Raw genomic sequence first — 144179 nt, forward strand, 5'->3', positions numbered from 1 at the left:
AACAGTTGTTTACAGTGAATTCCAATCTTGTTTTTGATGTTCAGACCATGCTACATGATCAGGACTCACTTAAAATGACTTTGTTAAGCGCCTGGGTGCTATTAGGTTGGAATACAATATGGATTTTTTTTTAGTATACTGTCTATGCTTACAAACCCTTCTGGTTATTTTAACTATTTAATCATTTTGGGTTAATAGTGACCCCTCTTTTTTCATTTTAATTTTTTTTACATAAATTAATGTCACTTACTGCCAAAGAAATATGAAATAAATACAGCCCTTATTAAAACCCTTTTACATTAAATGTACATAAGAAAATTTCTGGATTTAGAGTAACCTTACTCCAAATACCATCAATTTCAATCAATTTTTGGTTCAACAAAATGGAATGTCAGTTTTAAAAGCTAACTTCAAAACATATTAGACTATTCTAGTTGAAATCCATACATCACCCCTGGGGATGACATCTTAATCTTCCATACAGGGTGCGTGAATTTCAAATGGCGTTGCCTGAATGGGAGACTCCATTTAAAATCTACACCCCCTGTGTGGGAGATTAAGATCATGTCTTCCATAGGGAGTGTGTGGATTTCAACTGGGATAGTCCATGACCCCAAAGGCAACAAAGGTTATATTAATTATCATCAACTCAGTGTTACTTCACACATTAGGGAATGACCAAGAAAACATCGTAATAAGAACTTTGGAGTTTGAAACAAGAAAGTGTAGCTAATGCACCAGATTCAAGTACTTCCCCCACCCCACACCCCCATCCTGGGAAATGTGAGGCACTAGTAGGGATTGTAAGATGGGGTTACAAAGGTGCACTCTAGGGGCGGGGCAAGTAGCGTTTTGTAACATGCGTAATATCCTGACCAGGGGAACTGGCAATGGTAGAAAACAGTGGGGCATGTTATCTAGTGAATGCACTTAATGTAATTAGTCTGAAAATTTTAAGCCCCATCATTTCTCTGGGATGGGGGGAGGAGTACTTGAGAAGTGCATAAGAGTATTATTCCTTTGCACAATAAAAAAACAGCATGCCACTTTCTTTGGACGAAACCCTTCATTCACACAGTCCAGCATCACAAGTATGATATCTATATGGTAAAAAATACTTCCAAGTATATAATAACTACAGTGTGTACATAACAAACTAAGCTATTGTATGTCTATAAAACTAACATAAAAGCTCAGACCTGAGATGATTAAACAAGTGTTACTCTTTAACACAACAACAGCAACTGACATAAACCAGGGTTGCCAACAATATTCAGTCCCAATCGGCGTCATAAATCAATAAGTCACCCAAGTTTCCTCTTAACCTTTGTTTATATACAACTGAAAATTTTCAAAACTCACCCAATTGTGCTACCAATTGCAGGGTTTGGCAACCCTGATCTGGCAACCCTGGTCTGACTACAGGTGTAACATACCCTGAACACTTATTACTTTCAAATTATTCATTCCCATAAAAAGGGTTATTCCAGTTAAAATTCATACACCCCCTATGGAAGTCATGACCTTAATCTCCCACACAGGGAGTGTATATTTGTAATTCACACTCCCTGTGTAGAATATTATGATCATGTCAATCCATAGAGGGGTATTGATTTCAACTGGAATTACTCAATTTACACTGAGAGAACTCGGCAAATCTGCCATTTTGGTTTGTCTCTCTTCACAGGGAATAAAATGGTGTACCTCCCCAATTTGTTATACTATAAATCCAATGCATCTTGTATGCATATGCATTACAATGGTGTGTGCATGTAGTGGTCAGTGCATGCTATCGATATAATGTACTCGCTATCGCAGACAAGCACACAACTTGAAATGCATGAGCCCATCATGTTAAAAAGAATCCGGAAATACACTATATATTTTTACCTCTGTGTATGCGACATGAAAACATTACACAAGTTCCCACAGTTGAAATCATTGTACATTCCATACATTACAGACGGTGATTTTCATTACATGGTGCAAGACCCACCAAATCACATTCCACTTGTTATGTTGCAATAACTACCAACTAAGGGTTAGTGACATAGACATTATATATTTGTATCACTGGGGTGATCACTTGGGATGCTAGATAAGCATGTATTATCAATCACATATGATTACAAGATGGTGGTCTGATTTCACCACATGCTATTTCCACCCTGAAAATATTTTTTCAATGACTATATTTGGAATCAGCATGAAAAATGCATTAAAATGAATATAAACAAGCCTAGTATTGGTTCAGAGGCTCAAGAGATTGCTGTCAATATTTTGAGAAAATATTGCAAAACTTGGACCATTTTATGTTGAATGCTACAGCTAATAGCGTGCAGAGCATTAAGTTTAATGGCAATGTTCCAATCCCTTTTCATGTAAGAGACAAAACTGTGACCCACAAAATACTGTGTGAAGATAAAGTGTTAAACACATTTTTGCTTAAAAATCCAAATGTAACCCTCTTTCAGCCCTATTAATACTTCACAGGGTCAATGAGAAATGTGAACTTGCCAAAACCTTGCATTTTGATGAAGAAATATTGGGTTTGAGGTTGTTGAATTGGCGCATTGTCATTTAAGAGTTGAGCACAGGTCTTGGACAGAAGATCTGTGGTGTTAGCATAGAAGAATCACCCTGATTTAGTTGGAAATCTCCTTACTTATCTCTCACAGATCTCTCACAAGGCGGACATTCTTTTGAATATAATGGGGACAACTTTCCCACCAGGCTCCATCTTCTCAGAAACGGTGATTCTAAAGGGGCATTCAAAGATGTTCTCAATCGCACAATTCCAGAACCAATTGATGCAACAATTGATCCCCATCCACCCCTCCTCGAGCCAACCATACTTCCCACTGATCATCATCTGGAGTACATCTTTTAACCCATCCCACCTATTATTTTACAAGCTCAAGCCCCATACATGTATTTTATTTTGTCAAAACATCAGCCTTATGGTGAGAGATAGTCCTGATGAGGCATACTTAAGGAGACTGCTATTTGGTCTTATCATTGGACACCTAATGACATAAATAGGTACAATACAAACTAAACATGAACAGTGTTCAATACAAAATAGAGTGCAAGTCATTTACCCAGTTATTTGAAATCATCATCAGAACGACACATAGAACCATCTTTCATATACAACCCTTCATTCCTTTATACATTCGGTTACAGGTTAGTCCGAAGTGTCATTAGTCCGAAGACCTAAAAACTTGGTTATGAACCGTAATCCATAACCTAACCCCAAATTTCACCATAAACCTAACCTATAACCTAAGCCCTAATCCTAAACATAATCCTGACTCTAACCCTATCACTAATGCTAACTTCTTATCCCTAATCCTAATCCAAACCTTAAATACCCTACATGCCCTATCTTTACCACTTTTCGTACTAATGACCCTTTGGACCAAATGGGCTGTTCCCATACATTCTTCTCTATTGCTATTCTTTGGGTTTCTACATCCATATCAAAAGGATGCACTTGTCGGCTGCTACAAGTGTCTCATTTGGCATAATAGCTAGGAATAAATACCAGAATCATATCAAGTGGAGATCACTACAAATTATCCCAAAAGTTACATGGTTTAAGAAATACAGAGAAAATTCTAAAACCATGTGACTTGGGAGTGATTTAAAGTGACTTCCACTTGATATGAGGCTGGTATTCATTCCTAGCTTTTAGGTAAAATGAGACACATGTAGCAGCCGACAAGTGAATCCTTTTGATATGGATGCACACAAACATAAGAAAAAATAGTTATCCATTAAACATTTGGGGTGTCTGCTTTTTACCTGTTAACATTGTGTAAAAGTTGAAATCGATTTCAACTTCATTCATATTATAAGTGTATACAGATACGGTTGTAATCAATCATCACTCAAAATAAATTCCAATGATGTGAATTCAAATAAGTCATCATTAATTATGACTTTATGTCAAACAAACACATTGTTGAATTTGCGTATACATAATGACCCACAGATGTCGCATTTCCAGTTATCACCAGGCATACAAATTTGACTTTCCTAAATACGAATTCGGAATCGAACACCCATTACACTAATGCTAATTCTAGGACATAAATCGATAACAACTTCTGCCCAATGTAAACATAGTATATGTGAATATGTTGTATGCATAGTACTTTTAACGATAGTACATTATAACACTAGTATACTCTACATGGTATGGATTGATACATACAATAGTACATACAGTACTTATAATTATACCAGCTGCAGTTTGTTCGGCTTATAATTGGCCAAAATTATTCGGCTATTGTTACTGCACACATCACTAAAATCCCGGTCACGCTTTAAGCAACGCAAAACTGGCGTAAGTGCTGCACCCAACTGCATACATGATATTCTGTCTGTTGTTGTTTTTTCGGGGGGGGGGGGGGTTATTTGCCAATTAATAAGCCAAACAAAGTACAGAATCATGTTAAAATGTTAGCACACTTTCACTGGCTTTTGGTGAATCTCTACCCCTGCTCCCCGATTCAATGTAGGACGCAAGTAATGTTGTCAGCAGGTCTGTGAGACCCTCCTAACATCATTGAATGATGGGAATGGGGTACAATGCGATACAGGGTAGAGTGTGTACTTCAGATATATATGACAGACCTGTTTCACTCGCCTTTACACAATTGGTATGGCAAACATTTGTATTATTTTGAGCAAGTGTGCTAACAATTTTTTTGCCAATTGTAGAATTACAGCTATATTTTATTTAAATGGATATGGTAAGTGGATTACCCTGTGTAATACAGTCACAACATTTATAAGGCAATAAAAAAAGGTTGGTCTCAGAAGACGACATGCGTAGCATTGACAAATTGCAATTTTGCACATTTCTTTATTTTTTGTGCATTTTTTTTTTTGTATTTTTGGCCACTTTTTTTTCGTCAGCAAAAAAAGTGGCCCAAAAATACAAAAAGGAAAAAAAAGGAATGCATTAAGCATCTTTAAACCAAAAAAATCACATACCGTTTACCCAGCAAACACAACAATAATCTTAAAACGTTTATTCAAAATGTTTCAATAACATTTAAATGTCAGGTTATATAGTTATTATGAATGTTATTAAACATTTTTATACCCTTTATATAACCCGACATTTAAACCTTTTCTGTAAAACGTTGTGTGTTTGCTGGGTAAGACTATTTCCATTTTATTCTGAGACAAACCTTTTTAAGGAGGCCTAATATTTCTCCTTACCATTGGTTTCTATGGGAAAAGAAACTATACAGCAGGAACAGGATATATTTATGACGACCTGCTTTAGTTTCATATCTGCATAATTATACAACAAATGTACACACTATACATTGTGCCCATGGAACAGGAGTAATATACAGATTTATAGTCTAACACAAGTCACACACACATACCTCAAAAAATATTGCTTCTTTTTCACATGTGTACTGTCATTTCTCAGATATTCATCATGGAATCATTTGGTAAATCACAGTAATATTGTTACTTGGTTCCTCAATTGTATATTACAGATTTAATTTATAAACAAACTGAAGGCAGAAGGAGATAGAATCTCTAATTTGTACATAAAACTCACTTCTATGATATATCCCTATATAATTATTTTTTTGCCCCTGGATAAAAATAATACTGTGTAAGCATAACATAAAATCATAAAATAATTTAGTGTGCACTTTTATAACAATTTCAAATTGTTATAAAAAGGTCCCAGCCTTTGTTTTCAACCACTATTGACTTGTTTTGGACCTCCCAAGTTTAAATATTTTTGCAAAAAAAAAATAAAAATAAAAATGTTTACACGTTTAGCGATTTTTCAGACATTCTATTTAATAGTGACAGCCCTACACCATAGCAAATAAGAAACTTAAAATTTACTACAAATGCAGTGGAATTATAACTTAATTCTCAATTTTGGGATCAATTTTTTTTATTCAGTGTTTATACCTGATTTCAAGTAATGAACTTTCTGCAATAAAGAATTACTGTATCATACATTATTCTTTCAAGTACCAGTAATATTAAGCACAAAAACAAAATAAATCTTTAAAATTGATTAAAAAGAAAAACTAGTAAAAGGACTGTACTGCGTTTGTATTCACAATTTTGTGCGTTTTGCCACCGGTGCATGTTACATGTATGAATGAAGTCCAGGGGAATGTAGTACATGTATGCATTTAGCACTGACACATACACCGAGGGGAAACACACATAAAACATTCAACTATACACAGGATAAATAAACCGGCTGTTAGTCTACTAATGGTATGCACCCAATTTTTTCTTTACCTCGAGTAGGCCAAAGAAGAAAAGAATTCATTCTTGTCCCTTGACCAGGATTTGAACATGGGACCCCTGAATATAGAAGCAATAAGCATGGAGGATAAATAATATTTGATAAATTCTAATTAGAAAAAATTTGGCAACAACAAGTTACTTTTAGTTCATGGTTGATGGTATGCATGTAATTTACTATAGTTTGATCAGCTCGTAATCGGTGAGCCTTATAACATTGCGGATTAATATCAATATATTTTGTCTTGTCACCTATGCAGGAATTAACGATTTAAGTCCTATACTTTGTCTACTTTATTTAACACACACAATATGTACCAAACAGGTCAACTATATCACTCTTAACGTGGGTCTACTTTAAGCCATAGTGGTAAAAACCTAACAATTCCTGCCGATTACGAGCTGAACAAATTATAATCTGTTAGCCTGTTGGAAGATAAGCTGAAAGGGTAGTTAGATAAGAGTTTTTTTAACCCAAGATACAGAAGGTAGAGTTGTCCGTGGAATGAAATTATTTGCAAATAAAAACGTCAGCACTTTTTAGCGCTCCCCCTTAGGCGATGAAAAAAGACAACCGTTCTACGGGCCTGACCGACACCCAGATTTTACAGATAATTGATAAACTAAATTTTCCTGTACAAAATTGCAATATATATTTTAAGATTTTTTGTTTCATTTGCACAAAAAAAAGGTCCGTCTGCCCTTAGAACAGGTGCTTTTTTTTTGTCGCGTTAACAATTGGAATTACATGCATTCTGAAGAACACACTTTATATATTGAAGCACATAAAATATATAAACATAGTTTCGCATATTTTTTTAACAACTTCTTATAATATCAATTCAAAAATAAATAATTTCAATAAATGAAAAAATATTTATACAAATAATACAATATAACTTCTTGCTTTTTTCATAAAACGAATCTGATTACAAAATGTCAAACTGGCTATTCCTGTTGAAATCCATAATTCACACTCCCTATGTGGAAGATTAAGGTCATGTCTTCCACAGGGGTGTATGGATTTCAACTAGAATAGCCTCATGTTGCTAATACCTCAATCTCCCTATTTAAAACTAAATAAGGCAGCCTTCAGTGTACAGATATGAAACACAAAGGGACAAGCAAATGTATATTATGTACCAAATGGGCTATTCTATTTAAAATCCACACTACCCCTGTGGAAGATTTTGGAAATATCTTACACAGGGGGAGTATGAATGTCAAATGGAATGAACACATTAGACAGTTCCATTTGAAATTTACCCTCCAACAGGGAAGATTCAGGTTGAATCTTTGTCAGAGGGTGTATGAAATTCAAATGGAGCTGTCTAATGTGTTCATTCCATTTGACATTCATATTCCCTCTGTGGAAGTTTTTTCCCAAATCTTCCACAGGGGTAGTGTGGATTTGAAATGGAATAGCCCAATAGTCTGCCTAACTACTGTGCATTATGGTACAATTCTGGTTTACTGCGCACCCTGTGTTTTCAATACAATTCTGGTTTACCCTGCACACCATATTTTTTATGGTTAGTGTTAGGGTTGGGGTTAGGGTTAAGGTTAGGATTAAGGTTATACTTGTGTGCCAGGTATACCAGAATTATTCCTGCATTATATTGTAAATCGTGTTTGGGCAGGAAAACAATCTATGTACTTGTGGCTCTCAAAAAAAAACAGCCAAGAGGCTACATAGAAGGTTTTGCTTTGAACATGTTCAGGAGTCTTAAAAAAAAAACAAATTCAGGAGCCAATAACACAAAGGAAGTTTTTCCTGCCCAACAACGAAATGAAATTGCTATCTCTGGTGTCAGCTGTTTGTGTTTTGATAGCCTCACTCATGGGATAAGAAAAACATCATGTAAGTAATAAAAGTAAGGATGTATTTCTAATCTTCATTTTGATACCAGAATTGGTCTGCATTTCTTTTATGTTTGCCATTTTTCTGTTTCAGTATCACATCTACGGTTGTTCAAAAAATGTAAAAATCTGACCTTTGGATGAATTTTGGGTTGTTCTTGTTTGGCTATCACTGATAATCACTTTTAACACCAACATATAAATTTTCCTGCTTATTGCAAGAGTGAGAAATACTATAGGTGGTCATTGTAAACATGGGAAAAAATACATCAATGTCAAAACAAGGTAGAAATATTTGGCAGCGGAAAAACTACATTCTTACTTAACCCCCTGGACACTACTGGTCATCTAACAGCATTTCTGATTGGTTGATAACTTGAAATGCTCATTTCAATTGCCAATTATGACTTGGCTTTAAACTATTTATGATCAAACTTGCATTTGCAGACAATCTTTTTAATGCCCTCCTTGATTGATTGGTTCAAAATTAGACTAAAATTTTGGCCAATCAGCAGATAGTTCTCATGGGGTTAAGAACATCTTAGTCTTAGTCTTGTGCTTTAAAGCTTTTAAAAATCTAGTTATTTTATAAAATTGCAACTCTCTAGTGGAATTGTAAGAAGAAATAAATGCATGCGTTACTAAAAACTAATATTGCACCCAGAGTGTAAATATATTTGGTTTTGTTGTGATTAGGCACACATACTATAGATGAGTTGACTTATGATGTCACATGTTTACATTGAGGGTGCCCCCTCTGCTGTTTCATACAGGGCAAAATAATATACTTGCAGACCACATCAAATCTTTTGAAACCTAACTTGCACAAGCTTTGTTTTAAGTTTGTGATATTATGCAGCTTGTTGCACCTGTAAGCAAGTTTGATAAAAGTTTTGGCATTATTTGCTTTGAAACTAAAGTTAACGCCAAAAAAAATCAACTTCCTCTATGTATACTAAAGGAAGTTTTCCTGGCAGTTTTTGTCTCACTCTTAGTCTAAACAAAGGGCATACCATGTAAACACATGTCAACATCTATATTTAAACAAAACTGAACAAACTTGCAGGTGTTGATCAATGTAATGGCATATGCAACTCATTCTGCTTTGTACAAACCAATCTGCATTTGTGACACAATCTGCTCCATGGGGCCAAAGGAGACATTTTTGAAACTTGAGTTACTATATTTATATACTAAAAACACCAAAGGTCTAACATAGTAAGTATTTTATTGTTTTCGTTTTACTCCATATATTTGCCTTTATCTCAATTTCAAATTTGCAGCCTTTGGCCTCCATGGACCAGATTGTGTCACATTTGTGGTTAATAATATCTTTGGACTGTAGTATGATGAGGTCAGATCACGGTATATACACTTTGTGCTAAAAATGAGCTAGTCCAGTTGAAATCCATTATACACCTCTTATGGAAGACATGACCTTAATCTTCCACACAGGTGGTGTAGATTTCAAATGGAGTCGCCTATTCAGGTAACTCCATTTGAAATTCACACTCCCTGTGTGGGAGATTAAGGTCATGTCTTCCATATGGGGTGTATGGAATTCAACTGAAATAGCCCAATACACATCTTCATTGCAATTTGCACACAGAAAATTATGAATTCTGCATAATAGCTGTTCATACATATGATCAAACTGGCTGTAATAGCTAACCAACAGAATGAGTTCCAACAAATAAATAAATTTGGGGATTTATAGCGCACGATGCCAACCCACAGGCCTTTGCGCATTTCTGCTGATCAAAGTGGCCCAAGACAATTTATAAACCATTATACAACTTTCAGGAATGCAGCTCAACATAGGTGCACCTACAATTAACCATCACAACCAGGATACAACCAGAGTATACTGTGTGATCCCCAGCACTCTAATTCAAGAGAATTAATGCGTAACATGAATTTAACAAAGAGATGAATCGCTATACGGCATTCTGCCAAACTCATAACAATATGTAAATGTCACAGGGGCATAACCAGCTTGGCTGTTCATTCTGAGGAGGAAACAACCAGGCCCCTGGCAGCGCAAAACTTTCATTTTAATAGGGGTGTGTGGCAAGTAGTACTGAACTCTGAGAACTGAGAACAGTTTTTAAGGCAAAATAGGGGCTTAAGATCTGAAATTTTCAACATATTTCTTTGTATAGTGAACTAAAATTGTGCCAAATTAAAAGTTACAAAGAAAATTCGAAACTTTTTCCAAATTTACATGAAAAAGGTACAATTTTGGGAGTTGTACTCAAAGTGAAGTCGGTTTGATATAAACAGATGTTTTTTGTCTGTCCCTCCCTCAGCCACGCTGCTGGTTATGCCCCTGTGTTGGCAAGGTGTTTATTTGCTAAGGTAATATCACAAAACTAGAAATATCGGTTAAGTATTTCTAACTAAAATATTTCATCCGAAAGCATTTTCCCCATACCTATTTCAGACATCTTCACACCACAGCTGTGTACCATTAATACTGTATTAAATAACATCTTATTTATGTGACCCGCAAGATGTTGAGGGGCAAAGCTCAAACTGTTGTTTCCAACGTGACACAGCAAAAGCAAAATAAAAAGTCATGAACATTCCAGTTGTTGTTCAACAATGTATTTGAAAAACAACTTTAATATTCATCACTTTTTATTCAAATTGAGATAGAAACTTCCAAAGTATGGAAAGATGAAAATTTGTGCAAGTAATTGGAATCAAACATCTCATTTTTTTGAATAGTTAAATATTTCCCTAACTCCCAGATAATGTAACATGTTGTTTTTTTCAATCTGCATTTGTACATGTTTATTATTTCATGATGAAAACAATTAACAATTCTTTGTTCAGAATTACAAAAAATATAAAATTTGACACAAATTGTCCAGCTGAAATCCATACATCCCCTATGAAACATGACCTTAATCTTCCACACAGAGAGTGTGAATTTCAAATGGGGTTACCTGAATGAGTGACTCCATTTGAAATCTACACCCTGTGGCAGCTTAATGTCATATCTTCCATAGGGGGGTGTATGTATTTCAATGGGAATAGTTCAGACTGATTTAATCATGCCAAAGAAGGCCTATCTGCAATAGCTGCCCTATAGACATTTGACAATTTCTGCATTTGATACTGTACACACATGACACCTGGCAGCAATTGCAGATGGGATGTCTATACTTGTGGGATTGTCAACATTTGCTAGTATTTGGTTCAGTTTATAATGATAATAAGGGGTTAGTACAAGAGGCCATATCTGTAATAGCTGCCAGGTATCATATTTTAAAATGAGTACAATACAGAATGCAGAAATTGTCAAATGTTTATATGGCAGCTATTGCAGATAGGGCTTTCTTATCAGATTAGATTGTGTCCCAAATTAATTATGTTTTGCTTTAGGGATGAAAGCAAAACTCGACCGGAGGTTGACCGCCGGTTCCGTCTGGTTTCTATTGTTCTAAACAATGGAAACCGGGTGGAACCAGCAGTCAACCGCTGGTTGAGTTTTGATTTCATCCCTTGCTATAATGCTGGTAACTGAATGATCAAAATACCAATTGGTGATCTATTTGAAATCCACACCCCCACGTAATAATTGTGGAATTCCAATCAAATATAACAGTTAAAATAAGCCAGTTTCATCCCTAAAAAGTAGTAATGGTGTTCAAGATTTTGGAATTCCAAACAAAATGTTCTAATTTTGAGGCCAAATTGTGCTAAACTTAACTGCATTTTAAACATTTCAGCCATTTTTGAATGAAATTTAACATGAAAGTACCAACAATATCCAGCTGGACACAAGGTGCAACTGTAATTGAGATGCCTGTAAAATCTTCCACAGGGGGTGTGTGGGTTTAAAATAGAATAGCCCAATCTGTCAGCTTGTGCAGATAAGATGTGCAACAAATTAATAATTTCACTTTGCAAAAGAATCACCACATCCTTTGAACGCATCACCACTCATTAAAACTCCGTCTCTTTGGACTTCCTCCTGTGGTTGGCTACGGCAGACGAATCAGCTCGTTTTCTGACGGTGAACTCGATCCCGCCACTGCTACTGTGGTCAGGACTGATATCTGGCGGTCCGTCTTCTATAGTGCCATCAATCATACTCCCCATCATCTCGAATTCTGTCTGCTCAGCCTGCTGTAGCCTACCGTATCCATCCGACATCTCGCTCAAAGGTGACATCTTGCTTGTAAACTGATTTAAATCCACATGAAGTGACGTATTGGGACTGAGAGGGATGGCGTCTAATCCTAAATCAAGATTCATATTAGCGTGCTCCATGCTCGGTAGATACCCGGCACTACCGCTTGTGTTCAACTCATGTACCCAGTTTTTATCTACTAACGAGGTATCGATATGATCCATGATGCTTGTGTACGCAGGGGCACTCGCATAGGGCATAGTCTTAGGCATAGGGTTACTGTAAAAACTGGAAGCACTATACGTCGATAAATTGCTTTCCGAGTCTCGAGATGGCATTCCAAGTCCAAGTAGTCGGCCTATCTGACTCTTATCACTTACTTCTGATGGGGACGGAAACTTGGTACCATTTGCAAACTGATACATGGACGTGCTAGTGGGCAAACCAACTTGCCGTTTGATAGGCTTGTGTTCGTCTTTCAACGGAATTGGCGTCATGCCAACCATGGAAGCATATTTCTCAAAAGTACTCACTTTGTGCTTTCTCGGACTCTTTGGACTTCTTGGACGGCTTCTTGCAGGACTCGTTTGAATACCCGCTTCTTGCTGCATCAGTGTGTCTTTATCTAAATTCAGAGTTTTCCTATCTAAATTAGCTCCTGCTGATGAATGCTTACTAAGGTTTCCATCGACCATATCGCCATTCTTGGAATCCGGAGTAGCCTGTAATTCCTTAAACCTGAAAACAGGCTCTTTGCTTTGACTGTTACTAAGTTCAGGTTCTTCTTCCATAACCTGTTTGTACAAGGACGAGTCTGCATCCGCATGACTCTTCACGTCCAAATCTAAAGGTCTTGCTAATCGCTTAATTTCCTCGGCAGTGGATTCGGAAAATGCTCTGCTCACTTTTGGATGCGGTCTATCACTCGTCTTTGGATGTGCTTCTTCACCAGCCTTCCTAGCTTCTGCTTCCGTTCTTTGGTGTTCTTCAAATACATCTTCTGGTAATCGCCTTGACAGAGGGCTTCTTGCCATCATAGATCCATCTTTACTCTCTGCTGTACTTGTAAGGTTTTCACTAAGTAAATATTGTAAGCCTAAAACCGCTCTGTTGGTCCTGAGACAAAGCTCCTCTAAACGTAACAATCTCATGTCCATTGATCTCAGAGTCATTTTGGTCAAATTTTCCTTTTCTACAACCTCTTGTATTCGGTAGCAATTTTCTTCAACCCTACGAATAAATAAAAAAAAGAAAGCATTATTGTTATAAAGTTCTTGCTTGAAACCTTACATGTTCATGAAGATTATTTAAGCCTCATCCATTAAACCCTCATCACTGTGGTAATCACCACCTCATCCTGCTTGGGAGTATCCCCCGGTTTGTACGTTTAGTTAAACACACAAATTTGTCCGTAATTCCAGGTGTCTTTCATTCATCATTTCATTCGGATGCAAAGCAGGTGACTACAAAGTTTCTCTGTGTACTACGATTTGAAGCCAAAGTGGTAATGGCATCTAGCAGTAAATAGTTGTCAAGTCCCCAACAATATTTTGCACATAAGACAAGTAGGATGTTCATTGCCTTCAAGGTCTTCTTTTACCATGTAATGGGGGTAGAGAGCATATCTTCTGCATGGTTCATCTTCCTGCATCCTCAGGATATGTCCCAGGGATTCCAGGTGTATATTCTACTACTTTCTTTTCATCTTTCTAGTTTTATCTGATAGTATTAGGAGGGGGTGGGGGCCTGAAGGGTATTCAAAGTTATTGGGGTGTTGCCTTTCCCGCTCCCCGGATTCCTTTGCTATAAAGCAAAGACTTGCGAGATCCATGTGCATGCACAGATTTACGGTTTCTCTACCGGAAGTCAATTTGTGCCAAAATTCCTTCCCACAATGCAATTAGCGTTTTGTATAACAATAGATACAGTTTGGATGTTAATCAATATTCTTTGTTATGCAATACACATATTGCATTGTGGAAAGGAATTTTGGCACAAATTGACTTCAGGTAGAGAAACCCTAAATCCATGTATTCTAGCTCATTTTTTTGCACTGAACCATAGGAAGACAGACTTGATTTCCTATGGTACTTTAGATAATAACTTTCTGCCATAAATGGGATCTGTACTGTGCTCACCTGTCATACATAACCCGTATTCGTTCCTCCGTTGAGGATTCGAACTTCATATTTTTCTTTCTGAAGTAGAGTTCCAGACACCCTTCTTCAAAATCATGCAGCTGTTCAACTTCAGTAGGTTGCAAAAATAATTCTGAAACGGAAACAGAATACAAGTCAATTGTTAGTTTTATTGTTCAAGAAACTATGGAATGAATATGCATTTGATTTAATATATAGAAAGGTTGCAATGACACTTACGACATGTGAAGTATAGTTGTAGTTGTGACAACTGTACCATTTTTCACATGTGACAGTAATGTCATGAGGCGGCTGTTTTGCTCTATCTATGCAGCGCTTTGAGTGAATGATAGCTATTTTAAGCTGCGCTCAATGAAATGCACACTGACATCACTGCCACATCGAGGTGAAATAGGGTACAACGGTAGTCTTCACTCTCTACTATCAAAATAATCTGCTATTTATTTCATCTTCAAAAAAATATAAAATGTACAAAACCCAAAGATGACAACATGTTATGATGAACATTTGGGAATTCCCATGGCTTTTGGGTTCAAAATCCCAACTAAATGTTATGGGTACCTCGAGAAACACAATAAAGTTTTGCAAAATCATGTGTGGGAATCCTATAGACCACTTAACATGTGATGTCATTATGCGAGCGAATTATGGCAATTTCCATTGTTCTTTGCCCTGCAGTGTGCGTACGAATCGTAGTTTGCTCAGGGCACATGTATTTTAAATCGGCCACTACATTTCATATAGTACAAGAAAGCCATTGAACAGTGTAGCGGTTCGTTCAAGCATATCGATAGACCAGTCCCTCGCCTTTGTTGATAAACAAGCATTGTATGCTTTATGAGATTGATGAAAAATATTAGATTGATGAAAAATAAAAGATTGATTGATTGATTGATAGAACAATGATGTCAAGTGGTCTATATGTTTGCTTGCTGTAAATTTTACATTATCATCATTTTCGAGGGAGGGTGGACAATTTCTGAAACAGCCTACTATACAGGTGTAATTAGTTCATAGAGGCAACTAGAAATTGGTGCACTACATGAATTCAGAGTTCTCTCTCAAGTCAACATGAAAGTAGTTGAATTTGACATTCCATCAAACCAAAGTCAATAAACATACTTACTGAGACCACGATCCAGTCTACTTTGTCTACGGAACCTCTTACAGCGACATACTAGAAACTTAAATAGATAGATGATGTGATGGAAGAGAACTAAGGGAGGTACAAGTAGTGGTTTCTGCTCATAGTTCATCGTCACGTCATAGCGTTGAAACTTCCAGAGTTGTCTTGCTATTGGGTTCACCAAAGCAAATGTGTTGCTGAAAAAAACAAAGGACATACCTTTTACAATAAATGTTGTTGGTTTAATATGCACTTCAACTGATGGTACCAGCACACTTCAACAATTCATTCCACTGCCATTTTGATCATTTAGCTTCGACAAGAACACAAAGCTCCATTCAGCACTTAATTTATACCCTAACAGCTCCCTATTGCACTTAGGTGGTGTGAAGCAAGCAAGGTAAAGTACCATGCCCAAGTGCACAACATGCTGACGCTGAAAGGATTCGAACCCACAGCCACAAGCTACATCATGATTGTGAGTTGCAGCCTTCAAAACTGCGCCCATGATCTGAATAAATCCAAAACTTTTGAAAGAAGAAAGCTATATCACATATCCTTGCCATAATCCTTAAAGCCATATTATAACATTTGCTGAGGAAGACGCCCTCACTGAATTTTTAAAATTCCTTTTTTACACGATTAAATTGTACTTAATTAAACCAATATACCCTGCAAAAATCGAGACTCTAGGTGCTGTAGTTTTGTCAAAATCCGAGATTTTGAATAAAACGCCGGATTCAGCGCTTTATTATTACGATGGAATTATTTGTCGAACGCATACACAATGTTCATAACACACAGTACGTACACGGCGTGCAGGACGGTGATATACACAACAAAGGTCGTACCACACCATGACCGGCGTGTAATGCGTATGGGTAGCGATTTTATGTGCGCTGGTAGTAAATTCAATTTTCTTTGCTTTGCCGTAGTTGTTCGGCTCAAAAATAAAGGGATATATCTGACAGTAAAATCTAACATTTTATGGCAAAGAAATGCTAATCTATTTTGTTTGAAAATGTTATAATATGGCTTTAACCTAGCTATTCCAGGCATAAGAATACATTTCAATGGGAACAAAAGAAAAAGTGTATAACATATGGCAAAAATGTTCAAAATGGGCTAAAAAGAAATAAAAATACAAAAATTGATGGGGGGGAAAAAGCAATTCCTTTTTTTTAAAAGAGGACAATTCTCATGCCTGCAAACATCAAAATTTAGGACCCATTTCACCAAGCTAAAGATACGTACTACATTATTTTGACATATATTTTTGTTCAAACTGAACACCTACTCTATGTGCATAATACATAAGATATTTTTACTTCTTGTTTTCTCTCAGAATCATTTTACAAAGGAATGTTTCATGGTACTACTTACTTGAATACCGCAATGAGTAAGCTGACCATAAGGATAATGGAGACAACCAGATAGACTGCCATCGCTGCTGGTACCACCCAGTGACCTGGTGGGCATGGCTTCTCTGGGTCATTACAGGGAGCTAGCCAAAAAACACACCAACAACCATGTTAATTGAATACATCAATCAATAAACATGCAAATCATTGAACTCCCAGGTCCATGATTTGTATTCAGAGAAGATATCTTACACTTCCCATAATGCATTTCTCCCATTTTAATTTTCTGTACCGATTTGCTACCCAGTGCAACATGAGTCGAAAGTGACAATGAACAGAGCACATCCAGATCTTGTAAAATATGTTTATTTCTCGACTATCAATCCATGTTTACCCAGTATATTCTTAAAATGAAAACCAAAGTAAGCTGTACAAAATAATGGGAGTGTCATTTGATGCAATGAGGTGATGAGTCATGTTGCAAAGGATTCTGGGAAGGGTAAGATAACTTCTCTGATTTGTATTAGTTGGAAACATAAAATTAGAATCAAACGAATCAACATAAAGATGTCAAGACCCTTGAAAGTGTGTCCAAAGCTCCTCTGATGTTCAAAATCTAATGTGAAATACACTTTAAAAAAAAATCAAAATCAAAAGTTGTGCTTTAATGTTCTAAAGTTAATTTTTTATTACTTCTGTGGTCGAGGTATGCGCTGGTGATTAGCAATCGCATAGAAGTGGCAAGGTCTCCCCCTTCTATGCGCAAATGACCAATGGGTCAACCGTCTTATTGTCAAGACCGTTGATCAGCCAATCGGCGTGATTGTTTGTCGCCTGTGTGTTTGCGCTCGTGTATGGGATACGCACAGCCCAGACCACGGAAGAAATAAAAAACTATCTTTAATCAATGAAAAGTTGTTTGTTTGAAAATGCTTTGTGTACAAACCAATAGGGCATCCAATGGAGCACACTGCAACTATTGAATTTGCGTCTTAATTGGGATTTTGGATCACTGTCTTTATTTCTTGACGGATTTCATCAAATGAAGTTTTAAATCCGAGCTAAAAGAAACAGCTATTGGCTGCTGGTTCTAATAATGACATATGTCTTTGTTAAGAATAAACAGGAGTGAAAACAACTGATACCTTAATTCTTTTGCTGTTTGTTTATTGACTTGTTTATTGACAGTGGAAAAAAGTGTAACATACATTTAGTGCTGTAAGTAAGCTTGATTAAAACACAATATTAATTAGTAAGTATTGGTGAGAATATCAATTAGTATTGGTGCAAATTCCACAGAAAAACTGTGAGAGAAATATGCAATGTCAATATTAGTATTTTATCATAATAAACAAAGATTAATCCAAGATGATTAGTTGAATACTTACAACACATTATCAGCTACACTAAGTGCAGAAATGCATACCAGATGAAAGCCTTACACTTACTTAATATTTCCGGGGCATAAACTTCGCCATAGATCATAAAGTACGGCTTATGGAATATCTCCCTGAGGGTCACCCACGAAGGTTCCGCATCCGGATGAAGAATCGATTGACGCACAACACCAAAACTCATTATAACTATTACTAATAGCACAATGAAGTAGCACATATCTCGCAACTAGAAGTACAAAGATAACAATAATAACAACAGTTATGTACAATGAATAGGCCTGACTTGAACTTACTTAATATTTGGTGAGCGTACACTTCTCCGTATATCATAAAGTATGGTTCGAGAAATATATCCCTGAGAAGTACCCATGATGGATCTTGGTCTGGATGGAGTATTGATTGACGCACGACACCAAAACTCATCATAACAATCACTAATAGCACAATGAAGTAGCACATGTCACGCATCTACAGGAAAAAGACAATACAGAAGAGAATCCGCCACCGTATATACGAGAAATATGGAGATAGATACAGGAATTAGTATCATCATGCAACAAAGGGTGTACCAACCGGGTGAGGTGGAAAATACCCCCATGACTTGAAATACAACAGATCAAACATTTGTGATGATCATTTTTATTTGGCCCAATTTGAAGAGATATACAGTCATTTTGCCAGCAAAACAGATTTCAATTTTGATATTTTAAATGGAAACCAAATTGCAGAGCTTTCACACCGAAAAAAAAATATCACAAGTTCCATTCAAGGAAAAAGGATAACACTCAGTGTAAAAAAGAATGGCCAGTGTATGACAGCAGCCCTATACTAAATGCATGACGGAACAACAGCACAAATGCCATTTATTAGAGGATATTATAGTTTCCTTACATAATGTAAGGAATCAAATATCAAGTTGTTCTTGCATTTTGGGTGTTGAGATTAACCCTCACCATGACGGTGTCAACTGCAGACGATAAGTTTCATAACTTTACAAAATTCAGAATTGTAAATTTTCATGACCAAATTTGGAATTGGCATGAAAAATACATTAAAATGAGTACAAACAAGCCCAGTATTGGTTCAGTGATTCTTGAGATAGCTCTTGATATTTTGAGAAAACATCTCAAAACTTTTTAGCTTGAAGCCTATGGCTAGCATGCAGCGCATTATAAAATGATTTTCAATGTGTATTTTATGTTTAATATATTACTTCCTTTTGCTATATCTTTGGTCAACTTTTCTCGCATGATAAAAGGATGTAACTTGCAATTAAGGCCTTTTGCACTTGATTATTAGTTTCCTGTTTACCGCCCGCGTCCAAAATTGAAACTCTCAACTCAAAATAATTAATTATTTTATTTTTATTTCTAATTTTCTCCTTTAAAATAACTTCCACCTTCACTTATTTATAAAATCAAATATTGTTGTGAAATAATTAAATGCCTGCTCTAGTCAAAACGAGTCAATAGTTGCTTGTAATAGTTCAAACTAAATAAAGAAAATAAAAGATAATTATAATTAATAATTAAAAGTCACCTCGTCCTTTTTCAAAATCTTTAACAGGAAACTAATAATCAAGTGCGAAGGGCCTAAGAGGCAGATATTTTCTTCTGCCAAAATAAGTGCTAGACAATTTCAATATATATTTCTTTAATGTTACAACACCTTTTCCAAATGAGTCAAATAGAAAAATTAACTTCAACCATAGCAAAAGGAAGCAAAATGTTAGTGGAGTAAATAGAAGAGATACACTTTTACCATATAATTTATGCTCAATGATCCCAAATATTACACAGGTAACATCATATTGGTAAAGGAATGTAAATGGGCAACATATTTATTTCCTGAAAATCTATCTGGTCCTTGGACAGGGGGTTGAGGGCTTGCGTGCTGTATTGAACATTAGGGGGGTTTGGCGGGTAATAGGCAGGGTGTCACCCCCTCGTAAAAAAAAATGTCGCTCTTTTTATGACAAATTATCTTCATCCAAAAATTCCGGAAATGCTCGATTATTTTTTCATTTCTATTAGTGGTGGGTTAAAGAATGATGATGCTTCAAATTTCTTAGGGAACCAGCTTATTTGATGCAGTATGATCTCCTGAGCATTTTGACACCTTTTTCATCCAAATCGGCCAAAAACTGAGAAGGTGCCGGCCAAAACAAATATTCGGACAGGGGGGTCTGTTGGGGGTCTGAAAATCAATATTTTCATCAACAATCATTATTATATGCCTGATTCTGTTAAAGTTGGTATTGATTTGTATGTAATTGATGTTTAGAATTCCATTTTTGAAAGTTGCATAAAAATTGGAGTTGTCGTTTTCTTAATATGGCCATTTTATGTCCAAATAAGGATATGAGGGCGCTTCGCATTTAACTTGCAAACGATCTTTGAAACAGAAATGTCAATGGTGTATGTATGAAGATAATCATAGGTAGTACCTGCTCAAGAAATTTGAGCGATTTACATTGTACGGTTTGATTTTGGCAGCCATTTGAATATTTCATAGAACGCTGCCATTCAACTGTACAGGGGTCAATGCACTTTAATATGTGTACGTTTCAATGGAAGGCTTCCTGAGAATACAAAAAATGGTGCCACGGTCAAATGAAAAGAAATATAATGCCCAAATTTCTTAAGGATGTGCCACATGTGATTATCTTCATACTGACATCATTAAATTTTCATGTGAAAAGAACGTGTGCATGTTTTATGCAAAGCGCCCTCACATCCTTATTTGGACGTAAATCGCCATTTTAAGAAAACGACAACCCAATTTTTATGCAACTTTCAAAAATAGAATTCTAGACATCTATTACCTGCAAACCAACACCAACTTTAACAGAATTAGGCAAACAATAATGATTATTGATGAAAATATTGATTTTCAGACCTCCAACAGACCCCCCCGTCCAAATACTTGTTTTGGTCGGCACCTTCTCATTTTTCGGCCGATTTTGATGAAAAAGGTGTCAAATTGTTCAGGAGATCATGCCGCATCAAATAAGCTGGTTCCCTAATAATTTGAAACATCACCCTTTTTAAAAGGCTGTTTAACCTACCCCTATTTCTATTTTTTTTTTGGCCAAATTTCCGGAAGATTTACATCCTGATGGTACTAAAAAACCCCAACAACAATGCACACTTACCATTTTGCCGATCATATTTACAAATGGTCCAAGGTAGATGTTGACACTGAGCAAGTCTAATAATTTGAGGTACCACATTACTATATCTACACAGTAGATCACTCGTCCAGCAGAGTGTGTCGACGGAATAAAACGTAGAACCAATCCCACCATGAAAAAGGTGATACTTAGTATATCGTGAAGGTTCCAATAACCTGCATAGAAGACTCGTATTCTCTGGCCTAGAAATGGCGGCTCAGAGACTAGTAACTGTGGATGAAAATAGACAGGAAAAATTTTTTTTTTAAGGAATCTGTCAAAGACTAGGTCTTTTGGGGGAAAATATTTATTTTCAATACGAAAGGTCAAAATTTTCAAATGATGGATGGCTTTTCCTCACAGCTACATACACTTTAAGTACATATCATTAGATTTATAAAGTTAACTTTGAGGGCTGTTAAATGTCAAAAACATAAATTTTTAATAAGTTTGCTATATAATAAACTTAACCATCACAGCATTCCCGGTGATTATTGGAAGTAATACAAATATAGGACACTGCAAAATTGCATTTTGCCGTTGGATGGATGAATCTGATGTGATGTGATGACACAATCACCTAGAGTCATATATACCCACAGCTTTGTTGACCTGGCCAGCAAATAGCTACTGGTGGGCGACCTAATGGGCTATTCCAGATGTATTCTGCACCCCACCCCTATGGAAGACACTTCTGGAATTTGGGGCTAAATTGACAGCCGGAATTCACATGTCAGGAAAACCCCATGGAAGACCCTGCCGGAATTGTGGTAATATGGCCAGCCGAAATTCAAGTAAATGTAAATGTCTTCCATAGGGTTCCAGCTGGAATTAGAACATTTTTTCAGGTTCCAGCCAGAATTCAAGTAAATTGTAAATGTCATTCATAGGTTAATCCAGATGGCGACCATAAGTGAAGATCCTGCCGGAATTGGAGCATTTTTGACCATTTTCAAGCCGAAATATTAAGAAATATGAATGTCTTCCATAGGCACATCATGGCCTTTCACAATCCCCACTCTTGTTTTTTTGTTAATTTTAGCAGTAAGGAATTTCACCTAATCTCAATGTCTTCCATACCCTCCAGCCGGAATCTGTGTTAAAAATGACTGCTGGAATTCTAGACACATCTCAATTCCAGCTGGAATTGTATTTTTTTTAAATGTCTTCCATGGGGGGGGGGGGGGAATACATCTGGAATAGCACATATGTGTGTCAAGCGAGGGATCTTGGATTTGAATCACACCCCAAACAAACAACTTCTTTGTTCATTTCTCTCTTTATTCATTCCTTCTTTCCCTTCCATTCGCCAAAGTGCACCTCGAGTTAGGGTTAAATGAAAATTTTGAATAATTTTACAATGAACTGGATGTAAGCTGAAGTTTACATCCAATACCAGTTTTAAGCTTACTCACATGATATGGCATGGAAAATAAGCATATCTGTCACTTTTCCATGGAAAAAATTAGAGGGGGAAGGGGCATTTATTCCAGCATGGCATGCAGCCTATCCAAAGTCATGGCCCACCTTTCTCTAAATGATCTCTTAACAATTAAAGTATGTTCTACCAAAAGTTGGCAACATGACATTTACCCCATTTGTGTATGATCCAAGCATTTTAATGTAGGACATTTAACACCCAATACTGAACAGACTACAATTCGATAAGAAATGAGAGGGACAGGAACACTCGGTACAAATATGCCATCCAACAATGGTCAAAGGTCGGAGGTCACAGAGGTGACAGGTGAGTGGCATGTACTACTTACCTGACGTATATGTTCTACACCTAGAGTTACTATATATGCAATGACAATCCATTCTTCTATGTTCGGCATAGGATCCATACGAACCAGTACAACATAGTTATACAGTGCTAGAAATACAACAAATGCCATCTGTTATGAAAGAAGCACAAAATATTATAAAAAATTATAGTCATTTGCATAATATTTGCATTTTCATTCTTCTATGGATGGCATAGCTTCCATACGAACCATTACAATGTAATTAATTATACAGTGGAAGAAAAACAACAAAATGCATCAGCATTAATGACCCTATGTTTTAATAGCAAATAATATTTTTTTGCTTATTCTGTTTGTATTTACTCATCTGGAAGTACAGACAGAACTTAATACATTGTATGTACAATGACTCTTTCACACACATACAGTGACCCTGTACAGGACCTGCAAACAGGGTCTGATTTCTGCGCCTAAACGGGTACGTTGACCCCATTTTGCAAAAATTATACACTTTTGGGGGGATTTTAACCAATCAACCGGAGACTGATTTTTATATCAACAATAGGGGACGCACTCTCAAATGCATTTTTAGGCTCTTTGCAGTCAATTGCACATCTTAGCTAAACAGGGATGGCCAGCGGTTGTAGCAACGTCCACGGCTGGAATGTAAAGTTCCATATAAACGTCCATGTTTGCCGACAAACACATACGCATGGCTACTCACAGAGTGCATCCAAAACTTTGTAATAGGCGCCGTGTAGAATTCATAAAGCTTCTTTCCAATCCTGAGTTGTTTTCTTTGTGTAGTAGTCTGTTGAGTAGATGAAGGAGACTGTAAACCATCTAGACTGATTACCACACCGTCATGCTTCAACATGCCATCAGACACTGATGGTGGACCCTATCAAACAAATCAATACAATTGGTTAGCATATTGTTATTCATTAGTTGACAACTGATCAAGCTACTGCCTAGAAAATGGATACACATCACACCACCAGCTCGAGATCACAACAAAAATTTTCCACATACAGTACTTCATAATAAATGTTTGTCATACAGGTATGTTGTAACTGCTGATACCAAGTTACAATTTTTTGTTTACATTTTGAGGGCGTGCAGAGCGTAAACACTGATAATCTGAGTGGCCGATTACGCATCCAAACGTTGGTCGAAGTACACGCAAAGCTCCGCGTATGTCGCTCATTAACAGGGCGCTCGCGTCAATCTGAGCAAGGGTGTGCCATTCTTCCCTGAAACTCAGTGTAGATGTGTACAACTAGGATTAATGTACCTCTGGACAAGCCTAGTGCTATGCGAATGTGTTGTGCCGATAACATACACTATGCGTTACCCATGAAAACTTTTGAAACGCTCATGCTTGAAGATTCAAATCATCATTAGATATCAGAATTTGGCTGATAAATGCGGCAAGTTTACTATTTAAGTCCCCATGCACGAAAAACCAATATGGTGCCGAGTTGGTACTCTCTGGGTCTAATCTCTTTGGCACAACTGTGACAGTTATATTATTTTTATTTATTTATTTATTTAAACTTTCTTTACCCAGGGTAGCTCCTTCAATTTCAAACACTGATTTCCAAGGAGGCCCTGCATTTACATTGTGAACAAGAAGCATAATATTTATATACAGTAATAAATCAGAAAATACATTATAAATGGCACATGAAATTGAAAACAATTGAGAAAACATGAAAATTCAGATTAAAAGACATATTACACTGGTTTTATCAAAAACAACTGCTTAAATTGAGTAATACTCATTGACTTAAAATTACATCTACTATCATTTGGAAGGCTATTCCACAATTTAGTAGCTCGTGAATGAAATGTTCTTTTACCTGCATTAATATTATATGGTGGTTCAAAAAGAGCAAAAGTGGTTTGAGTCCTGGTTCCTTTAGAGTGCATATCATGCATAAAAGTGAACTGAGAGGAAAGGTAACCAGGAGCCATTCCTGTCAAGCATTTGAAGGTAAGTGTTGCCATATAGTTGAACCACCTATCATTTAATTTATTCCAATGAAGAGTACTCATCATGTCATCAATTGGTGTTCTGATATCAGCGGAAAGAATAATACGACCAAGCCTATTGTGAAGAATTTGGAGGGAGTTGGAGAGCTCAACAGAACAGTTAGACCAAACAGTATTACAATAATCAAAATTAGGCATAATTGCATTGTCAAGCATGATGAGGGTATCTTTTGGAATATAAGGTTTGACACGCTTAATTATACACCACATCGCTTAGAAATACAGGAAGACATTGCATTAATATGATCAGACCAAGCCATGGTAGGATCAAATGTAACACCAAGGTACTTAAATACATCAACACGCTCAATAGTATCATTATTGTAATATAAACTAACATCTGTAAAGTTTTTTAACACCCTGCTAGTGCCGAACACCATGAATTTAGTTTTCTGAATGTTTAATGTAAGATTATTATTCTTGAACCAGTCAACAATTTTGGATAAATTACATTGAAGCTTTGATTGAAGAGTAGAAGAGTCATTAGCAGTACATAGTAATGTGGTGTCATCGGCATACATAGAACATTTACAATCAACACTATTAGAAAGACTATTAACAAATATTATAAAAAGAAGCGGGCCTAAAATAGAGCCTTGAGGAATGCCAATATTAATGTTTTTAAAATCAGATAATGTGGCATTAATGTTAACAGCTTGAGCTCTATTACCAAGATAAGATTCAAACCACTCAAGTGTTGTACCTTTTATACCATAGTTGCTAAGTTTTTCAATTAAAAGAGAATGGTTAACACAATCAAAAGCCTTTTTGAGATCAAGAAATATTGCACCGGTGGCTTGTCCATTATCCATGTTTTTTTAAATGAAATCTTGAACATCATTCAGGGTAGTTGCTGTTGAGTGATTGCTACGGAAACCAGATTGGTTCTCTGACAGAATACCCATAGAAGTTAAATAAGAATATAATTGATTATGAACAGCTCTTTCAATAATTTTGGAAATGAGAGGCAGGACAGAAATAGGCCTGTAATTTCCAACATCCAATTTATCACCTGCCTTAAAAATTGGGGTGACTTTAGCCAACTTCCAGTCTGTTGGATAAACAGATGTATTTAAAGAAAGATTACAAATATATGCTATAGAATGACAAATGTATGGTGCAGCTAGCTTCAACAACTTGACACTAAAATCATCCATACCAGGTGACTTATTGTTTGGAATATCGCAAATATGTTTATATACGAACTCTGGGGTAATATAACTAAACTTAAAAGTACTAGTACATGTATTAAAACTGTTGCTATTAATATTTACATCATCAAAATCTTTAGCAAGTGTAGCCCCTATTGAGGTAAAATAATCATTGAATACATTGGCAGTTTCTTTAAAAGATGTCAACCCGCTATCAGTATCACTCTTCACAGTTGTGATTGTTGAAGAAGATTTTGAAGGCAATAATTTCTTAATTGAAGACCAGAGCTTTTTAGAGTTACCTACATTACTTGTGATAGAATCAGTATAAAATTTCTTTTTAAGAGTGTAACATAAGTTATTTGCTTTATTGCGATACATTTTGCCATTTGCCAATCATGCGAATCATTTGTCTTATGAGCCTTACCATAATAGAAATCGCGATCTTTGCAAACAGATAGAAATTCACTGGTGATCCATTCAGGTTGAGAACCTTTTATATGCTTCTCTCTGATAGGTGCATGGATATTACAGGCATCATTAAACATTGATTTCCATGTGTCTAAGGCTATATTTACATCATTAATACTTTGTACACAGTTCCAATTAGTCTTACTGATTGTATTCACAAACTCTTGCTCATTAAAATTCCTATATGTGACTCCTCGTCACAACTGAGCCCGGAAGTCGCCAATCATCATTTTTGAGATATTCAACCAAAATATTCTGCTTTAAATTAGCTTTAAAATGATGTATATCATGTCTATAGTACTTGACATTTAAGTAGTGAAAAATAAATAAAACAGTCAATAAATCCTTTGTTTCCTATTGTTTATTGTTAAGTTCGATGGAGCATATCTCAATAGTGGCACTGGCGACATCCGGCTCAGTTGTGGCGAGGAGTCACATATGATCTGGTTTTAGTAACCTTAGGAGTAGACTTAATTTGTTTCATCTTTCGAACAACATAAATAAGATTGTGGTCACTAAGTCCCAGACTATGAACACCAGATGCAATAATTGTTTCTGGTCTTGTTACAAAAGCAAGATCAATAGTTGTTTTACTCTTCTCTGTAATACGAGTGTAATCCTTAATTAGTTGAGTAAATTGGGAGTGATTTGCTAATTTAGTAACTTTACTAGATTCAGTACCAGGCTTAGATACATCAAGATTAAAATCACCTAAGACAATTACATTATCATACATAGAAACACAATTTTGAAACATAGCATCAATCTTATCAGTGTATTCAGCTTTAGCATCTGGAACACGATAAACAGTACCAACTAAGATGGGTTTGCTGTGAGGAAGACATATTTCAACCCAAAGTGCTTCAACATCATTGATAAGAAGATTGCTTTTTTCAACAAAGGTTAACTTATCCTTAATGTAAATTACATTTCCCACATGGTTTTCATTTTTCCTGTCTATTCTACACAAATTATAACCATCAATTTCAATTTCAGAATTATCAATACCACTTGTAAGCCAAGTTTCATTGAGTGACAACAAATCAATATTGTTATCATGAAGAAGAATGTCAATATACTCAACTTTGTTTTTTAAACTCTGAACATTAAGGTGAGCCATTTTTAGCCCTTTGCCAAGAGCACATTTGAGATCAATAAAAGGCTCTTTACTATAAGGAAGTTCATTCCAACAAGTCCTATAGAAACATGATTGACACCAATATGGGCCATTGTTATTCGCACTGGGACTAGGATATAGCAAGCACCGTAGAATGCAAGAACTCTTTCTCTTTATTAACTGATGAACTTGAATGTGAAAATGACAAAAATGATGATTTATGTATACATGTATGTATTGATAATATGTTTGGAAGTAATAAGGAGGTAAAACAAGTGAAAAAACGTCGTCATCGAAGGGGGGGGGGTAAGAAAGGTACATGTAGTACTAAAGTTAATAATAACATTGTTAAAATTGGTTTTAATAACGTTAATAGACTTCATCCAAAAATTCACGAGGTCGAAAAATTAGTTAAAGATGAACAAATTGATGTTTTTGGCATTGCGGAATCTTTCATTAGGGAATCTGATGTTGTAAATGTCCAGGGCTTCAGATGGGTGGGTAAGAACAGGCATAATAAAGGTGGAGGAGGTATAGGCCTTTTAATTTCTGATTCAGTATGTATTATTGATGATGATGTTTTTAATTCATCCTCTGATGTGTATGAAAGATTATGGGTAAAAGTATGTTTCGATAAAGATAAACCAATGTACATAGCTGTAGCTTATTTTCCTGTTGAGGGTGTTGACGCTGACACGACCGATGAATTATATGGTCAACTACTTTCAGAGGTAATGCGAATTGAAGATCAAGAAGACGATCCATGTATATTAATTATGGGCGACTTGAATGCCAGAATTGGTCCGGAAATTCCTTTTGGTGACCCAGTATTAAATAGTAATGGTAAAAGACTTCTTAATTTTCGTGATGACTCGAATCTAGAAATTTTAAATTGCTCCAAGAAATGCCATGGTAAAATAACTTGGTTTAGAGGTAATCTTAAGAGTACTATTGACTATATGCTATGTTCTGATTACTTCGAGGAAAGAGTTTGTAAAATGATTGTTGATGAAGACCGTAATTATGGTTTAGGTAGTGATCATAATGTTCTTTTGCTGACATTGAATATTAAAAAGGGTAATAATAAAAGGTCTAACAATGACAACAAGATTATTTGGAATATCCAAAAAGACACAGAATATACAGCTTATCAAAACAATTTGCGGTTGAATTTCTGTGAATGGGATATTGATTCCTTAGACGATCCTGATGTCATATGGGATTCATGGAAAACCAAAGTTTTGGCGGCTGCGTCTGAGGGATTAGGGACTAAAGAGATTAAAGGAAATGCAATTCATGGTTTGATAATGACATTGATTCGCTATAAAAGATCGTAGAAACGCAGCAAGGAGCACAGGAAGTGGGTAAAAAGTGATCAACATGATCAATGTAACAATAGGGAAGAAGGTAATAATTTATGGAAATCCTATCAAGACAAACGTCTCCATGTTAAAAATCTTGTAAAGAGTAAAATCACTCAAATGCGTGTCAATAGGTCTGTCGATATTGCAAAGAAAGGCGGACCTGCTTGTAAAGACTTTTGGAAGATGCTTAAGAGTAATGATAACAGTAAAAATAAGTCTGTTGTTCACTGTATAAAAGCGCCTCAATCAGGTGAAATAATTTATGATAAATTAAAAATGAATCAAACTATTCTCCAATATTGGCGCACTTTAGGCAAGATGTACATGAATATTAATGAAGATGGAAACAACGAGTGTACAAATAGAGTAAATATGGTAAATACAATGGTTAATTCCATTAGATGTAATTCAAATGTTAATGTAAATGATGATACTTGCTTGCATGATGTTGATATTAATATGAATATTGTTTTAGAGGCACTGAGCATTGCAAAGAATAACAAATCTCCAGGTTTAGATGGAATTACAAATGAACTTCTTAAAAATGGTGCAGATTATATGCATAGAAGTATATTAGTAATGTTTAAGAAGTTTATCGATCTTGAAAAAACTCCTAAAGAATGGAATCGCGGGATCATCGTTCCTATTTTCAAGAAGGGTGATCGTAAAGATTTGAATAATTATAGGGGTATTTCACTCACTTCGTGCGTTTCAAAAGTTTTCAATAGGATTATTGCGATGAGCATTTCAAAATTTTAGAGAATTCAAATACGCTTTCGGAAGTTCAAGGAGGATTCCGCCCTGACCATAGATGCGATGATCACATATTCGCACTTAAAAGCATTGCCCCATGTCGTTCGGCGGAGGGGAAGAAAACATTCATGGCATTCTTAGATTTCCGTAAAGCATTTGATACGGTGTGGAGGGAGGGTCTTCTTTTGGCAGCCTGGAACTCGGGGTTAAGGGGACGAATGTGGAGATTAATTGATGCGCTTTATGACAATGTTCAAGCTCAAGTTAAATTTGGTAATATTAAAACTGATTTTTTTGAAGTCTCTGAAGGTGTTAAACAAGGCTGTGTATTGTCACCTGTATTATTCTGTATTTTCATACATGAATTTACTAAATTGCTTAAAAAGCATGAAATTGGTGTAAGGATTTATAACGTATGTGTCGGTAGCCTTTTTTGGGCCGACGATGTAGTGTTATTAGCCGACAGTGAACACGAGTTGAACAGAATGTTAAGTTTAGCAGCAGCATTTGCTGATGAATGGAAACTAAGCTTTAATTATGACAAATCTAATGTATTAATAATAGGCCAACGTACTGATGCAAATAAGTTGTGGAAATTAGGCAATAAATTCATATCAGAAGTAGACTCTTATAAGTATCTAGGTGTTACCATATCTCGTAATCTCTCAGATCATGGTCACGTTCAAGAGGTAACAAAAAAAGGTAATAGAATTATTGCATATATCAAGTCTGTAATAGATAATTTCGACAATTTTAATCGTGTTTATTATGGTGATATATTATGGAGAACAATAGTGCTCCCATCAATTAATTATGCTAGTGCAGTGTGGATTCCCAGTAGTCAATCCGATATTGATAAGCTTGAAAATCTTCAGCTTCAGATGGCGCGTCACATTCTCAAAGCCCCCCGCAATACACCACATGCAGCGCTCTATGGCGATTTGGGATGGGTCCCTATTTCCACGATTCAGAATTCTTTCAGAGTAAAATATTTTGCTCGTGTTATTGATTTGGAATCCCACCGCTGGCCAAAATTGCTTTTGAACACGATGATGAGCTTAAACACCGAGCCTAACAAGCTGCGTTACAAATTCCTAAATAGTGTCCAAAATATCTTAAGATGAGCGTCATCGCCTGCGTAAAGGTCGGAAAACCTCCTCGTAATCCACATTGGGTGAATTCGATTAAAGGTAGTATTTATAACATCTTTAATAACAAATGGAAAGAGGACGCTCAAACTAAATCTTCACTCGTTGATTACTTAGCAATTAAAGACGCTCCATATATGGAGACATATCTTTTAGATGCAACTGACTTTCATGGCGCCTCGTTGAAATTCAAAATTCGCTCTAACACTCTCCCGTTAGACAGTCAAATTTGTAAATGGACACCAGACAATGATGGTATTTGTAAATTATGTAATATTGATCGCGAGGATGTGAAACACTTCCTTTTCACATGTCACTCACTTAACACAATCAGGGCTGATGAATACAGTAAACTTGAGAAAGAGCTAATTAATTTAAATGGTATCGATAGTTGGGAATTATTGATCTCTGGTAACTTAGGCGTAAAGTATAATATGACCCTTGGAAGTGTAAAATTGTTTGATAATATAAGTAAGGCAGAAGATTTCTATCACACATTTGATAAATTCTGCAAATCCTTCGTAAAAAGAGCATGGAAGGCAAGATCCGAATTGAGTTTGAACGCTACTGATATTTAATGTATTTATTTATATGTGATGAATTCTGCGTTGCTAGCTAAACTGTATAATTGAATATTTTATATTTTGTTTTATTTTCATGCTTACAACCATTTCAAGTCAACTTGGGTTGAGACAGGCAATTTCTTTAACTTTTGTTATTATATATCTTATCATTTTTCATGTATATTCAATTGTGTTTAAAATTCGTTTTTATATGTATATTGTTTTTGAATGCACCGCTGGTTAGGCGTGTGCCACTGATATAAAAGTGTATGTTCCAATAAATAAATAAATAAATATTACTAGGCGGTTACCTGTATTTGGCGGTTCTCGGCTGTCGCGATTACCTGGCTGATGGTGACTTTACCCACCAAGTTTTATGCCCATAGGACAGTTTTTACTAATTTGACCTCAGATGACCCCTTGTGATCTCAAACTGACCTTCCAAAATTTGGCCCTAAATGTTGACTGTACCCACCACGTTTCATGCCCACGACAGTTTTTAGTAATTTGACCTTGGATGACCCCAAAATTATCGTCAAAAATTTGACTCTAAAAGTTGACTGTACCCACCAAGTTTCAATGCCATACGACATTTGTTACTATTTTGACCTCAGATGACCCCTGGGTGACCTAGGATGACCCCAAAATGACCGTCCAAAATTTGACTCTAAAAGTTGACTGTACCCACCAAGTTTCATGCCCATACGACAGTTTTACTAATTTGACCTCAGATGACCCCTGGATGACCTTGGCCCTCTTACCGAAACAAACTTGTTCTGTCTGAGGTCCAGATGCACCCACCCACCAAGTTTGAGGAACGTGCGACCCCTAGTCTCCGAGAAAATAGGCGGAAAACAGTTGTTACTAATTTGACCTCAGATGACCCCTGGGTGACCTTGACCCACTAACCAATACAAACTTGTTCCGTCTTAGGTCAAGATGCATCTACCCACCAAGTTGCATGCCCATATGACAGTTTACTAATTTGACCCCTAGATGACCTCTGGTGACCTTGACCCACTAACCAATACAAACTCGTTCTGTCCCGGGTCAAGAGCGCACCCACCCGTCAAGTTTGAGGGCGTCGACCCCAGTGTCCAAGAAAAACAGTTTTACTAATTTGACCCCTGGATGACCTCGGGTGACCTTGACCCACTAACCAATACAAACTTGATCTGTATGGGGGCAACATGCACCCACCCACCAAGTTTGAGGAGCGTATGACCCCTAGTCTCCGAGAAAATAGGCGGACAGACACACAGATAGACAGACAGATAAACAGACAGATAGACGATGCGTATTATTATATAGATAATCAGTGACACATTTATTATGAAACATCAATGAACATTGAATGCATGAAATGGTTTGATGAGATGGGATTATCTTACAAGTACACTCAGCACAAATTGTATTGTTATCACTTGCGACTTTACAATGAGATGGTTGATGGGATGAAAGGATGGTATTGTTAGTTGTGTCACTGTAATTGTTTACACTATTATTGCACATATTATTATTTTCACTACATATTGGAGAAACATAATTATTAAACGCATTTGAATTACAATTACTTGGCATTTGCAGTGATGCCAACGCCGCGCCTTAGGCCAACAATTGGGCTACTTGGCGATCACTTGCCGCTACTCAAAAAAGCATGCCGCTACTTGTCTAAAATTGGGCTACTTTTGCCAGTCTCAGGCCGCGTCACTAATTTAGTGTATTTTCCTTTCAATTTAGCCAATTTATGAAGGTTTTGAGTCTTTGAAGCTCCAAATTGAAATTACAATGGGTTTTGTGACCATTTATTGATCGGTCAGTAGCTTCCCAGTAAGTACCGGAAGTTTCAAAGTCAAGTTCTTTTCCGCCCAATTGGGTGTTTTGCGTTGCAAATTAAGGTAAACCCTTAAAAGCTTAAAAAATTGGGCTACTTGAGATTCCTTTACCGCGGCCTGGCGAGTCAATGCGCCGCGCCTTGACGCTGAAAAGTTTTGGCAACACTGGGCATTTGCAAATAAATTGCACAATCAGGATTTGAAGAAGTATCAACATTGAAAACACTCTTAACATCTACATTTAAATTAGTTCCTTTGTTATAAAGGTTCATGTCCATAGGTTTTATCACACTGTCATTGATCTTATTTGTAGAAACTCATCTACAGTCTTATACTTACCGTGTCAGCATCATCATCATCTTCAAACTGATTGAAGCCTGATAGACTTTGTTTATCGCTGATGCTATCACTGTCGCCTTCTTGCAGATCAGCAATGTGTTCTTCTAAAGTCTGAGGCATCAGTTGTAGCTCCTCTCTGGTCTTAAAGGTCAATAATGCTATAGCTGGAGGACACAATAGCCCTGCAATTACCTACAAGAGAAGAATGCATTTCAGACAGGAAAATAAATTTCAAAGAAAAAAAAAACAGGAAAAAAACACATTTTCCTCTAACTTTTGAATTTCCATTTGTACCTTTCATTTCATTACTGTAATACGCACCCCCTGAAAATGATTTGCTGACTAATTACGTTGAATAGGGATTTGCAACTTGCAATTTCCAGTTGCACACCTTATTCATTATGTTATGGGTGCCATAGGAGATTCCATATTATATAGTTCTGTAAAACCTCGTCTACAAGCATATAGAGTGCTTCTGATGAAAGCTAAATTAATCCAGGTGCCATTATGGAGTTTGAGCAAATAAATTAAAGATCCAAGCATATACAAACAAGTACTATTGTAAGACCAATCTATTGTATTGGCATATTCACGCTTGTTTCGTATCAATTTAGCTTTCATCAAAAACACTATATATGCTTGTAGACGAGGTTTTATCAAATCACACTTTTCTTTACTTTTTAAAAGTCTATCAATATCATCATCAGAGTAGGGGGGAGGACAATTTCTGGAATAGCCCAATCCACTTACCCTGAGATTAATGTACTTTTGCATTTGCAAACCACCAAGCCATAAGTCACTAAGTAAAGCCTGGCAACACGTATGAGCAACAAACTCTCTATGCTGTGTTGCCGCTGCCAGACTCAGACATGTCTGCTTACTCCAATTGTCTAACTGCACTGTTAGTAACTGGATGGTCACATCGTCATCTTCACCGTAGCAGTGTTCTAGAAGCTCTACTGCAAGGTTTTGGAATTCTCTGTGAAATAATGGGACACGTGTCAAGATACAGTCATGATTCTTTCCCTTTTATGACAAGTGCAGTGCTGTGTCTCGTGTTAAAAGCAACACCATGTTGGATTTTGTAGTGGCAGACTCAAATTAGTGCACTTATGTGATTGCGCCTCCAGCAAATAGACAAATCGCCCTTCTACGGCGTGTGTATACGCTCCGCGGGATTAGGTTAGCGCGTGCCATTTGAATCTGCCACTACAAAATCCAACATGACGTTACTCTTAACTTCACATCAGACATCTCTCTAATCAAGGACATAAATGGGTAACAGATCCCATTTGCTGACAATTTATCTGACCCTCGGCTAGGTGGCCAAGTGCTTGCATGGGGCATTGAAAATTTATGGGGGCTCGTCCAGGGAATTAAATAGACTACAATCAGGGTTAAAGGGGTATCACCCCACTAAAAAAAACCATTTTGCTCTTTTAAATGCCAAAATACTGCCATTCAATTCGGAAATGTAAAAAAAAATAAAAAATCATAGTTCCAGAATTTCTTTTTTCTAATGGGCCCATTTTCAAAATGTTCGGATATTTCTGAAAGATTTACATCCCTGATGCTGGAAGATCTGCAGCACACATTGAAGATGTGACAATATTAAAAGGGAGCAGCAAAAATGTAAGAGTACAAACTACCATTTTATTAATATGTTGAAAATAAAATGAAATTTGTCACTTCAATGATCATGGATATCCTATGATATATCTTAAAGGAGGATTTTGTGATCCTAGCATCCTCTTTTTATGACATTTTTCAGTAGATATCCATCAAAATGCTTATTACCAAAATTTGAGTTGATTCCGATTTTGCGTTTGTGAGTTATGATTATATGTATTTACACTGCTCCATAGGCCACTGTTGTAATTTCGTTCTGGTATACCAGAACGAAATTCAAATTTGACGATATTTTTGCTAACAAATTAATCTGCAAGAAATTTTTGGTACATAAACATATGTAGCCAGAGGTTTCCAGTGGTATCAAAATCTCAAAAAGTGGGAGATAAGGCTGTGGATCAGGAAATGCCCCTTTTAAACGGGCTGTATCACCCTCTCTGTATTGTACGGCTGCTATGCCATTGTGTACACCATAAGGCTATGACCACGACAACCTAGAGATGTGGCTAGTTACACTGAATATATAGGTAATAATAGATGGATGCTTTTAAATCTAAGTAAATCTGCAACACCTTGGTAGCTGTCTTATTGTTTTTTAAGGAGTCGGATCTGCTGAGTTGCCTTGGTCATGGGTATACAGTATAGTTCCACGCAACTTGGCCATGAACTACATGGAAGATGATACAACGTTATACACATCATCCAAGATGCAACTTAATATATTGTTACAAGACTTTGGCCCAAGGATTGCAAGAATGTTATCAGTAGACTTACGCTGAAAATTTTCTGAGTTCATCACCAATTTCCTGATCCAAATTGATAACATCTGCAGCCTTCGCCATGGCCTTATTCAGCATGCCACCTACGAGGGCTTTCGCTAACGCTTCCTCGTCTTGCTTCCACATGTAGAGTGCCATCTCGTGACGTTTCATTAGAACTGCCCAGATGAAGAGCTCGTTGAATGGATAGTCAAAGGTCATGGTGTACTTTGAGCCCGATTCGATCACATCCTTCTCCATTAGTACAGCAAATGATATACCCTGTAACAAAGAGCAATAATTTGAATTTGAATTAGAGAAACTGGCAGCAGTGTAGTCACAGATTCTGTGTTTCTATACATACTGTATGTACCCCTTCCTGTATATTTAGGTCCGAAACTTCCTAAGCCAGCAGGCTAGCTCTACCAATGTGGATCCGTTGTATTGGGCTATTTGATTTCAAGTCCACACTACCGCTGTGGAAGATTTAGCTAAAGTCTTCCACAGAGGGAGTATGAGTTTCGAAAAGAACAGACAGTTGGGTAACTTCTAATTTGAAATACTCACTCCAGTTGCGTAAGATATAGGTTAAGCCATAATGCAGAGGTAGTATGGTTTTCAAAATGATTAACGCTGATTAATTACCTTTGACAACCATACTCCCCCTGTGGAAGATATTTGCAAAATCTTCCACAGATTGTGTGTATTTTAAATGGAATAGCCAATTGATTTATCTTTCTAGGTGATGTACGATGTGAAATTATAGACGAATCCAACGAGCCAAGTCATGGTCAGGATTTGGTCGGCCATCTTTGGTTTCCCGCTAGCACCAACCTGGGGTTTTGAGCACCCGATTGTGCAAATAAAAGCCACCTAACACCTAGAGAAGATGCAAAGACGAGGAGGGTTAATAGAATAATACTATACAATAGAGGTAATCCTGTCGCATCTATTCATACATCGTCCTTTTGTTCATCCATTTGTACATCTATGAATAGATACGACGGGATTACCTGCGGAATTATCTCTATTGTATTATTCTATTAACCCTCCTCGACCTTCTCTAGGTGTAAGGCGGCTTTTATTTGCACAACTGTTGGAACTGTATTGTGTTGTAAACTTCTTTTGTCTACCTGTGTTTTCGCGGAAGGTGTAAAACGGGTGATGGAATGCAGTTTAAAATTTCCGCCAAGGCCGAATCATTTCACATTTTGGATGGATTGTAGCCGACGGGGACCCAACTAAAGGCTGCTAGTCAGGTGTAGGAATGCGTGTATTTGGATTCGTCTATAAGCACTGGTATATAGGACTATTTGGGCTTAAGCCTGATGGCTTAGGAAGCTTGACCACTAGCCATGCTTCAAGAAACCAGCACATTGAGTCTTGCCTATTGGCAAAACAGTAATCGTGTACTAAGCATACAACCTTCAAGCAGAGAGTAGATATTCTTGAGAGGGCACTCTATTCATGTGGTTTCTTTTCCAACGCTAAAAGATCACAAATTTTGGTGGTTTGCAAATGAAAAGTGTCCGCACTATCGATTGATTACATAACTGTTATGAATAATTTATTAGGTTTTTCAATGCAATCGCCTCGACCCATTAATACAGATTATCTGTATTATCAAAGTACTTGGAATAGCAATCCGGTGAGTTCACTGAACTACGCCCTAATACTGATGGAGTTTTAATGGCGTTTCTCCTCTCCATACACAGATGCACAATTACAATAGATGAAGGTCAACACGTATGACCTCCTATGTTATATGTGATGTACACAAACCTCAGTATTCGTTTGTGCATATGAACTGCACGTTTACGTTGCTAAATATTACTCATTATATATTATGACAAATATTGGTATTATGACAATACGGTATATACATTGTATATAAAACGACTAATAGATCCTACTATCATGGCGTCAGGTCAATGTTTCTTAAAATTCATTCATATTTGAGACAAATTGCTGTGCTCATTTTATAGGTGCACAGGTAGATCCGTGTTTTTTTTTTAAATTTCTAGTAAAATGCAGTGTCGGACTCTAGCTGAGAGCGTAGCCTAAGTCATTACGGACTCCAAGAAGGGCTCTCCATACACAAATGAACAAACACCCCCTCTTGTAGATGCTGCCAAGTGTGGGGGTGTGTGTGTTTTCCAACTGGGGAGATTCACACACCCACATTCAAACTGGGGAGATTTTTTTATACAAATCTCACAGCAACCGCCATACTGTGGAGGTTGCTCTAATCAGAAAATGACAGGTGGTATACCCCCCTCTATGGCTCAAAAACCCCATTTTTGAGGTTATCTTCAACTGTGGAGCTCCACGGTTGTTAGCAGACTCCACAGTGTGAATGTGACAAAACACACACACACCTCCACAGTTAGAACCATTTACAAACGCACAAAGGAGGGTAGTCTCTTCCGTGACTAGCTTGATTTTGATGGAGCGGAACCAAATTGGCTGCGGAGGAGACGGGTCATTTTGCTATGCAAATGAGGTAGTGTCAGTGCCCTGCTTCAAGGTTGTCTGAAAAGATGATATCATCAGCAAATCTCAGGTGATTAAGTTTCTCTTCATTAATGTTAATACCTTTACCCAATATGCCTATATCAAAGAAAGTAGTATTTCTCACCCTTCTAAACTGTGTTGGAAACAATCCTTTGTACTTCTTGCTGGTATATGTGGACTGATACATGCCTCCCATTAGATTCTCTTCCACCATGCCGATGTCAAAGAGTGTGTACTTTTTGTTTACGTCCGTCTGAAAAACAAAAGCAGAACAAATAGTTAAATGTGAATGCATGCCACAACAAAAATGGGTAATTTGGTTCACTGGAGTGGTAGTAATTGTGATATTGAAAATGTCCCTGGTTGCAGCCCTCGAATTAAGGATCTGAAGGGGCATGGCAACTTTTTTAGGGCAAGTTGATAATTGCCTTGGTTTTTCACTGAAAAATCAAGGCAGCACAGCAGTTTGTAATATTTCAAGAGGGCATCATGGCAACTGTTGAAAATTTGAGAAGGGCACCAAGGCAATTTCTCAAAAGTGAAGAAAACACACACAAACATAGATAAGATGATTTTATAATGAAGGGGCAGGGCTGGGGCACCAACGGCAACTTCATTAGAGGGGATGGCAAGTGACTGCCTTGGGTAAAGGACATATTTTGAGGGCATTACGGCAGTGGGGTTGGGCACCCGCGGCAAAATGCCATGGGTGCCGTGGGTTAAAATCGAGGGCTGCCTGGTTGGATATACTTATGCTACATAACGGCTGTGTCTGAAAGTGCCAAAAATTGGCATTTTATTCGTTCCTGGTTAGCCTGACATGTTTACTGTGTTGGGTGTTGTTGTGTGGCCCTGTTGTCACAAAGAGGGTGTGTGGCCAGAGTGCAGTCCACTGCATGGAAGAGGTGCTTTGGTCTGTTGAGGTTGTCCTATGTTAGGTTGTGAAGGGTTGCAAGGGAGGGAAATATTTTGTTAGGAGTCAGTACTTGACTCAAGGCCAAAATCACCTTTTACCCGAACTCACACGAATGCACAACACAAATACACTGTTTGATTAAGCTAACACAATCTAAGTCTTTAATTGAAAACAAAGTATGCTTGGTACATATAACAACAATATACACTAAAATCACACAATCATTTTTATTCTATCGGTACTTAACCAGCGGTCTTCTTGTTGGTGATTCTAGAGTTCTTGCAATGTTCTGGACGACTGATGTAATATATCCTTATTCACTTGTCCCTGCGAAAATCAGCGAAGTCCATAGTACACTTGCATTTATAAATCCTTATGTATAAAATCCTCATACAAAAATGATGATGCTTCCTCCAATCTCCTTTGCGCTGCTATCTCCACAAATATATCTCCTTGCGCTGCTTTCTCCACAAATATATCTCCTTGCGCTGCTTTCTCCAAAAATGGTGTTTCTTTCACCAATCACTCTTTTTCCAGGGAACAGGTTTCTTTAACACAGCTCCGCTGTTTTTTGACAGATGCGTGGCCTTCACAAACCCAGCAAACTCCAGCAATTTGACAGAAGAACTTTTAATCCTTTGATGAGGAAGAGCACTTTTGTGTGCTCGCTGTCTTCTTCGTTGCTGTATTAAAATTAGCTCAATTATTGGCTATATAAATTTACAAACCGTTCAAACCCAAGGGAACGTCCATTATATATGAGCCTTATATGGAAGTCACCACTTGACTTCGATTATTCCTTGGTATCAAAAGCCACAAGTACTTGAGTACCATCACCCACGGTCAGCTGATATTATTTTAGCAGATTTAAAAATAAATAAAAATACATTTATTATAAATGAAAATGAATCGTGATATGATTTAAAAATAAATAAAAAAATACAGGAATTATTAGTATTAGAGATTAATCATGTAAAATAATAAACAAATAAAGTCGTCATTTTAATAAATCATGACAAACTTATAAAATTAAAATTATGCTACTATGCTAGCCTACAGTACCATCTAAATAAATTTAAATTAATTCATGAATGATAAATGAATGAAAGTTACCTGAAGAAATTAACGAAAATAATAATATAAATAATATATACTTAGCCTAAATAAACGAAAAGGCCTATAAAAAGAAAAAGATAAAGATCTGAAATGAATTCAGTGAAGGCCTACTTTTTAATTGTATTTTTACAAATTTAAAACAAGATAATGATATTAAATAATAAATAGTAATAATAATATTAAGTCTAGTAATAATAATAAATAATAATAAAATAATGATTAATATTTATAATAATAATTTAATAATAATTATAATAGTAATAAATAAAAATAACAATAATAGATAATATAAATTAATAATAAATAATAATAAATAGTGCAGTAATATGTTTAAAAATAATATTGATTACAAAAAACAAAAACAAAAACATTCATCCCATTCATTTATATCGTGTTATTTTTCATAATATTATCAAACTTATTTCTCCACTGAAAATTATAAAATAACTGTTATAACTAAACATATAACTAAATATTAATTGAGTGACAGCCAATCGATCAAAACCCATCATAAACATCCAGGCATCCATGCCAAGACGCCGTAAGAGGATTAGGTAAATAATAACAAAGAACTAGTATTATAATAATAAAGGACGTTCCCTTGGGTTTGAACGGTTTGTGTTAAAATGTACTTCTTTTTTGAAGCACGAAGACCATCACACACATGTGGAGTATCTCAATCTCCCATGGCATTCTGTAAAGTCCCAACAAAAGCCTCCAGCTTTTTATATCAGTACAAAAAAAAAAACCCATCATCTATTAATAAACCATTACTTCAATCACATTTTCACAACATTGCTGCAATCTTGGGATTTCCCAATATTAATTATACACATTCACCTTTCACATTACATCACTTCCTGGTTTGTTTTTTCTGACTATGGTGCAATATACTGAACTGGGGATTTCCAAGTTCCAAACATAGATCTGACTTTGTTTCCACTAATTTGGGGGAATTCCAAAATGACTTTCCACACCATTATCTTGCACGTACAAGGGGGTTTCCCATCTCATGAAATACCTTCAGCTTGTAAACAAAGTTAAATAATTAAATTAAATCAAATTACTCAGGGCACATCACAATAGTACCGTACTGACGCGAGTATAGTCCCACCTTCGAGTAAAGTCCCACCCCAAATTTTTTTAATTTTTTTTAAGTTATTTATTTTTTCGGCTTTAGAGTGTCCCAGGACCTAGACCTAAATGCTAGGATCATTCATGGTTGACCTAAAAAAAAAAAAAAAAAAAAATTTCAAGATGTTTTGTATTTTTAATATGAAAATTGATACTTGGTATTCATGTCATAATCTATTAATGATTTCAAAATGAATGCATTCAAATTCAATGCATTTTGAAATCATTAATAGACTATGACATGAATACAAATTATCAATTTTCATATTAAAATACAAAATATCTTGAATTTTTTTTTTTTTTTTTTTAGGCCAATCATGAATGATCCTAGCATTTAGGTCTAGGGACACTACTAAAACCAAAAAATAAAAAACTTAAAATTTGGAAAGATAACCATTGGCACAGATATTTGACTCCACCTACCTTTGCTACATCTTTGATAAGTGATGGAAGGATACTTGGTGGTCCCAGTTTCTGTTTATTAAAAATACACAAAAATGATGCATTAATTTTCATACATACATATTACGTAACAGATTGCATGATTTGGTCGAGAGCTTGCCGTAAAAAGTGATAATACTCAGCTTTTGATATAGGGAAAATGGACGTGGTGCAGTTGCATTGCAGAATAGAAACACTGCAAAAAATGGCTATTCTATTTGAAATCCATTAATCCACACACCCCCTATGGAAGACATGACCTTAATCTTCTACACAGGGGGTGCAGATTTTAAATGGAGTCACCCATTCAGGGAACCCCATTTGAAATTCACACTCCCTGTGTGGGAGATTAAGGTTGTGTCTTCCATAGGGGTGTATGGATTAGAACTAGAATAGCCAAATTTATAACAGCAAACCGTAATTGTTTCAATAAAACAGCATCCAAACGGGGTACATAACCACAACTATTTGTGTCTTAACTTCCAATATTATCTGTTCCAGTGACACCTCATGCATATTGTCATGGGTAGGATTAGGACAATGTTCACCAGAGGGGCATGAAAACTAGCAGTACAGGCCTGTTAATGTTGTATTGATTTTTCAAAGTAAAATGCTATACATATTCGCTGTTGTAGTGCATGTTAGAATATGACCATTGCTAGGTCAACTGGATCACGCTTTCTTTGTTACGAACCTCTGATCGAAATGATCACAACACAAAGCCTATGGCTGTCAAAATTTGGAACAGGTGTATGAGCCCAGGCTTGGAGCAGTAACCAATGGTTACTAACGTGCACTATGACAGCTAATTTCAATGCATCCAAAGGTCCAGGGAAATTAATGAGGTGTCACTGGAGTTGGAATAAATAATAATGTTAACAGCTACAACATTCAAATGGAAATATCTCCATTTTTGTCACCTGCAAACATTAATTGAACCCAATGTCAATTCTTACCGAATTGTATAGTTCTTCAAGTCTTGCCACTGTGAGGAATTTGTTCATGTTGACGCCATTATCCTTGAGGAGCTGGACAAAGTCTACCCTGTTATTCATCAGTGCATCCATCATCACCTGTTCTAGTACACCATCCTGTATGCAAACAAACAGAAAACAAACATGTTGTAAAGTCACATAGGTCTTGTCACAGCGCAGCAAACTGGGTCATCAGATATCATTAAGCACGCAAGAATGTTGAATTCCAAGGGTCACATGGTACATTGTTACCGTTAGGAGACACAAAAACCTGTTCTGCGGGCAGATGGACCTTTCAAGTTGGGTCGGTCTGTCGGGCTAAAATTACCCTAAAATATCACCAAAATCTGAAGAAAATCTTAAGATTTTTTGCAAACATATTTTATAAAAATGAATAAATTTTGGCTCAAAAACGGCTGATTTTACATGATTTTAGCCAAATTTAAAAAAAATTCCAAAACGCAAATTCTGGGTCAGTCGGGCACGTAGAACCGGGTCACCTTATCTATCCCTAATAGCACACAGGGATTTTAACTGGAATAGCCTAATCTCAAGACAACTTGTGAAAGAGTTGCCTTGGATCCATCTGGAAGCGAGTTGACGCTGGGCATGTACTGGCTGGTAGCCCTACAGCAAGCAAAAAACATCATCATAAAATGCAATGCTGGTTACAACTGCTTAGTATGTTATGAGCAAAATGGTTAGGTGTATGGTAAGGATTAATGTTTTAGTATTAAGTAACCAAGAATTACATTTAAAATGAGCATCAAGACTATAGATTTCAGTCAAGTCAGATGCCATAATATATTGGTTTTCAAAAATAACTGAAGATCACTTTCTCCATACAGATTGACTGTTCAAATGTTTCACTATCAGAGAGTGGCAATGCCACAGGGGTGGGGACTCCCCCCCCCCCACTATCTGGTTGGGTACCCCCATCTGGTTGGCCTTCCCAGTCAGAACAGAGAATCACTTACGGCAAAACATTCAAAATTTAGGCCATTTTCTCTCTTTACCCTAATTTACTGTTCCACACTTTGCCCCACCCTCCAGAAATAAAATTCCTGGTGTCGACACTGGAGAAATATGAAAATGCAAACCGTTAAAACTGTCAGTCTGTATTATATGAAGAGTTTCATCGCAAAACATAATTAAGTAACCAATATATAAATTGAGATAACACTGCCAAACGATTGTCAAGAGATGGTGCGATTAAAAAACCCCAGAAATTTCATCAACTCGCAATATATCCAACAGTTAACAAGTGTGTAAGTAATTTCTTTTTTGAAAAATGTGTAACACAATTTGGTCTTTTTCTCAAATGGATTTGTCGCATTTTGCGATGAAACTCTTCATATATACCCTTCATATTACTTACAGCCCAATCCCTTCCATGTACAAATATCTGCCTCTTGGCTATGTCCACCCTGTCCCACGTCAATGCTAAGCTAAGCTGGTCTGCATAGGATCTGGCCTGGGCCTTCAGTAGTGCTGATAATATAGCTAAATCTATTTCTTCTGTACCTTCTGAACTTAAACAGAACACTGTGATCTGTAAGAGAGTTGGAAAAATATAAAATACAGTGAACTCTTTATCATCATGATATATAGTGGCATGTCCAGGGGTGGCTTTTTGGGATCCAGTTACCTGGTGTCCCCCCTCCCCATTTCCAACACATTACACAAATCTGAGACAGAAGGACAATAGTCTGTCTAGTCTACAAGTTGAGAATAACACCATGTTGGATTTAGCAGTGGCAGATTCGAATTACACATACAGAAAAAAATCTGAAAGAAGGATAAACCTTTTCTGTAATTTTGAAAATAAGGTATTTTTTTATATGCTTAAACTCTTTTATCAATGTTCAGTTTTATCTGTCGGTCAAACAAAATCAAAAATTTTTTGTTATGTTTGCCCTTAGGCAGAATATGAAATATTTACTAGTAATACATATATAGTAAATTTACAACAGCTGAATTACTATATGTATAATATCATAAATGTCTAATATAATAAAAAATTGATTAGCTGAACAAATACGACTACTAAGTAAACTTCCCTTGGCAAACAAGGGGCTATTCCAGTTGAAATCCATACACCCCCTGAAAAACATGACCTTAATCTCCCACACAGGGTGTGTATAAAATGTTGTCATCCATTCAGGTAACCTCATTTGAAATTCACACTCCCTGTGTGGAGGATTGTAAGACTTAGCTCATATCTTCCACACAGGGTATAAGGATTTCAACTAGAATAGCCAACCATTTACTCACCAGCTCTTTTCTCTTCATACAGAGCATGAGCTCGACAAATAGCTTCTCGGTCTGTTGCTGGTTAAAATTAAACGTCTGTCTAATTGTCGAGAGTAGTTGATCTTTCAAATAATCATTCAGTGTCCTGAGTAAACAAAAGCAGCAAATAATTATTAGTTATTACAAATAGCAATTTAAATTTTGTGTAAACTGGAAACACATTATCGTGATTATGGGATGTTGAAATGATTTACAAGTACACTGAAAGACTTGTCATCATTTTGATAGTTGAATGCAGAGATGCAATTGCTTTCTGTCAATATTATACAGTACCGTAGCTGGCAGAAGAGAACTGCACTCTCTTACACGGATCCAAGGTGTGCGCTCTACTTATCGTGTACAAATCACTGGGTTGTGCCAGGATCAAGCGATGTTAAGCGGCTTGGTTATCAATTCTTAGCAAATGATGTGTTAATGTTTTATAGGTGACCCCGGAGTGACGTCACAAGCCGTTGACTTCCGTTGACAACAAATCCGATTCAGAAGTCAAATTTGTAGTTTTCTGTGGTTTGTCCCTTTTCAAATCGGCCAAAATACTACCATTTCTATAACTTCTCGACATGGGACCTCCAGCCAACAAAAAAATAGAGACTCTCCTCTACATGTTCATGTGTTCAGCTTCACATAAAATGCAATTTTAGCCAAGTATTTAACCTTTATTTTACCGAAATCGGCCCAGAAATTAGCTCGATTCGAGTCAAAACAAAATGTAAACATTCTGAATCAGCCTCTGCTACAAGTCTTCAACTAGTCGCACAGCTCCACGGTCTATTGTGGGTTGAAAAGCGTAAGTGTAGGCACTGTAGCGTCATGTAAAATAAGTACCCGGATGGCCGGGGTCACCTATAGCTTTTCATGGCATGATTTAATCAGTAAAACAACAACAAACTTCTGTGTTTATGTTGTGTTCACGCAAACAAGTGCTCTTCTTCGCTGCAAGCATGTGTAACAACATTCTAAGATTCAACCAACAAATCGAGATCTTTCTTAAAATGAGGACAAAGCTTGTTTGTGAGTTATGGTCAGATTTACTATAAAAATCTTTATACATTTTTAATAATTCAGATGACACCAACATCTTAAAAAACATAATTGTAACTATTAATCATCACATTTTGATCACTCTTAGGGGCCGTTCACAAACACTTGTTAGGGGGTCCTGATGCAAAAAGGGGGGGGGCCTGACATTTTTGACGCTCCTAGGGGGGGCCCTGAAAAAAATGACCACAAATTTTCCTGGAAAAATTGAGTTTATATGCTTTTCTATGGGGTTGACCCATAATTTTCATGTCAAAAAGGGGGGGCCCTGAAATTTTCGAGGTCTGTAAAGGGGGACCCCAAAAAAATTTTGCAATACAATTTTTTGGCATCAGGCCCCCCTTACAAGTGTTTGTGAACGGTCCCTTTGAACAAAATATAGCTAAGAAAACACCCCTCATGAAAACATACAAATCTAAAAGTCTTACATCATTTCTTTTCATACTCCTCACTCCACATCATTGCATCATCTTTAGTTTCTAAGGTACCCCACAATTTCAGTCAATACACAAGGCTCAATCTTAAGTAAGGTAAATCTGCACACATCATAAATGGCCCGTTGAGGGTTTACTAGACATGACAGGTGCATACTATAGTAGCACACTATCAATAATACAGAACTGTTGAGGGTCTGCAAATGGATTGTATTTGAAATTTAAAGTGGCATTCAGCAATGTTGTCATTAAAGGTGGGTGGTCAGATCTGTTCATATGTGACATGATCTGCTCCATGGAGGCCAAAGAAGGCAATTTTGAAAATGGAGTTACTATAACTATTACCTTACCTTACACAAACATTAGGCTATCAATACTGAAAACACCAAAGGTCTAGCATACTTGGTTCTAAAGTTATGAAGTCTTGTGTTGTCTATTTTCTCAAGTATTTTACTCCATATTTTTGCCTTTATCTCAATTTTAAATTTGCCGCCTTTGGCCTCCATGGACCAGATCTACTGAAGATATCATATGATGGTATGTGTTCTATGATAATGCTATCTACTGGAGATAGCATATGATGGTATGTGTTCTATGATAATGCTATCTACTGAAGATAGCATATGATGGTATGTGTTCTAAAATAATGCTATCTACTGAAGATAGCATATGATGGTATGTGTTCTATGATAATGTTACCTACTGAAGATATCATATGATGGTATGTGTTCTATGATAATGCTATCATCTGAAGATAGCATATGATGGTATGTGTTCTATGATAATGCTATCTACTGGAGATAGCATATGATGGTATGTGTTCTATGATAATGCTATCTACTGAAGATAGCATATGATGGTATGTGTTCTATGATAATATTATCTACTGAAGATAGCATATGATGGTATGTGTTCTATGATAATGCTATCTACTGGAGATAGCATATGATGGTATGTGTTCTATGATAATGCTATCTACTGGAGATAGCATATGATGGTATGTGTTCTATGATAATGCTATCTACTGGAGATAGCATATGATGGTATGTGTTCTATGATAATGCTATATATTGAAGACAACATGTAATGTTATGTGTGATATGAAAATGCTATCTACTGAAGACAGCATGTAATGTTATGGGTGATATTATAATGATATCTACTGAAGACAACACATGATGTTATGTGTGATATGATAATGCTATCTACTGAAGACAGCACACAATGTTATGTGTGATGGAACAATTCTATCTACTGAAGATGTCATATGATGCTATGTGTTATATGAGTGCAATCAGACATACTCACCCATCGTCATCAGTATACTTGTGTGTGAATGCTATAATATCAGCAGCTCTACCTGTGCCATCAAATACTACTACTGGAATAGGCGGATGACCCGTTACATTAGCTAGAACTGTACGTATAGTAGTAGGACCACCTTCTACTACCATGCATACTACTGGTACTCTCCTGTCTGTATGGGGAGGGAGACACAATTATAGTCATGTTATACTACTACTGGAATAGGCGGATGACCCGTTACATTAGCTAGAACTGTACTAATAGTAGTAGGACCACCTTCTACTACCATGCATACTACTGGTACTCTCCTGTCTGTATGGGGAGGGAGACACAATTATAGTAGCTTAATTTTTTTGTATAGTATTATTGCTATTGATTGTAATATTCTAAATTTTGGTGTTCAATTCCTTTTTTATAATGATCACAAGTTTTCAATTTCCTTTAACCCCCTGAGCACTACCTGCCGATCTAATATTGCCTCTGATTGGTCAATTACATGATATTTTCACTTTAATCACCAATCAGAATGGAGCTTTGCAAATAAATCACCCCAATTTTTTTGTGTGGTGAAATTATTCTAACAATGTTGCTGATTGGCCAATTGATAAATAAACTTTGTTTTGGCCAATCGGCAAGTAGTTCTCATGGGGTTAACATACTAATTAATGTCCCCTAATTATGAAGTACAAGAACCTTTGTAACTGTGTAGTCATAACCCATGGACACTACTACCTTTCTTACAGAGCCACTGATTGGTGAATTTCATGATATAATCATCCGAGTAACAATTAAAAGAGAAATTTTGGATCTCTTTGCAATTTTAAGCTTAATCCCTTACAGCCCTATTCATGCCATATCTCTGATTGGCTCAATACATGATACAGCTCTCTTGTAACCAATCAAAACAGCTCTTACATGCAGGTTGATAATTTGGTCGGTAGTGCCCATGAGGTTAAATCTATAATTAAATAAAATGAATCCTAAAAACTTACGTGGACTGATTTTCTGTTGTGATATGTACTTCTCAAATCTCCTTCTGAGAACCACCTCTGATCCATACTGTCCAGTAGTCCCGTTGTCAACTAATAGGAAGTGTGTGTGATGACTGTTCAGTTTGAACCCTTTGGAGATTGGACAAGTGACAGAATGATATGGCTTGGTAGTCTGCAAAATTAGAGTCGAGTAAAAAAAAATTGTCGTCTGCAAAAATTGAATCAAGTAAAAACTGTGCATAGTCTGCCTAAATTTGAGTCAAAATTTGCATGTAGTCTGTTTTGTTTATCTTCTGCTAAAAATTTGAGTCAAGTAAAAACTGTACATAATTTGCAAGAACTAAGTGAATTAAAAATTGTTTGTCACCTGCAAAAAATTGAGTCAAGTAAAAATTGTTTATAGTCTGCTAAAATGGAATCATAAAAATTGTATATAGACTGCAAAAATTTAAGTCAAGTAAAAATTGTTGTCATTAAAGGTGGGCGGTCTGATTTTGAATATGGCGTTTCCTATCTTACATGGCATAACAACAACGATCCAATTCAAAGTTTTGAGGTGCAGTCGTAAAAAACAATCACAACTATTGTTGGGCTGATTTCAACCATTATATTTGTCGCTAAGAATCGAAGTCGCTCCAGTGAAGACAAAAATAATGTTTTCCTAAGGTAAGTTTTGTACACATCTATATGGGACTGGCCTTTATTATGATGAAACCTACAATTTGACTAGTTGCAGGGTTTTCTCAAAAATGCACAATTCTGAATTTCAATGAGTGTTGTGTTCTGAGATGACATATCACTAGTGCTTAAATATATGTATGCCAGCAGTTAACACTATGAGAGGCAGCTGGCATTAACATAGAAGCTATTTTATGAAGAAAAAAGAGAGTATGGTTAAGTTGACCTTATCATTCATGGTAATTGATTCATTCTTAGCAGCACCAAGCAATTTTGTTTTTTCATAGGAAATGTCTTAACGTCACATTAAACAAGAAATCAGTGAGAGCAGTGTTGCCATAAATGTTCACACCCAATGGTGCAATGGGCTATTCCAGTTGAAATCCATACACCCTTATGGAAGACATGACCTTAATCTCCCACATAGGGGGTGTAGATTTCAAATAGAGTCACACATTCAGGTAATCCCATTTGAAATTCACACTCCCTGTGTGAAAGACTAAGGTCATGTCTTCCATATGAGGTGTATGGATTTCAACTGAAATAACCCAATGCACAAGCAGCCAAATATCCAGTCAAAAGAAATTGCATCCAATATCGCTAAGGGGCTATGCAATAATTATGTGTACCAGATGAGAGGAAATTCTTAGAACTGTCTGCCAAAATTGATTTTCCCCCTTTCAACATGCCAAAAAATCTTTATACACTTTATGACATGCCATGAAATGTACCGCCCCCTTTACACATGCCATATCAAATTTTGCAGACTACCAAATTTAAAACCTTATAATGTGACATGATCTGGCCCATGGAGGCCAAAGGAGGTATTTTTGGAAATTGAGTTTAATAACATAATTATTACCTTAAAAACATTAGGCTATCATATACTTTAAACACCAAACATTACTTGCTTCTAAAGTTATGAAGTTTTGTAAAGTCTTTTTTATTATGTATTTTACCATTTTTTTACTCCATATTTTTGTCTTTATCACAATTTTAAATTTGCCACCTTTGGCCCCCCCTGGACATGTCACATATTGTCTAACCGTGCGGTGTGAATGCAGCAAGCAGGACATTGTCATGATATTGCATATATTTAAACATTTCTATACTGTACTTCCATGCCTTTGCAGGCCTAGGGCATAATATTGTAAAGGTGCCCCCTAAATCTGTTTATATAATCTGTTGCAAGGCTCCTTTTATGTGTTAACCATCGCGTATATGAGTGCGATGTCAGGCATTTGCATAGGACCTTGTGCGCTGGACGGTTAGCAGTACGCTGAATTTGTAACAGGAATTCTTCAAAAAAATAGACAGGGGTGCGATTCAAAGCTTGTGAAATATCCTGATTGTAGAAGAAAATCCTGAAAAATAGCATGAAATTGGGCTAAAATATCCCAAAAATGGGCTGAAAATCAATAAAATTGCGTAAATAGTAAAGACGACTGACCTTGGGCTAATTTGAAAGTAGCCCAATTGGTGCAGGTAAGATGGCTCTTGGCAACACTGATTGAGATATCCAGATTGCCAAGCGATACACAAGTGTTGACATTCTACGATGCCATTAACCTGACAGTATTCCATCATCTCTGACACAAATCAAACATTTGGACTCAATATAGTGTCACTTAACAAGTAGTTTGTGTTAAATAAACATAAACTGTAAGGTGCATTTTGGCAAATTTTCATGAATCCACTTTTTTAGCATATAATTTTGGATTAATATCATGTCTAGCTTATTAACACTCACTATGGAAGACACAAACATTGGCAAGACCGATGAGGTACAACCACAGAGTACCGACTCTGCCATGTTTCTGTGTTACTAGTGGAGGGAAGGTAAATATTGTACCTCCAGATAATTGTGACTGTATAGCAAACTTTGATTCAGATTCCCATGTTGTTTGTCTTTTGCATGCAACACGTTATGCTAAAAATGTGTATTAAGCACTTAGTGCTCAAAACTTTGTAACACTCAAGCTTAAAAGCGCCAACTATCGTTCAATTTCAGAAAGAGGTCGAAATACGCCAGAGGTACACTATTTACCCTCCATGAGCAACAAAGCAATATGGCAGATTTACCTAATCATTACACACAGGGCAAGTTTGAGTCTGTACTCTTTGGGTATAATCTCTTTGGGCAAGGTACACTAGCATTTCAAATTATGTGCATCTCTCAGTACACAGTTCTTGTACCCTAATACACTTGTACATTCACAGAATGACCTTTGAATTTGTAGGGTATATAGACTCATACTCCACAACCAGAGGTCAGATTTTGAGCTATGACTGTTAAATGGAGGTTAATATTGAACTGTGGCATCTGAAATGAAACCATTAGGTCAAACCATAAGGTAACAAAAAAAAGAAAACCTGTCCTCACAAGTGGATGGACAGACTTGCCAAGTAGGATCAGTCTATCTGGATTTTTTCCCCTTCTTTTTTTTTCAGGAAGAGACTAATACACCCCACTGGAAGGTTGAAAATCGGACAAAATTTTGAACATTTTGTGCAAATCATATCTTGACAAATTTATTATTTTTCAAAAAATTATATGCAAAATCAAATATATACATTTACTTTAGCCAAAAACAGCTATTTTAAAACAAAACGCAAAATCTGGTTTGGTCGGGCGTCAATAGAACAGGATTTTTGTGGACAGTGACGTCATCTGACCATACTTACATCTCGTCCAATGAGACTCTCTCGGTTGTTTAGCACACCCCAAGGAGAGATGCCGATAGTAACAATTCTGTCCCTCATCTTTACAGAGTGGTTGTTGAGTGCGTCTCCTACGTGAAGTGTTACCCCTGCACAAACAATGACAGAACCACATACACATCAGCATGGCTTGAATCAAAGTTTCTGAAATGGTCACATTGTGACACGCAATTGATTGATCAATTGCGATAGATCAATTAATTGGTTGGTTGGTTGGTTGGTTGGTTGGAGTTGTTCTGTTTAATGTTCATATTAAAGCTTTCAGAAGTTGATTTTCAAACTTATATACTCAAATCCCTCAATACAACACACAAAAAATACACCAAGTCAACTGCTCGGAACACAAAAAGGTTGTGTGTTTTATCAAATCAGTCATTAGACGATGGACATTTCAGAAATGTTATGTCGTCATTAATAGAAATCTGATCAGATATCCGATAACCTTGACTTTGCACATTGTAATGCTCATAGTCCAGTGTAAATTGACAGATGTGAAAAACCCCTTAAGGGGGTACTACACCCCTCGATAAATTTGTGTCTATTTTTGCATTTTTCTCAAAAACTAATAACACAGTGGTAACAAAAGTTGTGTATATTATAGGGGTAAGGAATCCAATTATTACACTGGAATTTCAGTGACCCAAGCCAAGTGGTTCGTTATTTATGATAAGAAATAAGGTACCGCTAGGATGTACCTCATTTCCGACCATATATACTGGACCGCTTGTCTTGAGTCAGTGAAATTTCGGTGTAGTAATTTGGTTCCTTGCCCCAATAATATACATAACTTTTGTTTCCAGTGTGTTATTATTTTTTGAGAAAAAATGCAAAAATAGTCACAAATTTACCACAGGAGTATAGTACCCCCTTAACATTTTTGTGCTCCAAACAGTTGAAATGTGATTTACAGTTGATGCAAAAGTAATGGAAATTTTTATTCAAATAGGAACATATCATTTTTACTGCTCTGCATGCTTGCCATAATACACTTCAACATAAAAAAGTAAGTTTTGAGATATTTTCTAAAAATATCAAAAGCTATCTTAAGAACCACTGAACCAATACTAGGCTTGTTTGTACTCATTTTAATGCATTTTTCATGCAGATTCCAAATATGGTCATGACAATTTACAATTCTGAAATTTTTGAATTTTAAATTTTTTAAAAACTTGTTGTCTGCAGTCGAAACCTGCATGTAGAGGGTTAAGAACTAGTAATAATTGTACAATGTATTGTTTTTTAATGCCTTACGGAATTTAATGCAGTTCATGCAACATACCAACAGGCAGCTACCGTAATGTGAAATGCAACATCCTTGCGCTCGTATGACGGAAGGTTAAATGTCAAATTTCTAAGATCACTCCTCACACACTCTTCCTACATACATCTACAGTACAAATACAAGCTTGAATATTGTCGATAAGGTACCTCATTGAAGCAAAAGTGTTATTTACACTGGATATTTTTAAAGCGTTTTTGGGCTTGCATCCAATTTGTCGGTTCATTTTTACTATTAAGTAGCCTATACATATCAGACATGAGTGTATATCTCACGCACAAGAAGTTGAAAAAGGAAATAAACCCCCTCATCAGATTACAGATTTACATATTTCTAGCTATTGATGTTTTACTTGAAGAAATTTGATCTGATATTTTTCACAGATATTCCTTTGTGTCTTGTCAATTGCATAAAACAATGATTAAATATAAAATATTTTCCCCATTAACATTGAAGTAATGAACTGAATGAAATAGTGCAGCCTATGTTTTACCTGTATAAGAAACTACTTCACAGGCAATGAAAGGTGCAATTACGAGACAACTAATGCTCTGCGTGCTAACTATCGGCTTCAACATAGAGAGTTCAAGTTTTGAGATATTTTCTCAACATATCAAGAGCTATCTTAATAACCACTGAATCAAATACTAGGCTTGTTTGTACTCATTTTAATGCATTTTTCATGCTAATTCCAAACATGGTCATGAAAATTTACAATTTTTGAATTATAAAAAAAAAATTGAAATTTGTCGTCTGCAGTCGACACTCGCGTGGAGAGAGTTAATGTGATTGGCAAAGCTAAATGGCGCATCTATTAAAAGTACAGTCAGAAGGGCACAGGTTCCAGAATTGGGACTAATGATATATTGGGTTATTTCAGTTAAAATCCATACACCTCCGATGGAAAACATGGCCTTAATCTCCCACACAGTGAGTGTAGACATCAAATGGAGTCACCCATTCAGGTAACCCCATTTGAAAACCATATTCCCTGTGTGGGAGATTAAGGTCATGTCATCCATTGGAATAGCCCAAATCTGTGATGTGAATTCAGGAATGGATGTACAAAACAAAACTTTCTTAAAGATATGGGCCAAGTTCAAATTTTTGCGACCAAATTTTTTTAATTAGTAACTACTTACCATTCACAATAGCTCTATTACGTAACAACAGCACAATTTCGTAAGACATTAATCTTATAATATGTCTCTTGTATTTTGCCGACAATAACATAAGCTTTGACTAAATTTGCAGACAATCACATGGTTTTGACGACAATAGTCAATTTTTATCGACAAAATTGTGTATTGGGGGTGTCACCCCCATACCCCCCTAGCGTCGCCCCTGATTAAGTGGTAATGTAACTGGAAACTGTCAGACAAAAACATGTAGCAAATTTGTATCAATTCTTTAAATTTGTCTACCAAAATCCATTATTTACAATTCACAATCCTGCCTATTTTATTTATGTAAAGTGTCAGAATACTGCAATCTTTTTTAAGCCAAATATATATGTGACATGATCAAGGGGAATGAGCCGAATGTCGCTAATATTGTTTTTGAGATATTGGCGAAAATAGTGTTCAAATTCTTTTGTTTTATATTGTTTTCAGCCATTGATAAATTGCTCATAATATGGTAACCAGATGTCCGATTTTGATGTGGTTTGCATCAAAATGTAGCATTCGTAAACTGCCAGAAAATTATTTAAAAAAATTCTAATTGAAAATTGCCAACATGTGACTCATTCCCCTTGATCATGTCACATATATGAGCTTCAAATGTAAAGTGCAAGAAACCTCCAAGGCTAGCATAAAACCTCACACTAATGTCAGTCAATGTTATTATAAAGCCAGAGTACATTATCAAATATCAAGTTCTTGTGGCTGCTGACATATCACTCTCCATTACCAAGCGAACATAATCCACATACCTATACTAGTGCATATCAAGGCTGAATTTATTTCAAATTGCTTCAAAGGGCATACTATTCCAAGTGCATCCTCTTTTCATAACTTATTTTCAGGAGCACATGCATTTTATTTTGTGTGGTTACTAACTTGTCACTTATTTAATAAAGAGATTTTGCCTTCAAAACTTTCAAGTGACACAAATCCTGCCCTGCTTTCACAATTAAATGTCTTCTAGCTACGTCTATAATCGTTCTGAGCATAGTGATTAACTATACATTATTAAAAATTGTAATAAATTAGATTTAAATACTTTTCTCATTATATTTGTGATAAAAGCCTGTTTCCAAAAATCACTAAGTTTGCTTCTTTATGTTAATCAAACACCTAAAGTCCTACAATGTAAATACAAAAATTCTTCTAAAGAAAACCAAAATTGAATCGCTTGTTTGACCATTTCACTTTTCTTGGTTGTAAAGCATCATCAGAATATTGATTGATGATCACTTCTTCCGGTTGGACATTTTGGTTTTCTTTGAAAGAATTTTTTTTTTTATTTATCGTCAAACCTGATGAATCTATTCAGTGACATTAATTTCCTGTTTGTAGAAGAAGTCACAATACAAGAGCTTCAGCACAATGTCAAATTTGGGTGATGTCATATAGAATCAAAATGTTCAATTAAACTTAATGCTCTGCATGCTAGCCATTGGCTTCAACATAAAAAGTCCAAGATGTAAGATATTTTCTAACATTTTAATGCATTTTTCATGCTGATTCCAAATATGGTCACAGAAATTTACAATTCTAACATTTTTGAATTTTTAGAAAAAAATTGAAACTTGTACATCAGTATTTAAATTCCATGATAGTCACCTGTGTGTGTTCCTTTAGTTATAATCCATGCACCTGTTGTCCTGGCAGCTTTGCGTAGACCCTTACTAAACACTCTCTTCAACTTGGGTTGGATTTCAAAATTTTGCAGTCCTCCCTTGATGGAGATGAGTAGATTAGGTAGACCCAGGTTCCAATCCTGCGTGAGTAACTTGAGTATCTGCTCTGGGTTGGTCGTATCTGATAACCTGATGTACTGTAAAAGACATAGTCAAATTATTTGCCTCACTTAGATACTCTAAACTGTTTTATCTGAGAAGTTGAAAGCACATTTTTTCCCATTTGAACACCTATAGACCACTTCACAATGTGAAATCATTGTCTGGCAGTATGCTCGCCAATATGGCAATTTCCATTGTTCTTTGCCATAGTATGCGCACCAATATGGCAATTTCCATTGTTCTTTGCCATGCATTGTGCGTCCACATCGTAGTTTGCTCAGGGCACATGCATTTTAAATCACCCACCACATTTCATATAGTACAAAAAGCCATTGAACAGTGTAGTGGTTCATTCAAGCATATCAATAGACCAGTCCCTCACCTTTGTTGATAAACAATGTCAAGTGGTCTATAGACAGTGATGTAGCCAACAGCCATGACAGAATTTCCACCTGTGGAGCATCTTGCCCCCTCCACCGGTGGGATTTTTTTTGCCCAATTTTATCATTTTAAGCGGGCATTCAGAATGGCTAACTGACTTATGTCATACGAAACATCAGCACCTCATTAGCAATTCTATTACCCCCACGACCCATTATTCAAAATCGCGCAGTGTGATTTGTTGAAACACGTCACGTGACAGACCATTAATTAGCGATAAAGTGTCAAGGGCAACAAACTTTATGTTCTTCTATCATCACAGTGCACAGTAGAACGCACAGCACACCTGCTTATGTAGGGGAGAATGGAATGTCAGGGGTGTGTTATTGTATGTGCATACCTGCTTATAGGGGAGAATGGAATGTTAGGTTGTGTTATTGGAATGTGCATACGCTTTGGCTCAGTGTATGCGCTCCACCTTGAGGTAAACAACTTGAAATATTTGGGCAAAAAATTTGTTATTTTCTCTTTAAATCACACTATTTTGTGGTAATAGAATAGAAATAAAGGGTGCAGCATTATCCTTTACACGCAAATAATGTGTCCTCGGCAGTAAAAACGTTTAAATAATTATTTACGTTTTTACTGCCTCGGACACATTATTTTTGTGTAAAGGATCATGCATTACCCTTTATTTCTTAATTAAGTGCCCAACTTTCCTTGCAGACACTTTATATTGGAAAAGGGTAGCATGAGCCCGTGAGGTACATACTACATTGTACATGCTAGTCAGTCACCCAATCTTTGGTCAAGCGGCTCCTTTCGAGCCAATTTGTTACGAGTCAATAAGATGCTTTCAGTAGACCATAAGCATGTACCTCTGTTGCCCCACTTAGGTGTATATGCGCCAGCAAACCCCTACACATGTCATAGCAATGAATCATTTGATTGGTCCACCAGAGAACTTCTTTAAAGCAGCAATGTACAATCTTATAATATGAAATTGGTTCATTTTTGTTCAAACCTGATTTTATGGCATATTTAAATTTAAATTTTTACACTCCTCGTTAGAAGTTCAAAATACCCTGGTGGCATTTCTTTCCTTTCATTTTACCTCTTTATTTTGTTAAAATGGATAAAACCCTTCTTGATAATTATTACTACATGTACATGTATTAATTTGGCAAAGAATAACAACAATAAAATTTGACGGAAATCATCCAGTTATCAGTTGGAGTCCACATATCATCATTCTGTTCATTGACCTTGTCAATGTCTATTAGGCTATTGTTCACACTACATTTTATAATTTAAATTTTTTTATACTGACATTCTGACAGGAACCGACTTCCTACACAGTCCAATGCTGTAGTAGTGTAAACGTAGAAATTTTCACACAATTAAAATTTTTGCACTCTGCCAACTGCTTCCGTTGCTTTTATATTCATGATTAATTCTAAGCATCCTTATTACATCGACCATACACAGAAAAGTGTTTGTACCATGTTATTTTCACAATGAGCTGCTTGGAATGTAAATAGAGCGAACAAAATGCAGCCCAAAAAGTTGCACTTTTCCAGTTCTCTGAATACTCTCTTGTTTTGATTCAAGTTTAAGGTTCACAGTTGTCATGTGTCATTATGTCTGTACCTTGGGAGCATAGTAAAGTTTGTTTGGCTTATAATAAGCGAAAATTATTCAGTTTTTGTTACTGCGTGCCACACGTCAATAATCCCAAATCACGCTCGCGTAAATTCACATAAGCATGTGCCAGTCATGCATCATGCAACACGCAGCTAGCATTAAGTGCTGCGCCCAACACTGCATGCACGCGATTCTATACCAATACCCAGATTATGAGATTTATTTTTTTCGCCTATTATAAGCCGAACAAACTTTAGTGGCATGTATGTAGTTATGAACGATTTTCAACTCCCTCAACATTTCCACATCAAGAATAATTCTTGATCATTACTATTACATAATTGGAGTACATTTATGTAATACAGGTTTTCCCCACTTCACAACTACATGACTGACCAGTATGACCATCATAAGTATGTGAGAAAAGGACAGTATGCATGCTTTCTGAATAAGGAATCAAAATACTGATATAAGTGAATTTCAAGCCGGGGGGTCTCAAGGAATTTCTGTGTACCCATGATAGATCTGGGGTTCCTGGAGGTAACCCTTACCGGGACAAGTAAAGAGATACCCCTATAATAGCGGGACCAGATTTCTATAAAAACGTACCCCTAACAGGACTAGTTTGTGCCGGGAGTTTCGGTGAAAGTCCTCGCTATAAGACCAAGTGCATGAATATGACAATTATCATACCAGAAATGACTTTTGAAAGTCAAAAAGTCACATTTTGTTCTATTTGTTTATCAAAAATTCCAACAAAAAAAAGGTATGTGGGCATGAAATCAGAAAATTTGATACCCCTTTAGAAGAGGCTAGTGATCGGGAGTCTCGAGACTAGTGCTAGTCTCGCTTTTTTCAGATCGAGCATGGGTACCTGGCCAGAATTCAAGTACGCCTCCGCTCAGATTTCAAGATGGATCCTGTCAAAACATCCGTCCTTTCAAGTGAATATTCAAGACCTTGAAACAAGGCTTTAGCTAGAGACCCGTCCGGCCGTCATTTGGACGCCCTGTCACGAAAATGGACGGCCTAGGACGGCCTACTGTAAAAAAAAAAAAAAAAAAAAAAATTTTTTTTTTTTTTCAAGATTAGTTTTTTTTCGGTTTTGTAGTGTCCCTGGAACTAGACCTAAATGCTAGGATCATTAATGGTTGAAAAGAAAAAAAAAAATTTGCATGATGTTTTGTGTTTTTAATATGAAAATTGATAGTTTGTATTCATGTCATACTCTATCAATGATATATTTTGATATCATTAATAGAGTATGACATGAATACAAACTATCAATTTTCATATTAAAAACACAAAACATCATGCAATTTTTTTTTTTTTTTAGGTCAACCATGAATGATCCTAGCATTTAGGTCTAGGTCCAGGAATACTACAAAACCAAAAAAAAATAACTTAAAAAATTTTTTTTTTTTTTTTTTGTTGAAATTTCGGTATCCGGGCATGGCGGGACTCGAATTCCCTGGTTACCTTAGTAAGTCAAGAAAAGTAAGTTTTGAATGGTATTGATGCAAATTGCTTTAATACAAATAGTTGCATTTTTATGTCTAAAAAGCCTCTCCTGGGCCCTTCAAATTGCTCAAATCCAGGAGCTTTGGGCGCTGCCCCTGATCCCCGCCAGGGGGCCTAAAGCGCCCCTGGACCCCCCGCTTGATGGGCCTTCGCCACGCTTCGCTCACTTCGCTTTACTTTTTGTACTTTGGACACCCTACTTTCAAATCCTGGCTAATGCCTTGCCTTGAAATACTATATTACACGCTATTTCATTCCACCATGAAGGACAGCTCTCTGATGAGGATGTGTTTTATCACATCAAAATACGGAGGAAATTATTTTCGTGTTGTATGTCTATTTCATCCTACCTTGCTATATTCTACTATGAAGCTAAAAATGTCAACTACCTTGCATGTCCTTATATAGATAATGTACTCGATTTTCCCTTTAAGCATATATAATTCACTTCATACAAATCCTTGAAAGCAGGAGGTAAAAAATCAATCCCTCTAATGCAGGGCACCTTAGATATAGAGAGGGCATTTTATAATTCAAAGCACCAGCACTAATTAGTGATCTATTGTGTGTATGTTTGCAAAATACCATACAGAGCAATTTTAATCAAATAATTTAGGTGCATTTCTTATTTGTAGCAGTTTTTTTTAAACAAAGTGTTATAATATAAATTTATGAAGATAGTAGCTATTGAGGATACCATAACTATAACCCCAATTTTTAATCAGTTTTAGGCTGCTAGCCAAAAAACATACTTTTTATTTTCTTTTTTTTTGCACATCATGTTGGTAGAGTGTCCTAAATGCAATGTGGTTCCCAAAACAGTGCATGTCCTCATAAATGTAATGTCCTACACCAGGCTTCCTCAAATAGATTTGTTGAAGCGCCACATCAAATAAAAAAAATGCAAAGCGCCACTCAATGGCTGCGAAGTCGCCGGGGGAGTCAGAGGGGGGTTGCCCCCCTGTGAAGCTATCGATTTTTTTAATTTGAGGTGCAAATGACGCCATTTGGTGCAACATTTTGTACTATTTTAGCCTGTCTTTACAAGGATAACATGGGAATCGCATTGTTTATATATTTAAAAAAATCTAAACGGCGCTGCGCCACTGGGAAGCCACGGGCGCCACATGTGATGCCCAGCGCCGCTATTTGCGGAGCCCTGTCCTACACATTAAAGGTGAGGAGTTTCCAACTGATGAGTCGTGACTCTCCTCAGCTTAAAATGTGGGGTTGATTACCATGATTACCGATGAATAAGGTGGTTCATGCGACAACATTTAACACTGTGATGTGAGTGGTATAACTTTCAAGAAATTGGCTTGCATTCCTAAGAGGTTTGGTACCCCCTGCTCTACGTTCATCCTTGGAAATGATATATAGGTATGGTATTGAAGCAACTTGATATGTTTCTAGGATGTGGTGGTGGTGGGTTCAAATCCCTCTTACCTTTGCTTTGTTGCCATGCCCTGCCCCTTGAAACTCAAGCACTCCATATGCGTCTGCACCTTCATATGCTTGCACTCAATAGGCATCTGTTATTTGGAACTGCTGAGTGTGGAACCTACTACCCCATGTTTTAGGATATAGGTGGTGGGTTCAATCCCTCTTACCTTTGCTTTGTTGCCATGCCCTGCACCTTGAAACTCAAGTACCCCATAGGCGTCTGTTGGGAACTGCAGAATGTAGAACCTGCTAACCCATGTTTTAGGATATAGGTGGTGGGTTCAATCCCTCTTACCTTTGCTTTGTTGCCATGCCCTGCCCCTTGAAACTCAAGCACTCCATATGCGTCTGTTGGGAGCTGCCAAGTGTGGAACCACTATCCCATATTTTAGGATATAGGTGGTGGGTTCAAATCCCTCTTACCTTTGCTTTGTTGCCATGCCCTGCACCTTGAAACTCAAGTACCCCATAGGCGTCTGTTGGAAGCTGCCGAGTGTGAAACCTGCTGTCCCATGTTTTCGGTGCTGCTGATTGGATGTGGCTGGTCTGGTTCAACTCGGAATGAAGCGATATACTCCGCCCACACCCACACCTGTAATTATGGAGTAGATGACAGTTAGTTAAGCTTAGACAGTTAAGCTTCGGAAAGGCAGTCTTGAATATTGCAGCGTATGCGAGTAGATGATACTGTCAATCAATTCATTTTTCGCATTAGTTTAAAGTGAGTTATTGGTAAGTATAAAAGCATACAAATTGAGAAGTATTTGTTAAAATGGCTGCTAAATTTTAGCAGGTGATCGAGGATGAAAGATTAGTGAGTATGCATGTATTTCCCCCACTAGGAAATGAAGCAAAGAAAGAAGGGGAGCAAGGGAAGGAAGCTGAGAAAGGACAAGGGATAAGGAGGAGAGAATATGACATGCAGAAGGAACTGAAGCTGACAGATACCATAAAATTCCAAATATGTATGCCTCTAAATGAGTGTTTCTTTTTTTGTGATGAAAGAGGGGAATGGCATATACCCTGCACGAAAACATTATTTGGAGTTTGAGCAACTTTATTGCTGATAGAGGAGGCTGTACAAACATGTATTATCGTTTATTTTAAGACCAATCTATTATAATGGGTTTTTTTTATGGAGGGTGTCTGTCTTTTGTCAAAAAACATGAATTTAGAGGCATACATATTATATGCTTGCATATGGAAATCTACGGTATGGCAAATTGCATAATACCAAAGAAACTACATAATTCCTTAATGCAATTTAGTCCTTAACCCAGAGAGACTTATAGCAGTCAATTTCGCACAATGTAGTTCACTCATTTTTACACCATTTTGTCCCGATCATTATTAATGAAAATTCAAATTCTAAAAGACAATTTAGACACAAATATTTCAGACTCACACTTGAGGGTGGCTTCAACTGGATAGGGGGGAGGTCTTACAAAAATTTGGGATGTGGGGATGTGCCCGCTGGAGTTCAATGACAACTATCTCTATAGAGAAAATGTTACGACTGATCAATATAGCTACTTTTCCAAAGCATCCAATTTTGTTACAAATGGGTGCTTTTGAGCACAAATTTGCCAAAATGCATCAATTTCATGCAATTTTGGTGCATTTGCCCCATTGTCTCTGCTGATACCTACAGAAAAAGGGCATATGAGGGCAGGGCCGTAGCAAGCGGGGCGGCCGGGATGCCATGGCCGCCCCACTTTTTGATAAATTTGTTATGGTTTCTTTTATATCTGTATTTCAATTTGGGCATATATTTGTAATTTGGCCACCCTACATATTTCAACCTTGCTACGGCCCTGTGTAAGGGACATCACTGTACCAAAATGTCGCCCAAAACCAGGGCACATAGCATTACCCACGTACCATCAAACAAAATGTACCCCATCAACTCACACTATTTCTGACAAAATCAACACCATTATACAGAGCAGTATCCTCACTTTTGCACAGTCATACCATGCATACACTTATAGTACAAAGCAAATGAACAGGCTGCATACCTATGGGAGATGGCATATATAACACTTTGATCAATTCCACACTACAATCAACAGGCATTATGAATATATACACAAGACAGGTGTTACACTAGGTTGGATAATGGGGCACATGCTTTCACAATGTTGCTTCATTTCTACATCTGTAGTATAGAATCATTATATGAAGTCAGAGATTTCAGTAAAACATTCCAGTTAGTACAAGTAGTGACAAGTGCATCAAAATATTTGGTGCAGACCAGTGTCTTAATGGGTTATTCGGATTATTCCAGTTGAAATCCATACACCCCCTTCATCTTCCATGCAGGGAGTGTGAATTTCAAATGGGGTTACCCCTTACATTTGTACATCTATTCTGTAGTATAGAATATTATATGAAGTCACAGATTTAAGAAAAACATATTTGATGTAGATCAGTGCCTTTTATGGGTGATTCCAATTGAAATCCATACACCCCATATGGAAGACATGATCTTCATCTTCCATGCAGGGAGTGTGAATTTCAAATGGGGTTACCCTTTACATGAAATTAGGTTACTGTCTCAATTAAATCACATGAATACCTTATGTGCATCAAAAAGTAATGGCTGCCAGATATTTTTCAGTGCACTCCCATTTCTATGTCATGATTTGCAACATCGAAATTTGCTCTTCAGAACATACTTTATGAAGCACCACTAAAAATGAGGCGTGTTTGCTTAAGCCCCTGCTGCAGCCAGAATAGAGTCATCTGTTAGCAAAACATGATGATGAAAAGCAACATTAAAGGGTCCAAAAACAAATCACTATGTTGTCACCTCATCCTGCCAATACAACAGAATTGGACCGTCTCTGTACATATTAGATATTAAAAGCACGGTGAATCTTGAGGATCCAAATGTCAAGATGTTTGAAGTAGGTGTGTATACCTAGCAGTTAGTACTTAACCAAGTAATCAGGACAATTGTGTTGATCTTAACAGACATACTTGTGAAAATTTAGTTCAGATGAATACAGATAAATACAACTTGTAGTAGTACAATAAGCCTGTCTTTTATAACTATATCCACCCATTGCACGGTTCCGTCATAATATGCAGGGACTGCCTTTTGAGGAGAGCGAGAGCAATCACTCTCTACTGATCTCCTAAATCTGATATAGGAGAGTTTTAGCTCTCCTTATTTAACCATTCTCTCCTTACATTCTATTGTAAATGCTCTAAACTCTCCTTGAAGGCTCCAGCTATTTAATGCTCTCCTGCAAATTCCAAAAGACTGTGGGAATTGAACCAGTTATATATAACATTCTTGTTTTCATTCCTATTGGCACTTCAAGGGTCTCCTTGCATATGGCAGAACTATGCAATGGGCACATTGGTAACAGAAGGTTACCTGGGCATAGATTTGTTGTACAAATTGAGTGAATGAAACTTAGAACCCAGCAGTACTAAATTGATAAATCGATGTCCGAAACACTTCAATGAAGCACTTGAGTACAAGCCTCACAATGTGGGATCCAGTCTAGGGGTGGGCGATTACATTAGCCACCCCTAGGTCAAAGAGTGGAGGCGGTGGATATCCTATGCATGGCAAAGTAATATTGTACATATACACTGTATATCCCCCTCCATGAGCAAGCAGACAAATATCAGAGTTTTTCTGGTCTTCTTCAATGTGAGCATAGACCATACAGGTTATCATACGAGGCATTGCAGGACAGATAACTACTACTACATAATCTATCTGTACTGTATTTGTGGCAATGATCCAAGTCCACTGAATCTTAGATGATCAAACAGGTACACATGAATCCATACCAATCTGGTTCAACTTGTGCAATATGAATACCTCAAAGACAATTGATATACATCTCACAGAGTGTTTGTGAAGTGTTATAAAGAGGCGTTCAATGTATCATTAGTGTGAAAGACTGAATGGTTTTAATTACAGTGTAGGTAAGAACATGGTAAAGAAACTATTCTGTTGTTAATTGTTAAATATGGTGCATCAAGAACATGGTAAAGCAACTATTCTGTTGTTAATTGTTAAATATGATGCATCAAGAACATGGTAAAGCAACTATTCTGTTGTTAATTGTTAAATATGATGCATCAAGAACATGGTAAAGCAACTATTCTGTTGTTAATTGTTAAATATGATGTATCAAGAACATGGTAAAGCAACTATTCTGTTGTTAATTGTTAAATATGGTGCATCAAGAACATGGTAAAGCAACTATTCTGTTGTTAATTGTTAAATATGATGCATCAAGAACATGGTAAAGCAACTATTCTGTTGTTAATTGTTAAATATGGTGCATCAAGAACATGGTAAAGTAACTATTCTGTTGTTAATTGTTAAATATGATGCATCAAGAACATGGTAAAGCAACTATTCTGTTGTTAATTGTTAAATATGATGCATCAAGAACATGGTAAAGCAACTATTCTGTTGTTAATTGTTAAATATGGTGCATCAAGAACATGGTAAAGTAACTATTCTGTTGTTAATTGTTAAATATGATGCATCAAGAACATGGTAAAGCAACTATTCTGTAGTGTATGGGTATCTTGTCTTGAGCAAGTGTTTTTAAAAGAAGTGTGAATCCACGAGTCCTCTCCCATATCAATTGTGCAATGTATCAATGATGAAACAGGCACCGTACTAATGACATAATGTGCTATTCAAGTTGAAATCCACACACCCCCTACGGAAGATATGACTTTAATCTTCCATATTGGGAGAGTGAATTTCAATTGGGGTTACCTGAAAGAGTGACTCCATTTGAAATCTACTCCCCCTGTGTGGGAGATGAAGGTCATGTCATGCATTGGGGTGTATGATTTGCACAACTGAAATAGTCCAATGTCCTGGCAAGGCTTCCTAATAGTCACACTATATAGTATAATCTTCTATCATAATATGATAATTTAACTATGTGCATATTAAAAGAGTTAAGTGCATCCAACCCCTACCTATTAAATTATTAAATATACTATGTATTCAGGACTAAGGCACAACCAATAATCGGATTGGGATACCAATCGGCCTGATATATATATGCGTCATCAGTAAAATATTGAATTGGCAGGAATTAGTTTACCGATAATGCTTACCGATATCATATGAAAGAAGCAACAACAGAGAGGTTTTTAATGCCAAAATTTGTCTTTTTACATAAGAGTCTACTCCATCCTCACAGGGTGTGCTATTTTGTCAGGGGATTGATAAATAAAATATCAGATCGGATATCGGCCAATTTTACCGGATATCGGATCGTTGACCACAACTAATTTGGGTTGAGCCTTTATATTCGGAACATACATGTAAAAACACTGTACTATGATTGATTGAGACTTGCCTGCTTTGACTGACCAACCCAACATACTTATTTCCTTAAAGCAATGTACATAAAACATGAAATTAGTAATACATCTATGATGGAAGTGCAATAACCATGGTAACACAAAAGTTTGTGTAATGATGATGATGATACAGTGCCAAGTGCTTAACATGTACTACTTCTCTTGCCGTTCACGAGCCCTATGTGCAGAATTCTCCCCTTCATAATGAAGTGGCCTTTTCCTGAAATTTCACCAAAAAATGATATTTTGTCATGTCAGAGCAAGAACACTGTATGTGCACAGGCAAGATATACATATTTTTATATGTATTTGTATATGTGTACACCCCTTAACCAACCCATACCATAATTAGCCTTATAGAAGAATGGCAGACACAATAGGAGGGCGCTGTTCAGTTTGGGTAAAGCCTTTTGAATTTCCCGGTAATAAGGCTTTACCCAAGCTGAACAGTACCCTCCTATTGTGTCTACCATTTTCAAACCATTTTTCAAAAAGGCTACATTTCCTGATGACAAAACTTGATTGCAAACCTAGCATCTCTCACAAACTCATATTTGTTCAGATCTAACCAAAGTAAGGTACTAATAATTATACAGGTGCACACTAGCACAATTGATATATTAAGAATTTTGTTTAAGCATCATTAATTTGAACTTGTGTGCTAGTTGGTACTGGTAGTTAGAATGTTTCTATATTCCAGTGTATGATGTGTAAGCCTTTTCCTTCTTTTTTACTAATAATTTTCCCAGTTTCAAGGATTTTTTTCAAATTTACACAAAAATCAGATCAAGATTTCAGAACAAAATATTTATCCTGCAAGCTCCACCGAAATGATCAATTTGATCTTAGCAGCTCATGTTCATTTCATATTTCATATGGCAAGTCAATTAAGTTGTTCTGTCTACTTCTAGACGTGTTATCCCACATTTCCTTTGACAGCCTCACTTCCACAATAATACACATTGTCCTTCCTTTAAAATGTCAGATTCTGTCTCTATTAACTTGCTTTCAGGTTTATCATTTGCTCAGTTTATTTGCAAAATCTGATTTTTGTATTATTATTAATTTATGGGTGTTCTTATTTGGCAAATCACTTTTTGTCTCTCAAAATAGGCAATGGGGCAGAGCTGTGACTGTGAAACTTGGCTGGTTATCGCTTATGCAAGTCTGATAACAAAACACGATATGCACCACAAATTATAGACGCATGGGGCTGCCATTGGGATACGAGACAGCTTGATAAAATGGCAGCCTTCATAGCTTTTATCCACTGCTGAACTGACTGACAACTCCCATATTTAATACTCCCTGGATTGGATAAGGGTCCTCTTCCCTCCAGGGTTGCCAACAAATTTCAGCCCTAATCGCCGGTCAAATTATCGAAGTCACCCAATTTTTCCCTTAACCATTGATTTCTATGGGATAGGAAACTACCAAAAATCACAGGAACCAATGTTGCAAAATCGCACAATTTTGTTCTTAACTACTGGTGTCTATGGGTCAAGAAAATCTTCAAAAGTCAAGGGGAAAATCTTCAAAAGTCACCCAATTGGGCTATCAAATCACACGTTTGGCAACCCTTCCCTCTGCCAACCCCTGGCCTCCAAAACCAATGATGAACACTCAAAAGATGCTTAACCTCATCTCAGAGTAGACACCACAATATGCATGCATCAGCCTCACACTTGTTGATGTTAAATCTATACAACATGTACATTCACACCACAAGTCAAACTCTATACACACACAATACAGGCAGTATGTCTGCACTTGACAAAATAAATATTTATAGTCTGTCTAAAATAGGACATTTTGTAATCAAAATCCATTTGATGTTATAGGTTGCAAGTGATTGATACAGAATACCTGAATATTCTGCATTTTCTATGTACACACACTGATGATGAGTATATATATACGGACCCGATGACTATTGACTAGACAATATGGCAACAGGTACAGAGATAATGATTAAGACTTTGCAGATACAGGCCGAGTTACAATAATCTGTACGCAACAGGGATATCACAGATTTCGAGTCGAACATCGTTGCCACTAATTTTGTTTTATGAAGACCATACATAATCAATTTAAATTTTAGAGTGAGGTAACATCATATTGGCATGTCAAATGGATCATATTATCGTGCTACATACCACTGACATATCATTGTAATCTTACGCATGTAAAATACAAACTCCTCAAAAATGTGTCAACTTTTCAATTAACACATGCGTAAGTCATATGCACTTATGTTATAAATGTACTTGTTTTTACCAATCAGAAAGAGCTTGAAATTCAACCTAGTTTTCACCAAATATCCCATCAACATACCTTCAACTTTAATTAGTGTGAAAGAGCTGATGAAAATATCAGATCCAGTCATTTTCACAATACGTGCCATTTTGTCAAAATAAACATGTTATTGAAACTTCCATTCAATGGTTTTTCGTGTTAAAATTAGGAGCACGTTGCAAAATCAAAATAAGGACATTCAAAATATTTTCTCAGATCTGCTGCTGCAATAGATTATTGAAGTATCAAGTGAAATGCTAGTAAGTTACCTTTAACAAAAAATTCCAATTTTGACTTGCATTTCATCCTTTCACTAAATGACCTCAAAAATGGCCGACTTAAAAACACCAGGGGAGCTAAATTAATAGGACAAATACAGACATGTGCATTTATAAGCATAAGTAACAACTCCATACGTGTCCAACTTAAGTTTTGGTGTGCTTTCCATGAAAGAGCCTTTCTTGAAAACTATATTATAATGTTTAGTGATACAAATATGAAAGTTTCATAAAAAACAAGGAATGTATCTTTGCCTGTTACTGGCTGCCATCATAAAATGTGGTCATATGAAATGATTTGAATACCTTTTTTTGTCAGAACCCAGATAGGCTGAAACTTTTATTATTAACATGATTTTTTCCATATTGGGTGCAGATCCTTTCAACTCGCCATTTTAGTCTGTTGTTTCACAATATGCACCCCATTTCTATTACCCAACTTTATTGCTAAAATTTCACTCGCATTGTAAAGTCATATATTTTCTTCTTTCAAATAATGAGCTTTCATATATGAACCCTGATCAAATTTCCCACTTTTAATAATGGCATTTTCTTAACTTGTCTGTCAGCGCACAGAATACAAAAATCAATTGGAACTAATGAGACCAAATATCCCCAGTTCTTAAAAATGACGAAGAATGACTAGGCAAATTATCTATACTGACATATGCACTCTAAGGTCTGAAACAAGTTCGTCTGTCAAGATGAACTTCTTTCACTAAATTTGTTTGTACATCCATAGAATGTCCTTTGCATATTTTGGGTACACAAACTCATACATACATGAGGTCAATTTTAAGCCATACTTGTTGAATGGAGGTTACTGAACTGTGACGTGAGGTGAGGCTGTATTGGCTCATTGTGGATGCAGTTAAATCTTTTTCCATCTGATTGTTGAGATTGAGAGGATAAAGCTCTGATATAATGGAATATTCAAGTAGGTTAGTAAATTACACAGAGCATAAAATGTGTCCCTGCCGGAAGGGTGAATATCTAACCAATATGCCGGACCCTGGGACATTTGCAACTTTAAAAAAGTCTAAATTAAATGAAGAAATAAAAATTATCCCATTTAGAGGCTTTTGTGGTTCATAAAAAAATAAAAAAATAAAAAAATAGACAAAAAATAATAATTTGTATGTGACCGTATTGTGGAAGATTTTGGAATTCAAACCATATTCAACAGTTTATTACGGTACTACAGATCCAGCCATTTTCATCCATAAAAACTGGAAAAGGTGTGGAAGATTTTGGAATTCCAAATAAAGATTACGTTATTTCAGGCCAAATTGTGCAAAATTGAAATTGGTTTGATAAATTTCAACAATTTTCAGATGCAATTTCACATAAACCTAGCAAATATTTCCTGCTGGATTGGCCATAAAGTGCAACTGGTATTGAGATGGCACCGAAATATTCCTGAGGGGGTGATGATTTTAAATTGAATAGCCCATCCCACATATCATGTGCATGCAACCTACTACAATGTATATCACAACAAAGTATAGTGGAAATGTGTGTGTAGGTATCGCAATACAAACGTAAGTAATTATTACAAGGTATTGGGTATCATGGGACTACATACATTTATCAATACAAGGAATATTATTACAATTTCAAAACGACTTCGGTCCATGGTACAGAGTAGCAAAAAAGGATTCCTAAAAAAGATGCCTATGGTGTAGGATGCTACTATAAATCACTTCCCATGTGTTTCTTTTGTGGTTTCTTCATAAATCTCGGATCTAGTGTTTAGACTTCCACAATGATATTTGCAATTAATTAAATACATGAAAGTCACCTCCTCCCAGATCAAAAAGAAGGAAATGGGAACCAAGAAATCAATTTTCATGAGGCCATATTTGTGTGTTCATAATGAAACATTTGTATCTTCGATTTTGTCATTGTATGCAATAAACATGCCAAAATGTATGCACATTGACTTCTTTCAACAGTAGCATGCTATCTGCTGAAGATAGCTTTGAGGTGTTACCGGTGTATTTTCTACAAATGTTTGTTTTTACTCAGTTTGTGCATTGAACTTTTCAACAGTTTTGTGTATCTACTGAAGGTAGATCTGTGGTACATGTTCTATGTTTGTTTGATTTAAGTGTGTTGTTTATGGATTAACATTTTTAAAGCATTGTGCTATCTACTGAAGATAGTTCTGTGGGGTATTTTCTACAAATATTTGTTTGCTTGTTTGTTTCAGTGTGTGCATTGACCTTTTTCAACAGTTATTGTGCTATCTACTGAAGATAGTTCTATGGTACATTTTATATGTTGTTTGATATTAGTAGGTTTGTTTGTGCATTGACTTTTATTCAACAGTATTGTGCTATCTACTGAAGATAGTTCTGTTGTATATTTTCTATAAACGTTTGTTTGTTTTAGTCTGTTTGTTTGTGCTATCTGCATTCAAATTTTCTACAGTTTTTTTTAAGTTGGTTTGATTTGAAGAATCGACTACTCATTATCAAAAAAATTTCATAATAACCTGCAAGTATTGCCTAGCTTGTCGTCCAACATTTTCATACATATCTTTGTATCATCCTGATCATGGCCCTATCTTTGGATCAACAACAAAACGTTTTGTAGCGAAAACCCTGACATTGCATAATTTGGCAGTCATGTCCGACCCTCTGCATGCAATATACAAAAGCTTTCATCATCATAGATTATTCATATATGCCACCATTTGTGACATGATAAATTTAGTGTCATAAACCGAACAAACTAGAAATGTAATTTTATACTGCTAAAAAATAACAAAAATAAATAAAACAATTTCATGCCACATTAATTTTCATGGTCTCACACTCTTCTTACCTCATGCAAAAATAATTTAAACAAACAATATCTTAAGTGTAAAAAAATGGAATTAATAAAATTAAAGACCAGCAAAAATTTTTTCAAATTGCAGCAGTGTGAAAAATTAAACACCCAAAAATTTTATAATATACTATAAATGTGAACATTTTTGTGGCACATTAATTTTCGTACCCAATGCAACTACCCAAAAAATAAAAGGTACAAATATATTCTGTTATATTGGGCTATGTAAGAAAACTATCTTAAAATTACGTATTCAAAAACACAAAGTAGTTCCAAAATCTGCAAATCGCAAACAAAATTACACACAAAATGTACCACTTTTACAGTATAATGAATCTGCCTCACATCACGTAGTGACCCGTAATGATGGGCTGACAAGCTGTGCGAATAGCCATTTATTTTGGCTATTAGTTGGCTTACGAGTGTTAGTATCATGTAGTTACTAGGCATCGCTTGGTTGGTCATCAGTAGCTTGTAGTGTCAGTTTAATTGAGATAAAAAAGGTTCTATATTTGCGAGACAGGATATGTCAAGTGGGGTTTCAATGACCAAGTGTCAGCAACTTTCACAAATACACAAAAAACAACTTGTTAGGTATCATCGTCCAGAGTTAACTCCAAGGCCATTTGTATCACCATCTTTGCATGTAAAAATGAGATTTCTCATCAATGAGACTTATACAATTATGCAGGGATATAAGTAGGCCTGAAGAAAAAACCTGAAAATCTGGAAAAGATCTGAAAAAAGCTTGTGAATTTGGGCTAAAAAACAAGCTGAAAATATATAGAAGTGTTGAAATTTGGAAAAAACAAAATATGCAATTTTTGATTAATCCTGATAACTTGCATCCGTGATAATTATATGTTTCGTACTGACGCAAGTAATAGTCCCAAGTCCTACCCCCAATTTTTAGAACAATTTCAGAAATTGTAAAAAAAAAAAATTTAAGTGGTTTTTTGTCGGTTGTTTTTAAAGGTATGTGGTCAGAATTTTCATATTATGTTTTGTACCTCACATTGAGGCCTGTACCAAAATAATCCAATTCCCAATGATATTAGAAGTAAAAACGTGTTTCACAATGGTCCATAGAAGGTATGTGTGGTATACCATAATTGGGGATGAGGCTATCACTTTTTTCATTCACCTTTGACCTTTTAATGGGTTGGGTACGGAAACTCATGCTCAACTACTTGAGGTCAAATTTGGAGCTATGTTGGTTAAATGGAGGTTAACAACAAACTTTGTCCTTGAAAATGAGACCATTACAGACACTCTCAGTTAAATTCAATTTGAGGGAAACAACCCACTCACAATCCCTCATGTGAGAAAGCGATCTTTCCCATCAGTGCTAGTAATTCAATTCTAATGTTTCCTGTGTACTATTTCACATTAGAAAGTAACACTTGCCATGGCCACTCAGGATTTGATAGTTTTGCTTTTTTATCACCATTTCAGCTATTCAGTATTGTGTTTAGTCTAGAATATTGCAAATTCATGTGTAATTTGTAACGAAACTTATTATTTTAATACATACCAACATCCACTTGACAAGTCAAATCTTAGAACAAATTAACAAGTCCTACAATATCAACACGTCCTCGCAAAATTGTGAGTTGTGTTAAATCACACTCCTAGCGAAAGTCGTAATATTGTGTGCTGCGCATAGGACAATGGCAGCCATGTTGGATATGCAGCTTAGGGAAAATGTACAATAACTTCATAAACATTTCAGATGATTATTCCTCATAAAACAGTTCTGAAATTTGCATTTTGATCATTATTACCATTTTTATGCCATGATGGCAATCAATGGGCTATTCCATTTAAAATCCACACTACCCTTGTGGAAGATTTCCCATGAGATCGAGGGAGTATGAGTTTGAATAGAATAGACAATTGGGTAGCTTCAATTTGAAATACTCACTCCAGTTGTGGAAGATATAGGTGAAGCCATAATACAGGTGGAGTATGGGTTCCAAAATGATTAATTCTGACCAACATACTTCCATACCTGCCAACCCTAAAACCTCACAAATAGGGACAAATGGGAGAAAAAAATCTGAAAATAGGGACATTCATGAATTTCCTCTAAATTACTATAGTCATATTTTTGCAAAAATAGGGACACATGGTAAAATTGTTCTCTTTTATGCTATTTGTTGCAGTAATAATACAAGTAGGGTATGTACTCCCCTGTGGAAGATATTTCCAAAATCTTCCACAGGGGTAGTGTGGATTTCAACTGGAATAGCCCAATGCATCTTGGATGTGCAGGGAATCCCCAGCTGTAGGCTGTGTGTAGGAAGTGTCTTATCTTCCTACACACAGATGCTTTTAAAGCGTCATTTTGATTATACTTTTATTATGACTTGAAAGATCCCAGTTTCTATGGTTTAGTTCCGTCATAGAGTCATAAGAGCGGCAGAGCCCAGATTGGATTCTGATGTACATATCACAAGATACATCTTTAAATAGACTTGTCAAATAATCTCATGCGTGTAAAAATCAATGGATTCTAAATTGCTATTTACAGATTATGTGTTAAGTGAGCACAGCTATTCTGGGCACATTTTGTGACAAACAAAGCTCTGATTCTGGACAAATTGAACCAAAGTGGTACATTAAACCTCTGCTTCTAAGAACTCTTTTGACTGAGTTAGCACTGGTTTCTGTGCTGTACTCTACCTGTATGATGATTTTCCAACTGTAGGATAGTAGCTATGCTCGGTGCTTGCTCCGCTTGCTATTCGAGAGGCGTCGCGGTTTGTGGAACGGGGCTAGTTCTAGACTGAGTCAGTTTGTAATCCCGACTCGAACTACCGACGTGTATGCGAACTCATTTTTTCCGCGCACCATTAAGACATGGAACAAGCTTCAGCAGTCAACTGTTGCGCAACCAGACCCCTGCAAGTTCAAGTCATCTCTCCTGCAAGACCCAGCTCTAAACAAAAACTAATCCACCCTCGCGAGCCTCCAGTTTAAACTTCTTCAAGGAGATTTTTGGAGGTTACCAATACCAAATACCAAGAGTGATTACAAATATATTGAGCCAATCAGAGATATGGTAAGAATAGTCTGCCATTGATCACACTGGCGCATCTACTAATGTCACTCTTTCGAGTAAACCAAACTATAGCCAAAGACTAGCCTCACAATTCAGATGATGCAATACATTTTGCCACACAAGGCTAAGAATTCAAGTTCATTGTTTGTTTCTTCAACTTTTTCATTTCACATTTTTAGCTTTTCTGTTCATTTTGTCCAGAAGAAAATTTTATATATTAACCCATACAAAGAATATGATTGGCCAATTACTAGTGATTATTTTTGCTATTCTTAGCAAAAACACTATGAAGAAGAATTTTTTCATTCAGTGAAATATGAACTGTTCCATTCCATGGAACACTCCATAATTCACCTCATGAAATAATTCTTTCAGCTGCACTCATAAACATTCAATATTTGTATAACATTGCATCACAATCCCCAATTAAATTTCCTGTGATCAGTATGATATAATTTTCAATTTCAGCCAGGTCTCTTCCATTATGGATCTAGAATCTTGCACAACATACTCCTCTGAAGCATTCACACAGACACCTCCTCTACCGAATAATGGAATACTCCCAAAACTGACATCAGAAATGACAATCCAGTTGAAACCAGGGTTGCCAAACCAGCGATTTGGTAGCCCAATTGGGCGACTTTTGAAGATTTTCCCCGTTACTTTTGACAATTTCCGGTCCCATAGAAACCAATGGTTAAGAAAAAAATTGGGCGACTTTTCAACATTGGCTCCCGCGACTTCCGCTAGTTTCCTGCCCCATAGAAACTAATGGTAAAGAGAAAAATTGGGTGACTTTTCGATTATTTGACCCGTGATTCGGGCTGAAATCTTTTGGCAACCCTGGTTGAAACCTATTAGAAATGATGAGCCAGTGGAATTCCCATATATCATTTATTACCAAAAATTGATTCAATTCTTTTGCTCCCATTTATTTCAGCTGTCTGTCTTTGGATTGACTTAATTGCTTACCCGTTAGAAGCATTACTATAAATCCACCTGTTATGGCAAGGAAATTGGCAATTCCATTTAATATCCACACTACCCCTGTGGAATATTTACCTAAAGTCTTCCACAGAGGGAGTATGAGTTTTGAATAGAATAGAGAATCGGGTAGCTTCCATTTGAATTACTCACTCCAGTTGTGGAAGATAAATGTAAAGCCATAATACAAGGGAGTATTGGTTTCAAAATGATTAACTCTGACCAATTATATTTGAGAAACATACTCCCCCTGTGGAAAATATTTCCAAAATCTTCCACAGGGGTAATGTGGATTTCAACTGGAATAGCCCAATTACAGGTACTGAAATGTTGCCGATGTTAGCATTAGACTGAAGCTAAAAGCTAAGAATAGTCTGAATAATGAGCAAGTGAGACCAAGATGTAAAGTCTGCACAAAAAGAAACTCAGCTGTTATAAACACGCCTATAGCTTCAGAACTAATAATCGTTTTCACAATATTTCAACATAGAGGGAAGGATGAATTATTTACGCGCATTTTGATACCCAATTTGTCCAATTGTGTTCAATATTAACAATACAGCAGTGTTTTGAAAGAAAAATAGCCGAATTTAAAAGTTGCAGCTATTTGTATTGATTTGAACTAAGCGTGAAGATAATGGCGGACTTTACGTGCTACCGTGCTGGCATAATAACCATTGATCGCTGTAAACTGCCACTTTTAAATTCGGCTATTTTTCTTTAAAAACACTACTGTGTTGTTAATATTGAACAACATTTGACAAATGGGGTATCATAATGTGAGTAAATAATTCATCCTTCCCACTATGTTGAAATATTGTGAAAACGATTATTAGTTCTGAAGCTATAGGCGTGTTTATAACAGCTGAGTTTCTTTTTGTGCAGACTTTAGATAGAGAAAGATGAGTATGATAAGGTTCCGCATACCTCCCAGTGTTATGACATGCACTAAGCGCTCAAACATGCTCATCTATCAGTACCCAGTTCTTTCCCCCTAATGTGTTTGTGCACTTAATAGAATAACCTTTGAATGCATGGGTACCAACAACTCATACCCATCAACTTGAGGTCAACTTTTGAGCTATTATTGTTGACTGAAGACTATTGAACTATGCCATTGGACATGAGGCTGATTTGGTTCACAGCGACTATACATATCAGTCATGGTTGAAAATTTGGAGATAAAAGCTCTGTAATTGGACCACTGATGACAGCAGAAAAAATAAGCAATAACAAGTTAACAACTGCATAATTTCGTAGCGCAATCAAGCAAAAATATCCACTCGGTTCAAAGTCAATTTTCTGTCTCTCATACATGTATATACTTTGTTCAACTTATAATTGGCAAAACTCATAACATTGTGGATTGATATAGAATGGTGTGCATGTTGTTGGGAGAGCACCTATGCTAGTTGCGGTTTGCGTAATGCATGACTGGTGCACCCGTATTTGAATTTAATCAAGCGTAAGTTGGCACTTTATTGATGTGCACAGTTTAAAACATACCAAATAACTTTTGCCATTTATAAGTTGAACAAAGTATAGAATTTGCTATTATGATTTGTTAGCTACGGCACATTTTTGTAAGCAGAACACAAACTGCATAATTTTGCAGCACAATCAAGCAAAATTATCTGTTTGTTTTTCAAAGTCAATTTTTTGTCTCTCATAGAATTGTCTACTCTGATTTATTAGCTACGATGCATTTTGCTGAGCAGAACACAAACTGCATAATTTTGCAGCACAATCAAGCAAAATTATCTGTTAGTTTTTCAAAGTCAATTTTTTGTCTCTCATAGAATTGTCTACTCTGATTTATTAGCTATGATGCATTTTGCTAAGCAGAACACAAACTGCATAATTTTGAAGCACAATCAAGAATTGTCTACTTTGATTTGTTAACTAAGCTGCATCTTTGCTAAGCAGAACATAAAGAGCATAATTTGCAGAACATAAAGAGCAGTACAACCAAGTAAAATTATCCAATTGCATTATAAAATTAATATTTGTTCCCCCAAAAAATTTTGTTATTTAACTTGCAAGCTGACAAATACAGTTAGTTGGCCTTGCATTTTGAGATAACAATTTGTTCGTTTTGCTCACAACAATAACGTTGTAAAGAAATTGAACCCTCTTCTGACCATACATCTCCAAATCAATTCAACCGACATGTACAGCTCATTTTGGTTGATCACGTTACATTTGCTATTGATCTGTGGCTTTGTGGGTCCTACACATGTATAGGTTCATGCATCGTCCGTACACAATCAGTGTTCACTCATTCTTTAGTAATTTTGTCCACTTTGGGCAAAAATATAAAAATTGCCAATAAAAATGTCAATTGTCTTGCATCAATTAGGATATAAATGGACTATTCCAGATGAAATCAATACACACCCTTTGTGGAACACATGACCTTAATCTTCCACAGAGGGAGTGTGAATTTCAAATGGAGTTACCTGTCTGGGTGACTCCAATTGAATTCTACACCCCCTGTGTGGGTGATTAGGGTCATGTCTGCCACAGGTATATGGATTTTAACAGGAATAGCCCAATGTTCAGCCTCAGTTGAACACTGTGATGTATAGCCACGGGCATGTTTCATAATCTTTTACAAATGCAAGTATGTGTATCACATCTTATCTCTAAATTAGAGGTGTCCATTTCTTCGGAAGTCTGTAATTATTTTTTATGATCTTACAAGCAAATAAAGGAAGAATTATAGACACCCTAAGCTCTCAACTTCCTCACCTGACAAATTCAATTTGTGCATTTTCCTCTTTTCAAGAAAAATAAAATGTGCTGATCATTATGACCTAAGTTCTGCTACATGTCTTATATACTTATGTCAAATATGAAAATGCATACACAGTACTGGGCCATCTTGGCGGTGTCTTCTTCGGGTCTTCTTCGTCAATTTGATCCAAGAACACAACACTACCGGTCCTGGGCAGCAAACTATTACATGTTTGTAAAACAATAACAATTCAACCTGTTATTATATGTGGACTTAAAGAAAACGGAAGTTGGAGAAGTGATATGATAATGTAGAAATAGGTGTGTAACTATGATGATGTTGATGGATGATTACTATGACCTGTGTTCACATTAGAAAATAACTTGATATGACGATGATTAGTTAATCTTTATTTAGGTAAATAATCATGTCTTCACATTGCAAGTAACAAAGATCAAATGAAGACACTGTCCAGTTCACATTACTTTTAAAACAATCAGGGTACATGTGTGGTTTTGCAGTGACAAAGTTCGCCAATTGTGACCCGGCAGCACAAACGAGCCGTAAATTCCCTAAATTGTATTCTGAGTTATGGTGTAAAATGTGTAGGAAGGTCGTATTCATCGGTCACTTAAGCTGGCGCGACATCCGTCTTATTTTGATAGTCACAACACCAATCAATAATCCTATTATTGAAGTGGATAATAAGCTTCTACCTTAGATGGCTATAGAACTTTTAATAGCTCTGGTCTTTGTTTGCTTTTGCTAAATCCTTTTCAAGTGGTGGGTTATTTGTATAGGTATGCATAACCAACAATTAACAATGAGAGAACACTTCTTTTCTTGTTGACTTGGGGATGATTTGAAATGACCACCAATTATGACTGTTTGATATTTATTGCCGGCAATGTTGAAAAAGAGACACACATAGAAACGAAAAAAGCTATAATCTTGTTGAAGGCGCAAAGTTTAACTAACCATAACTCCGCTTCTGGATATCGTTTGAAGTCAAATGATATACCATTTTTAAGTTTATGATGTTTATTTTTAAACACGAAATAAAACAAAATTGACCGGGGAGGAATTTACGGCTCATTCGCCGTGAACGGTCACAATTAGCTTCAAGCAATTTGTTTCATTGAATAAAGCGGATGTTCATATTTCAAAATTGCTTTACAAGTCGAAATGTAAGTAATCACTTATTCAAATGAAGTGTGCATTCACATTACAATACCCCTTCCTTGAAATTAAGCAATTTTTCAATCGGATAAACCTCTTTAGATTCCTTGAAACAAAGTAATGTTACACCATTTTAATCTTAAAGCAGTCAAATTTCCCAAGTGTGAACAAGGTCTATGATGAGGATGCTATTGATTATGAGGAGAAAAAGAGTAATGAAATGTAAAATATATAATGTACAAGAATTCTCACAATTGATATATTTCTAAAGCAAATCAATGTAAATTATATGCTTTTATATAAAAAAAAAGAAGCATCATTATACATAATATGCAACATGAGGACACTGTGACCAAAGCTGTTTGGCTCTTTGAAAGTTTTTTTATATTCTGACATTGCTGGAGCATCATTAAGGGAAGGGGTATGAACGTTTGGACAGTATTTATTGTGGGACATTAGAGCACACCAGACATATCCTGAATACGAAGAATGTCCTTCTGATATCAAATAATTGATTTTTGAAATTCGCAATGTAATACACATTTTATGGCAAATCATTAAAAATTGATATTTTTGATATTTAACAGTACTCGAAGTAACATTTATAAATCTGATGATTTATACTTAAAGTGTATGTAGGTGGGATGAAAAGCCGACGATCAATTGAAAATTTTGACCTTTCATTATTGAAGATATGGATTTTTTTCCCAAAACACCAAAAAATTAGGTCTTTTTGGAAAAAATCCATATCTTCAATATAAAAGGTCAAAATTTTCAATTGATCATCGGCTTTTCCTCCCAGCTACATACACTTTAAGAATATATCATTAGATTTATAAAATTTACTTTGAGGACTGTTATATATCAAAAATTTGAAAAATATCAAATTTTGATAATTTGTCATAAAATTTGTATTATATCGTGAATTTCAAAAAATGAAAATTACAGATGACTGGTTGAGTATAGTCCCACCCCGCTTTTTGGGTGAACATTTTTTCAAAATTGGGGGTGGGACTATACTCAATTTCAACAAAATAAAATTTCTAAGTTTTTTATTTTTTCGGTTTTGTAGTGTCCCTAGACCTAGACCTAAATGCTAGGATCATTCATGGTTGACCTAAAAAAAAAAAAAAAAAAAAAAAAATTTCAAGATATTTTGTATTTTTAATATGAAAATTGATAATTTGTATTCATGTCATAGTCTATTAATGATTTCAAAATGCATTGAATTTGAATGCATTTTGAAATCATTTTAGATTATGACATGAATACCAAGTATCAATTTTCATATTAAAAATACAAAACATCTTGAAATTTTTTTTTTTAGGTCAACCATGAATGATCCTAGCATTTAGGTTTAGGTCCTGGGACACTCCAAAGCCAAAAAATAAATAACTTACAAAAAACAAAAAAAAAAAATTGGGTGGGACTTTACTCGAAGGTGGGACTATACTCGCGTCAGTACGGTATTTAACATCAGAAAGACATGCTTCGTATTCAGAATACAATTTGATACGTCTGAGGTGCTCTCATGTTCCACAAAAAATACTGTCGAAACGCCATAAACGCTCATTCTAGATCCCTTAAGGTCAGGATGGTATTTTTCTATACTGTGAGGCTCTCAATTTTGGATTGGGTGGAGATATGTGATAATGAAAAAGAGACCCAAAATCGTTTAACTGTCTTTTCAAAATGAAGGTCAATTTGCCAAATTATGGAAAACGTATGCAAATTTGTATTTTTTGGCCACAAAATGTTGTTGAAAAAGAATCCCTTCTCCTCAACTTAAAAATCAACATCCAAATCTAAACCCAACAGCCTGAAAATGATCCTGAAAATCCCTTTCCAAATTCCATCCCTGGCAATTTTTCATTTCAACCAAACTCAGCAAGTCAATTCAAAACAAACTAAATGCCTCATTACTGCATATATATAAGGTATGCTTTTTTCTATTACTCAGGTTACAAAGCAATTTCATTACATGATAGAAAAGGATCTCTAGGTAGCTAGACCAGAACTAAAACCAACTTGGGGAATTTGAAAATGTTTCAGTGCAGACACTGCATAAAAAAGTATTGACAATTTAAAGGAAAGCTCTTCATTCATGTAATGCAATTGCTTTAACTTGATTTGTCTGTAATTTACACAAAATATTGTACGGTGCAGAGAGTGAGGGTCAATACTTAAGGGATCTAAAATGAGCGTTTATTGCGTTTCGACAGTATTTTTGTGGGACATGAGAGCACCTCAGACCTATCGAATTGCATTCTGAATCTGAAGCATGTCTTTCTGATATCAAATAATTTTCATTTTTTGAAAATCACAATATAATACAAATTTTATGACAAATTATAAAAATTTGATATTTTTCAAATTTTTGATATATAACAGTCCTCGAAGTAAATTATATAAATCTAATGACATATTCTTAAAGTGTATGTAGCAGGGAGGAAAAGCCGACGGTCAATTGAAAATTTTGACCTTTCATATTGAAGATATGGATTTTTTTCCCAAAAAGACCTAATTTGTTTTTGGTGTTTTGGGAAAAAAAATCCATATCTTCAATACGAAAGGTCAAAATTTTAAATTGATCGTCGGCTTTTTATCCCACCTACATACACTTTAGGTAGAAATCATCAGATTTATAAAGTTTACTTCGAGTACTGTTAAATATCAAAAATATCAATTTTTAATGATTTGCCATAAAATGTATATTAAATTGCGAATTTCAAAAAATCAAAATTATTTGATATCAGAATGACATTCTTAGTATTCAGAATGCAATTCGATATGTCTGATGTGCTCTAATGTCCCACAATAAATACTGTCCAAACGTTCATACCCCAGCCCTTAACTAAATTGATTCGGTATAAATAATGAAGTATCCATAATTAAAAATAGATATTAATTTAAGATGACAATTTCACAATTGATCTCCTAAGCAAACAACTGCACCTTGCATTAAAGCCATAATGTGTGATTTGCTCCACAGTGATGCCCTCGATTTTCATTGAATTTCTACTTTTTGCATGATTGTAATGCCCAGTGGTGTACTAAAATACCATGTGACAGGCTAAGCCTGAAGTGCTTTAATTAAAGATATTATTTAAAATACAGAGATCTCCAGTTTATTCAGAGTTCACTGATTTACTGCTTGCTAACTTGTCTCGTGAATGTTAGCTCGATCATGTGTGCATGTATCACTGAATCAGCGACATATAAATTGTGTGCATATTCGTCATACAGCTCAAATTACCGTACTTTTCCTGACCAGACAGTCCATGCCAAAATTGTTACTACACCTTTACATTTCATCGAATCTCTTTTTGATGTCTGTCATTTTGAACATCACACTTGAAAGATGTATGCTATGTAGAAACTTTATTTTGCAATTGCATCATTTGCATATTATTAGCATATTTGCAAGAAAAAACATGAAAATCAATAAATACCTATATTTTTCACAATTTCAATATTTTATTAAAAATTAAGCATGTAGGCCGTGTGTTATGACTTGATGAATGAAGCTGTTAAACAGATTTTGATATTTTTGCTTATTTTTGCTTTTTTGCCCCAAAATGTGTAAAAATCAACATTTTTTGGATGACCTATATTTTCTTTGAATATTTATAAAATTTCTTAATTTAGGTATAATACAGTGCAGAAAAAGATGTCATAAAAATCTGTTAAACAGATTTCCAATAAATTGTTCCATTTTCCATTTTGGGTTAAATACTCAATTTTCATGCGCGGGATATTTGAAACATAAATGAAAACATGTCCATTGTACTTTTTCCTCGAGATGTACTATAATATCAAGGTTACGGATATATTATAATCCCTTCTTATCTTCACTGATCCATCAGATACCTATTGTTATGAATGATCAATGAAAAGGTTCAGAACTGGGCTACTAATGGTCTGTCAAGTATCTATAGTTATTTTCATGACTGTGTCAACTCAAAAATCATGCAAGGTCGAATGTAGGAAAAGTACGATCAGTTGAGCTGTACGTCTTAATATGTCCCAGCTGCGCGATGCTCCACACAATAATACATGTAAAATGATCGGCGAGCAAATACACACATTATAGGCGCTGGAATGAATAGCAATTTTCTTTGTTTTACCTCATTTGTAAATTGTTTGGCTCAAAATTAAAAGCGGACAATGTGATCAGTGAAAACTAACATTTAAATAGTTACATCTATTCTTCATGCAAATCACACGTTATTGCTTTAACTCGGTTAAAGGTAACATACACACACTGCGACAAATTTGTAGTCAATAACACTGACAAAGAGCTTACAATACATTAATTGGCACCACTTCAATACTGCAGGTGTACATCACTAGGATCCACAACATGCCCATCTATCAGGGCACAGTTCTTTAACCCCAATACATTTGTACATTCATTGAATGACCTTGGAAAATTTGGGTGCAAAAACTCATACTTTGCAACTTGAGGTCAAATTTTGCACTATGATTGTCTTATTGAGGTTACTGAACTATGCCATTGGGATGAGGCCATTGTGGTCCATAGTGTCATGCATGCTAAGTCTACCATGCCACACTTTTAATTATATACACTCACCTTTCAGCAGCACGCTTACTGCCTATAAATTTGGCACATTCTTTCTTCTTGAAGGTGTTTTCAATCCAACTCTTCTGAGCCTGTACAAATTAATCAAAGAAAAAAATGTATACATTAGTATCATTATTCATTTTATTTCTAAAACTTCATAAATTCATCCTTTCCTTTTACAAGTTAAGCATACTACCAACTGTCCTGCGCGTATTATTTTGCACAAAGACCTGTGGATTCGCTTGACATTGCGCACGTTAAGTGTCAGAGATATTCGACAAGAGAAGGGGGGACCATTCCCGGTTCTGATATCTGCAATCAATCCTAGGTTCCAGGATCGTGCATAGGTAAAACTGTGCACGTTAAGCTAGTGCGACAATACTCAAATTGAGGTATGTACGTATATAGGAAGAAGAAGGAGGACTATTGTTTAAAAAGGACTCTGCAAAACATACAACATGGATGTTATACAAATATTACATGCCTATGAGTGATTGAGTGTGATAGTACAAAATATATGATGAGGTCAAATTTTGACTTTTCTATTTCATGAGGCGTAGCCAAGTGAAATAGATCAGTCAAAATTTGACCGAATGATATGTTTTTACTATTACACGAATATTAATGGCATGTAATATTTGTTTTATATCATGATATCACATGGTTTCTTTTCATGCTATCAGGGGTGTGAGAGGCCTCAGACCAAAAAAGCTGAGAATTACTAAAAAAAGCTGAAAAACAGCGTAAAAGCAGGGTAAAAACATCAGATATGGGCTGAAAATAAAAGAAAACGCGTAAATGTTAGCAATAAAAAAAGCTGAAATCAGCTTAAGGGATCTAAAATGAGCGTTTATTATGCGTTTTCGACAGTATTTTTTTGTGGGACATGAGAGCACCTCAGACCTATCGAATTGCATTCTGAATACTGAAGCATGTCTTTCTGATATCAAATAATTTTCATTTTTGAAAATCACGATATAATTCAAATTTTATGACAAATTATAAAATTTGATATTTTTCAAATTTTGATATATAACAGTCCTCGAAGTAAATTATTTAAATCTAATGATATATTCTTAAAGTGTATGTAGCAGGGAGGAAAAGCCGACGATCAATTGAAAATTTTGACCTTTCATATTGAAGATATGGATTTTTTTCCCAAAAGACCAATTTTTTTTTGGTGTTTTGGGAAAAAAAATCCATATCTTCATACGAAAGGTCAAAATTTTCAATTGATCGTCGGCTTTTCATCCCACCTACATACACTTTTTAAGTATAAATCATCAGATTTATAAAGTTTACTTCAAGTACTGTTAAATATCAAAAATATCAATTTTAATGATTTGCCATAAAATGTGTATTAAATTGCGAATTTCAAAAATCAAAATTATTTGATATCAGAATGACTTTCTTCGTATTCAGAATGCAATTCGATATGTCTGATGTGCTCTAATGTCCCAAAATAAATACTGTCCAAAGGTTCATACCCCAGCCCTTAAAAGCTGAAATTTCACACCCCTGTGCTATGTGATAGTAAAAACTATCACACAGCTAAAGTCACTGTAATCATGATATAAAAGTAGCTGTTGAAAAAAACCCTGAAATGGTGTGAGCAAAATATTTATTTAAAAAAAAAAATTTAATTTCTTTCCGGAAAAATCCGGATTCCGGATCCGCGAAAAAAGACACGTAAATCCGTAAAATAACAGAAAACTTACATCCCTGATTATAACTAGCATCACACAAATAACATTCCCAAAAGATAGATAACAAAGGATCTATTAACTTAAGGGATCTAGAATGATCGTTTATTGCGTTTCGATAGTATTTTTGTGGGACATGAGAGCACCTCAGACATATCGAATTGCATTCTGAATACGAAGCATGTCTTTCTGATATCAAATAATTTTCATTTTTTGAAAATCACAATATAATACAAATTTTGTGACAAATTATAAAAATTTGATATTTTTCAAATTTTTGATATATAACAGTCCTCGAAGTAAATTATATAAATCTAATGATATATTCTTAAAGTGTATGTAGCTGGGATGAAAAGCCGACAGTCAATTGAAAATTTTGACCTTTCATATTGAAGATATGGATTTTTTTCCCAAAAAGACCTAATTTTTTTGGGTGTTTTTGGAAAAAATCCATATATTCAATCTTAAAGGTCAACATTTTCAATTGATCGTCGGCTTTTCATCCCACCTACATACACTTTAAGTATAAATCATCAGATTTATAAAGTTTACTTCAGTACTGTTAAATATCAAAAATATCAATTTTAATGATTTGCCATAAAATGTGTATTAAATTGCTAATTTCAAAAATCAAAATTATTTGATATCAGAAGGACATTCTTCGTATTCAGAATGCAATTCGATATGTCTGATGTGCTCTAATGTCCCAAAATAAATACTGTCCAAACGTTCATACCCCTTCCTTAAAGCAATAACATTTCCATAAAAAAATAGATTTTTACTTCTATTGATAATTTTTAAGATCAGCATCACTGGATACATAACATAACATAACATAACATAACATAATAGGCATTTATTGAGCGCCCCACAAAGAACGGAGCGCTTTACAAAAGAATATATACAGCTACATGAAACTAATACAAACAATACAAAGCATAATATATGTCAAAGCATACATACATGTACATGTACATAATTGTTGTGTTCTTCATCCAATTGTTTACTAAAGCTAAATCGTACTTTACGAAACATGGCGCTTCCATAAGGTTGAACCTCAAAATAGATCTATACCGCACAATATCATGAGAATTTTATTCCAATAATGTATTTTCCGAGAGGTACATCAAAAGATTTCACAAATCACTGCCGTACACTTTGTCCAAACGTCTGCCGAAGCTAGATCTCGGTTTACAAAAGATGGTGCTTAGCAAGGTTGAAATCTCAAAATAGAGCTGAACTGTGCAATATGCCAATATCACATCAATTTCATATCCAATAATGATTTTGCAGACCACCAGATTCATACATGATTGTTGTACTGTACTCTCTTTAACCAAACGTTATGCCTAAGCATGATCAAAATTGACAAACATCGTAGACTTGGTACCTCAACTAACTTATGCAATATCACATCAACTTTTATAACCACTGATAATTTTGAGGATATGAATCACCAGATTCACCACAATGGGCTATTTCAGTAGAAATCCATACACCCCTATGAAAGACATGGCCTTAATCTTCCACACAGGGAGTGTGATTTTCAAATGAGGTTACCTGAATGATGGGTGACTCTATTTGAAATCTATGCTCCCTGTGTGGAAGATTAAGGTCATAGGTGTATGGATTTCAACTGGAATAGCCCAAGTGTTATGCTCTTCTTCCAAACCGTCTGCCAAGCAATTAAGCCAATTAAGCCTTGCAATATCACATGTATCAATTTTAATTTACTGAAAAAACAACTTAATTTCGCGAGGTATTTAATTTCGCGAGGTCTATAAATTCGCGAAATTAAATACTCGCGAAATTGTCTGTCTGCACAAACCTTCATATTTATATCCATTTTATCAGAATACTGCATTAAATTAATTTTTCATGATGCATGGAGGTAAAGTAATCTTAATTTTATTAGTGCACATCCATTTTGTTAATTTTTCAGTCCTTCTGGACTTTTGGATGTTCTTTTTTGATACATTTTCAGCTGATATTTTTGTTATCAAAGGCCGGCCATCTTTAAAGCCTCCAGCATACTTTCCTGCCGCTAACCTCAAAATCACCATAGTGCTGTGATCAAGCACAAATCAGCATTTTTGAAAATATACTACGGTTCTCAATATATTTATTTATTCAAAGCATTTATTTATTTGTACCTTTTGCTTGTCGAGTATCCTTTGATTTTATTTTGTTTAATACAGTTTTATTTGTATATTTAATGTCTTGGATGCACCATCGGATAGATGAGTGCCACTGATCTAAAAGCAATTTCCAAATAAAAACTTCAAACTTAAAAACTAGTATAACACTTTCATGGTAAATGAAATTATTTAAAACAAATAAAATAAAATTTTGCACACACATCTAATTGTCCTGACTTCATATTTCAAACGAGTGCTCCCCTCAATCTTCAGAACAGGGAAAGGCCACTAGCCTAGTGTTACCACCAGCACTTCCCTGTTCAGACTTTCTGTTTGTCTGTTTTGTAATGTCAGAGAGGGGTTGTAATGGTCCCATATACTGATATACTTGGCACTGGACAAGTGCTAGTCAAAAGGACATTTCACCTTGAGTATAATTAATGTTTACATAATTGGGTTTTCAAGATGTGTGATAATAGTAGGGAGGTCACACTTTAGCCTAATTTGTGTCGTCACAGCACAGAAATTTGACTCAGAGCCCAAAAGTGCTGATTTTGAATTGATCAGAATTACTGATTTTATTCATTCTAAAAGACTCTTCTTGATTTTTACAGTCATGGAACGTTTTGAAATGTATTTTTTCTGCAATGGCATTAGACGCATTTTTGCTTCTGTTGTGTTTTGTTTGGTGAAATGTCATATCCGCAGAAAAAATTCTAGTTTAGTTGTTGGGAAATCAAGTTACCCTACAGTGAGGAACATATGCAATGAATTTCTTGCATGCTTTTTTCTTAATATTGAATACAATTGCTTTCCTGGGATATAACTTTCTCTTTTCTACAATAAATGGCTCAAAAGTTATAACAAATTCAAAATGGTACCTTTTTTGGTTGATTTCCCTATAAAAACGTGTGTGTTTTCTATGGGGAAAATCCTACCAAAATTGAAATTTTCATTTTGGTCATTTGGAAAATCAAGTTACCCTACAATGAGGAAAGTATGCAATCAATTTCTTAGGTGGTATTTCTAGATATTGAATAAAAATGCTTTCTTTGGATATAACTTTTTTTTCTATGATAAACCGTTCGAAGTTATAACAAATTGAATATTGTGGTTTTTTATCAATTTGTCTGTAAAAACGTGTGTGTTTTCTATGGGGAATATCTCTATGGCATGCTACTTTTCGACGGTCCTTGATTTTTGCCATTTTGCCCATTTTCCAGGTCTTTTATTTCAGAAACTGCATAATATATCATGCCTGTTATTATTTTAATTCTTTAATATTAATGGATACAGTATAATTATACTGAATTTGGATCTTTGAAACTCATATTTAAGTTTTTATTCTATATCAAAGTTGCCACTTCGTTAAATTTGGGTGTTTTTCACCGATTTGGGCTGAAAATCGGCATTTTGGGGAATCTTAAAACTGTAATAACTTAAAAACGCTTTGACCGATTTTCACCATTTAAATTGCTATGAGTTTAGTTTTGTAAGTACTTTCAGAAAAGCTTTAAACCAAGGAGATAAAGCATTGATTACAAAATAGTGTGACCCCCTAATAATAGGCAAAAAAAAAAAGTTGTTTGTTTGTCCTCCACCGCCTGCTCCTCAGTATAAGGCCTGACCAATTTTTTTTTTCAATTTTTTTTTTTAAATAAACAAAAAATTCAATTTTTTTTCAGATCTCTGGACCTAGCTAGAGCTAAATGCTAGGATCTTTCAAGGTTGAAAATAAAAATCCAAAAAAAACACACCATTTTGTGTCTTCAATATGCAAAGTTATAATTTGTGTTCATGTCATAGTCTATTATTATTAATGACTGCAAAATACATTGGATTTATATCCATTTTGAAATCATTAAAAGACTATGACATGAACACAAACTACATGTTTAACTTTGCATATATTAAAGAAACAAAATGTTGTTTTTTTAAAGTCACAGTGAATGATTGAAGCTTTTAGATCTAGCTAGGTTCAGGAATATGCCAAATCCGAGAAAAAAAATCCGCCCACCTGCACCTCCTCTTTCAAAGCTGTGGAGTACAAACAAACAATTATTTTTTTTGGCCTAATAGGTGTAAATGAGTGAGATGTTTGTTCATAGTCAGGGTTGCCAACCAACAATTTGGTAGCCCAATTAGTTCTGAATATACATTAATTGGGAGAATTTGAGACACTACTTGCTCATGGCTCGTGCACAGAATGTAAGGGCCTATAGACAGCACAAGCCCAATTGGTGCTTTATCTATTGACTTGCCAAATGTAAGGCAAAGCAACACTGAAAAGCAAACATTGTAGCCACACTGAAGCAGTAAAGTTCAACATCTCTTTTACAAAATCGCCAGATCAAGGAGTTTGTACAGTGTTTGTAATATGAAAAGCACCACAAACAGTCTGCATAGGAGACTATTCCATGAAATTTGATAAAAATTTTCGTGACAAAATGCTCCAAAAATGACACTTTCCGTCCGAATTTTCCTAGCTAAATAAGTAACAATCATGAACAATCATGCAAAGATCCATTGCTCAAACGATGTAGCAAGAGAAAGAAAAAAACATACAGAAAATTGGACTATGCCTATAGTTCATTGCGTTACGCAATGAGCTAATAAAAAATCAAGGTTTACTCTGAAATACTAGATATTCCTTGTACATTTGAGGCCAAGAAAAGGGAAATTTAGCCACTGTTTAGAGCGATGTAAACAGATAGAAATATGAAAGTTTGTGTAGAATTCTGTGGAGTTCAAAATTTGGCATACTTTTAGGTATAAGCTTATAACAAAATTGTAAATTCGCGGGTTAAATACTCGCGAAAATGTCGATCATCACCAATTCGCGAAATAAAGTACCCGCGAAATTAAAGTGTTTTACAGTATACTGTATTTTTCCAGACTATGTGCATTGCAAGACAACTACTGTATTCTTCATCTAAATGTCTGCCAAACTGGAGCTCAGTTTACAAAATAATACGGTGCTTCTGCAAGGTTGAAATCTTATAGAGATAAACTGTAGAATATCCCATCAACTTCTACATCCGATGATGATTGATTTTCCAGAGGTGCATTGGTCCCCAGATTTATACACGACTGTCGTACTCTTTATCAAACATATGCCGAAGCCTGATTACAACATGGTGCTTCTTTTCCCAACCTCAAAATAAAAGTAAACCGCACAATATCACATCAAATATTTATATCCAATAATTATTTTCAGGGTGTGCATCGCCAGATTTTATACACATGTACTTTTTATCCAAACATCTGCCACTTCAGCTACATCGTAGATCACAATTTACAAACAGGGTGTTTTCTATAGTTGAATACAGAACACAGAAGTAAACTGAGCAACATGTGTATCCCTAGATACATTGGTGACTATATTCCTCATCTTGTTCCCTGCTGCAGCAAAGATCGCAATCTATAAAACATGGTGCAAGATCCCCGAAGCTTAACTTGCCATCTCAAAACAGAACTAAAACTGTGATGCACAGGTCATATTTGACATGCAAAGTCTGCACCAAATACGGTCAAGATAACAAAATGATCAGCATGTACACTGACATAAGTATTGGAGATCAATTGATGGTCTAATTGCCATGACAGTATATTCTCTTTTGCAGCATCATTTGTGAGTAAATTGAGCCACTTGATTGTGATTTGACACGGTAATAATTGAGGTGGTTTAATATGTCCATAACTATGTAACCTTAGCTAGATGTGAAGAAAATTGCAGAGATATAACAGGGGTGTTAACTTTCCTGAAAAATCGAACTGGCCCTTGGTTAGGCGACTGAGTGCAGCATCTAACATTCATGGGAGCTTGTCCAGGGAATAGAGTACAGGGTATCACCCCAAACATGTTTTTGCTCTTTTTATGACAAAATATCATCATCCAATATTCCGAAAAAAAGTTACATTTAAAAAAATAACAATCCTTTTTACATTTCCGTAATTTTCGGGACTTGCAGCTAAGAAGTGCACACCCTAGACATTTCACAATTGACCATCGCAGCCCCTATCAGCTCCCCGAGTTTTGTAGGGGTTACACAATGTGACAATTAGCAGTTAAGTTCTTTGTTCAGGGGAATTTTAAGCGAACTAATTTTTTTAACACAAGAGCATACTAACCACCACCAGGGTTAGAACCTGCAAAGTCCCCACAACATAGTCTAATGCCTTATCGATTGATCAGTAGGTCTAAATTTCTAGAGGCCCTTTTAAAATTTTTAAAATGTTATGTCTATAATACACGCAAAATAGTACACTTTTTAAGACGTCAGACTCGGAGAGCAACAGACACTAATGGCCTAGACTATGCCATAGTCTAATTTTATTAAAAATATGTTATTATTAGTCATGATGAACCCATTTCGTTGAACTCAAAATTATACTGATGTTTATTAAAACTAAAGTATTCAATAGTAAAATGGTCATAAAGAGTTAAAAATATCAGATGATTAGTGACAATAAAAGTAATTGAATGCAACATTATCTTGCATAATTATAATGGCTCACTTTAATACTGAACAATTCTGATTTTGGAATCTACCAGTTTATTGATAGCGAACCCCAAAAATTTGACTATGGACTTTGAATTGTAAGCAGAACTTTACCCCCTGGACTTTGCTCTCTAAAAACACACTGTCAAGCATACTTGTTTATCAGTCCATTAACCACAAGTACTAAACATGGTATACACGCCGCCAATACCACAGACAGTTGTGTACGGTGTAGTTAATGGTAATGGCGCGGGCCCAGAAGATTTAAACCATAGCGAGATATGGGCGACCAATCACAAGGCAGATCCATTTAAAGATGCATTACATCATGGCCAATTTTAGTTAGGCCAGAAATTGGCCTAACTCTCCATAGAGCCCTGTGTTAAAAATCTTAACCGCCAGGCAAAGTCAGTAGTCTACTTGGGAAGCTAACAAAGAGAGGGAGTAGGGTGACTGAAAAGATAACATATCCAGAGTATGCACAATGGGCAAGTGGACTACGGGGTAGTCTACTAATGGCCTAACAGCAAGGGCTTTCATATTCAAAAAGACTTAATGTTGCAGTAGTAAACAAATTTGTCTTGCTGATTGTAGGATCAAAATTTCATGGGCTATGCAGGCCATACCAGTAGGGTGGTGCATCGGCCGGGCTCGCAGTGATTTTCAAATGCGTTTGGCCCAAGGGTCCACCATTTATATTTCCAACACTGTATACATGCACCTCTCTTTCAGTCCAATTGATGCAAGTTGTAAACGATGGTACAGTTTGTTCGGTTTATAATTGGCAAACAAAAATAAGACTCATAATACCGTGTATTGATATAGAATTGTGTGCACACAGTTGAATGCAGCACCTACATGTACGCTAGTTCCTTGCTTTCATAATGTGTGACTGGTGCTAGAACTTTCTTGATGTACGCAGTAACAAACACCAAACAATTTTTGCCAATTATAAGCCAAACAAACTATAGTGTGAGGACACCTGCATAATTTGTATCCAGATCCAGCGCAAAGATTCCACTAATCTCCTTCTGGTTTATCAACTCTATGTATGTAAATCCCTTTGTCTCCAATTGAAACAAGTTATCAAGCATGGTAGTATCAGGCTGAAGCACAAATCATGCAAGAGTTCATCAGTGCAGATGAGATTCATCCTACGTAAACATGTATCAACAGAAAATCCAAAACCAGAAATGAGCTGACTAGTTGCACTACATTGTATATAAAAATATAAGTATCTTGTTTCAATTCAATACTGAAGTCAACTGCTAGTGCACTCTCGGAGACAGTATGTCACCATTTTGGTGCAGGGAAAATAAGATCGGGTACAAGAGAATTCACCTTTTTCGGTAGGGGCCGTCCATAATTTTTAGCCATTTTCACTTACGTACAAAGCGTACGTAACTTTTTACCCCCCTCCCTCCCTCGAGTTACGTACAAATAAAATGGCGAAGGATTTCCAAGAGTAGGCCTACTACTAATAGCAAAATTGAGATGGGTTGGGGTTGTGGTTAGAGTTTAAGTTAAAGGTTTGGTTAGGTTTAGGGTTAGGGTTATATTAGTGTTTCATGATGACAGTTGGTTTTGGATTTATGTTTTTACAGATAAGTGGAGAAATGCTGAAAAAACTTCCCTTTTAAACCATATTTTCATGAAAACGAAAGCCATCAATAAATTAAAATATCGCTTAAAATGCAGCCCGAATCTAAACTTAATTACTAATGCACTCCAAAATCTGCTGAACATCCTATACTCTCTTTTCCACTAAGAACCCGGGATCACATCATAATAGGGGATGGGGCAGGGGGGGCATCCTTTGACATTTTTGGTGTATGTTCTTGCAATTAAACTATGGGTTTCATGTCTTTTGTCGCAACAGTAACAATCCGCACTAGAGCCTTTGCTGCCATTGATCCTAGCGCATATACAAAATACTATTTTTGTAAGTTTTTTTATATGAAATAAATGAAATAAATGAAGCATAATGTAAAATAGGACAACTGTGCATATTAGACTCAAAATTAAAGAGAAAATTATTGTTTGCATGGCATGTTATTAATTATAGAACTTGTTAAAACGAATTGAACAATTTTAGGTCAATTAGTTATAAATTAAAAATAAAATATTGGAAAATTACATAATTTTTGCTCAAATAAATCGCCATTTTTCTTACGTACACATGCCCATGATTTTTACCCCTCCCTCCCTCTTACGCACGCTTTGTACGTAAGTGAAAATGGCTAAAATTATGGATTGCCCCTAAATCTCATAAGCTTTTGCTTATGAGATTTACCGAAAAATCAAGATACAATCAAGCAAAAGCAAAATTATTACTTGGCTTATACCCAGGTACACAATTGTTTCTAGGATATTTTCAAAATTAGGGGTTGGCTTATAGCTGCAAGTGCGGCTTACACTGACGTCAACAGTAGCGCTGTTTACCATACAATCTCAATTTATGTTTACATTTAAAATAGAATTTAATTCAATTTCATGACCCATTAAATTCATTAATGTTATAATCCTACTCTTAGATTTGATATATATTCTAACAACACAGCAGCCAAATTTACAACGATAAAATACGCCAGTGTGGCAGTGTCTAGACTTGCCTTGAGATGATTTGATTTTACAATCACCAGCCATACAATGTACTTGTTATGAACTAAAATGATCTCATCCCCAATGACAGAGTTCATGACCATCAATTTAACACTAATAGATCAAAAATTGACCTCAAGTTAAAGAATTTGAGTTTGTGTACCCAACGCATAGTTCAATATATGAATCCAAACATGCTGAGGTTAACATAAGCATAAATCCTCGAGAGGGTAAATCCCCCCAAAAAAAATTTTGATAAGGGAGGATGGGCCATACAATCATCCCCCAATGATGATACCTGTATGTGGGTTTCTGATCAAATGAACCTCATTATTTGGCCATTTTAGCTTAAAAAGTGCAAATTGTTGCGCTCTTCACACAAATTAATTCCACTTTTACACTATATTTCACAATTTTAGCTTCAATATGGCAAAACGTTTCTGTTACCAAAAGGTGCTGAATTCACCGTACTTCAAGACCCCCCCCCCCCATGTCAAGTATTTTAACCTACGTCACTGGGGGTTATAGAACTGTGTCCCAATAGATGAGGTTATTTGAGATCCTAGTGTTTGTCTAAACATCATAAGCGTGATTGTCTGCGGATATGATGTAAAACTTAACACTCCCAAGGGGCTAATGGTCATGAGCCTTTCTAAGATACAACATGAATGCCAAACATCACTATTTGTGCATGGAAGGATTTGAAGGGTGGATAATGGATGGTAATATTGTGATGCCACGATCTGTATACCCTTATATGAACCTTGATCACAAATCATATACCTTGGAAGTAGTTTGTTACAAGGCACAATCCGAGATGCAAGGCTGCATCAGAATTAGGTGGCGGATTTCCCCCTCTTTTTCCCTTACAAAATGATAAACTACATCTCGCACATGCTGTTCTGGGAGGACAGACGACAGCATCACCATCATCTATCATAATATTTAATCATCAAGATATACTACATTCCTATTTGGCCTGTTCATCATAAACATGCCTGGAAAAAAATATTTCCTGGGAACATAATCAAAATTTCCCACTATTTCTTAGGTATTTCTCTTTTAAAAGAAAAATTTTCCTTCAAGGTTGCAAAATATCCAACTAGTTCTTATACATTAAATGTATTTTTTTATTTAAAAGACAAATATCTCCCTCCTAATGGCAAAACTTTTCCTTGAACCTGGTTATGGAATGATGTGGGCCGTAGTGGTTAGCGACAACCTGTAAAGTGTGCCTCGGCTTGTGGATCAATGTCTAGGCGTTGTGCCTGTGCGTAGTGCACTAGAAATAAATCACTGCACTTTTATTTTCTTGAGCTCAGGTATGATCATAATCATATCGAGGGTTCAGAACCAGAAAGCCGTAACTCACTATTACCAGCTCTCACAAAATGAGCATAAAGTTGGCTCCTTGCTTTGGTCTTCAAAAATCAATATTTCATCCACAATGTCTTTTGTTTTGTATTGAATTTTATAATGATTAATGGACTGTGTCTTCTATAGTGCCCTGGCGACTTATTGCTCATTTTGTGGGAGCAGGTGATTGTGAGTTGAGGCTTTCTGGCTCTCAACCCTTGATATCTAAGTATGTTGGCATAAATTGCAATCAATTTGAGACTATCAATGTTCTTTCACAAGAACATTTAAAATTTGTAACAATTTCACCCAATTTTGGGTCTGACTATCAGTACACTTGATAAACAGAGATCAATATGCTTACCATGATTACAAATGTATATTCATGTAAACAAATGTACATAAGAGCCAAGTTTTTGATTCTACATTTGCAACTCAACCTGTATATCCAGGAAGTAGTGTTTATTCAAATCACTAAATAACACACAATTATCTATTCTCTACGTATTTGGCTCTTCTGTTTCCATGGAAATTGGTTCATTTTGTTGAATTTTGAATTTGAGGTCATTTTGTAACCTCGCTTTAAGCTGTATACATGACATATATAAAACAAGTATCGACTGTTCAGTGCCAGAAGTGGGTAAGTGCAATAGCTGCCATGTGTAGTTGCCATGAGTTGATGGTTATAATATACATGTACTGTGTGTAAATTGCCAAATGTTCACAGAGCAGCTATTGCACTTACAGTACCCACTTCTGGCACAAAACAGTCAATATGGAGGGAGTGATCAACTGGTCGGAATACAGACAGCCTGCAGGCCGTACACAGATTACCCTACTTATGTGAGAGAGCAAGAACAAAAAATATATGGACACTTTAAGGTGAGTGGGATGTCAAGAGCCATATTTTTCCAGTTTAACTTTAAATCATTAACTAAAAAAACAGCAATGTACTTCTTAACAATAACATTTCCATAGGTCTTGTGGTTCTCAAGTTTAAGGCCAGCAATATATCAAAACAAAATTTGTGAGCTTTTCACCCAAAAGGGGCTTTTACCCCTCTCAAGATAAATCATGACACCTCTTATATCAAAGCCCTGGGATCTCCTTTATAGAACCCATACCGTTCTTTTTGAGTGTCACCTTGCTAGGTCTAACAGTAACACATGGATACAATGCAAGATGAAAACTTCACCATTAAGCAAGTTGGTTTACAAATTTGAAGATGGAAGATAACAATGATAAAATTTTCACTGATATATTGGTTTACAAATGATGACGACACAAGAACGATGATGATGATCATGATACAAAACTTTACTCTGTGGCATCTTTCTTTCAATCCCCAAATAAAGCTTACAATAATCACAGGTCTTAGAATCATTCCAATTAAACACAGTATTTGAAGGAAATCTAATCAAAACTTTCTAGTTTAACAAGATTCTCTCTATTCACCTTACATCTTATTTCTTTGATTGCTTTGCATTTTGGTCAATAATTTGTCTATTTTTAGTAATGTTGATCAATTTAGTCCATTATAAAAATTTGCTTGGCAATATAATATGTATCCATCAGTGTTTTGTGCGTATTTGTGCACAACAGAAATATACATTATATTATCGGTATTGTTATTAACAGGGCTGCAAAACAATGTTTATTTTCTTGAAAAGATGACAAATATTTTACTCTCAAGTAAATCCAATGTAGCAAAATTTGAATTTCCCATCATTTTTAACATTACAAATGCTTTGGCAGCAACAACAGGAAACCTATCATTAGAGATTAAGTAGAACTGGAGACAAAGGAGATGACATGATTACAACAAAAACAGAAGACATAAGAAGATAAAGAAGTCATAAAGACAAAGACCAAGTGGAAGAAGAAGAAGTTGTCACTTTAGATCAATTCACACCACTCTTAATTTTAAACAAACAGTTATGTTACATTTCTTAACCAAATTAAAAAAACTTGCTTTTGCTTTAAAACAATATCGCTCACACTATCGGACATACAATATAATATTGATTTTATGCGACAAATATGTCACAAACATCTTATTATTTTCTTTATATTTTCATTCCTATTTTCTTTACTATTTCTAAAATGTAGATTTTCAACAAATGTGGTGGGTTTTTTTTCTCTTTTCCACTGAGCACACGCTTCGGTGCCAGTGCTTTTATTTTGTTTTGTTTTTATAAACAACAGAACAATTAAGAAGAATCACAAAATCATTAAAAATCACAAAGAATTGTGTTTCCAAGTGATGGGTCACATACATACTGTACATGTATTATGTGTGTTTAATTTTTCATGATTTGTTAATTTGAACTAATAAAGTAGGTAATGGGGCTACACATCCTGCACAAGAACATACATGTATAAACTACTTTTTTTGATTTAATGATTTTGAGTGTTCTTACACTGACCTTTTAGATACATTTAAGAATACTCGCAAATAGTATCAGCTTTTCGTCGTAGCTGCACTGAACAGCGTGAACATTAATGTTCCGCAAATTTTTTAATCTTCCGGTACCCATGTGTATAACATGTACATGGCTGGATGACGAAATAAGGATTGTGAATTTAGGTTTGAATAATGTAGTATGAAGTTAAACCCACAGGATATGCATGGCTGCAAACTTGAATTATTTGGTGCGGAAAGGTTGAGAGACTGCCTAGTATAGAGAACACATCTAAAAACAGGTGAATTTTAGCGTTTAATTGGCTATAAATATGTTATAACCTGTTTAATTCACCCTCTTTTACTTGTTTATTTCATGCTCTAGATGATTATATACATGTATGTCTCATTATAATTTTTAGTTGCTGAAGACATACTCTCTTTTTCTTTCTCATTCTTTCTTTCATTTTGTTACTTCCATTCCTTTCATTCTTTGGTTTTTTAATTCCTTTATATTTTTTCCTTTTTCTTTTGTACTTCCTTTCCTTCTATTTTCAGTTCTTTTTAGTTTCTTTCAATCATTCTTTTTCTTTTTCTATTTCCTTACTATCTTTCCTTCTGAATTCTTTCTTGTTTTTGTTTCATTCCTTCTCTTTCCTTCCCTGATTTGTACAATTCCTTTTAACAATCTCAACCAGATTTAGGCAGTTCATAATTAGGGTGGCCCACAACAAAGGTATGTAAATAACAAAAAATTGTAAATACCAAGAATATGCAAATGAAGTCATTTTAATGAATATTAAAATATTCATAAATGTAAAAATAACATGACACAAACTATAGTGATCACTGGTCATACTATATCATCACACCAAGTTTAAAGTTAATATTGGTTATTGCAAGCAGGCTGCGGAGTGATTTGATGGAATTTCTGGCAAAATATGTAAATAAGCTCATTAATATTCCAAAATATGCAAATAACATGATACAAACTATACAGCATATGAGGTCATCATACAGGCCACCATACCCATCAACCTACAAAGTGATATATAAAATTAGATGAATTGAGCACGATACATGAATTTATCGGTCAACCTAGCGTTTTCAAATATCATGCGACACCAAGTTGAGTTATACCATGGTTGAGTTATAACATAACACCACGCTGAATGAAGATGCCAAGTTTATTGCTGAATTTGGTATCAAAATTTCACAGGCCACACAGGCCAGTAGGGTGACGCATCGGCCTGGCCCGCAGTGATTTTCACATGCGTTTGGCCCAAGGGTCCAACATATTTCCAACAATTGTATACATACATGCAAATGTCGTTCAGTCCAATTGATGCAAGTTGTACATGATGCTATAGTTTGGTCAGCTTATAATTGGCAAAAAAATGAGACTCATAATATTGTGTATTGATATAGAATTCCGTGTACACAGTTGAATGCAGCACCTACATGTACGGTAGTTCCTTGCTTTTATAATGTGTGACTGGTGCACACTTATGTCAATTTAACTTAGTTAAGACTTTCTTGATGTGTGCAGTAACAAAAACCAAACAATTTTTGCCAATCATAAGCCAAACAAACTATAGTGTGAGGACACCTGCATAATTTGTATCCAGATCCAGGGCAAAGATTTCAATAATCACCTTCTGGTTTATCAACTCTATGTATGCAAATCCCTTTGTATCCAATTGAAACAAGTTGTCAAGCATGATAGTGTCAGGCTGAAGCACTGTGCTTCTTAAAAGCACAAATCATGCAAGAGTTCATCAGTGCAGATCAGATTCATCCTACGTAAACATGTATCAACAGAAAATCCAAAACCAGAAATGAGCTGACTAGTTGCACTACATTGTATATAAAAATAGACTTGCTTCAAAAGCCACAGTTCGATCAGTATACTCCATTCAATATCATAGCTCAGACTGTTATTTGTGGAGTATGAGATTTTGTAGCCAATGCATACAAAGTTCATTCTGTAAGTGTACAAGGATATTGAGGTTAAAGAACTGTGTCCCCGGGTACCAATATTGAGATCCTTTTGTCACATGAAAAAGCTGCATTAATCCCACACTTCCGTCTACGGAAGAAACAATTAATCTGATTGCCAGGAAAGTATATACTTCATCCGTGTGGGATGATGGGTTTTCCCTAGCTGCAACAAATAGTTTTTAGTGGGAGTTGTTAAAAATAAACCTGCAAGGTTGGGCAATTCCAGCTGACATCCATACACCCAATATGGAAGACATAATCTTAATCTCCCACACAGGAGTGTATATTTCAAATGGAGCCACTCATCTGGGGTCTATGGATTTTAACTGAAATAACTTTTAATGTTGTTGCCTGGTGCAACACCGGAGTGGCAACACTAGATTACTACAAAGTACAATTAACTCTGCAAGAAATTGTGTTCAACTTTCTGTTGTAACAAGCCCACAAACATTTACACAAAATCAACAATTTTCATTTTTTCCCTTCAAGGACATCATAGCAAGGATCATAGAACTTTTACAAAGATTTTCAAATAAACATGCCAAAATCACAATTTATCCTCATCAATTCACATGCATTTAACACAGCACAGTATATGGTTTTATCGCCTTCACTAATGTGTCACTATATTAAGTTGGCAGCTACCGTAACCACAAATAATGTAGATGTACTTGATACAATTAGCATAAGGACCCATTATGTCTTAAATAATCTTCAGTTATTGTCTACACGTTGTATGTGATGAGCAGGGACAGGCGATTTGCGCGGAAAAAAATAGCAAATTGCGCGGAATTGCGCGGAACTTTTTTTTCAGTGCAAATCATGTATCTCTGCCCACAAGAAAAAAATAGCCAAATTGCGCGGAATTGCGCGGAAAAAAAGTTCCGCGCAAATCGCCTGTCCCTGGTGATGAGGTACATAGCATCTTTTTGCTAAACAGTTCATGTGATGTGATGTGCTGATCTATGTTACTCAATGATAATCATGCAAATTAATATAAGTATCTTGTTTCAATTCAATACTGAAGTCAACTGCTAGTGCACTCTCGGAGACAGTATGTCACCATTTTGGTGCAGGGAAAATAAGATCGGGTACAAGAGAATTCACCTTTTTCGGTAAATCTCATAAGCCTTTGCTTATGAGATTTACCGAAAAATCAAGATACAATCAAGCAAAAGCAAAATTATTACTTGGCTTATACCCAGGTACATCATTGTTTCTAGGATATTTTCAAAATTAGGGGTTGGCTTATAGCTGCAAGTGCGGCTTACACCCGTGTGATTACGGTACTTCATTTGACACACCAATTCTAGAGAGAGTGAACACTGACGTCAACAGTAGCGCTGTTTACCATACAATCTCAATTTATGTTTACATTTAAAATAGAATTTAATTAAATTTCATGACCCATTAAATTCATTAATGTTATAATCCTACTCTTAGATTTGATATATTCTAACAACACAGCAGCCAAATTTACAACGATAAAAAACGCCAGTGTGGCAGTGTCTAGACTTGCCTTGAGATGATTTGATTTTACAATCACCAGCCATACAATGTACTTGTTATGAACTAAAATTATCTCATCCCCAATGACAGAGTTCATGACCATCAATTTAACACTAGGTGAGTCATTCCATGCCAACTCACCCAGTGGTTGGCAGGTGACCCCTTCAGAATTTGATATTGCTCCATCAAAGTGTTCCATTTTGGTCACAATGAATTCACTGAAAAGCGGCAACTTGATAGTCCATATCGTTTTTTGCGCTACAACCTCTGGAAATTTTGCCAGGACCCCCCCTCTTTTGCTCTCGCGCGGCACGCTGCTGAAAAGTTGTACTTTTATTTCCTCATAATTTTGTAACAAAAGGTGGTATGAAGTTACAAATTACTATTCTGGGTAATTTTCACCCAATATTTCAGATTCTGCCATCAGTAACATTGTATCTGCCTTACTTTTGACACACTGCGCCACTCAAAATGCCCTTTCGACATGCGGAAGTGCTGAAAGTCCATGTTTGCGCCCTCATACAACCCATTATGCAGCACCTCACTATATTCCAATTGCAGGATTGTAATATCTAGGTGCATATGTGCTACTACAAGCCAGCATAAAATTTTTATACAGTTAGTTTGGAATTAGATGGGGTTAAAAGTTGGGTCCAGAGCAAAAATCTCAAAATAGCGCCCTCTCCCATGGGACGGTTGACCTTGTGGACAGTTCGCCAAGGTCAAGAAACTTACAGGATAGAATTATGTTGATCCATCCTTACTGTGTGCCAAATGGCAACTTCCTGATGAAATTCCTTCATAGTTAGGGAACCCTTCAAACATTGCCCATTTTCACCATTTCTTTAGCCAAAAGTTGCTGAATTCAGCAACCTATCACTTAAAATTCGCAAAATATGACTAAGTATTTTGACTGAAAATTTTTTCACACTTACAGACTATCATAGATGGAATCAGCATCATCTAAAATGCATTCACACAAATTTCTATGAGACATGTCAGCTGACCCCCATTGAAAAAAATTTACAACTTAGTCAAATTTTGCCAATTTGGAGTGAAAGGCTGCTGAATTTGGCTACTTTGGGCTCAATTTTGTGAAAAATGGTCAATGTTTGAGGGGTTCCTTAATTATGAAAGAGTTCCATCAGGAAGTTGCCATCTGGCACACTTTAAGGATGGGTCAACATGATTCAATCCTGTTAGTTTCATGACCTTAGCGAACTGTCCATTAAGGTCAACCGCCTTGGGAGAGGGCGCTATTTTCAGATTTTTGCCATGGACCCAACTTTTAACCCCACCTAATTCCAAACTAATTGTTTAAAAATGCTGTTCTGGCTTGTAGTAGCACATATGCACTTAAATATTACAATCCTGTAATTGGGGCATTCTGGGATGCTGTATATTGGTTCTAGGATGGCGCAAACATGCGACTTTCAGCACTTTAGCATGACAAAAGGGCATTTTGAGGGGCTTAGTGTGTTAACAGTAAGGCAGATACAGTGTTTTTGATTGCAGAATCTGAACATTTGGGTAAAAGTTACCCAGAATAGTAATTTGAGCTTCATACCCCTTTGTTACAAAATTATGAGGACATAAACATGCAACTTTTCAGCGGCGTGCGCGAGAGAGCAAAAAGAGGGGGTCCTGTCAAAATTTCCAGAGGTCAGAAGCGCAAAAACGATATGGACTATCGAGTTGCCGTTTTCAGTGAATTCATTGTGACCAAAATGGAACACTTTGATGGAGTAACATCAAATTCTGAAGGGGTCACCTGCCAACTTTTCAGAAATTTGGGTGAGTTGACATGGAATGACTCTAAGTTAATAGATCAAAAATTGACCTCAAGTTAAAGAATTTGAGTTTGTGTACCCAACGCATAGTTCAATATATGAATCCAAACATGCTGAGGTTAACATAAGCATAAATCCTCGAGAGGGTAAATCCCCCCAAAAAAAAATTTGATAAGGGAGGATGGGCCATACAATCATCCCCCAATTATGATACCTGTTTGTGGGTTTCTGATCAAATTAACCTCATTATTTGGCCATTTTAGCTTAAAAAGTGCAAATTGTTGCGCTCTTCACACAAATTAATTCCACTTTTACACTATATTTCACAATTTTAGCTTCAATATGGAAAAACATTTCTGTTACCAAAAGGTGCTGGATTCACCGTACTTCAAGATTCCCCCCTCGTGTCAACTATTAACCTACGTCACTGGGGGTTATAGAACTGTGTCCCAATAGATGAGGTTATTTGAGATCCTAGTGTTTGTCTAAACATCATAAGCGTGATTGTCTGCGGATATGATGTAAAACTTAACACTCCCAAGGGGCTAATGGTCATGAGCCGTAAGATACAACATGAATCCCAAACATCACTATTTGTGCATGGAAGGATTTGAAGGGTGGATAATGGACGATAATATTGCGATGCCACGATCTGTATACCCTTACATGAACCTTGATCGCAAATCATATCTTGGAAGTAGTTTGTTACAAGGCACAATCTGAGATGCAAGGCTGCATCAGAATTAGGTTGCGGGATTTTCCCCTTGTTTTACCTTACAAAATGATAAACTATATCTCGTGCATGCTGTTCTGGGAGGACAGACGACAGCATCACCATCATCTATCATAATATTTAATCATCAAGACACTACATTCCTATTGGCCTGTTCATCATAAACATGCCTAGAAAAAAATTATTTCCTGTGAACATAATCAAAATATCCCACTATTTTTTAGGTATTTCTCTTTTAAAAGACAAATTTTCCTCCAAGGTTGCAAAATATCCAACTAGTTCTTATACATTAAATGTTTTTTTTTTTTTTTAAAGACAAATATCTCCCTCCTAATGGCAAAACTTTTCCTTGAACCGGGTTATGGGATGATGTGGGCAGTAGTGGTTAGCGACAACCTGTAAAGTGTGCCGAGGCTTGTGGATCAATGTCTAGGCGTTGTGCCTGTGCGTAGTGCACTATAAATAAATCACTGCACTTTTATTTTCTTGAGCTCTGGTATGATCATAAATCATATCGAGGGTTCAGAACCAGAAAGCCATAACTCACTATTACCAGTTCTCACAAAATGAGCATCAAGTTGGCTCCTTGCTTTGGTCTTCATCAAAAATCAATATTTCATCCACAATGTCTTTTGTTTTGTATTGAATTTTATAATGATTAATGGACTGTGTCTTCTATAGTGCCCTGGCGACTTTATGCTCATTTAAAAAAAAAAAAATGTAGATATTTATATAGCGTTTATGCCGTAAACAGCCTCAAAGCGATTTACATTTATTCCGCCGTCATTAGAATATGTCGGAACCACGTTTGCAGCCTACAAGTGGCGCAGGATCCATCAGTACAACGACTGTGACTACCCCTAACAGCTTCCCATTGCACCTGGGTGGGGTGAGGCAAGCGAGGTAAAGCGCCTTGCCCAAGGGCGCAACACGGTGGTGGGACGGGGAATCGAACCTACGCACGTCGAGCAAGCTCTTGGATTATGAGTCCAAGGCCGTAACCACTGAGCCACAGTGCCCCGTGTGGGAGCAGGTGATTGTGAGTTGAGACTTTCTGGCTCTCAACCCTTGATATCTAAGTATGTTGGCATAAATTGCAATCAATTTGAGACTATCAATGTTCTTTCACAAGAACATTTAAAATTTGTAACAATTTCACCCAATTTTGGGTCTGACTATCAGTACACTTGATAAACAGAGATCAATATGCTTCCCATGATTACAAATGTATATTCATGTACATACATAAGAGCCAAGTTTTTGATTCTACATTTAGTAACTCAACCTGCATCCAGGAAGTAGTGTTTATTCAAATCACTAAATAACACAAAATTATCTATTCTCTACGTATTTGGCTCTTCTGTTTCCATGGAAATTGGTTTGTTTTGTTGAATTTTGAATTTGAGGTCAATTTGTAACCTCGCTTTAAGCTGTATACATGACATATATAAAATAAGTATATATCGACTGTTCAGTGCCAGAAGTGGGTAAGTGCAATAGCTGCCATGTGTAGTTGCCATGAGTTGATGGTTACAATATACTGTGTGTAAATTGCCAAATGTTCACAGAGCAGCTATTGCACTTACAGTACCCACTTCTGGCACAAAGCAGTCAATATGGAGGGAGTGATCAACTGGTCGGAATACAGACAGCCTGCAGGCCGTACACAGATTACCCTACTTCTGTGAGAGAGGAAGAACAAAAAATATATGGACACTTTAAGGTGAGTGGGATGTCAAGAGCCATATTTTTCCAGTTTAACTTTAAATCATTTAAACAGCAATGTACTTCTTAACAATAACATTTCCATAGGTCTTGTGGTTCTCAAGTTTTAAGGCCAGCAATATATCAAAACAAAAGTTGTGAGCTTTTTCCCCAAAAAGGGGCTTTTACCCCTCTCAAGATAAATCATGACACCTCTTATATCAAGCCTTGGGATCTCCTTTATAGAACCCATACCGTTCTTTTTGAGTGTCACCTTGCTAGGTCTTAACAGTAACACATGGATACAATGCAAGATGAAAACTTCACCATTAAGCAAGTTGGTTTACAAATTTGAAGATGGAAGATAACAATGATAAAATTTCACTGATATATTGGTTTACAAATGATGACGACACAAGAACGATGATGATGACCATGATACAAAACTTTACTCTGTGGCATCTTTCTTTCAATCCCCAAATAAAGCTTACAATAATCACAGGTCTTAGCATCATTCCAATTAAACACAGTATTTGAAGGAAATCTAATCAAAACTTTCTAGTTTAACAAGATTCTCTCTATTCACCTTACATCTTATTTCTTTGATTGCTTTGCATTTTGGTCAATAATTTGTCTATTTTTAGTAATGTTGATCAATTTAGTCCATTATAAAAATTTGCTTGGCAATTCAATATGTATCCATCAGTGTTTTGTGCGTATTTGTGCACAACAGAAATATACATTATATTATCGGTATTGTTATTAACAGGGCTGCAAAACAATGTTTATTTTCTTGAAAAGATGACAAATATTTTACTCTCAAGTAAATCCAATGTAGCAAAATTTGAATTTTCCATCATTTTTAACATTACAAATTTTTCCTCCAAATGCAAAATTTCCCTCCAAATGCAAAATTTCCTCCAAATGCAAAATTCCTCCAAATCCAAAATTTCCTCCAAATCCAAAATTTCCTCCAAATCCAAAATTTCCTCCAAATCCAAAATTTCCTCCAATTCCCAAATTTTCCTCCAAATTCCAAAATTTCATTGAAATTAGCTCTCCGGATTTCACATTTCTCACAGGCCTGCACCAGTCACCACACTAATTTTGACAAAATATATGACTGATTAATGCAATTAATTCTTCCACTCAATTTATCATAAACTATTTAGGTATCGCTTCCACTATTTCTGAAACCCAAGTTAGCAAGTACACTCTGGGTACCATCCATTATTTCAATGGTGCTAATTTTAGCACTACTTCGTAGTACATCGTACCTACTACCTTGTAATCCATACCTAGCAGCAATGGGCTATTCCAATTGAATTCCAAACACCCCTAAGGAAGACATTACCTAAGGTGCTACATAAATGCCAACATTTATTTATTATTAGTCTCCCACACAGGGGGTGTAGACTTTATTTGGAGTTACCTGAATGGGTGACTCCATTTGAAATTTACAATTCCTGTGTGGGAGATTAAGGTCATGTCTTCCATAGGGGTGTATGGATTTTAACTGGAATAGTGCAATGTCCACTGGACTACATCAATACGAGACAAAACGCTTGCTACAAAAAGAATATCATTGCAGAATAGGAAAAGACAGGAAAAGGGGAAGGACAAAAAGAGGAGGGGAAAAAAAAAAGAAAAAACATCTGCAAAAAGAACATCATTGTTGATGATGAAAGTGAGCAAAGAAAATAAGGTACCTTAGGACTATCATTAGAGATTAAGGAGAACTGGAGACAAAGGAGATGACATGATTACAACAAAAACAGAAGGCAAAAGAAGTCGGAGACAAAGACCAAGAAGACAAAGTGGAAGAAGAAGAAAAATTGTCACTTTAAGATCAATTCAAACCACTCTTACTTAACAAACAGTTATCATTGTTGTTACATTTCTAAACCAAATTAAAGAATTTTTGCTTTAAAACAACATGCCTCACACATGATATCGGACATAGAATATAATATTGATTTTATGCAACAAATATATCACAAACATCTTATTATTTTCTTCATATTTTCATTCCTATTTTCTTTACTATTTCTAAAATGTAGATTTTCAACAAATGTGGTGTTTTTGTGTGATGGGTCACATATACATACTGTACAAAAGTGTAAATTCTATGTGTGTTTAATTTTTCATGATTTGTTAATTTGAACTAGTAAAGTAGGTAATGGGGCTACATACACATCCTGCACAAAAACATTATTAACTGCTTTTTTTGATTTAGTGATTTTGAGTGTTCTTACACTGACCTTTTAGATACATTTAAGAATACTCGCAAAATTGTATCAGCTTTTCGTGGTAGCTGCACTGAACGTGAAAAACGTGAACATCAAAGTTCCGCAAAAATTTTTAATCTTCCGGTACCCATGTGTATAACACCCGGGGTATAACATGTACATGGTTGGGTGAAGAAATAAGGATTGTGACTTTAGGTTTGAATAATGTACATGTAGTATGAAGTTATATCCACAGGATATGCATGGCTGCAAACTTGAATTATTTGGTGCGGAAAGGTTGAGAGACTGCCTAGTATAGACAACACAACTCAAAACAGGTGAATTTCAGCATTTAATTGGCTATAAATATGTTATAACCTGTTTAATTCACCCTCTTTTACTGTTTATTTCACATGTGCTCTAGAAGTATTGATGATTATATACATTATGTATGTCTCATTATAATTTTTAGTTGCTGAAGACATACTCTCTTTTTCTTCTGTTTTTCCTTTTTTCCCTGTTTCATTCTTTCTTTCATTTTGTTACTTCCATTCCTTTCATTCTTTGGTTTTTTTTCAATTCCTTTATATCTTTTCCTCTTTCTTTGTACTTCCTTTCCTTCTTTTATTCTATTTTCAGTTCTTTTTTAGTTTCTTTCAATCATTCTTTTTCTTTTTCTATTTCCTTACTCTCTTTCCTTCTGAATTCTTTCTTGCTTTTGTTTTATTCCTTCTCTTTCCTTAAAACTTAACAATCTCAACCAGATTTAGGCAGTCCATAATTAGGGTGGCCCACAACAAAGGTATGTAAATAACAAAGGTTTGTAAATACCAAGATATGCAAATTAAGGATATGCATGGCTGCAAACTTGAATTATTTGGTGCGGAAAGGTTGAGAGACTGCCTAGTATAGACAACACAACTCAAAACAGGTGAATTTCAGCATTTAATTGGCTATAAATATGTTATAACCTGTTTAATTCACCCTCTTTTACTGTTTATTTCACATGTGCTCTAGAAGTATTGATGATTATATACATTATGTATGTCTCATTATAATTTTTAGTTGCTGAAGACATACTCTCTTTTTCTTCTGTTTTTCCTTTTTTCCCTGTTTCATTCTTTCTTTCATTTTGTTACTTCCATTCCTTTCATTCTTTGGTTTTTTTTCAATTCCTTTATATCTTTTCCTCTTTCTTTGTACTTCCTTTCCTTCTTTTATTCTATTTTCAGTTCTTTTTTAGTTTCTTTCAATCATTCTTTTTCTTTTTCTATTTCCTTACTCTCTTTCCTTCTGAATTCTTTCTTGCTTTTGTTTTATTCCTTCTCTTTCCTTAAAACTTAACAATCTCAACCAGATTTAGGCAGTCCATAATTAGGGTGGCCCACAACAAAGGTATGTAAATAACAAAGGTTTGTAAATACCAAGATATGCAAATTAAGTCATTATTATTCATAAATGTAAAAATAACATGACACAAACTATAGTGATCACTGATCATACTCTATCGTCCTACCAAGTTTTAAGTTAATATTGGCTATTGCATGCAGGCTGCAGAGTGAACTGATAAAATTTCTGGCAAAATATGTAAATAAGCTCATTAATATTCCAAAATATTTAAATAACATGATACAGCATGAGGTCATCATACAGGCCACCATACCTATCAACTTACAAAGTGATATAAAAATTGGATGAATTGAGCAGTGAGCACGATACATGAATTTATCGGTCAACCTAGCATTTTCAAATATCATGCGAAACCAAGTTGAGTTATACCATGGTTGAGTTATAACATAACACCACGCTGAATGAAGATGCCGTGATGGTGTCGCAAGCTATGTCACTGCCAATCCAAGACTGACAAAAGTAACTTTTTCATCAAATGTCAAAAATGACAGAGTCCAATATCGGTCTACACGCTATAATATGTGATGCGATCAAGCAAAATCAGTCGGAACTCGGAAACATTAAATTTTCAGTTTCTTATAGGATAGTAAAAAGCATTTACAAGGCTGAATTTGGCAGAAATTTGAACAACCAGTTCCAAAGATATGAGCAATTAAAGAGTTTCCAAAACAAGAGGAAACAAAAGAAAAGTTTTCCTATGTTTGGCTATATCTCAAAATCAATATTTCTGAGTTCTGACTGATTTTGCTTGATCGCATCACACATCATGTTTTTCATGTTATATTATTTCCACGGCCCCAAGGAATAATACCTTTGTTGATTTGGGCTTCCATGGTCAAATAAAGCTTTCTATCCTATCCTAAATTATCAAAAACTTCTAAATTAACAAAGTACATGGACCATTGTTTCAGTTCCATTATCTACATTGTAAGAATGGAGCGAGCTATAATGGCAGCAGCAGTTAAGTATAATGTATCAAGTCCTAAGTGCAAACTGTAATGTTTGCATCAGTAATGTCCTCCCTATCCATCATGCCTGGCAGACTGTGACTTCTATAGCAAACTACCCTACACCACAAGCAACATGTTCTCCAATCAATCAAATGATCACACAAATCTTTAGACTTGAATCCACGTATTGGTAGTTTTTGTTTAACTTCAATGAATCATTATCATGCGTCCTCTGGGACATGTTTTGGATCACCATGCAATTTAAGGCAACAATCTGCAAAAAATAAATGAGATAAAAGGTCCCAATTGGTGCAGCCCACGATAAGTCTGACCCTTTCATGGCAAATTGAAATCTCTACACTATATGAACAACATCACTGCTGCACCATAATTCAACATAAAACTGCTAAAAAATTCCAGCTGGATTAAAATTTAGGGGCAACTAGATTTGAGATGGCACTGTAATCTGTGATCTTTCACAAGGGGGTGTGGATTTTAAATGGAATCTCAGAACTATATGAATGAATCATTATCATATCATATCATATCATATCATATCATATCATATATCATATCATATCATATCATATATCATATCAACATCACTAGTGCACCTCTTCCAGTTGTAAAAATAAAATTTGCATTAATTTGCAGATCTATACATGTATGTCACAATATTGAAGTCCCATAACTGATATCCTTTTTGCTATTTTAGGGCATTTCAAGCTAGAGCCTTTCATGATATATAAAGTTCATTTTAAATGCCTTTTTCTACGGCAGCTATGCAATTCAACTAAATCATGCTTTGGCACCAAGGCAATCACATGTTGAAGAATGTGTCCAATGTTACACACTTTTAGGGGCACAAAGGCAGACACATGGGGCAATAAAGGCAATGCCTTCAGTTTTTTTTTTTTTTTTCTGGCCTTTTTTAAATCCTGTGACGTCCCAAGCTTGTAGAGTTCACTTGTGAAAATAAACTGCATAGCATGAAGTTACTGTACAACTAACGACAGTAAACAGCTCTACCACTTATTTCAACACTGATTATCTATTACAACAGCCTAGAGGACAATTTTCACGTTAAAAATTTAATTTGACAACTACGTCGTTGATCATATGCACGGCTCATCGCTGCTTAATATTCCATGGCGGCTAGAAGCAACCATATCAAGTCATGCAAGAGATGGGCCATGCAGAGCAATCTCATCAACTTCATGTGTCCTATGGCCCTACTTAATTCATTTAGTAACGTAATCAGATTTCCAATGTTTTTATAGTACACATATAGAAGTCGTCTAGAAAACACGCTGGAAGTTGTCAAGCAAACACTTTATTACCATTTCTGAGCGATTAATGTTTCACTCTTTGCCGATTTTAAACTATTTCGCTTCAGTTTTGAACGTTGTAATATCAATCCTAACATATATATCTTAGACCTTAACTCAGTAACTTTTCTTGTTTGTTTTCTTGGGCGCAGGAAGAGGGAAGAAAAGAAGATGAAGAGCAAATTAAATCGTGTTTGTCTCTTCTGTACGGTTTTGAGCCACCGAGCGCTTAAGTTTGAAGCACCTTACCCATGATAGCATGCCAGTGATGCTACATGTGGTGACATAACCGGCCAGCCTTCTCGCGTCTATTCGCTGTAGTAGTGCATGTTAGAATATAACCGTTGGTAGGTCAACTGGCTCATGCTTTCTTTGTTATGAACCACTGATCGAAATGATCACAACACAAAGCCTATGGCATATCAAAATTCGGAACAAGTGTATGAGCCCAGGCTTGGAGCAGTAACAAATGGTTACCAATGTATACTACGGCAGCGAATAAATGTGCTTGGATTGTAGCACAATTACATCACTTGGGATGCTTGGGCTCGCAGTCACTTCGTGCTGCTGTATATTTTGTTACTTTGTAGCATTTTGCGGCAATCAGGGCTCCCAATTCCAGAAAAATACAGCACTTGGTTAAGTTGGTTTGCCAGATAAAAAAAATATTAAGCCTGTTTTCCCAAATGAAACATAGCTATGATTAGTTCCAATTGGTAATAAAAGTCAAATTTTCATAGTTGGTCCATTTATGGAATCATGTGCCTAAAACATGCATTTTTAGGGTGTTTTTTATTTTGTATTTGTGCATTGTGATCATCAAACCCAAAGACTTGTACAGGGTGAGTCAAAAAAAGTGCAATAGAGAAAAGAATCCATTTTTATTAAAGAACCGAGTTGAACCTTTTAGGTTTGAAAACATTTTATATATGATATATTCATCAGCAACCTTGTGTGAAGAAATAAAGGAATTAGCATTTACCGTTTTGTTTTTATGACACATTTTATAGCGATAGCCAATTTTAATGTTTGTCCAAGAGACATCTAAAATTTGAATGTCAGCGCACTCTGTGTAAGGTAGATTTGGAACAACTGCCATTTTCTTAACCTCATTGGCATTGAAATTAAATGGAGCACCCAAAGTGTTATTGCCCTTGGTCTTTTTTGAGGAAAAAATATTATTTGTTGTTATTTTCATTTTACCTTTACTTTAAAGATGTTTATTCGCAATCAAAAACATACACATTTGTAGGCGGGTTTTTTCAAATGTCACAAATAAAATGCGCGCAAATTGAAGTGGAGTGAATTACAAAATATCCACTAAGTTGGACATATTGGGATTAAAAAACTGGAGTTGGAGTCGAGTGAGGTATGAAGGACTTAAGGGCGTACTACACCCATATATTGGATTGATTGGTCTAAAAAAATATTTTTTCATTTATAGCGAGGCTTATATATGCACGGATCATGTGAAATAAAAAAAACACATTTTAAATAAATAAAAAAGGTGTTTTTAAACCATTGTATAGTAAGTCATTTTAGCCCTATATATTTTTTGTTTACCGTATCCTGGTAACTCAGATGCGTGTTTCATAACAAACCATAATTTATTCTTTTCAACATGTTCAAGTAGGGTACATGAATAGAATACATTAAATCCTTTGTTATACTCTCTATAGAAAATCTAGTGGTGCTTGCAAAATATATATCACTGAATAAATTAAATAAACACTTACACAATAGATGCATAGTCATTAGTCAATTTGATATTGATGTTGTTATTGATGTGTTGTTAGGAGAAGAAAAGGCTATTAGGTCACCGTATGTCAGGTTATAGGTCAATTGGTTCAGGTCAAATTTAAGCATCAATTTTGAATACACATGTGAGAGTCTGTGATACAAAATGTATCATAATGAGGAATAATTTTGATATTCTGTCTTTAACTGGATATATATCGAGAAGTGCAAGGTGGATATACTAATATACCTTGGGATGTAAATGGTGAGTACAATTTAGAATGCCTAGTTGAGATGGATTTCACAAATAAATATAAAATAGTTACCAAAATCACAAAAGCTAAGCTTACGGAAAACTACCCAATATGGTGGTATAGGTGACAAGAAATACAATTGTTTTCAACATTGCTGTAGTATGGTTGTGGTAACCTGTTACCTATGGCTTAATTAAGTTTCAGTGAACTAATGTCGCAAGTTAAAAATACAAAATATAGCTCAACATTGAAAATAGAAGCATTTTAACCAGTTCCTTTTTGATAGTTGTGGAGCACCAAGTTCATGAAGTCATAAAAGAAATCAGGAACCACTTATTCCCATTTTACATATCAACTTTATTTCCCTAACGTGTTAGCAACACATATCCAAAATTTTAACGAAATCCGTTGATATTAAGCTTTCCAAAATGATGTGAATTTAAATCATCAGTGATGTACCACCTTTTGGCTTCTACTTTTAAAAGCATGTAAGCTACGTTGATACCGATGCCACCAATAAAACGAGAAGATTTGCCCTTCATTTTGCATACCACTTTGTCCAATTTTTTTTTGTAATTTCTTCACAAAATGCAAAAAAATGCAAAAAAAAAATCAATGGGTGTAGTACCCCCTTAAAGTAATGTTAGAAAGTTTGTTTGAACAGAAAAAAAAGAAATTAAAATAATGCAAAAATCAATCTTTTTTAAGTTGATGTCAGTTTCAGAGCTAATGCCTTTACCGTGCATTGTGTGCTCTCATTCAAATACGTGTTATCTCGTGGACAAATAACGATATTGGGTATCGCAGCAAAAGGACTTATAAAAATTAAACGGTAGTCGCGATTCATTTCATATTTTCACAGAAGGTGACTTTTGAGTGTGGCATTTATAAAAATTTTCAATAATGGGAAAGTTTGACTTGGTTTTTGCATAAATATCGATTCTTTGCTCTATTGCACTTTTTTTGACTCACCCTGTACTATACAAATATCAAGCTAAGCATTCTAATTTTTGGAAAACAAATTTTCCATTATCTTTTTAACCAATTATCAGAATTACAATTAAGAGTACCGTATTACAATTATGAGTAAACTCATAGTCTATACTAAAAATATTGAATGCTTAGACTTGTGTCAAGTCTTTGAATTTTATAACTGCAATTGTAAGAAAATGTCATGTTTTCGGCCCATTTTCCTTCCAAATTGCAAAAATATTCAAACTTAACTTTTATTACCAGTTTGAACTAACTAAAGGATTAACTTGACCTATCTAATATTTCACAAAACAGGATAATATTTTAATCCGAAAAAAATTAGTGCTGTATTTTCCTGGAATTAAGAGTAGACATAAACATAAGGAATATTGTTTGGAGATTAAAAGCGTGAAAATAAAATACGACAAATATGTCCACTGTAACAGTACATGCTCAGCATTATGTTGAGACTACTTGTGTGAAGTTGAATTTGCATTCTATTACCAAGCACTTTATTTAAATCCCTGCAAAATTCAATTCAATTACCAGCGAATAGCTTCCTCATCTTTTTAGCAAGATTACTACGCTAGGGAATTTTCACCCACGCACAAGCTAATTGCACCGTTTTAATTCCCATTATTGCCAGTCACTCTTATGAAATTGCAACGAGCTATACTATATCGTTTGATATATTTGTTCACTGACCAATTACTGCAATGGGCTAATCCACTTAAAATCCACAACCCCTCTGAAATCCAAAATCCACATCCAACCATTTTTTAATATCCATATAAAGTGGGAAAGGGTTTACAAGATTTGGAATTCCACACAACATGTTTCTCATTGGATGCCAAAATATGTCAAATTCAACTTGATTTTTTCCACTTCAACAACTTGCAACTGGAATTCCACTGGCAAAAAAATTCTAGCTGGAAGGAAATTGTTAGGGCCAAATAGAATTGAGATGGCAGTGTAATCTGTGATCTTCTATGAGGGGGTTGGATTTTAAATAGATAAGCCCATTGTCTACTATTTGCCCATAGCACGGTTCCACCATATGTGAGGAGAGCCTCAATCTTCTAGCATACATGAATGGGAATTGAACCAGGCCTTTTCTTTTGAGGCGAGTGAGAGTGATCATTCGCCATCACTCCCCTAAAATGAAGCTGAGAAGAGCTTTTTATCACTTGCCTAGATTTGGTGTAATAATAATACAAGTGATTAAAATCACTCGGCTACAGCTCACCTGACAAGTTTTGAGGAGAGTGATTTGTCACTCTCCTGCAATTTCCAAAAGACAAGGCCTGTTGAACCAGTCATAACATTGTGTAAAGTTACGTATGATAATTCTTCATGTCTATAGCCAGTTTGAGGCTCTACTTACATGTATTTAGGAATACTGCCCAGGCTACTCCTCTCTCTGTGTCTCGCTTTCTCTCTCCGAAAAATTCAAATAAATGCAACCTTTGGTTTTAAACATGCTTGCTTGTTAGTACATGTATGTGTTAGCACTGCCTAACAAATTATGCATGCCACTGTGCAAATGAGGCATTTACATCTATGTACAACCTTGGTTAAGAGCTTTTAAAAATTCAAATTTTTGCCTGAAAAAGTTTACATTTTGCAGGTCCCTGTCAAAAATTCTGCCACTTACAAAATATTTGTACATTTGATACTGTTGCAATCTGATAAAGGATAACCCATGTGGGGCAAGCACACTTGAGGATGCTGCTCACCATCAGATTATACAAATGGATATCACATCTCGACTCAATGAGGACGGATGCTTCTTGTCAGTTCAAATTCAACAGGCATGTACTGATACTGTTGCAATCTGATAAAGGATAACCCATGTGGGGCAGGCACACTTGAGGATGCTGCTCACCATCAGATTATACAAATGGATATCACATCTCGACTCAATGAGGACGGATGCTTCTTGTCAGTTCAAATTCAGCAGGCATGTACTGATACTGTTGCAATCTGATAAAGGATAACCCATGTGGGGCAGGCACACTTGAGGATGCTGCTCACCATCAGATTATACAAATGGATATCACATCTCGACTCAATGAGGACGGATGCTTCTTGTCAGTTCAAATTCAACAGGCATGTACTGATACTGTTGCAATCTGATAAAGGATAACCCATGTGGGGCAGGCACACTTGAGGATGCTGCTCACCATCAGATTATACAAATGGATATCGCATCTCGACTCAATGAGGACGGATGCTTCTTGTCAGTTCAAATTCAACAAGTATGTACTGTATAAGTGGTAACTTTTGTATGGGTTTTATTTTTGTGAAATTTCACAAATCTATCACAAATTTAAGAACACACAAATATGAAATTTTGTCATATGTGACCGTACAGCACGAATGAGCCGTAAATGTCCTCAATTGTATTCCGAGTTACAGTGTAAAATGGGCATGAAGGTCATATTCATAGGTATTTCAATTTGGTGCTACGTGTATCTCATTAAATGAGGTACACGTAGCACCAAATTGAGGTACCAATGAATACGACCTTCATGCCCATTTTACACTGTAACTCGGAATACAATTGAGGACATTTACGGCTCATTCATGCTGTACGGTCACATATTATGTGCCATATCCCTGATCAAATGCACTTGTCGGCTGCTACATGTACTTGTATGTAAATTTGTCTGTGTGCATGTTTATGCTTAATTTCAAAGTGTAATTTTTTGCGCTTTTTAAACAGACTGTGAAAAAAAATCAAACAATCATTTTGGCCATGGTTAAAAGTTTACAATTATGTTAACTTTCCGTCAGAATCAGAATTTCCTCCCTATTCACCATATCACCTGTTTTAGTTGATTTCTATTCAAATTCAGACATTTATGTACACAAGGCATGGCTGATGCTGCAACTGACACTCCAACCTGTTACTAAATGGTTTATCATAAATCCCATTACACCTGCAATGCACAAGACGCTTTTTACCTAGTAGTACCCCAAACTCGGCAAATTCAAATATCTCAAGTCATGCCACTTCATTTGCTGCGAGTCTGCAACACCTGATTTGTGCTGCGTACTGACTTTACATTACAACAGACGATTGAATTTGTTATCAAATTAATAGTTTTTCAATATTAATTAGCAATTTCTCCTCTGCAGACATTCACTAAAGGGATCCGACTTTGTTTTACACAACTCCAAAGAATTTCAATCATCTCAAGTCATGCCACTTCATTTGTTGTGAGTCTGCAACACCTGATTTGTGCTGCGTATGGACGTTACATCACAACAGATGATTGAATTTGTTATCAAATTAATAGTTTTCAATATTATCAACTTCTCCTCTGCAGACATTCACTAAAGGGACCCCACTTTGTTGTATACAACTCCAAAGAATTTCAATCATATCAAGTCATGCCACTTCATTTGCTGTGAGTCAGCAACACCTAAATTGTGCTGCGTACTGACTTCACATTACAACAGATGATTGAATTTGTTATCAAATTAATAGTTTTCAATATTATCAACTTCTCCTCTGCAGACATTCACTATTAAGGGACAACACTTTGTTTTATACAACTCCAAAGAATTTCAATCATCTCAAGTCATGCCACTTCATTTGCTGTGAATCCGCAACACCTAAATTGTGCTGCGTACTGACTTCACATTACAACAGACGATTGAATTATCAAATTAATAGTTTTTTCAATATTAACAATATCTCCTCTGCAGACATTCACTAAAGGGACCCCACTTTGTTTTATACAACTTCAGAGAATTTCAATCATCTCAAGTCATGCCACTTCATTTGCTGCGAGTCTGCAACACCTGATTTGTGCTGCGTACTGACTTTACATTACAACAGACGATTGAATTCGTTATCAAATTAATAGTTTTTCAACATTAATTAGCAATTTCTCCTCTGCAGACATTCACTAAAGGGATCCGACTTTGTTTTATACAACTCCAAAGAATTTCAATCATTTCAAGTCATGCCACTTCATTTGCTGTGAATCCGCAACACCTAAATTGTGCTGCGTACTGACTTTTCATTACAACAGATGATTGAATTTGTTATCAAATTAATAGTTTTCAATATTATCAACTTCTCCTCTGCAGACATTCACTGAAGGGACCCCACTTTGTTTTATACAACTCCAAAGAATTTCAATCATATCAAGTCATGCCACTTCATTTGCTGTGAGTCTGCAACACATGAATTGTGCTGCGTACCGACTTTACATTACAACAGACGATTGAATTTGTTATCAAATTAATAGTTTTTCAATATTAGCAATTTCTCCTCTGCAGACATTCACTATAAAAAGGACCCGACTTTGTTTTATACAACTCCAAAGAATTTCAATCATATCAAGTCATGCCACTTCATTTGCTGTGAGTCTGCAACACATGAATTGTGCTGCGTACTGACTTTACATTACAACAGACGATTGAATTTGTTATCAAATAAATAGTTTTTCAATATTAGCAATTTCTCCTCTGCAGACATTCACTATAAAAAGGATCCGACTTTGTTTTATACAACTCCAAAGAATTTCAATCATCTCAAGTCATGCCACTTCATTTGCTGTGAGTCTGCAACACCTGAATTGTGCTGCGTACTGACTTTACATTACAACAGACGATTGAATTTGTTATCAAATTAATAGTTTTTCAATATTAATTAGCAATTTCTCCTCTGCAGACATTCACTAAAGGGATCCGACTTTGTTTTATACAACTCCAAAGAATTTCAATCATCTCAAGTCATGCATGCCACATCATTTGCTGTGAGTCTGCAACACCTGATTTGTGCTGCGTACTGACGATTGAATTTGTTATCAAATTAATAGTTTTTCAACATTAATTAGCAATTTCTCCTCTGCAGACATTCACTAAAGGGATCCGACTTTTGTTTTATACAACTCCAAAGAATTTCAATCATCTCAAGTCATGCCACTTCATTTGCTGCGAGTCTGCAACACATGAATTGTGCTGCGTACTGACTTTTCATTACAACAGACGATTGAATTTGTTATCAAATTAATAATTTTTCAATATTAGGAATTTCTCCTCTGCAGACATTCACTAAAGGGACCCCAATTTGTTTTATACAACTCCAAAGAATTTCAATCATATCAAGTCATGCCACTTCATTTGCTGTGAGTCCGCAACACCTAAATTGTGCTGCGTACTGACTTCACATTACAACAGATGATTGAATTTGTTATCAAATTAATAGTTTTCAATATTATCAACTTCTCCTCTGCAGACATTCACTGAAGGGACCCCACTTTGTTTTATACAACTCCAAAGAATTTCAATCATATCAAGTCATGCCACTTCATTTGCTGTGAGTCTGCAACACATGAATTGTGCTGCGTACTGACTTTACATTACAACAGACGATTGAATTTGTTATCAAATAAATAGTTTTTCAATATTAGCAATTTCTCCTCTGCAGACATTCACTATAAAAAGGATCCGACTTTGTTTTATACAACTCCAAAGAATTTCAATCATCTCAAGTCATGCCACTTCATTTGCTGTGAGTCTGCAACACCTGAATTGTGCTGCGTACTGACTTTACATTACAACAGACGATTGAATTTGTTATCAAATTAATAGTTTTTCAATATTAGCAATTTCTCCTCTGCAGACATTCACTATAAAGAGATCCGACTTTGTTTTATACTCCAAAGAATTTCAATCATCTCAAGTCATGCCACTTCATTTGCTGTGAGTCTGCAACACATGAATTGTGCTGCGTACTGACTTTTCATTACAACAGACGATTGAATTTGTTATCAAATTAATAATTTTTCAATATTAGGAATTTCTCCTCTGCAGACATTCACTAAAGGGACCCCAATTTGTTTTATACAACTTCAGAGAATTTCAATCATATATCACCTCGTGCCTTTTCCTGTTTGTGTAACCTATATCGCTTGGCTGGATCAGTTCTTCAGAGAATTAAGATTGCAAATTTGATAAAATGGGAATACGTAACAAACAAGAATATGAAAACTAGAAACTAAGGTCTGATAGTACAGTGTATATAGTTTACTTCAATCATTTTACATGTGGGAGGGTGGGATCGCGGAGCAAATTGGAAAAGTATTTATTTCAGGTGAAATCAGAATGGAACTGAGAAGTAAAATTAATTTCAACTCAGTCATTATTGGATCTTGTTCCACCCTCAAACGTCATACACAAATTTAGAATAATAAGGTTGACATCAGATTAAAACTAAAATTTTGTGGTTCCCAGGTAGAGTGGTTCTTCTTGGTTGCCATTACTAATTCATTACTAAGTCAGATGTTCAACATGATATTCAACATTTGACCTCAAATATCACTCACCTGATGCCCCTACCCAGCAATTACATTGCATCACCAAGTTAAGTTGATATTGAATTCTGCCCTTTCAAAGGAGAGCAAATTTCCCCTTTACTGAACCTAAATCAACAATGACCTCATTTGACCCTTAGATGACCTTTGACCTCAAATATCTCCACTCACCTGATGTTCCCTACCCAAAGTTTCTTATCACCAGGTTTGGTTTACAATAAGTATGTTGGAAGCAGGTTAAAATTTAACTCCCTCTTGTATGACCCCCCCAGTGGGGATAGCTGTGAGTTTCGCACGGTCGGGTTTCACACATTCCATCTGTGGAGTTTTTCACCCCCCCCCCACACACACATCACAATCGAATAGTACTGTGGAGGTCTGTGGAGGTATTCATATCACAAAATTGGAGGTATACACATTGGGATGTGTATATTATCCACCCCCTACATACTTATACCCTGAATGGATTGCCAAGTGGTCCTCTCAGCTATGCTAGCGATCCACAAAAAAGGTTGATATCAGATGTTTACAAATTAGCGATCCACAAAAAAGGTTGATATCAGATGTTTACAAATTAGCGATTCACAAAAAAGGTTGATATCAGATGTTTACAAATTAGCGATCCACAAAAAAGGTTGATATCAGATGTTTACAAATTAGCGATCCACAAAAAAGGTTGATATCAGATGTTTACAAATTAGCGATTCACAAAAAAGGTTGATATCAGATGTTTACAAATTAGCGATCCACAAAAAAGGTTGATATCAGATGTTTACAAATTAGCGATTCACAAAAAAGGTTGATATCAGATGTTTACACACTACCACAGGGGCCTATCAAGAGGTTATATATCCTGGGGGCCTTTGCAGTGGGCAAGGTGGGGTGGCACAGCGGCTCTGTCCTCCCCACCCGATGCTGCCAATCAGAACACAAAATCACAGAAAATTGCGCGGTTTAATTTTGTACCCCCCCCCCCCATTTCATTTTATCCCTAGTACAGCCATTGGGTCTTTGATCCTCCCTTCCTCCCCCCAAAAAATCAGGCTGGTTATACAACTGTATGTGTGATGCTTTTAGTTTTAAATTTAAAATAAATAGTATGAATGCAAATTGCTATAAATAAAAGTGAGTATAAAAATAATAAAATACAACTTACAAGGCGTCATAAATACCATTGCCTTCATTGCATCAAGACAATCATTTATTTCACTATTTTCAGTCATTCAGTCAATTAAAATCAGAGCATTTCAAGGTCTGTCAACACCAGTTTCATTACAAACCACTTACAATGTAGCATCAATTCAAATAAGCAGTATTTTGTGCATCTATGTTCCCATTTTTGTCAAATTTGAAGAGGTTTCACTTGTTTCTTTTTAACTTTTTTTAAATATTTGGACTATGTATACATGTGGGGGGGGCAAAGCCACAGTGGTTCAGCCCAATAGGACCAAAGCCCTCACATCAAGCACCTATGGTGTACCCACACTGGTGTGGTAGTGATACCCAGGAGTTTCTTTGCCCAATGGACGATATACATGTACATACATGTCTGCAAGTGCAACACAGACTAGCTGTCTGGTGACTAAAATGTCTGGTGCTGGAAATAGTGGTGTGAGTGTTTAGACTTATAAACAAATGACATTCATTTTTGCAAAGTTAAATATGATGTCCCCTACATGTTATGTGTAAGTGTAATACTTCAGGGACTGTCTTTTGGAATTAGCAGGAGAGCTCTTCTGGAGCCTTCAAGTAGAGCTGTTTAGAGCATTTACAATTGAATGCAAGGAGAGAATGGTCATCTAAGGAGAGCTAAAAATCACTCTCCTGTGTCAGATTTAAGGAGAGCAGTAGAGAGCGATTGCTCCCGCTCTCCTCAAAAGGCAGTCCCTGATACTTATTGCAAAAGTTAAGTTTGAGAAACAACAACAAATAAGAAATAATATTTCAAAGAACTTTAAAACTCAAATAAAACAGTCCTATCTGATATGTACTATATAAATGGGATCAAATAAAAAAAAACATATTTCAGATAATTAAAACCTGGGTGATACAAATGTTTACCCTACACCCTTATTGGTCACAATTTTAATTTAAATGTGTCAAAATCATGGAAAAGAATTGCACTTTTAAGAGGTCAGAAGGGTTACACAACTTCAGCATTTTTTAGCACTGCTTAGTCAATAAATACATAAAATAATTGGCACCAAATAGTTGTGACTAACCTATTTGGAGGTCAAAATCTAAACAACAAATTAGTCTAAAGAATGGATAATGTCACCAATACATGCAAACATCCAACACACAAAACAGTGATAAATTCTACTCATTATACACTTATTGAGAGAACAACAAGAACATCTTGTCAAGACGTTCTGTTGATCCGAGACACTTATCCTGCATCTAGGTCACCGATAGCGAAGATGGATACGAGGATAGAGTTCAAACCTGATACGGAAGTCAAGAAACTCACAATCAACTTTCAAGGGCCTTACACAAGTTACATTATGTATATACTCTGATCAGCTTTTAATAGGCGGGACTCATAACATCGTGGATTGATACAGAATGGCATACACACAGCTAGGCGCAGCACCTATGCGAACTGCGCTTTGCCATTTGCGTGAATGATGTGTGCTTTTGTGAATTTACGCATGCATAAGTTGGAATAATTATTAAGAGCTGATCATAGTATACATGTAGAATTCAACAAATTCCTTCAGCTGTGTATGTCTGCTCTTTCTTACTATCGTGTGAAAAAACTATGTCACACGATGCTTCGTAGCTTGACCAGTGAATGAGGTGCCAATGTGATGATGATGCGATTCAATTAACTGCCCACTTCCGAGTCTACACCATAAACAGCGCCAAATCGGCAGACCGCTGAAGATTGAAGAACCTTGATGAAAACTATACTTAAACTTTAAAGGGTCTGTGTAGCAATGCCAAAAGCATAGGCCAAGGCGGGTAACGACGACAATTCCAACATCCAAAAACCGGGGCAAGTTAATTTTTTCAGGCAATTAAACCTTTGGATAACTCTGCCCGTTTTGAGCAAGACTTAGAACCAATCGAACTTGATGCAAAATTTAGTATTTCTGTCACATGTTCACCGAAGTATAAACAATCAAAACCCAGCAGAAAACTTTGTAAAATCTTGGCATGATGACCTATGGGTATTATACTATGTTGGGTCACTGTACTTTATCACTGAGGCCCTTATCATACAGCAGAGATGCATTGCTAAACATCCGGAAATGTGTGACAAACACTCTGAATGCCAATTTAGATCGACTGACTGAATTAAAGATTACAAAGAAAACTCAACGAGGTTGCAGAGGTGGGATATACAAACAGAGGAAAATAACAATGTGTGTTTCTGTCAGGAAAACAACTCCCATCATTTCTGAACACACTGTTAACTACGCTAACTTGGTAAACGTACAAACTCAAAAGACAAACGTGAGTGCTGCTCGCACCAATTTTGCTGTTTGGAATTCTAGATCAGTGAAGTGTATCAGCAATCCTAAAGTTGCTAGTCTGTGTGACTTTATCATTTCAAAGCAATTGGACATTGTGTGCCTAACCGAAACATGGTTTACGGGTAGTGACCGAGACAATCGCACGATCGCTGATCTTCAAACCACTCTTCCACACTCTTTTGCATATACCCAGAAAGAATAAAACTGGTGGTGGAGTATGCGTTCTGCTTCGCAAAGGATTTCAAGTTTGTCAGAACAACATCTCAAACAACATCTTCAATTCCTTTGAACATATCGACCTCACCATCAGCTCTGGTTCAACCTCTATTCGTCTGGTGACAATCTACCGACCACGACCAACCAAGAGCAACAAACTCAAGGTTTCTGACTTTTTCACCGATTTCTCCTCCCTCCTCGAGTCTTTAGTTTTCGCCAACTCCAATCTTCTCCTCACTGGAGATTTTAATTTGCATGTGGATGTGACTGATGATCACGAAGCATCCAAGTTCCTCGGCATCCTTGAGTCATGCGGACTCAAGCAACATGTCTGTGTCCCAACGCACGAGAAAGGCCAAACTCTCGATCTTATTATTTCTCGTAACGATGCCAAGTTAGTTGCAGATATATATCTACTCACAGACATCTACCATCTGATCACTATGCTGTGACAAGTAATCTCAACTTGTCACGCCCACCGGCTACTAAACGGACTATGACTTTTCGTGATTTGCACAAGATTGACATCACTCTCTTTCGCAAAGAAATTGCTAGTTCTCAAATATTCACTGCGCCTGAGGAAGATCTTGAGAAGCGTGTTGAGCAGTATAACACTGTTCTTCAGGAACTACTTGATACTCATGCTCCTCCTGTAACCCGCTCTGTCACATTGCGCCCTAATGCTCTGTGGTTTAACGACAGTCTTCGTGAATCGAAAAGACTCAAACGTAGAAGCGAGCGAAAGTGGAAAAAGTCTGGGCTGGAAGTTGACAAAACAGCTTTCAGTGAGCGGTGCAAAGCATACAGGCGGGATCTTGAGAGTGCTAAAACTGATCACCATTGTTCACAAATATCTCAATGTGACAGTAAGAATCTATTTCGTCTCATTGATTGCATGGGGACTGTTAAGCGAGCTACACCTTTGCCGGCCCATACATGTGACAGTGAACTTTCTAATCGATTTATCGAGTTCTTCGATGACAAAATAACTCGCATCAGAAATGAACTTGATTCCGCTAAATCCTCGCAAATGTCAGTTGAAATAAACGACAGATGTTACAGCTCATTGCCTGTACTCAGCAGAGTGTCTGAAGAAGTAAGTAAAGTGATTAAGGAATCCGCAGTAAAAGTCGTCTGATCTGGACCCGCTCCCGGCATCGCTCTTTAAACAGTGCCAAGAGGAACTGCTTCCTGCCATCACTGATATCATCAACTCTTCTCTTGAGTCTGGAATCGTCCCATCTGCTCTCAAAATCTCCCGCATCACTCCTCTTCTCAAGAAGCCAACACTGGACACTGAGTCATTGCAGAACTACAGGCCAATATCAAATTTGCCACTCCTTGCAAAGATATTAGAACGCGTTGTTGCCAAGCAGCTGCAAACTTATCTTGAGGAACAACATCTCTATGCCAGTATGCAATCAGCATATCGTCGCTGCCACAGCACGGAAACGGCACTTCTTAGAGTAGAAAATGATCTTTTGCGCACTGTAGATCAACACAAGGAAGCTGCTCTTGTGCTATTAGATCTTTTGGCAGCATTTGATACTCTTGATCACAAAATTCTGCTGCAACATTTATCATCTCGGTATGGAATTACTTCTACTGCATTATTATTATTATTACTAGGCCCCGCAATTTTTTTAAGTAAAAAACGAGATCCAAAATTTTAAAAGCGAGATTTTCCCCCGAAAAATGGCACAAGAAGCTTTAAAAATGCCCGAAAATACGAAAAAAAATATAAATAAATAGAAAAAAGTTGCCTGCCCTCTATTGTTCAGATAAGGTCAGGTTAGATTGTACATGTAAACAGAACTGCCGATGCCGGCGTGAGTCGAAGAAAAAGTGACAAAAATTTGACCTTGAATTATGTTTTATAGTCAAAATATTCCAGTAATTCAATAAATATAATGATATTTGGCCTAAACTTGAACTCATTTGCAATGAAATGTCATTTTTTATTAAGTAAATCATGGCTTTTGCACTTGCAATGTGGGTGCAATGCTGTTGAATTCTGCACACTTTTCCGATGGAGAAGTTCATTTCGTGGAATTCTGTGAACTTTTATGGCATAAAGCTACATTTTTATAGTAAGTATGCTGCTTGGGAACTTTCTTAAAAAGCGAGATAATTGGTTAATAGCGAGAATCGCGGCGTGAAAGCGAGATCTCGTTTTTTGCCGGGCCTTAATTATTACTATCCAGTTTAACCAATTGCAAACCTGTATATCATGCATATTATGACATCCTACAACGTAACCAATTATGTATCATGTGTATATTATATCGTGTGTCAATAACGTCAGCCTTGTATGTACAATGACTACATCGATCATTGTATTTCACAAAAATATGTAAACGCATGCATTCACTGATAAAATTTCACATATATGGAAAAATACAGTTATGAAAAAAAATGTTTATTTTCATGGTGCTTTTCATGAATACTTATTTTTAATTTTTTTTATATCAACCTAATTGAGAGAAAATATGGGAACTCTGCAAAAACGAAACTGCCTAATTTCGTCATACTTTGCATGATCTTGATGATGAGAATGTGACTTATTATGACAATTGTTGCCGGGAATACTGGTCAATTTCGAGCATGCAATTTTCTACTAGATGCCTGCCCGATTGGGCAAGCTAAAAAACTAAAATGAATCATTCAACATATTTTTTGTCTCATTAAGTCCCAAGTTAAAATGAAAAAGTTTTGAATTTAATATGCCACAATGCAGGGTGAAGAAATTTCACTTATCCAAAGGCTCTGATGCTCTCACACTTTTTAGAAACCCAACCTTTATACAGCAAAATTTTAACCCCTACCCTTTTTACCGATTTTCAGAATTCTAAATCCCTATGTTGTAGAAAGGGTGCCAGACACACAGTGATGTTAGTATTGGGCTATTATATCGCGCCCTGCGATATTATTAGTTATCCCCTGTTTGTTCATGCAGTACGAAAAATATCACTGGTGTGATACGACCTCAAACCAGTGATATTTTTCGTATTGCATGAACAGACAGGGGGTAACCAGTGTTCGATTTAGAGGGGTTTTACATGCACAAATGCATGTAACTTTGGCTCTGTGCATGTAGAATTTTGCCTGTGCATGCAAAATTTTGTGTTATTCAGCCCATTTTGAGGAAAAAATCAGAGTTGTGCATGTAAATTTTATTTTCTAAATCGAACCCTGGGGGTAACGAATTTATCATTCAGTGGGCATGAATTTAACACAGATAAATAAATAAATAAATAAATAAATAAATAAATAAATAAATAAATAAATAAATAAATAAATAAATAAATAAATAAATAAATAAATAAATAAATAAATAAATAAATATATTATTAGTATACAAATGAAATTACCACATCGCAATGTGGTAATTTCATTTGTATACTAATAATATATTTCGCTCCTATATTTTATAGTTGAGCACTGTATCTAGTGATGGTTTCACTATAATTTTTTACTATAAATAAATAAATAAATAAATAAATAAATAAATAAATAAATAAATAAATAAATAAATAAATAATATAAATAAATAAATAAATAAATAAATAAATAAATAAATAAATAAATAAACAAACAAACAAACAAACAAACTGCATCATTTTATATATCAAATTAAAGCCCTTGAGTAAAGAAAGCCAAAACTGAAAACCTTTTTTGTCATAGCACTTTCCGTAGCAAAGTTACATCTTGTCAAAGATCTAAAGATTCTGCTAGCAAAATTCCCCAAAACACCATTTCGGTGGTATTTCTAGATCTTCAAGTGAAGTATAGAAAACATATTTATGTAGGTTTCCTTGACCAGCCTGTCCAATCTGTTCTTTTAAATTTCTATGTAAATATGTATTGTGTTTGGGCCCGGTCTAGGCGAATTTGGCTGACTAGCAAATGTGTTAACTAAGGTTTGCCTCTCAATCTCATACCTACATACTGGTTTTAATAACATTTCGGTGTTGATGCCATTTACCTAAATCAAAGTTTGTTTAAGAGTTGTGCATCCTTAATCATTGCATGTGATAAGCGCCCTTAAAGTATGCTAAACATACAATGTAGCTTGTCACCCAGCATGTGAGATTTTACTGGACGCTGCCATTTTGAAAAATGGTTTGTTGTTGTAGGATGCTCTCGGTAAAATACATTCTTTTACCGTTTGTTCAACATATAAAGACTTCGATATGTAAAGGAAAGCTAAGTGCAGATAGTAGTAATAAATGAGATACATTTCATCTTATAAGTGTATCCTTTTGTCATTTGAAGTCAAGTATTTTGGTTGTTGGACGCGAGTCAAAAGCATCTGCATAATTAACCTGGGGAGCTATCCAAGTTTGCTCCTACATTTCGGATTATAGCTGTTTAGAACGATAGCAGTTGCCGGGTCATTTTGCACCCATATAACAGTGAACTTTTGATATGGATAAAAAATAATATCGTCAGATCGCGATACCGGGGTATGTTTTAGCCGCGATATATAAGAACATGCGAAAGACTGACGATGCCCAAGCCTAGTGTACATCACAACTTGCTCGAGAACTCTAGCCAAGAATTTGCTCACCGAAAGCTTCACATTCTAGGCTAGAGACATTTGCATTCAAAATCTAGTCGGATTCGCTGAAGCATGACACCGTGTAAAGCAATGGAAGGTCAGAAGTAAACACAGCCGATTACCAAGGGTAGCGCTAAGTTGCTTTTTGGGGTCCCGGACCCACCAAAATAGAGTTGGGACCCCCTGTTATTAAATTTTCTGCAAGTTCAGGGGTCCATGCAGACCCCCAGTTTTTCAATCTAGTGCTATTGCAGACATACTATTTATACTGCATTTGTGCAACTGGGACTCGCCAAACTGTACTCCGGACCCCCTACTTTTTAATTTTTTGCAAGTTCGGGGGTCCCTGCGGACACTCGAGTGTTTAGTTCTAGCTCTACCCCTGCCGATCACAACAGGCGATTGCATCAAAAATGTTGGCGATCTTTTCCTTTAGACCACCCTCGCTATATAGGGACTAAATTATTACTTTTGCATCAAGGTTTACTTTTGCATCAAGGTTAAACAGTTGCCAAACACTTTGAAGTCAAGGTTTAATATATTTGAAGGAGGGCAGGGCTTCGATAAATGAGGGAAATTATGGGGTAAAAAACAAGGTTAAAACAACTTTTTGAAAACAAGTGAAAACAGCTATTCTGCTAGGAAGTTTTTGTCTCAAAAAACAATTAAAAAATTATCGGAAAAGCAAAAAACATACCTTCGTAAAATCAGCATCACTTCCGTCACATAAAAAGATGGTCAGATGAGTGGAAAGTAGGCCTGGCATTTTCGGGTAATTTTGTACCCGGGTACCCGCCGCATTTTTCGGGGCGGGTAACCGGTACCAATTGCATTAAAAAAAAAATGTTATTTTTTTTAAAGTTTTTTATTTTTTCGGTTTTGTAGTGTCCCTGGACCTAGACCTAAATGCCAAGATCATTCATGGTTGACCTAAAAAAAAAAAAAAAAAAAATTCAAGATATTTTGTATTTTTAATATGAAAATCGATACTTTTTATTCATGTCATACTCTATTAATGATTTCAAAATGCATTCAAATTCAATGCATTTTGAAATCATTAATAGACTATGACATGAATACAAATTATCAATTTTTTTTTTTTTTAATTTGGTACCCGGGAGGGTATTTCCTACCCGGTAATGTAATCTCGGCGGTACCCGTTTACCCGACCGAAAATGCCAGCCTTAGTGGAAAGTGGCAAAGAATTTGTGAAACGAGGGATTTTTTAAAAGAAAAATACATCACGTGTTTTTAGAGAAATTCGCCATCTTGAATTATGCAAAATTGCGTCACGCAGTAAAAAACTGTCAAACGCGTTTGAAAATGCTTGATCTGTGAGCGTTAATCACTGTCAAAGCGAAGCGTACATCAAGTGCTCGTGCTACGTGAAGGTTTCTGAGTTTGTATCACCGGTTTTGCATTCAGCTCTTTTACGTCCAAAATTGCGATAAAAACGTGGATTTTGGAACAAAATAAAGCTTGTTCGACAATGTAAAAGGTATGTTTGAATAGCTAAAAACATGTTTAACCTTGATGCGAAAGTTTAATTTTATAAAATCGTAATTGTAACCTTATATAGCTCGTGGTCTAAAAGAAAAGATCGCCAAAATGTTGCTAAAATTACACTTCAGCAAAATTTTAGACTGTCCAAAATACGCAAATCTTGCTCAAAAGATACCGTTGTCTCATCGAAATAACTTTCATTCAAATTTCAACATCTTACTATAATTCACCAGAATCTGTACGTCTGTTTGTACATCTGTTTGTACATCTGTCTGTCTGTCCGCCTCTTTTCTCGGAGACTGGGGGTCGCACGTTCCTCAAACTTGGTGGGTGGGTGCAGCTTGGTATGAGGAAGAACGAGTTTATATTGGTTAGTGGGTCAAGGTCACCCAAGGTCATCCAGGGGTTAAATTAGTAAAGACTGTTTTTCTCGAGACTGGGGGTCGCACGTTCCTCAAACTTGACGGGTGGGTGCGTCTTGACCCGGGACAGAACGAGTTTGTATTGGTTAGTGGGTCAAGGTCACCAGAGGTCATCTAGGGGTCAAATTAGTACAAACTGTCATATGGGCATGAAACTTGGTGGGTAGGTGCATCTTGACCTAAGACAGAACAAGTTTGTATTGATTAGTGGGTCAAGGTCACCCAGGGGTCATCTGAGGTCAAATTAGTAAAACCGTTTTCCGCCTATTTTCTCGGAGACTAGGGGTCGCACGTTCCTCAAACTTGGTGGATGGGTGCATCTGGACCTCAGACAGAACAAGTTTGTTTCAGTTAGTGGGCCAAGATCATCCGAGGTCATCCAGGGGTCATCTGAGGTCAAATTAGTAAAAACTATTGTATGGGCATGAAACTTGGTGGGTACAGTCAACTTTTATAGTCAAAATTTTGGAAGGTCATTTTAGGGTCATCCAGGGGTCATCTGAGGTCAAATAAGTAAAAAATGTCGTATGCGCATGAAACTTGGTGGGTACAGTCACTAGAGTCAAATTTTTGGAAGGTCATTTTGGGGTCATCCAAGGTCAAATTACTCAAAACTGTCATATGGGCATGAAACGTGGTGGGTACAGTCAACATTTAAAGCCAAATTTTGGAAGGTCATTTCGAGGTCACCTGAGGTCAAATTAGTAAACACAGTCCTATGGGCATAAAACTTGGTGAGTAGTCACCATCAGCCAGGTAATCGCGACAGCCGAGAACCGCCAAATACGGGTAACCGCCTAGTTAACAGAATAAATAACCTCCGGCGTAAAAAATTGAACCGCTGTCCGACCGAAAAACCATAGTAAAGTACTCTAGCATCTAATGCGTAACTAAGCTACGTGTGCAAATTCGAAGCTAGAGTTCTCGAGCAAATCACAACATCATCATCATCTTCCGATACTGTGCAGAAACCTCCGCTGGAGTATACTCGAACATATATTAACATAATAGAAATTTAGCATCTCATGAATGTGCAACCATTCTTTAGAAATAAGACTGACCCGCTTTTAGACGTACTAATGCGCTCATAGGCTGGTCGTCATAGCTGGAGCCTGGCCAGAACCAGCTACGTCTCACGAGCACGAGCTCATTTACGCCTAATAACGGAATGTGCAACCATTCTTTAGAAATAAGACTGACCCGCTTTTAGACGTACTAATGCGCTCATAGGCTGGTCGTCATAGCTGGAGCCTGGCCAGAACCAGCTACGTCAACGAGTACGAGCTCATTTACGTCTAATAACGGACCCGTCAGTCTTATTTCTATAAAGCATGTTCATAGGACCTTGTTCAAAATAATATGCACTGGCCAGTTAGCAAAAGTAAAACTGCAAAACATTATAATTAGTGCCGAAAGAATGTCATTGAAGCTGCATATTCATTAGTGCCGTACTATTACGCTGACTTTCGTATTCGGCGAGGAGGACGATTCGACCTCCTGGTTTGTAGAGAGGTAGACAAAAACCGTTCCGCTTGTCCAAACACTCAAGTATCAGAAGGATGGTCCACAATAGCGTGATTCACGTAACCTGAATAGGGATTAAAAAGCTGTCACGTAGAACCATGTGCTTCTATTGTTCAATTTGCCATCAAGATTTCATATGGAAACAGTTCAGACCCAGTACACGATCATGTCAGAAATTAATATTTTGTTCTGGGTCTGATTATTCGGACTACATATTCATGTATTTACAATACAAACCATGATGAACCCTCCAAATTCAACAGCTTTGCGGAATTACTATTTTTACAACATGACATGCATCAAAAACATAAAACCCTTACCGTCATTGCTGATTAAAGTCAATGTCTCGATAAAGCACATACTATTGCTCTAATATCTTGAACTAAAAAGAGACAAGGCGCATTAAATTGGTATTTTTCACGTAAAAACTTGTTGTCAATCCATCCAACATCGGAAAACATTCGGGAGCTCGATCACCGACGACAAGACGGGGTTGCCAGATGTTTATCACCATGCATTTTTATAATGTTCCTAATTCTCCTTTTTCCAATTTCCACGCTCGAGCTCGTCACAGAAAAAAAACTAGAAAGAAAGAAAGAAAGAAAGAAAGAAAGAAAGAAAGAAAGAAAGAAAGAAAGAAAGAAAGAAAGAAAGAAAGAAAGAAAGAAAGAAAGAAAGAAAGAAAGAAAGAAAGAAAGAAAGAAAGAAAGAAAGAAAGAAAGAAAGAAAGAAAGAAAGAAAGAAAGAAAGAAAGAAAGAAAGAAAGAAAGAAAGAAAGAAAAAGAAAGAAAAAAAAAAAAAGAAAGAAAGAAAGAAAGAAAGAAAGAAAGAAAGAAAGAAAGAAAGAAAGAAAAAGAATTGTATTCTCTGTCTCAAGAGTTTTGTTTACAGGTGTAAGTGTCAACAAATTATTCCAAATTTTCAGGCCTTTTTAAATTAATGGTCAAAACTAAGTTTAAAACTGAATATAAAATTGCAGAGAAAAATGGGAAATTGGGACAACATTTAAAAACACGTTTTTCCTACGTGCTACATGCTACAAATGCTACACATTTTCATGTAATCAGCCTGCTTATGTTGACTGTAAATTAAAACAACAACAAAAAAACCGATTCTCTTACTGCATCTTCGCACAGTTTCCACCTCGATACACCCGAGCACACAGAAAATTACAAGCACAGCGAGTCTAGACTCTACGCAGACTGTGTTTTACTGCACGGTTGAGAGCATAACATCATAACAGCTGTGTGAGATCTAGTGGAAAATAGAAATCTTTGATTAGTTTTTGTCAAAACCTCAAGTGTTCCCTTCATCCAATCAGATTTTTTTTATATCGAACGAAAGCTAACACTTACTCCTAAAAAATCTTCAATAGGTCAACAGATATTTAACGCAAATTCAAACGCAAGGCGAATGTGGTTGACCAAAATGTACTGTATAGGTTTTAAAAGTCAAAACCTCAAGTGTTCCTTAAATTTATATATGTCATTAAATTAAAGAGTACACTTATATTGTCCATATACTAGCCTCATTAGAATGAGCAATGGTCAATTCTCTTTGAATTGCAAATCTTGTGCAAAACATATATTTTCGCCTGTTTTGTCATACGGTTGTAAATTCAATGAACTATGATTTTGCTAAAGAGTGCTTACAAATTGTTACGAAAAAACTTTTTTTCTGAGAAGAGACCAGTGACCAGTACGGTCATTAGTGGGGTAGGGGTTTTGAACCTCGGAACTGTTTTGCTAACTCAACCGCTCCCCCCTTTCACCGAAATGTTCAACACACCTTAACCCTCAAATAGTGTAAACACACAATTTCACCTTCACTTTGGGCTTAATATTGTAGGCCCTACAATTGAAAGATTATGCCCACCACCAAGGCTGCAACCTCAAACAACCCTCAAAAGTGATAGCGGTCGCCGGTCACTGAATGCAAAATACTTGGATCCCTAAAAGGATTTTACAGGCTTACTGCATGCCCGACTGCATAGTTAGAAGTATATATATACAAGGGGGTATCCAAAAGTTTTTGACATCACCCAGAAGTGAGAGAGCTATATTGATGAAATTTTGTCAGTGTAATCACTGGTCCTTATGTACATTATGGTCCAAAAATGGTCTCATAAGTATATGTTTACTTTCTTTACAGGTGGCGCTAGATGGGCAGTAGGCGCATAACCTTTTCATGATAAGATCCTCCACTTTCTTGAGTTTCTTCACTGTGGCCGCACCATCAGGGATGGATGACCACTTCTTGGCTCATCTGTGAGGGACATGTGGCCAGTTTGGAAATTCCTTTTTCAAAAAGCAACAGTGCCATATGATGGGCAATCATTACCGTAGATAGCTTTCATTTCATCATAGATTTTCTGAGCATTGTAGGCCTAACCCTTCAAATGCAGGAACCTTAATCACGCTACGCCGGTTCCTCAATTTTCACCATCTTGCAGGTTATGCGCCTACTGCCCATCTAGCGTTACCTGTAAAGAAAGTAAACATACTTATGATACCATTTTTGGACCATAATGTAAATAAGAACCAGTCATTACACTGACAAAATTTCATCAATATAGCTCTTTCACTTCTGGGTGATGTCAAAAACTTTTGGATACCTCCTCGTAGATAAGGTTGTTCATAAGTTTGAAAAAGGATGAACATGAAGACACTGTAATGTAGGCCAACTTTGGGGCGTCATTTACGTTTATAACGTTTTTTCAGTAGATAAAGTATGCCTATAATAGGCCTATATTCCATTCCAGACGTCACGTGATAGAAAGATATCTTGCATTTATAGCTTTGGATATATAATTATGACAAGTTATTAATAAAAAGAGCACATCCTTAAATATCCGGAGCTAACGGCTTTATAGCTCGTAACGGCTGTCTTTACATTTTTTTTATGAAATCAAAAAGCGCATTTCCTGGCGGAGTGCCTGATGAGTCAATTTGCAATAAATTTATTTCAGTCAAAATATATTTGGAACATTTCCATCCAGATTACAGCAGAAAAATGAGAGTAGTGTGTAGGCCATGGTCATGATGGTGTGGTGAAGTTATGAACAAGGCATGCACTGATAGATATATTAAACATTTATACCATGGATTTATAGGACATGTTATACGACCAAGAATACTTGGTTTGACTTAATAGTTGCATAAGCGAGAATTAAAAAGTAAGTATTATTCATTTTGTAAAATAATTATCATATCAATTTGTAAGCGCTCTTTAGCATAATTATGTTTAGCAAAGTCACAGAATATGACAAAACAGGCGAATCAGTAACTTTTTGCAAAAGATTTGCAATTTAAAGAGAATTGGCCATTGCTCATTCTAATGTAGCTATAGTATATGGCCAACACAAAATTTGAAAAATAGTGTAAGGAACACTTGAGGTTTTGACATTTAAAACCTACATTTTGGTCAAAAAATGTGATTGGATAGGTACGGTAGTTTTCAACAGATTTTACCACATTCGCCTTGCAATAACATTGAATTGCGTTATCTGTTGGCCTAATGTAAAGGGAGAAGTGTTAGCTTTCGTTCGATATAAACAAAAATTCTGATTGGATGAAGGGTACACTTGAGGTTTTGACAAAAACCACTCACAGATGTCTATTTTCCACTAGATCTCACACAGCTCTTATGATGCTATGCACTCAACCGCGTGTAGTATTAGGCGAAAACACAGACTGCTTTTGAGACTAGAGTCGCTGTGCTGGAATTAATACCCGTGTACTCGGGTGTATCGAGGTGGAAACTGTGCGTTAGTGCGTAGATGCATATAAGAGACTCGTTTTTGTAGTCAAAACCTTTTCATATGCATCACATGCAGTCCATTCATTAATCAAGTCTGCAAACACAGGTTGCCCGGTATGCCGGGTGGTAAATGAAATATATATTATGCAGTATACTCAACTGTGGGAGAAAGTTTTCATCGGGAGTTTTTACTAAATTTCGCTAGGTTTTATAATTTACTGTAGATTTAGTTTGAATCCTGTTATGAGGCTTATGTTTAAGGAATTGTCAAGTCGGTACAGAAACTTTTATGGAGGAACTTGTGCACGCCCAATTTTGCATGATACGGTATGCCATATAGTCGAGTTTTGCTTTAAAAAATCAATTCAAAATCGTTACTGATCCAATTACATAGAACAATCTTTAGATTTATATACCGGTGAACGAATTTTCCATGATAGATTTGACAAACATTAAGTCATGATACTGCCATGGGGGAAAACTGTCAATAGGCCTTCCATTTTTATTCGGGGTTTCGCGGTCAATAAACTGGTAATGACTTGGATCCCACAATCCAGACCCTCAAAATCAGTGAGCCCTCATGCCAAGATATGCCAGAGCTTATTTCCACGGTGTTAAGTCCACAACCCCATGTGTCTCATTTACTTGTGTGATACAATCACAATTACTTTGACAAGTTTGACATTAGCAACAATGAGTTGTACCATCAACAAACCATTATTTACCATAACAATGCTGCATAACAATATGCAGACTATTGTTCTCATTTGGGAAACAAAGGCCTCACACATTGTTACTGTTTGCTTTGTAATGGTGCATCCAACTGAAATTATAATACCTATAGCAGATCACAACGCATTGCAATATTGCACAGGTAAATGAGAAACATGGGTTTGTGGACTTAACACGGTTTGGAAATGGGCCGAATTGAATATGTTGCATTCGATAACACCCCCACCCTTGCGTATGTGAGCCTGGGTTATTTGGGTATTTCAAAGTGGTCATTTGGTATTAAATTTGAGGATGATGCAAGGGGTCAGCAATAACTATGGCACAGCACCAAATAATATTGACCTATCAAGATTTCCCTGTTAAATAAATAGCACCCAATCCAGATCACCCCACCCAATCCCCTTAATCCTTCATCAAGCACCTGCGCTCAGTATAACTCAATGTGGTGACAACTCACATACTTGGTACTCTGCATTTGTTCTACAAATTGCAAATTACAGAGACATTTTGAAAGAGTCCTGATAAGTTTATAAATTATACATAGACAAAGGTCTATGGTTTTAGTCTCTTTGTTTTAAAAATGATCATACATGATAATATTGCTCTCTTCTTTTAATCAGGCTGTATCAAAATGATTGGTACCCATCAGTTTTGATGATTACTGAAAAGTCTGCTTCTATCAAATGCAACATAATAGGATCTTCTTGAAATTACCATAAATTATAGTTATGACTGTTTGTGATATTAATCAACATACTATGTTGCATTGTTTGTTGTGGCAGCCGTGTCCATGGGTACCAATTATATCGACAACCTGTAAAAAAGCCCTGTATAACTATGGAAAAGAGAAAAAAAAGCCCTGTATTACGCCCCCTGCAGGTAAAAGCAGAAATCAAATTGCACTGAACTGTACTACTTGCAAACTTGACTATATTGTTGTTGTTTTTTGGTTTAAAAAAAAATAATATGTCATGATTTTAAGGCAATACAGCCAGGATGGTATTGAGCCATATTATTTAATTAATTTAAAAAAACCACTGTACTTTAATACTTAACATTAAAGATAGAAAAAGCAAAAAGACAGAAAAGTTATAAGTTATGAATTAGAGAGTTGAGTTGTATCCGGAGTGAATTTTGGTGTTTAAGTATAATGCATGTTCCTATTATTGATTGTTCGAGTATTGGATTGCCATGAAACAGTGATGAATGTAAGAATGTCCAAGGTCAAGTCGATCAAATTCATCCAAGATATATCTACTGGGTATATAGCTATAGATTGCCAGATCTAGATTGTCGTGGAATTGCTGGATGTGATCACAATTGAGCACCCAAAATGTTCCAGGTGGTCAAAGGTCAATTGAGCATCTAAAGCTTGTGTATTGTCATGGAACTTGATGGATCATGGATCGCAAGCGCCATGCGCCAGATAAATGTACAAGGTCATCTTATCAACTGTTGGATGCATGAAACTTACTTGGTGCATGTGATCACCCTTCATAGGCTTTGTGCGGTGTATCAGAGAAGATGAACGGTATTTCCCAACTGGTTGGTCAGTCCGGGGGGGGGGGCACTCCAACTTTGGAGGTGACGCGTATGTAGGGCTGTTAAGACCCCCTTTTTCAGCATCGCTGTCACCCAAAGACCCCATATTTTGTCACCCGAAGACCCCTATTTTTCCATTTGATCTGTCACCCAAAGACCCTTACAAGTTCAATTTGAACAGCAACTTTCATTTATCACTGATTTTGTTACTTATTTTAAAAAAATAAAGAACTTTGAAGCCATTTAGAACTAGAAATTTGATTTTCGAGGTTTTTGTGGCGCTGTTTTGGTTCACCAAAGATTCCATTTAAAAAAGGTCATGTTCTCACCCAATGACCCCATATTTTTTACATTTTGCTCTCACCGAATGCCAAAAATCATGCTCTCACCCAATGACCCCATATTTTTTACATGTTGCTCACCGAATGCCCCTTAGTGCGAAAGCGCCAGCCCTACACCTATATCCATTTCAAATTGAAGTGCCCCCCCCCCCGGGGGTCAGTCACACATTGCCCCAGTCAGCATTGAAATTCCATTATGGGGAAAAACGCGAGATTTCACAAACTTCATATTTTGCTCCTTTCAATATGAAATTCCAATCCCAGGGATTCCAATTAGCCACAGGCGATATACCGGTAGGCCTACTCATGCCTTCTTAAACACCGATTTCACATGATTTTCCGCATATCTCTGCATTTGTGTAGCCTATTATCATGATTATAAGGAAAGAGAGGTACCCACTTAGGCACTTTGGGGTGGTGCAATAATTATGTGTCCCCCAATTTGGAGCTCTTTGGCCTTGGGTTTTGGCCGTGCCAAAAAACTCCCCTTTTACCTCTACTTTTTGGGACTTTTTGGGTCCAAAAGGGAACTTTTTTTTATCTTTGGCGATTTATGGGGGGGGGGTCCTCCTAGTTACGGGCCTGGCTATCATGGTTTACTCGGGTAGGGGGTTTATATCAGAGGCGTGTAAAGAACGTGCAAGGAGGCACGACTGTGATTTTCAATCTAGTACAATAAAAAAAAACATACAGTTTGGCAACCGGCAGTAGCATGCAAGTAAGTTTATATATCAAAATAAATCTATGCACCGTGTGGCCTTCATATTGACTAGAAAAAAATATTGAAGACTTAGGCTAAATGAGTGTTTTTATACCGATAAATAATAATAAAAACTTCCGTGAGTTTTTAAGCTATTTCACATCATCTGTTTTGGATTAAATGCATAAAATATAAGTATCGTATCAACAATAAAACGGTTTAAAACTTTTAATGATTTTATTCCTGATTTTAAATGTAATTTTATATTTCAAAAGTAACCAAGTCAATACAGAAACACTATTAAAATCTCTTACACATCACCACAGAATTTACGAACAAACTCGTAGGAAATTGTGCAGAGTGTCTACCTGTTTCTAATTGAACCCTCAACAACTTGAAAAGAGACCAGACTGAAACGAGACTATCAATGACTGTTGATCAGGTGTTTTCGTTCATGTGTTCGTTGTGTGCGATCAAGCGTAAATCGTGTTTTCATTTCGTGCTGTATGGGAATTTACTAATCGGCGGGAGTGACCGTTTACATAATTGGATATTGTGAGCAACAGGTTCATTTAAATTTGGTTCATAACAGCAGCATTCGTAAGGTGGTCGTTGCCGCCTGTCATTTGTTTTATGTCATGTATGTTTTTGATGTTGAATGTAACGCATAACGTTGCTCAATCATGAATCAATCAAGTGTCAATTTTTTAAGCTTACCTAGACAGTATAGTATAGCGTAACCTTGGTCTAGACTTAATCTACATTTGCATGCATGTAAATACTACTTCTACCAGTAGGAATTCCATTTGAATGAACACAGGTTTTTAAAACTGCTTTAGATACTTTGGACATAAATAATTTAGTCATCCGCGTAGTACGAGGAACCCATACCGTACTCTTAGCTTAAATAGGGCAGCAACAATAACGAAAATGTCATACCGATAAATGACACATCTGTTTTGCCCGGTTTTTTAAAGTTTGCCTTGCGAACTATCATCCGCGCACACTTCAGGATTTAATTTGTTGCTACCCACATGACCAGACCTGTACGGAGATAACCCTACAGGGTGATGAGTACAGTACTTAAGCAGAAGCAGAAGCAGAATAGCATGACGTTTTTTTTGCGTACACTGCGTCATGTGCGTGTATACGTCGAACAACTGAATACATGCACAACGTACGGACCAATCTATTTTTGTAAACATTTTAGGCCTATAACAAAATGTATATTTTCAGTACAATTGTACAACTATCGTTTCTACCCTATGACCTATAAAAGTTACCTGTTATCAAAGTGTCCGCAAAAAACTGGTCATCATAAGTATCTTTGATGCTGAAAAGTCACGATATTCACGCAGGGACAGGCGAAAACCTTACCTCGATCGTAAAATCCAGCCCATGCATGTCATAAATAATTCATTATTGTATTGTGTAAATGTCACTGATTGTGTCGACGTATTGTTATTGCACCTGTTACAGCAGAAGTCATGCTGAATTTATACTCGATCGCTGGATCACCATGTGAATTCGCTCATTAAAAAAAAAACCCTCTACGACCAGGTTGTTAAGCATCGAGCACGCTGACTGGCTTAGCAAATATCCAATTATTTTTGTAAACCAATCAGGTTAGACGTACTTTACTGGCGGGTCACATTAATTCATACCGTAAAAGGCCGTCGCCTTCATTGATTGGCTAACGATTGCGATGAATGGTGTTTGCAACCAATCACAAAACGGGTTACAAATAAATAAGGCACCCATCGGAAATTTTGTGTGACGTCATGCCACGAGGTAGCCGGAGGCTTCGCTTTTCTGCTAGCTTTAAAAGCGAAGCGAGTGGTATAAAGTCAGTTTCACAGCTGTGATTTATGGAGCATATCATAAAATCTCTGAGCACATACACAGCGGATTTGACAGATAAAAATGACATTTGCAATTCTGAGCCACGGGATTCCATGAAATTGAAGATTATGTAAGTTATTCTACAGGATCGGTAATAATTAACAGCTGGTCTGCAGTATTTGAAGTGCATATTGAAGTTTGTAAGTTTGTGACTTCGTACGTTATGTGCAATAGATATTACAGGAAGCTTAAATTGGCACGCTTTCCTGCAATTTGTCTGTCGCTTACGAAAGTTACTGGGAGTTCAGGGCACGTCACACCGAGTGTGACGT

At 36.1% G+C, this 144179-nt stretch overlaps 1 protein-coding gene across 1 annotated transcript; it reads right to left on the minus strand.

Annotated features, from left to right (window-relative positions):
* Window positions 1-11793: 11793 nt before the first annotated feature.
* LOC140159688 (transient receptor potential cation channel subfamily M member 3-like) lies at window positions 11794-88315 on the minus strand. The gene is made up of 24 exons (XM_072183183.1): window positions 88244-88315; window positions 85587-85666; window positions 79945-80034; window positions 62686-62854; window positions 57095-57308; window positions 52994-53118; window positions 49631-49802; window positions 48642-48810; window positions 45823-45946; window positions 44927-45100; window positions 43531-43665; window positions 42557-42607; window positions 39092-39220; window positions 36470-36735; window positions 34817-35045; window positions 34067-34258; window positions 23995-24171; window positions 23292-23420; window positions 21505-21753; window positions 18644-18818; window positions 16976-17096; window positions 15593-15789; window positions 14446-14578; window positions 11794-13537 (listed from the first exon to the last, which is right to left on the minus strand). The coding sequence occupies exons 1-24, from the start codon at window positions 88313-88315 to the stop codon at window positions 12121-12123; spliced, it is 4989 nt and encodes a 1662-aa protein (XP_072039284.1). The 3' UTR covers window positions 11794-12120.
* Between the last annotated feature and the right edge of the window lie 55864 nt (window positions 88316-144179).

The sequence above is a fragment of the Amphiura filiformis genome, chromosome 8 (assembly GCF_039555335.1).
Source record: "Amphiura filiformis chromosome 8, Afil_fr2py, whole genome shotgun sequence".
In the NCBI taxonomy this organism is placed as follows: domain Eukaryota; kingdom Metazoa; phylum Echinodermata; class Ophiuroidea; order Amphilepidida; family Amphiuridae; genus Amphiura; species Amphiura filiformis.

What these genes read in the sequence shown, in the direction of transcription:
- LOC140159688 (XM_072183183.1), bottom strand. Translation starts at nt 88,315, where the DNA reads ATGTTTCGTAAAGTACGATTTAGCTTTAGTAAACAATTGGATGAAGAA. An exon ending in ACAATTATGTACATGTACAT is followed by an intron (nt 85,667 to 88,243) that starts GTATGTATGCTT and finishes TAATTTGTACAG; the next exon opens with GCTCAGAAGAGTTGGATTGA. An exon ending in TTATCAAAGATGTAGCAAAG is followed by an intron (nt 39,221 to 42,556) that starts GTAGGTGGAGTC and finishes TTTGTTTTTCAG; the next exon opens with ACGGACGTAAACAAAAAGTA.